This window comes from Lolium perenne, chromosome 7 (assembly GCF_019359855.2).
Source record: "Lolium perenne isolate Kyuss_39 chromosome 7, Kyuss_2.0, whole genome shotgun sequence".
NCBI classification, from domain to species: Eukaryota; Viridiplantae; Streptophyta; class Magnoliopsida; order Poales; family Poaceae; genus Lolium; species Lolium perenne.
The window spans coordinates 74,547,181-74,667,948 of NC_067250.2; the positions used below are offsets into that span (position 1 = coordinate 74,547,181).

Here is a 120,768-nt window from a genome sequence, read left to right on the forward strand (position 1 = left end):
ACCAAAGCACATAGTTTTCTTATGTCATATAGTAGCATTAAAGTTGATAAACAAGGTCTAGACATATTCAAACAAGAAAAATCATGTATCTACTCCCTAACCCTAAACTTTGTCTTATGTAGTCAAGCATGAAGAGAAGTGGATTTGGGTTTCAAATATGGAAATTTCAAAAACCTACCAAAAGCTTCATTTTAGAGTGACTAAGAAGGATCAATGCTTACCTTTTCATTTTCATATTTTAAACTTGTTTAAATCATTGTCAAACCAGGATTTGACCAAGATTTAAATGGGCATAAAATTAAAAAAATCAGAAAAATGAAAAACAAAAGCACATAGTCTTCTTATGTCACATATATATATAGTAAGCATTCAAAAGTTGACAAACAAGGTCTATACATATTCAAATAAGACAAATCATGTATCTACCCCTAACCCTAAACTCTGTCTTATGAAGTCAAGCATGAAGAGAAGTGGTTTTTGGTTTCAAACATGGAAATTTCAAAAACCTCCCAAAAGCTTCATTTTAGAGTGACTAAGAAGGATCCAGGCTTACCTTTTCATTTTCATGTTTTAAACTTGTTTAAATCTTGGTCAAACCTAGGATTTGACCAATATTAAAATGGGCATAAAATAAAAAATAAAAAACCAAAGCACATAGTCTTCTTATGTCATATAGTAAGCATTCAAGTTCATAAACAAGGTCTAGACATATTCAAACCAGACAAATCATGTATCTACCCCCTATCGACCCTAAACTTCGTCTTATGAAGTCAAGCATGAAGAGAAGTGGTTTTGGGTTTCAAACATGGAAATTTCAAAAACCTACCAAAAGCTTCATTTTAGAGCGAGTAAGAAGGATCGATGCTTATCTTTTCATTTTCATGTTTTAAACTTATTTAAATCTTGGTCAAACCTAGGATTTGACCAAGATTCAAATGGGCATAAAAATTCAGACAAAAATCTAAAGAATGAAAAACCAAAGCACATACATAGCCTTCTTAATTATGTCATATAGTAAACATTCAAGTTGATAAACAAGGTCTAGACATATTCAAACCAGAAAAATCGTGTATCTACCCCTAACCCTAATTAAACTCTGTCTTATGAAGTCAAGCATGAAGAAAAGTGGTTTTGAGTTTCAAGCATGCATGGAAATTTCGAGAACCTCCCAAAAGCTTCATTTTAGAGTGACTACGAAGGATCCATGCTTACACCTTTTCATTTTCAAGTTTTAAACTTGTTTAAAACCTGGTCAAACCTGGGATTTGACCAAGATTCAAATGGGCATAAAATTCAAAAAAATTAGATAAATGAAAAACTATAGCACATAGTCTTCTTATGTCATATAGCAAGCATTCAAGTGGATAAATAAGCTCTAGACATACTGAAACCAGACAAATCATGTATCTACCCCTATCCCTAAACTATGTCTTATGAAGTCTAGCATGAAAAGAAGTGGTTTTGGGTTTCAAACATGGAAATTTCAAAAACCGCCCAAAAGCTTCATTTTGGATTGACTAAGGAGGATCCAGGCTTACTTTTTCATTTTCATGTTTTAAACTTGTTTAAATCTAGGTCAAACCTAGGATTTGACCAAGATTCAAATGGACATAAAAAATCAACAGTTTACAACAGCACACAAAATAAACATGAAATTACATCTAAATCCCTAACTTTTACATGGAGGACCCCAGGCTGAAAGCAAGAAATGCGATCGGGTCTTGAATCTTGATGCGTCTTCTCTTGACAAAGAAGATCGCTGGGAGTTTGCGTACGTACAGCACGTCACTTGTGCTCACTGAAGTGTGGGACATGACGCATGCATGGGCAACACACGTAAGTGACATGGATTCAAGGGTAGGGAAGCCAAGAGAAAAAAACGAGAATTTGGACAAAAATAACCCAATCTTGCTAGTATGTCGAAAGTTTGTTTTTCCCAATCTTTTCGACTTTGGGTTATTTCTGTCTATTTTGCCGAAAAACGAGGACAGAGATCGGAAACGGTGATGCATCTAGCTTCGTAGTACGTCGATTAAGACTTCATGAGCAACACTAGTCCGACGTAAGTACAATGTATACAGACAAGACAGGGACTAGACATTGCTACCCACGTCCCTCTGCGCCCCTTCAAAGAAATCATACTCCGTACTAGAATCTCGAAACGTAGGAATTAGTCTGACACAATTTCTGATTGTTTAATTCATAGGATTGCAATTTTCAGAATTCATTGACAATACATTTTTATACAAAAACAAAAAATCCTTCATTGTGTAACCGTATGTTACTACTAGTATTTCTTTTGGTTTTCACACGCAATCAAATGTTATTGGATCCAAATACCGTTGTTTCTCAATCCTATATATTTGGAGATGATCATCACTCTCTAATCATACAATTTTCATATTCCCGCACTTTGAAAATCTTGCGAATAATCAAAGCAGCCAAAATGTATGGTGTGTATTGTATATGTTTATGCCATGCTTAGTTTCATCGAATATTGTTTGGTTGCATCGCGGGGAAACCGCGTGAATTTAGATTAATTGTTGCATGTTTGTTTGTGGTGTGACCAACTGCTTTTGCAACGAAACAACCCCCCACCATGTACGCATTGTTTGGGTCGCATGCATGATGTGTACAAAATGTTAAAATAGAAATAATGTAGGAATTGAATATGATTGCATGTTGAATTAATCCTATATGAGAGAAATCACACAAATTTGAATTGCATGTTCTTTGGTTGTAGTGCTACACAAAAAACACATGAATTAGTATGAATTATCATGTATTCAAGAATCAAAGGAGCCACTGAGATTTGAATCCCACAAAATTTCTATGAATTTTCTTCGAACCAAACAAGCCCAACAAGATTCCAAAGGAATATAATACAACGAACAAACAACTTCCGTTGTTGGAATATTTCCTTAGGACATCAATCCAATAGAAACTATATGATCCAAGCAGCGACAATCTGGTCGGTGTAGGCTCGAGGAGGCCAATTGTATATATATGTTTGGACCCGGTTGGTTGAGTGATCATGCTCGTGACATCCAGCCTGAAAGGTAAAATTCGAGCAAGGCCAGCGTGACGCCACAATACTTTTGAAATATTCAAAAGCGCGTAATATTTGTGAAATTTTAATAATAGCTGCTACTTATGTGAATTTTTTTCGTTCATACGCTTATTGGGGGGTAGGCTAACCCTAATGGCCTCCTCAAGATCCCTACCTCTACCAAGGTTTCCCGAGTTCATCCACCTCGACGGGTTCCTTGCCACTTTCGACCATGTTGTGGGCATCATTTCGGGTTCCCGTACCACGGCCAGTCCTTTTCAGGAGTCCCGAACCCGATGCCATAATATTTGTTTGAAAAAAATTCAAGACCGCACAATATTTGTTGAAATAAATGAATAAGAATTTTTAAATAGCTAAATAAAAGAAGTATGAATTTTGAAAAATTTATTTTTTCTAAAACATTAATTGGAGCATTGACATGTTGAACCCACTTGTCGATTTTGCTATCAACATGACTAACTAGCTGATTAGATAACCAAGTGGTGAAATTTGCAACATATTAGACCACCACATGGTGGAAACTGCAAAAAAATGTCCAAGTGGTGGTTTGTGCAACATATAGAGCAAGACAAAGATATGGTAGTACAAGATGAATGTGCACCGCCGTGGGCCCGTGGTAATATATCATGATGATGGCAAAGGATCTTTTCTCTCATTGAACTGTCCAGAGCTGATTTGATGAGACAAAATACAGCTCCACGGCGTGCAAGGACAGTATACAGTACATTAGCTTCTTCTCGGGTCACACGCCTTCACGACAGGTGCAGTAGTGCAGCAGAGACTAGAGAGAGAAGGCACGCCCGTAGTACTCGTATTATTGATTTCAATTCAAATTGTTTTTTTTTTGCCTGCTTCTCCGTCTTCTTCATCTCCATCTTCTCTGGCGACCCCGCCTACACCAAAGAGCCCCCGCACCACCGCCGCCATGCCTTTTTCGGATCATCTCGAGCCACCTGTTTGATGGTACTAGTAGGAGTTGTGGACTTTTATCCATATCGCTCTACCACCGCCGCCGCACCGTCCTCCAATACCTCATACCCAAACACCAGCGTCCCACTCCCACACCCCCACACCCACTTGACCGCATCCTTCCAATGGCGAGATCGCTCAATGAGAGTGGCAGTTCTTGGGTGTTTCCTGATGGCCCCCTTGAAGAAATCGCATCCCGATGCGATGTCATCACCGCCGCGAGCCTCGTCGGTTCATGCAAGTTTTATCATGATTCAGCAACACAAAGTGTAGCTCTACCTGCATCTCAGCCGTTTGGCATGCCCTGTGTTCTTCATACTCACCAAACTGAGGTACCGCCCGCGCACAATCCCTTCTCCCGCGTCCACAAGTTCAAGCAGCAGGGTGCGCAGAAGGACAAGCAGCATGATGCAAAAGATCGCAAGGGTACCTTGTGCCAACTGACGCCGCTGGACAGGATCTCTTCCGATGCCGTGATTCCAGATGGTGGTACGGGCATGTGGGCAGGCGCGAATGGAGATTGGATCGCCCTTCTTGGCTTCCCCTGGAATTGGGAGCTTGTCAATGTGTACATTGGTCGCCGGATTCCTCTACCACCAATAAGTGAGTTTAAATCCACCCCGGATAAACTTGTGTTCGAGTCTAATGATCAACATCTTCAACTGCTGAAGATAGCTATTTGCCGAGTTCCAACAGCTGCTTCAAATTATACTAGTTTCTCTGTTCTTGCCATCTTCAACGCGGCAATTGCAGTCCTTCACTGTGCTTCTAGCAGATGGACAGTTCTTGACAACCAGTTCTTAGCGTACGGCTACTCCGATGCAATCATCCACAAGGGTATTGTATTTGCTGTAACCTCTGCATGTGCGAAGTTTATGCATGGAATCAACTTTCTTGGGGTAATTTTTCTCATCTCATATGATGTGTTTTCGCTATTACACTCGCTAGTTTCAGATTTAGCTTTAGCCTTTTTCTTTTTGTTGTGCAGTTTTCGTGTCATGCCTGTACCTTTCCCCCTCTATATTCAATCAAAATCAGCAGCGATATGCCTTTGAGTCAAAATAAAGTACTCCCTCCGATCTAAATCAAATTGACTCAACTTTGTCTAGCCAGTGCATCTAGCTAGACAAACTTGAATCAATTAATTTGTGCATATCTAGCTAGACACATCCAGTTGAGTCAATTAATTTGGATCGGGGGCAGTATTTTAGCTACATCATTATTCATGTATGTAATGAACTAATCAAGTTTTGCTGAACTGACTTCAAGCTGTGCTTTCCTTTGCAAGGTCCTTTGTTGATCAGCACGGCACCTATTCCGCCAGAACTTGATGAACAAGGTCGGTACAATCTTGGCTCCTGGTGGTTAGCATGATCTCCTGATGGTTCTAGACTTTTTCTGGTCCATACCTGGGGCGTTACTGACGGGCGGGATTATACTGGACTGGTTCGGATTTTACCTGCTGCTGCTACCTCTGAGGGTCGTCATGGTCGCACTATTCGCGGGTATGGTAAGGGTTTACTTGGCTGCGAGGTGTACAGCATGGACACCAGTCAGTTGATGCCACCGAGGCCATGGAGGAGGATTATTTCCCTTGGATCATATTCTCTCTTCCTTGGAGTGAACTATCCGATTATCATTCCAGTAGAAGACGGGGCAGAACATGACCGTCCAAATATGGCGAGAAGCAACACTGTTTACACATCGCACCATGCGCAGGGCCTTGCATATCCTCCTTCTCCGTAAATTTGCCGCTTGGGTTTGAATTACGAAGATCGCATCGTTGGTTTCCAAACCAACATTAGATGGACATGGCGGCAGGTTCCGTTGTGGCTCATCCCAAGCTTCGCCAACGCCCGGCAATGGAACCTGCCTTCGCGTCACGTGTCCGTAAAGAAGGGCTGATGTACTTTATGTAATACTCGTGTTGTAATGCAAGATTTGTATCTGTTGAACTATTTCATTTGCATGTTTATCTCTACCTAGGCTACTCCCTTTCCGTAGTTGTGTTGTACTATCTCGTTGAACTATTTCCTTTGCCTCGCTATCTCTACCTAGGCTACTCCTCCGTAGTTGTTAAATTGATGTAATGCTCCTACAATGTGTGCCATACTCGGGCGTGTGGCCCGTAATGTTATCAAACACCTTTTGTACTCATTCTAGTAAGCATTTCACACTATAGCTCACATAATTAAAGTACTCCTACAACGTATTAGTTGAAAGATATCTCTCATAAGTAAGTACCCCTCTTTGAGCTTATGCGAAACATAAATGACTATTTTAGAAATATATACTCTCGACACAAGATTATATTAAAAAAAATGGTACATAGTTCTATTAGAAAAAGAAAGTGTGAATAGTAGAATGATGGAGAAGTGTTTTTTGAGGTCTGTGCATAGCTAGTGTTCATGGTGCAAAAGCACTTAGACTAGTCACAATGGGAAGTATCGTAGACTGATACTAGTCTATGATACAACACCTTCAATGCATAGTATCATGAATTAGTATCATGCAATGTTGCGAAAAACCAATTATTCATTTCTTTCCAAATAGACTAGCTTTGCGAGGATGACAAAACATTTCTTTATTGCCCTCTCGTATGAATCACCTCCATACATCACCTCTCATACCGATTGAAAGCCATGCCAAATCGTTGGTTCAACACCATGAATACCAAGCCAATTTTGTTAGCTAGTTGGACCACCCTCGGATTGAGAACCAACGGTTGAAAGAAAGGTGGGCGCCAACTCATATTTTTTTCTCGAGAGTCCGACACTTGATGTTGATTGCAAAGTTCACAAAGGCCAAAATTTTGACATCCTCTTTGTGCAAGTCTTGCCACCATCCAAACTCGGTTTTGAAGTACCAACCAAGAAAAAAAAAGCTTGCACTTTGGAGGACCCCATGGACCATGAAAATTTTGAAAAACTTCCAGTAAATCATGCATATTTCGATTTATATTTTGGTGAAGTTTCATTCGATTTGAATCATAGGTTTGTGAGCAAATATATATTTAGTTTAAACTAGTGCTCAAGTACGTAAGAATCTATTTAATCACAAGCTAGTCATCCGAATGGGATGAAATATTCATAGATTTTAAAACAAGGAATCTACATATTACTGGATTTTTTTTCAAAATTTTCTGAATAGTTTTTCTTTTTTAGCTTCGAAATAATATATATTTTTGAACTTTTGATCTCAATTGGATGGTTGATGGTGGGACACAATCACAATGTATCTTGGAAGCATCAAGTCACCGAAGCTCTGTCCGGTTTCCAAACCAAGCTAGGAAAGGCATTGAAAATGAAGTTCGCTCTAAAACATTTCTCATTCCATTTTGGTGCTCGCGGTTGCATGCTGCCCACGTGTTAAGGTACGTGTCTCTGGCATGTAGAGAACTACGATTATTGGCGAAAAATATATCGAAATGGAAACTGTAAAAAAAAAGCCCTCTCTGGTCAACCTGATGTGACGAGACATCACTGCACCAAACGTCGTCGCAAATTTATAGATGGGTGGCGTGCTAGTCTACCAACAGTCAAATCGGCGCCCAGTCGTAGCAGCAACCTAGAGTACTACCTAGTTTTTGCCCCTTGCATGTCTATCATCTTCTTCTTCACCCCGTTACAAAAAAAATAAAAAATCTTCTTCTTCACCCTCCCAGAATCACGCGCACGCGCAGGATCTCGATCCCCACCACGCCGCATCACTAGTACTACTCCGTATACCTTTCTCTCCTTACCCCGGCCGGCCGCGCGCCGCATCGTTCCTTCCATAGCGCTCGCCCTCTCCTCCGAAAACCCCAAGCGCAGTTGCATCCGCCATCCACCTAAATCCATCTTCACGTGATGGATTATTCTAGGCTTTGCCGGGGCGGCGGGGACGGCCACTTGGAGGCTCTCACCGGCGACAACATCGACCTCATCGCTGCGCATCTGGACGTTACCTACACCGTCCGACTTGCTGCATGTTCCAGGGAGCTCTACGACATGATCAGCAAGGATGAAGGTAAGATGCACCATTGGGATGAACCCCGCCCGCCGATGCCTCCGCTCGCTTATTGGTTCGGTGAACACCGGGACCTGGCGACAGCATCTCGTCTGCATGATACCGTGTACGACCTGGTGCCCCTCGACCATCCTCGCCGTTCTGTCGCCCTGCCGTTCATGCACGACAGAAAATGGCTTGGCGCGAACGGCGACTGGATCGCCGCCACCGATCATCTTGAGTGGTGCCTCGTGAACGTCTACACCGAGCGACATATCCCCCTTCCATCCCTACCTGATTCGAAGATTCATCATAGTATTGTTTCATATCGACCTGCATGCTCTTTTAACTGGGGTCTAGCAATTTATTTGTTGAAGATTGTAATCTGCCAAGTGCCCACAAAAGGTGGGAGGTACGCAGATTACAAGCTCATCGCCTTGTTCGACAAAACGATTTTCTACCTTGAAGGGGGTGGCGATCGGAGAATGCTGGAGGCCCTTACACCTGCACCTGATTATCCAAATTATCGTGATGCCATTGAACTCCGTGGCCACGTTTTTGCGGTGGACGAAACTGACGGCTCCACGTACTGGGACACCGCAAATGGTATTTTTTCAGTCCTTATGTTGCATTGCATGATACACTGCCTTAACCAATGAAGTTATTCATGAACTACCTTGTTTATATTTTACCTTTCTTATATGACTTAATGATCACACCCCCTTTTGCTGAATATGAATGAACCGTTGCTTGCAATGAATTAGTAGTACTAATTAGTCACCAACAAACATAGTATGCTCAGTATGTGATTGCATTCCTGAATTAGTAACTCTACGCCACTGCAGAATATGGGTGTAATTAACCAGTATCTCAAAAGATAACGTGGCACTATGAAGGCACCCTTTTTGATAACCTTTTACACCCATTGTTTCATATATAACTAATTGATTTTGCCTCCAAAAGGAGGACGAGAGACCCCCGCCATCTGCATCAGAGAGATGCATAAGGACTTTCATAAGTATATGACTTAACGATCACATCCTTTATCTGAATATGAATGAACCGTTGCTTGCAATGAATTAGTACTAGTCAGTCATCAGCAAACATAGTATACTCCGTATGTGAATGCATTCCTGAATTAGTAACTCTATGCAACTGCAGAATATGGATGTAATTAACAAGTATCTCAAATGTTAACGTAGAAACAGAAAAATAGAAGAAAATCGTTTGTAATTACATGCGTAGCTTATATTTTCTAGAGATCGGGGAAAAAGCCTTGATTGGATGTACCTACATGCAGATCAAACAGTTCTTTGTTTATATCGGTGAACAATCTGCAGAATGGTATAATTAATTTTGTTTTTGATACATTTTTTCTCCCATTTTCTTGAATAGATTTCAGTTTCCCACAATTATCTTTCATTAGTGATTGTGACGTCCCCTCATTCAAAATAACTCAGGTTATCTTTTTCCTAATTCAATGATATTTAAGTTTGAGTAAGTTTACGATTAATATCTACAACCTCATATATATATAAGATTTAGCACCTGCAGGCCTAACAAAGTTAGCTGCCTCTAGTCCCCTGTATAGTTCTTTCTTTTTGATTTCTCAGTTTTTCGTAGCCTTGCTACAACCCTGTATGCTCTAATATATAATGATGCACGACTAGGCATGTGTTCGAGAAAAGAAAATCTAAATATCTTTTGTAATATATGAACCTATATTGATGTTTTAGATGTTGGTAGTATAATTTTTGATAAACTTGAACAGACTTAAATCAGTTTAACTTAGCACAACCATATAGCGTACCTTTTTTAGAACGCGAAAATGAGGTAAACAAATACCATGTGTACCCTTTACTATCAATAGTAGAGAAGAGATTATGAACCTTCAACTCTAAAATGCAAATTCTTCTCCGAATGGATAGCTGCATCCGATACCTATTTTGCAAATGTTACCAGACTTGGGGTTAGCTACAAAGAGCATTTCTTTCTTGTCAAGCTTCATGCACTACCAACACAACCAAAAGTCCGAACTGATCGCAAGGGCGGCAATCCACTTATACAATTCAACACCCCCCCTCACGTGTGATGGGAGACAAGTCAACATGTGGAAAGACTCAGAGGTATAGCTCAAGAGGCATATACGTGGACTCCGAGGGGGCAACAACAATTTTAGGATAAATTGCGAAAGCCAGGACTCGAACTCGAGACCCTGGCTCTGACACCATGTCAAGCTTCATGGACTAGCCAACGCAACCAAAAGTCCGAACTGATGGAAAGGTCTAGGCAATCCACTTATACAGTTAAACATTTCTTACCCTTCGGGTGGTCACAGGGAAGCTCTCTAATAGATCACTTAAGACAAAGGGAATTAACTACACCACAGGACTTAAACTTAAGATGATATATATTTGTCAAAATTTGAATGTATCTATATGCTTTCACTGTCTAGATACATCTGAATTTGGACAAATCTCAGACACTTTCGGTGGGACAGAGGTAGTATATAACTGTGTATACACTAACTAGTGTCTAGTTTTGGCGAAGTTTAGACTAGTTTCATGGGATGGATGCAGTATAACTGATATATTGGACACTCGATTTGAACACATGAATGACCAATGTCCTTAGCTTACATAGTCGTATTTATACTGTGAGCATGAACGATGAACAATGCTGCTGTTTGAATATGGTTGCCAGTAACACCCTATTCGTCTCCATTTCTAATATTGCAGAAAACCTGATGCTCCCGTTTGTAATCCCGCCACCGGTGGTGGATGATCAGCAAGATACGCGTGGTTCCTCGCTCCATCTGCCGATGGCAAGCGATTGATGATCATCCTTACAGTAAACAAGATTGGGATTGCCAATGCTGAAGTACCTCCCCGACATTCCCTATGCTGCTAATGGGCTTCGGCTACGGCGATATCCTTCTGTTACCACCTACGTCTTTGAGCTGGATCCCGTATCTACTGCACGTGCAGGGGACTTTCTTTGGAGGCAGGTTAGCAGCCTCGGCGACCACTCTCTGTTCCTCGGACTCAATTACCCAATCATTGCCAACCTGAAGAAGCGTGAATCCAAAGCTCCTGATGGCACATTGGTTCCATTCATGTGGAAAAACTGCGTCTACACAGCATACCGGAATATTCGTTATAATCAATACCCTAAAATTTTGCGCTGCAACCTGCAGCCAGATGAAGGTGAGACTGTGGGAGTTATCATCCTTCCCAAGGATGGTTGGGATAGTGTCCGATAAGCGGCTATGTGGTTTAAGCCTGCTTTAAACATTGCCCGTTCGGTGTTACCTTTAAAAAAACAGTGACACTTTTTTATTATGCTTGAAGTGTTGAGAAGTAGTACACTGTTTTTAGTATGTACTAGCTTGAATCAGTTTATTTGAACACTGCCCTGCTTTTGTATTTCGTGTTGCCTTCATATTATAACCCATGCATGGCTGTTTTAGGATTGACTTTATTTCAGCACTATAATTACAATGTGTGTACGTCCTTTATAATATAGCCACCTCTTGTTGATCATACTCATGAGAGGACCATTCCTATTTTTTTGCCGCTAAAGGGTAAAGTACATCCACTGGCACGGGGGTGTGTTCGGTTCCACCCCATCCCCAAACCGAACATGCATCAACTACGAGCAAGGAAGTAGATGTGCGACCTAGGTGACTGTGCGGACCCCACATGTGAACCAAAGAAAAAAACATGTCAATACGGAACTGATGTACATACGACAACTCCTATATGATATGCGTATGTACGATTGAGCATCTGGAGGTGTGCTGCCACCTGCTTCCTCACACGAAGGGTTGGATCTTGTGTTTCGTACACGGATCGGACTGAAATTGTCGTGTGCATAGCAAGGTTCATGTCAATAAGGCTGAGTTTGGCATCTAAGTCTAGGCAACAAATACTTTTGGGTTCCAACGGCCATCTACAAGGTATTTGCTATAGGCCTACTTGCTCCGGCTGTCGAAGCCCAATAACTACAAATGGGCCTTTCTGCTCATGCAATGTTGGCCCTTTTCTAAAGAACCACAGATCCTATGATTGGCAAAAAACAAAAACACGGAGATTCTACATAAAAGTTGTTTGTATTTATTTTGAATTATTGGGTTGCAATTTTTGAAACTGCTCATGGCCAATATGAAAATCCTTGATCGCTCCATACCCACATAGATCACGGTATTTTCAAAAATTCATAAAGTGGATTTGAAATTTAAAACATATCCTAATAATTCCATGATTTATTCTATTAACTTGCAAGATCTTGGAGCGAAAGAGCTTGTATTAGTCTGCGAAAATAATACTGATAAACCTGTCGTTAACAAGAAATGAAGGTTTATCGTTCGAGGAGAAAGGATGCCATGTGGGACCCATGAGACAGTGAGCGTCCTCAACGTTTCAAAGAAAAAGGCAAGTAGCCCGAAAATAGGGGTAAAAAATAAATCCTACAAAGGAAACATTTATAGTTCATAGAGGTCGACATGTGGGACCGATCTGCCATTGCATCCTCATCATTTCGAAGTCGGCGGGGATCGAGAAGAAAAAGGCAAATAGCCGTAAATTAGGGGTCAAAAATAAATCCAAAAAGGAAACTTTTATTCTTCATAGAGGATGACATGTGGGACCGACCTGCCAGCAGCATCCTCATCGTTTCAAAGGCCGCAGGGGATCAAAAGAAAAAAAAGGCAAATAGCCAGAAATTAGGGGTAAAAAATAAATCCAACAAAGGAAAGGTTTGTTGTTCATAGAGGCTGACATGTGGGACCCATGAGCCAGCGGCGACCTCAATTTCAAAGGCGGCATATGATCGAAAAGAAAAAGGCAAGTTAGCAAAAATCAGGGGGTAAAAAAATCTAAGAAAAGAAACTTTATTGTACATAGAGGATGACATGCGGGTCCCATGAGCCAGCACCTTACTCAACGTTTCAGAGGCGGCATGAGATCAAAAGAAAAAGGAAACTGACCAAATATCAGGAGCAAAAAATAATCCAAGAAAAGAAACTTTTATTGTACATAGAGGATGACATATGGGTCCCACTTATACAAGCTCTATTGCTCCAAGATCTTGCAAGTAGAATGTACATAGACGATGACATGCGGGGCCCTTGTGTCAGCAACTTAATCAACGTTTCCAAGGCGGCAGGGGATCAAAAGAAAAAGGAAATAGCCAAAAATAAGAGGGTGAAAAAAAATCCAAGAAAAGAAACTTTTATAGTATAGAGGATGACATGTGGGTCCCATGAGCCAGCAGCTTCCTCAACGTTTCAGAGGCTGCATGAGATCGAAAGAAAAAGGCAAGTGACCAAAAATAAGAGGGTAAAAAAAATCCAAGAAAAGAGACTTGATTGTACATAGAGGATGACATGCGGGTCCCATCGGTCAAGCCTTACTCAACGTTTCCAAGGCGGCAGGGGATCAAAAGAAAATGGAAATAGCCAAAGATCAGAGGGTGAAAAAAATCCAAGAAAAGAAACTTTTGTAGTACATAGAGGATGACATGCGGGTCCCATGGGCCAGCAGGTTCCTCAACGTTTTCAAGGGCGGCATGAGATCGAAAGAAAAAGGCAAGTGACCAAAAATCAGAGGGTGAAAAATAATCCAAGAAAAGAAACTTTTATTGTACATAGTGGAGGACATGCTTGTCCCAACGTTTCAAATGCGGCTTGAGATCAAAAGAAAAAGAAAGTAGCCGAGAAATTAGGGGGTAAAAACTCCAAGAAAAGAAAATTGATTGTACATAGAGGATGACATGCGGGTCCCACGAGTTAGCAGCTTACTCAACGTTTCCAAGGCGGCAGGGGATCAAAAGAAAAAGGAAATAGCCAAAAATCAGAGAGTGAAAAAAAAACCCCTAGAAAATAAACTTTTGTAGTACATAGAGGATGACATGCGGGTCCCATGAGCCAGCAGGTTCCTCAACGTTTCAAACGTGGCATGAGATCGAAAGAAAAAGGCAAGTGACCAAATATCAGGAGCCAAAAATAATCCAAGAAAAGAAACTTGATTGTACATAGAGGATGACATGCGGGTCCCATTGTGCGGCAGTGGTCCCAACGTTTCAAATGCGGCTTGAGATCAAAAGAAAATGAAAGTAGCCAGAAATTAGGGGGTCAAAAAAAACTCCAAGAAAGGAAAGCTTTATCGTTCATACAGGCTGACATGTGGGACCTATGAGCCAGCAGCTTACTAAACGTTTCAAAGGCAGCAGGGGATCAAAAGAAAAAGGAAATAGCCAAAAATCAGAGGGTGAAAAAAATCCAAAAAATCAAACTTTTATTGTACATAGAGGATGACATGCGGGTCCCATGAGTCAGCAGATTCCTCAACGTTTCAAACGTGGCATGAGATCGAAAGAAAAAGGCAAGTGACCAAATATCAGGAGCCAAAAATAATCCAAGAAAAGAAACTTTATTGTACATAGAGGATGACATGCGGGTCCCATTTTGCAGCAGCGGTCTCAACGTTTCCAAGGCGGCACAGGACCAAAAGAAAAATGAAGTAGCCAGAAATCAGGGGGTGAAAAAAATCCAAGAAAAGAAAGATTTCAATTGGGCTGCATCTGGACATCTGGGCCTTCGAACTATCCTTCTGGGCCTTTTGACTCGTACAATTTCAGCCCACTCCAGAACATGAAAGTTCGGATTTTTCTCAAAAAAATAAAAGGAAAGTCCTATGCTTCGCCAAAACAAAAAACAAGGAGATTCAAGATATAAGTTGTAAAAATAAAGATTTAATTTATCCGTTTGCAATAGCTCAGAGCGAAATACACTGTTTATTGTCTGCAAAATAATCAAGATATCACATGTTTCTTGTAGGAGAGGCTGACATCAGGGACCCATGAGCCAGCAGCGTCGTCAACGTTTCAAAGGCGGCAGGGGATCGAAAATAAAAATAAACCAAATATCAGTTGGTAAAAAAATCCAAGAAAAGAAAACATTTATCGTTCTGAGAGGATGACATGCGGGACCGATGAGGCAGCAGCATCCTCAACGTTTCCAAGGCGGCAGGGGATCAAAGAAAAAAAAGGAAATAGCCAGAAATTAATTAGGGGTTCAAAATAAATCCATCAAAGGAAAGTTTTATTGTTCATAGAGGATGACATGTGGGACCGACCTGCCAACATGACGTCCTCATCGTTTCAAAGGGGGCAGGAGATCAAAAGAAAAAGGCAAATAGCCAGAAATTAGGGGTAAAAAATAACTCCAAGAAAGGAAACTTTTATTGTTCGTAGAGGATGACATGCGGGACCCATGAGCCAGCAGCTTACTTAACGTTTCAAAGGCGGCATGAGATCGAAAGAAAAAGGCAAGTGACAAAATATCAGGAGCCCAAGATAATCCAAGAAAAGAAACTTTATTTACATAGAGGATGACATGCGGGTCCCATTTTGCAGTAGCGGTCCCAACGTTTCAAATGCGGCTTGAGATCAAAAGAAAAAGAAAGTAGCCAGAAATTAGGGGGTCAAAAAAATCCAAGAAAATAAAGTTGATGGACATAGAGGATGACATGCGGGTCCCATGAGCTAGCAGCTTACTCAACGTTTCCAAGGCGGCAGGGGATCAAAAGAAAAAGGAAATAGCCAAAAATCAGAGGGTGAAAAAAACAAAGAAAATAAACTTTTATAGTACATAGAGGATGACATGCGGGTCCCATGAGCCAGCAGGTTCCTCAACGTTTCAAACGTGGCATGAGATCGAAAGAAAAAGGCAAGTGACCAAATATCAGGAGCCAAAAATAATTCAAGAAAAGAAACTTGATTGTACATAGAGGATGACATGCTGGCCCCAATTAGCAGCAGCGGTATCACCGTTTGAGAGGCTGCACGGGATCGAAAGAAAAAGGCAAGTGACCAAATATCAGGAGCCAAAAATAATACAAGAAAAGAAATTTTATGGTACGTAGAGGATGACATGCGGGTCCCATTTTGCAGCAGCGGTCTCAACGTTTCCAAGGCGGCACAGAACCAAAAGAAAAATGAAGTAGCCAGAAATCAGGGGGTGAAAAAAATCCAAGAAGAAAGATTTCAATTGGGCTGCATCTGGACATCTGGGCCTTCGAACTATCCTGCTTGGCCTTTTGACTCGTACAATTTCAGCCCACTCCAAAACAGGAAAGTTCCGAATTTTCTAAAAAAAACAGGAAAGTCCTATGCTTCGCAAAGACAAAAAAACAAGGAGATTCAACATATAAGTTTGTTTATGTAAAAATAAAGATTTAATTATCCGTTTGAAATAGCTCAGAGCGCAATACATTGTTTATTGTCTGCAAAATAATCAAGATATCATATGTTTCTTGTACGGGGAGGCTGACATCGGGGACCCATGAGCCAACAACGTCATCAATGTTTTAAAGGCGGCAGGGGATGGAAAGAAAAAATAAACCATAAATCTGTTGGTAAAAAATCCAAGAAAAGAAACATTTTCATTCTGAGAGGATGACATGGGGGACCCATGAGGCAGCAGCATCCTCAGCGTTTATTGTTCATAGAGGTTGACATGTGGGACCCGTGAGCCAGCAGTGTCCTCAACGTTTTAAAGGCTGCACGTGATCGAAAGAAAAAATAAGCCAAAAATCGTTTGGTCAACAAAATCCAAGAAAATAAACATTTACCGTTCTGAGAGGATGACATGCGGGACCCATGAGGCAGCAGCATCCTCAACGATTCCAAGGCGGCAGGGGAAATATCTAGAAATTAATTAGGGGTTCAAAATAAATCCATCAAAGGAAACTTTTATTGTTCATAGAGGATGACATGTGGGACCGACCTGCCAACAGCGTCCTCATCGTTTCAGAGGGGGCAGGAGATCAAAAAAAAAGGCAAATAGCCAGAAATTAGGGGTAAAAAATAACTCCAAGAAAGGAAACTTTTATTGTTCGTAGAGGATGACATGCGGGACCCATGAGCCAGCAGCTTACTCAACGTTTCAAAGGCGGCATGAGATCGAAAGAAAAAGGCAAGTGACAAAATATCAGGAGCCAAAGATAATCCAAGAAAAGAAACTTTATTGTACGTAGAGGATGACATGCGGGTCCCATTTAGCAGCATCGGTCTCAACGTTTCAAATGCGGCTTGAGATCAAAAGAAAAAGAAAGTTGATTGTACATAGAGGATGACATGCGGGTCCCATGAGTCAGCAGCTTACCCAACGTTTCCAAGGCGGCAGGGGATCAAAAGAAAAAGGAAATAGCCAAAAATCAGAGGGTGAAAAAAAATAAAGAAAATAAACTTTTATAGCACATAGAGGATGACATGCGGGTCCCATGAGCCAGCAGGTTCCTCAACGTTTCAAACGTGGCATGAGATCGAAAGAAAAAGGCAAGTGACCAAATATGAGGAGCCAAAAATAATTCAAGAAAAGAAAGTTTTATAGTACATAGAGGATGACATGCGGGTCCCATTTAGCAGCAGCGGTATCACCGTTTGAGAGGCGGCAGGGGATCAAAAGAAAAAAGAAATTGCCAAAAATCAGAGGGTGAAAAAAACCAAGAAAATGAACTTTTATAGTACATAGAGGATGACATGCGGGTCCCATGATCCTGCAGCGTCCTCAACGTTTCTAACGTGGCATGAGATCGAAAGAAAAAGGCAAGTGAAAAAATAACGGAGCCAAAAATAATTCAAGAAAAGAAAGTTTTATAGTACATAGAGGATGACATGCGGGTCCCATTTAGCAGCAGCGGTATCACCGTTTGAGAGGCGGCAGGGGATCGAAAGAAAAAGGCAAGTGAAAAAATATGAGGAGCCAAAAATAATTCAAGAAAAGAAAGTTTTATAGTACATAGAGGATGACATGCGGGTCCCATTTAGCAGCAGCGGTATCACCGTTTGAGAGGCGGCAGGGGATCGAAAGAAAAAGGTAAGTGACCAAATATGAGGTGCCAAAAATAATTCAAGAAAAGAAAGTTTTATAGTACATAGAGGATGACATGCGGGTCCCAGTTAGCAGCAGCGGTATCACCGTTTGAGAGGCGGCAGGGGATCGAAAGAAAAAGGCAAGTGACCAAATTTGAGGTGCCAAAAAAAACTCCAAGAAAAGAAAGTTGATTGCACATAGAGGATGATATGCGGGTCCCATTTAGCAGCAGCGGTCTCAACGTTTCCAAGGCGGCAAGGGATCAAAAGAAAAAGGAAGTAGCCAGAAATCAGGGGGTCAAAAAAAATCCAAGAATAGAAAGAATTTTGGTTCACAGAGGATGAGATGCGGGACCCATGATCCTGCATCGTAAACGGCTCGATCGGAGAACGTTGAACGAGATGGCGCGATCGAGAAAAAAAACAATGCCAGAGAGGCTGCCATCTGGGCCCTACATCCCTCGGCGGTGCGGATTTGCGTTGACTCGGCCGGCGAACCCGAGATTTCGAGATGCACCACGTCCCGGGCCACCATACGCGACGTTTTGGCCGCTTTCGTCGGGCTAGGTGGCCTCAAAAACGAGAAAAAAAAAGTTTTGACATGCACCACGGAGGGACCAAAAATCGTCGGCCATGGTACACCAGCAACCACGGCGCGACTTCAACTTCGTCGGCCATGGCAACTTTTCTTGTAGTGAAGTTCTTCTACATGTTTGCTTGCTGCCATTTTTATTTCAGATTGCAATTACTACTTATAATCATCCATATTACTTGTATTTCACTATCTCTTCGCCGAACTAGTGCACCTATACATATGACAAGTGTATTTGGTGTGTTGGGGACACAAGAGACTTCTTGTATCTTAATTGCATGGTTGCTTGAGAGGGATATCTTTGACCTCTACCTCCCTGAGTTCGATAAACCTTGGGTGATTCACTTAAGGGAAACTTGTTGCTGTTCTACAAACCTATGCTCTTGGAGGCCCAACACTGTCTACAAGAATAGAAGCGTGCGTAGACATCACCAACTTAATCTGCATTTATGCCAGGTAGAAATATTTTAGAAGGGGTGGTCATTCTTCATGAAACATTTCATGAGGTCCATACCAAGAAAATGGATGGGGTGTTGTTTAAAATAGATTTTGAAAAGGCTTATGATAAATGTAGGGATTTGTAGCATAGAAAACAAAAAATGCTACCGCAAGAACGAATAACAAGCCAAGATCTAGTCTAGTAGATGGTAGAAACGAGGTTAAGATCATCATACCCTTGAAGATTGCTAAGCGTTAACGAAATTAGATCTCGTGGTTGATGTAGTCGATCACTTGCCGCTTGCAAAAGCACGTAGCAGATCTTGATGGTGCCACAGTCAGGCAGCACCTCTTCACTCGGTCACATGTTCAGTGTTGATGACAACGTCCTTCTCCCCGTTCCAGCGGGCACCGGATATAGTAGATCCTCCTCGAAATCCCGCCAGCACTACGGCGTGGTGGCGGTGGTGGTGGAGATCTCCGGCAGCGCTTCGCCTAAGCATCGCGGGAGAATAGGGAGGAGGGGAGTGGCTAGGTTTTGGGGAGAGGGGCACTTGGGGCGCCGGCCTTGGTGTCCTTGGGTGGTGCGGCTGGTGTGGTGGCCGGCCCCCTCCCTCTCCCCTTCATTATATAGGTGGAACCCCCTAGGGTTTGCCCAAAATTCGAACAAGAGTCCAACTCAAAACCTTCCATATGGGTGAAACCTAGGGGAAGTGGGATTGCTCCCTTTCCTTCCCCTATGGCCGGCCATGTTGGTGGAGTCCTCCACCTTCCCCTTTGGTCAGCCGGCTAGGGTTGGTGGAGTCCATCCGGGACTCCACCTTCCATGGTGATTTCTTCTGGAAGGTTCTAGAACATTCTAGCACCTTCCTTAAATGCACCAGATCATTTCCAAACTTGGAAAGTGACCTACTTATATATGAATCTTATTCTCCGGACCATTCCGAAACTCCTCGTGATGTCCTGGATCCCATCCGAGACTCCGAACAACATTCGAACTCCATTCCATATTCCATATCTACTTAAAACGACATCAAACCTTAAGTGTGTCACCCTACGGGTCGAGAACTATGTGAACATGATCGAGACTCCTCTCCGATCAATAACTAATAGCGGGACCTGGAGATCCATAATAGCTCCCACATATTCAACGATGACTTCATGATCGAAAGAACCATTCACATAAAATAACAATGCCCTTTGTCTCGCGATATTTTACTTATCCGAAGTTTGATCATCGGTATCTCCATACCTAGTTCAACCTTGTTACTGATATGTACTCTTTACTCGTACCGTGATATGATATCCCTTGTGAACCAGTCGCATGCTTGCAAGCTAATTAGATATCATTTCACCGAGGGCCCAGAGTATATCTATCCGTCATTAGGATGGACATATCCCACTATTGATACAAGTGCATCAACCCTATACTTTCCAAACACTTACTGCCACCTTTATAACAACCCATTTACGCAGTAGTGTTTGGTGTCATCAAAGCATCCATCTGGTGTAGGTGATTAACAAGATCTCATGGTCGAAGGATTAAGTTACTATGCATATTAAAGCTTGAAGCACAAAGAACTAAAGAACTTGATCATATTCTACGCTTACTATGGGTGTATGTCCATGATGACCCACAAGTATAGGGGATCGCAACAGTTTTCGAGGGAAGTAGAACCCAAATTTTTTGATTCGACACAAGGGGAGCCAAAGAATACTTATAAGCCTTGGAAGCGGAGTTGTCAATTCAGCTGCACCTGAAAAGGCACTAGCTACAGGGTGATGTGAAAGCAGTGGTAATATGATGCGGCGCCAGAAAATAGTTGGTACTACTTTGATGGCATGTTGATAGGGAAATGTGATGCAACAGTAATATGAGAGCAATAGTAACACAACAGTAGCAGTAACACAGAGGCGATGGCACTGGAAAATATCCCAATGTGCAGTTGATTGAAAAGCAATGATGATGAAATAAAGGACCGCGGTTCCCGGCGATCTACACTACTGGTAACTCTCTAAATAACAAGTGTTGGGTGAACAAATTACAGCTGGGCAATTGACATAATTGAATTTAGCATTAAGACAAAATATCCAGTCTATTAATATCGTAGGCATGTTTTCCATATATAGTCATACGTGCTCGCAATGAGAAACTTGTATAACATCTTTTGTCCTACCAGCCCGTTTGCAGCGGGGCCTCAAGGGAAACTACTGGTAATTAAGGTACTCCTTTTAATAGCGCACCGGAGCAAAGCATTAACACTTGGTGAAAACATGTGATCCTCATACCAAAGCCATCCCCTCCTCTATGTTTACAACGTATCAACATCCCCAAGATTAACTCCTGCTCGTCCTCGAGTAGGTAAGTGATAACAAACAAATAATTTTTAAAGTGACATGCACCTTCAAAGTTCAAAAGATGACTAAATACAAATAATTTAAGAACAAGTAATAACACATTCATGATTCAATCAATAATAATTTTGGGACCATGCACATAAAACTAAGAATGACAACTATGCTCTCTTAATGGTGCATGAACTTAGAAGATGAAGACTCAACATAAAAGTAAAAGAAAGACCCATCGCAGAGGGAAGCAGAGATTACTCATGTGCTAGAGCTTTTTATTTTGAAAGCATGGAAACAATTGTGTCAACGGTAGTAATAATTCATATGGGTTATGTATAAAACTTCCTATAAGTTGCAAGCCTCATGCATTGAATACTAATAGTGCCCGCACCTTGTCCTAATTAGCTCGGATTTCCATGGATTATCATCGCATTACATATGTGTCAACCAAGTGTCACAAAGGGGTACCTCTATGCCACCTGTACAAAGGTCCAAGGAGATAAATCTCATTTGATTTCTCGATTTTGATAGATCTCAACTTGAGGACATCCATACCGGGTGACATAGGCATCCCCAATGGGCCTGCTGAAGATGGTACCCGGGGTTTACCGAAGGCCCACGAGTCGAAGAATATGAAGTTTGGAAGCCCAAGTTATATTAAGGAAAGTTAGAGTTGTATTAGGAAATATAGACTTGTAATTTTATGGGACGGGTTAGAAACCCTCCCGGACTCTGTAACTTGTGTATTATGAATCCCTCGGCTCCGCCTCCTATATAACGGGGAGTCGAGGGACAAAGAAAGGATCGACTCATTGTTTCACGCAACCCTAGTTTCATAATCGTCGAGCACTTTTCGGCTGAAACCTTCGAGATCTACTTGCCCTCTACTTCCGACTAAACCCTAGTCTATATCTGTAGGCATTGATAAGTTAATCCCTTGTCACCGGGACAACATAGAAAACAGATAATGGACTCCTCTTTTTAATGCTTTAAGCATTCAAAAATAATAATATTCAATCTCATAAGAGATTTTGAGGATTTGAGTGTCCAAGCTGAAACTTCCACCATGATAAATGGCTTTGGTTGGCGGCCCAATGTTCTTCTCTAACAATATGCATACTCAAACCATTTCAACTCATGGCAAATCTACCTTACTTCAGACAAGACGAACATGCATAGAAACTCACATGATCTTCAACAAAGGTGTGACAGGTTGATGGCATCCCCAGATAACATGGTTACCGCTCAACAAGCAACTTATAAGAACTAAGATACATAAGTGACATATTCCTTACCACAATAGTTTTTAGGCTACTTTCCCATGAGCTATATTGAAAGGTTTTAAAGGTAGCACACAAGCAATTTACTTTGGAGTGGCGATAAAATACCACATATATGTAGATATGGTGGACACGATTGGCATTTTGGTTTTGGGAGTTGGATGCATGAGTAGAGCTCATACTCAGTACAAATGAAGGCTAGCAAAACAAAGGGGGTGACCGACTAAGAGAGCAATAATGGTCATAATCATGCATAGCGACAAAACTTATTAATCAAAGCATATGGTGATATTAAAATTCAAAAACTAAATGATCATCAAGTCAACTCAATTGAAACATCAAAGGAGATCTTTCATTTGCATCACTATTAATATGAGACTTTTTACTCGTATCCAACACCAATCAACTTATTTGAAACAAATCTCATAGATAATAAACATAAAGACTAGAGAGCTATTCATGAGGAAACTAACAAACTCTGAACATAATATGAATGAAAAACTAGAGCTTAAACACAGTACTCGCAAAAATAGAACGGTCGTTGAACATATGAGTGAAAACTAGAGCGTTCATTCAATTAAAGCGGAGAGTGTCTCTCTCCAAAACAAATATGATGGGCCCAACTTTATTGAACAGCAGACAAAACAAAACAAAACACACACAAAAAAAAGACGCTCCAAGAATAACACATAATGCATGAAGCAATAAAAATATAGCAAATTGAAAAATGATATGGTGCTTTTTACTGATGAAGAGGGTGTGCCTCGGGCATCCCCAAGATTTGACGCTTGAACCTCTTGGATATTTCTTGGGGTTTCCAGGGGACATCCCCAAGTTTGAGCTTTTGTCCATTCTTCATCCTATGGCATCATTCTTCTCTCCCTACACTTGAAAACTTCCTTCACCCAAAACTCAACATAATTCATTAGCAATATTAGTGTAATCAAAATAAGCAATCCACTTGATTCTGTTATGACATATGTAAAACTTATATTAAAACATTAGCTAGTGCATAAACTTCTTTGGAAATCTCCTTCTTTCAAAAGAACTCAAAAAGAAAAAGATTAAGAGGCAAATGCACTAATGGCAGAAATCTGTCAAAACAGAACATCAGCTAAAAATCTAACGTGGCACCTCTAAAAAAAATGCTGACCTCATCCCATTTTTTCCACAAACCCCATTTTGCTGTTTCCGGTAGCCGGTAGGGTCTGCGAATTGAGCCGGCGTGACCGAGTGAACACCAAGCAGTATTTTGTACTCCGAAAAACCCTAGGTCGAAAAACTTGCTAGCCTTTTTATTAACGGCGATCTCCTTTCCCTTCTCCGCAGTCCGCCCCCACCTCTCCCGGCTCCTATTACTCTGTCGTCTGCCCTCGGCGGTGCAGGTGATCAGTTGTGGCGTCGTCCCGGAGTGAGTCCTCTGTCTTCCTTTACCTTACTACTGTAGCAGTTATTCCCGAGCCTTTCCCTGGGTAATCACGGCGGCCGGCCTTCTCTCGTCTTTGCGCGGCGTTGGAAGGTTTCTTTGGCGTCCAGCGCAGCAACTTCTTCTCGTTCTCTCTTGTTAATTCTTCTCGAAAATGCATATGCAGGCCGCAACCCTACGCATTGTGGTGGGTTCGTGCTGTTCCTTGTTGATAGGATCGCTTGAAATCTGCTTCATCGTAGGTACTGTAGATGCAAATTTAGGTCATAATTCTGTTAACGCAAATTTAGGGGTAAATTCTTTTGGGCGCAAATTTAGGGGGTAATTCTGTTAGACGCGAATTTAGGGGGAAATATTGAAGAGAACTTTTTAGGGGCTGTCTATGTAATTTATTTTTCGTGACGACCATTTCTTGTTTCAAGGCGTTGAATTTTTTGTATCAATTGGTCAAAACCTTGGCTATTTTGCTCTCACACTCTGTCGATCTCGACGAATATTGTTGGTTTCCTTGTGTAGTTCTCTGAAGGAGTTGGCTACAGACCTACACTTTTGACAAATGTCACCTTTGGCCTCAGTAGAATTTGATTTTTTTTACCCATATAAAACGTAAGGGTCTTATGTGTGGTATTGGGAGTAACAAAGTCATGTGCCTATATAATGTTACTAATTTTGGAATTGTAGGACTAAGGCTGCAGTGATGCTTACTCCGCCACCTTTGGAGTGGAATGGACTGTCGACGCCGGCTCAGGCACCGGCAGATCAGCAGATTGGCGGGGCAGCATATGGAAATGGACAGGCAGTTCCAAGAAGGATCACCGATCTTGAGAAAGAGGTTTGCTCAGTTGTGTCGCTTGTTCATGTGTGTTCCAATGTTTTTACTGTGGTGGGTCAATAGTAGCACACTAGCACCCAAAATTGGATTTGGTATTGCAATGGGTGCCAATGGCTTCTCCATACATCTCTACAACCCCTATTAGAGTAGCAAGCTATCGAATAGAAGGTTTGGTTCTGATCGTCACATTCATGTGCTAAATTGGGTGAATACAAGTGTTACCGCATTATTGAACTTCTTGATGGTGTATGTTATGTGGTGTAATTCCTAATTTTTTTTTGGAAACTATAGAAGTATTCAGCTACATGTGTACTTATGGATTCAAAATTATTGTGTAATAACTATATATTGCTGATTTAACTACTCCCTCCAATCCTTTGTACTAAATTAGCGACACTTAATATGGATCGCAGGGAGTACATAGTATCTGCTGTCACACATTGGGTGTTTTATGTGGAATGACTTTTACTTATGTAATTATATGTGTGCCCCTGCAGCTACATCAGTATCAGCACAACATGGGCTTACTCTTGATTGATAGGCAAGATATGGCTGCAGAATATGACCAGTTAAGTCAAGTATATGCACAAAATGAGGAGATACTGAAGCGTGAACAAGCAGCACACTTGAATGCAATATCTGAATACGAGAAACGGGAAGAAAGGATTCGAAAAGCTTTATGTGTTGAAAAACAAAATGCTGCCGACGTATGTTACTATTGCCTTTGTGCTTATTTGTCTCCTGACTATACTTCTTATGTCGGGGGATTTGGTTGGCAGTACAATGAAGATTTTTTTTTAAATCTGAAATAGCCTTATTTGATGAGCTTTTGTCTCTATGTTTTCTATTTGTCTTTTTTTCCCTGTTGGTCTGAACAGCTCGAAAAAGCACTGCATGAAATGCGTTCAGAGATAGCTGAGGTCAAGTTCGTGTCTCAGAAAAAGATCAGCGGTGCTAATTCTTTTCAGACTAACATAGATGAAAATTCCTTACTGATCAAGAAGAAGTTAAGTGCTGCAAATGCGAAACTTGCAGAAGCAAACCTTATGATGTCACATGCTGATAAAAAAATGGAAGACATTGAAGCTCACCAACACAGATGTGAGAAGGAAAAGCTATGCTACGAAACTGAGTATGGTGCCTCTTTAAACTGATGATTTTTCTGTACGCTTGTGCGTACATAAATGATCTTGCAAATATTCCTTTTTATGGCTGACATATTCTTATATTTTTAGGTGGAAGGCACAAAAGAATCAACTTAAGGAGAAGGAGGAGACTCAGGATGAGTGGGAGAAGAGGCTTATGGAAAGTCATAATAGACAAGTTAGTTTTCAGAGATCTCTTAGTGGCAGGGAGGAGAAGCTGAATGCGCATGACAAAACTTTGAAGATGAAACAGGAAGAACTACAGGAGGCAAAGCAGACTAATGTAGCCTTGAAACTACACGAGTGTGATATCAATAATAGTTTACATAAATTATATTTGTATGAAATGGTAACTTACTGAATATAATATTGACCTACCCTATTTTCACTTTATGTTAAAAAGTTCATGATTCTTCTGTACTAATTTTCAGGATATCAAGTCTAAGTATAAATTTTTAGAGGAAAAAGAGGAAATATTAGATGACTGGGAAGAGAGAATCGACATGAAAGAAAAGGTAAGTGTAATTTGATCAAGCCTTTTATGTTATTTCATTGTAAATATGCATATTTATCTTGTCTTCCTTCATTCTTGCTTCATCTGCAGAAGCTTATTGAGGATCAAAAGGCTTGTCGAGAATCCAAAATACAAGATTTTGAATTGGTAATGAAGAGGGAACGTGAATCATTAAGTGAGGAGATGCAAAAAATAATAACTAATTTGCAGTGGAGAGAAAAGGATCTCAAGTTAAAGGAGTGTGACCTTTTGAAGAGTGAGCAAGAACTGAACTGGAACACTGAAATGTTGGATGCTTGGAAGCATGATTTGGATTCGAGGTCGCACGCCTTGAAGAAGTTGGAAGAAGCATTGAAAATTGATGAGCAAAATATGTTAGCAAAGAAGCATTGTCTAGAATATGAAAGAAAGGCTATTGACATGTACAAACTAGATCTTGAAAAAACAATGTCGTCAACAGAAGCAGAAAAACAGAGTAGTTGTCTTAAAAATCAAGAGATACTTAAACATACAAAGGAAGAGAGGGATGCACATAGTATGATGCTAGTGCAATTGAACAAGGTGACTGAAGGATACAGAGTGGGGAGCAACTCACAATTCAAAGAAGCTGACGACCTGAGGCAGCAGAAGCTCAAACTTGAGAGATCATGGGAAGACCTTGACATGGAAAAGGCTCATACTGAGGAGGCTGCGAAGAAGCTTAGTTATGAAAGGACAAGAATGGAAAGTTTCCATGACAGTGAAAAAAGGAGGTTGAAGGATGTGGAACTTGAGGTGAGAGCAAAATACAAGAAGTGGATGGAGGATATTAGACTTAATGAAAAAGCTTTTATGTGTGACATAGAACAACAGAAATTGCAGAACGATGAATTACTAGAGGGGGGACGTGCCAACAATAAATGCAGCTTTGATCTCCACTGTCAAAATATGGAAATGGAGATGGATCAAAAACAGGTGAGCAAAGAGCAAGAACTGGAATTCAAGCAGAGTGAGCTAAACAAGAAACTGGAGCTTGTTGAAAATAAAATCAGAAGCATGGTTGAATTAAACGAATCCAAGATTCAGCAGATCATATTTGAGAGAAACCAAATAGAGAATGAAAAGAATGCACTAGTGAAGGACCAGGAAAAGCTGGAAATCGACAAAGCAGATATTAAGGATGACATTAATAGCCTTAATATTCTTAGCAAGAGGCTGAAGGAGAGGCGAGAGGTGTATAAGAAGGAGAAGAATCACCTTATTGGTTTGATTGACAAGCACAAGGTGTGCAAAACTTGTAGAGTTCCTGTTTTTGATGAGTTGGATGTTCCTGGTATTAAAGATAGCACAGGTTCTCAGTATCCAAATTTAGGTATTGAGGACGATGATCGTCCCCTGAACACTGAGAGATCACCCCATGGATCAGGTGGGCTTATCGATTCAACTGGCCATTTTACGCTGCTGCAGAATTGTTTGGGGCACTTCAGATCCTCTTCCTCAGAGAAGGCTGAACAGTCATTGGAACATAAAGTATCATTTCGTGCAAGGCTTGACAACGAAGCATTGAAACATGAGGAAGATTACGAGCCTTCACGTATTTATGAAGGAGTGAATGATTCTTTTGCTTTTTCTCAGGATACCCGATCTTATAGTAGGGATGTGGAGAAAAGGGAACTTGAAAGTGCTTCTTTTGGCAAGGCCGGCTCATCCTCGTTTGCCGTCGCAGAAAATATTTTGAAAACCCAGTCAGGCGATACCAATAGTAGTATGGAAATCGATGCAAATATTGTCTCGAATGATGCAAGTGAGAATGGATCCGAAGGAGGTTTGCACTCGGAAACTTTAAATCAAGGAGAACGCCTACAGAACAGGGAAGGTCGACTAAGAAGTGTGAGGAGGACAAGAACTATGCAGGCAGTGATCGATGAGGCTAAAGCGTTAATCGGTCCGATATCTGAAGAGAAACATATTGACCAGAAAGATTTTGTTGCTGCAAGCGCAGGAAGTATTGAGCAGCGTGTGGAGAACATTGAAGTATATTATGATGGTGATGCTTCCGGAGCGCTACGTCGCAAGAGGCAGCAACTAGGTGGCACAGCAACACATGTGCCAGGAGAAATTCGTTACAACCTTAGGCACAATAGAGTGTAAGTCTTCTTCGGTTTTCAACGTTTTACGTATTTTTCTGACGATTTAATGCTGTAGGTGACTGTTTATGCATATCATGTTTACCACAGTGTAAGTTCTGCAACCTTATCCAAGACGAGATCCGGAAAAACGAGAGCTACGAAGGTGGGAAGCAAAGGGAAGACAGAAGCAATCAATGGTGATGATTCAAGAGGAGCTTCCACTTGTGAGGTGCCTTCCGCTCAGTTATCAACCGAGTTAGGGGAAGCGAACAAATCACACGAGTCTTCCCATATGATTCTGCCGGTAAGATCAGCGCTCTATGAACTTGCACATTCTTCTCGCCTCCTGCCCATGTGCTGTTAGTAGGCACAGCGAGGCCCCTTTGGTTTCACTGTTTCTTTGGTTGTACTAACTGGAATCTCTCCTTTGATCAGGCGGAAGACAAGGAAGTCAACACTCCCGTCGGAAGTACAAGCAAAAATGACGGCGGCAACGTGAATGGACAACCTACGGTGCCCGATTCTGTGCACTCAATAGCCTCAAACAGTGAACTAGGGGCAGAAGATGGTGATGAGGATGGCGAAGAATCTCCGACTGCGAACCTATCGATCGGGAAAAAGCTGTGGATTTTATTCACCACTTGAGACAAGTGCTTGAGCGACATTGGCGTGATCATCTGCCATTTCACCTCGGCTTTACGCTTTTTGTAGTTGTAGTTGTGCTGCACCGGTGTTTCATCTTTTGTAATCTGGGGGAATAGCCTGCAGGAGTGGCTGATGACGCTGACGGTCACTCGTGTGTTTGACAGTTTCTTCTTTGATCTTCGGATAGCTACTTGTGCTGCGCCTGGGACATTATAATGCTTGAGAAGCACATGCCAGACTCATATGGGGCAGGGTCATGGGCTCTCTAATAAGCTCGGTTCAAGCTTGCATGCACTGCGCTCTAGTTCACTCAAACTAGGCGCGAGTACACAATAGTTTTTTTTTTTCATGTTGAAGCTACTTGGCTTGAGTTTGACCATATGCATTGAGTATAAGATAACTAGCCCGCCGCCACAGGTTCCGTCGCCTGGATCTCCCCTCCTTGTCGCCCATGGAGATGATGTTGGTCAAAGGCCACGACGCCGGTGAAGGGGGTGGCGGGGATTCGGGCTCCTAGCTCACGTGGCAATGGCGGGAGGAACGCCGCGGGGGTTAGCTGCCGCCGGTGCGGGCGCGAAGTGGGCGCTCCCGCTGCACTCTGCTCCTGCCGGAGCAGCTGTCCGGCAGCTGTGGGTGAGGGCGTGGTCGACCGGCGTTCTTCCCGGTAGGGGCCTAGGCATCGGAGGTGGCGGCCTCTGCGAGGTGAGGGTGGCGCGGTCCCTAGCGGCGGGGGCGCTGGCCGGTGCCGAAGACCGTCTACTCGGCCGCGCGGGTGGCGGGGAGGTGGTGAAGGGTGCTCGCCTCGCAGTGGTTGCCCCGTTGACCCCATGTCAGGTCTGAAGACGGAGACCGGCTTTCGCGTGGTACCCACCCCAAGGACATGGAATCCGGCATCCTCGTTGGTTTTCGAGTGTTGTTGGGGTGGCTGGATCGGGAGCTCTGGTCGAGAGAAATCTTTGGCCAGCGGTGGCGGTCACGGCGTCGGTGACGTCTTGGACGCCGTCTTCCTCCTTGAAGGCGACGCTGAGGTATCTCCCCTTCCCTACTTCCTTCTGCGCTTGGGTGGAAACCCAAAATCTCTTGATTGGGTGGTGAGTGGTGACGGCGCTTGGGCGACGTTTTTCTTCTTGGGGATGCCGCCTTGGGTTGGCGGAAGGTGGCCGTGCTGCGTGCTTGGTCTGCAGGTAGCAGCTCTTGCTAGTCTTCTTGGTGATAGTCCTAAAGCTGAAGTATTTTGGGTGGTCGGTGCATTGGTCGGCGGCGATGCTCGTTGTTTTTTGCATGTGGTGGTCGTGTCTGGTTCTGGTTCTTGGCATGATGCCCTAGGTGCTCATTCACGCTCCAGGGAGAGGTGTATTGCCCGCTACTCTTTCCAAAAGACAAATGAACATCAGGTTTTAGAATGGCTCTGGTGCTGTTGTTCGTGACATCGAGAGAGAATTTGTGGCTGCTACTTTTAAGTTTTACCATATGTTGCATCAGCTCATGTGGCTGAAGCCACGGCGATGAAAGATGGCCTTAATCTTGCGAATAGATCGGGATGTAACAGCATTATTGCGTAAGGTGACTCTTGAGGTTATTAATGCTTGCAATGGGCAGGATTCATGGTGGAGAGAGTCAGCTGCTATCATGGCCGATTGTGTTGATATTTCGACTACAATTAAACATGTTAAATTTCAACAATGTTTGAGGGAGGCAAATAAAGTTGCTCATGATCGAAGTGATGTTTTGGCACCTGGGAGCATATGCTCCCGGTTTTTAAACTTCATTTTAAATACACTTTCAAAATATTGAAAATTTTGAACACAAAATTTAGTGGGTACATCTCAAAATTCCCCCATTCCAAAATGGGCAACAGACAAGATCAACAGGATTGCTAGGAACTTCATTTGGACTGGAGACGAGGGCGAACACGCGGCGCAAGGGAAAGCGCTTGTCAACTGGAAGACCGTTTGTAGGCCGAAGGGTTTGGGCGGCCTTGGGATGCCTGATCTGGAGAGAACGGGGCGTGCTTTGCGTCTTCGCTGGCCGTGGTTTAACTGGACTGATCCGGAGCGCACCTGGTCCGGCTCCAAGCTTCCGTGTGATGACAAGGACATGGCCCTTTCCAGGGCCTCTACTAAGATTACTGTTGGTGATGGCGAAACTGCCTCCTTTTGGCATGACAACTGGAGCAGCCGGGGACCTCTGGCCACTTGGGCTCCAGAGCTTTTCTCCATTGCCTCCAGGAAGAACCGTTCAGTCGCAAAGGAGAGACAACAACTGGATCCGTTCTGTGGCCAGGATCAATTCCCCCATACAGCTGACACAATACCTCGAGATCTGGGTCCGGATTCCATATCTTGGCTTCTGTCCACTAATGGGACTTAAAGCGCCGGCTCGGCCTACAAGGCCCAATTCCTCGGTAGCCACCCCAGCTTCATGGCAAATAAGATTTGGGCGGCTCATGCGGAGCCAAAGTGCAAATTGTTCGCCTGGTTGGCGCTTAATGGAAAGCTCCTCATTGCTGACATGCTTGCTATTCGGGGTTGGACTCACGACCCGATGTGTCCTCTCTGTCGCCGTGCGCCGGAGACGGCCATGCATCTCTGCAAGGATTGTCCTTTCACTGCGGCCATATGGAACATGGCGAAAGGATGGGACAACGATGACTCCCCGGACTCCAGAACCTCCTTCACCTCCATCTCTGAATGGTGGGACGACATGATCGCGGGGAAACCGAGAGAGGAGAAAAGACGTATCAGCGGGCGTTTCCTCTATGTGTTTTGGAATGCATGGAAGGAAAGGAATCGCCGTATCTTCACCGGCCTTCGTCTTACCTACCCTGAGGTCGCGTATTACCAGAGAAGACATCTTGCAGCGACAACGTGCTTTTGCTAGCTTCGGGCCAGCCATCCCGGCCGAGCCAGATTAGTTTCCCATTTTTTTGATCTTTTGGTGGGTTTTGCCATATTACCACCCTAATCTAAACATGCAACTCCTTGTACAGTTTGTGTTATTTTTCCCCTTGCTTAATGAAGAGGCAGTGCTCCCGGTTGCTCCAAAAAAAATTCACACGTTCACAAAGTGGTTGCACAAAAACCGACACTTTGAGTGTCATCTGCAAAAAAGACAAATTTTGCTGTAGGAAAAGGTTGTGCACTAGACGTTTTGTTTTTCTTTTTCACACAAGTCACAAAAAATTTCATTTTTCGCGAAACTTGATGTGCGCACGTAAAATGTCGATACGTAAGCGAAAAAAATTTTGTTCGAATTTTTTAACATTTCAAAATATTTATTAGAGAGTTTTGCAGGTCCTTGAGAGAACGTTATCCAGTCAGTTATGAATTTTTTTTTGGCGGTGGCAGGAGCATATGCTCTCATATGCCAAATTGAATTTGTGCGCATGAGCTAGCTAGGCTCGGTTTCAACGATAAACATTCTTGTATTTGGGACAATGATTCCCTAGCTTTCTGTTTAATTCTTTCGTGAACAATGTAATCATTGTTGATTATCAATAAAATGCATGGCAGAGTCTTGTTGTTTTCCTCAAAAAAAAAAAGTGATAAAGGTAAGTACAAACTGGCGTCCTCAAAATTCTACAGCTGCAAGTACAAATTCAAGGAGTGAAAAATATGGCAGCTGGCATAAAGGTGGTGAAAGGACACGGATGTCGCCTAGAGGGGAGGGGGGGTGAATAGACGATATAAATTTTTTACGAGATGAGCTTAACAAATGCGGAATAAAACTAGCATTTACTTTATCAAGACCAAAGCCTATATACTATGGTTCACCTATGTGCACCAACAACTTATTCTAAGCAAGGGTTCACCTATGTGCACCAACAACTTATGCTAAGCAATACAAGTAACTTATGTGATAGCAAGATATATATAACTTCAAGCACGATGGCTATCACAAGGTAAAGTGCATAAGTAAATAGCTCGGGTAGAGAGATAATCGAGGCACGCGGGAGACGAAGATTTATCCCGAAGTTCACACTCTTGTGAGTGCTAATTTCCGTTGGAGAGGTGCGGTGGCTCAGTGCTCCCGAACGCCACAAGAGGCTCACCTTGAGGTGTGGTTGCTCGATGCACACCAACACCACAAAGGTCTCACCCCAAGATGCGGTACTCACACCACACACCGAACGCCACGAAGGCGCCTCACCTAAATCTCCGGTGACCCTCGCCACAAAGTCCTAGGTCACGGTTCCACTAAGGTATTTTCTTTGAGGCGGAAACCGGGCCTTACACAAAGATTGGGGCACACATCCACAACTTAATTGGAGGCTCCCAACAAATCGCCACAAAGGCCTAGAATCCTCCTAGGGTTCCAAGAACCCAAGAGTAACAACCTTCTTGCTTTCACTTCCACGAATCACCGTGGAGAACTCAAACCTATACACCAAATGCAATGGCAAGAACACCACAAAGATGCTCAAATCCTCTACTCTCAAATTCCAACAAAGTTACTAAAGCTATTGGGGGAATAAGAGAGGAAGAACAATATAAGAAGAGGAACACAAAATTTCTCTCCAAGATCTAGATCTAGAGATTCCCTCACAAAGAAAGGAATTTGATTGGTGCAAATATAGATCTAGACCACCTCTCTCTTTTCCTCAAATTTGAGCAAGAATCGTGGAGGGATTAGGGGAGAGGAGGAGCTCTCAAGATGCAACAATGGTGGAGAGCCAAAGGTTGAAGAAGAAGTACCAAGAGAGAGAGAGAGAGAGAGAGAGAGAGAGAGAGGAAAGAAGGCTTAAATAAGGGGCACATTTTTCTGCCCGTTGGGTGCCTCGACTTGGGGCCGGTAGTACTGACCAGCTAGGGGCGGTACTACCGCCCGAGTGTGCTGCGCGCGTGAGGGAGAGCGAGGCATTGGAGCTGCGGGCCGGGAGGGGGAGGCCGGAGCCTCCGGCCGAGGTACCGGCCGGGGTACCGGCGAGCGCCCCAAACTCCCTGGAAACCATCTGTGAGGCTTGGCCTATTTTCCGGTACCGCGGGCGGTACCTCGGGCGGTACTACCGGCCGTGCACGGGCGGTACTACCGCTCAGCCCAAACTCCTCTCTTTGGGCAAACTTAGAAAATCAATAACTAGAGTTTGGAAACTCCGATCGACATGAAACCAATTTTGTTGGAAAGAGGACAACAAGAGCTACCTCAACAAAGAGTGAAAATATGGAAACTAGGTGGGGATGATTTTCTATTATTTTTAGAGTGCAACCTCTCAATATGAGAAACCGAGAAAAACTCCAATATCGAAAACGCAACAAGTGATTCATGCGGAATCCGTTTTCGATGAACTCGAGCTTGTCATGAGAATAACCACAAGCTCTAAATCACCTCATGTATAAGATCCAAATAACAACCAAGAAATATGATGATGAACCAAACTCGAAAACGCAACAAGTGATCTATGCGAAATCCGTTTTCGATGAACTAGAGCTTGTCATGAGAATAAGCACAAGCTCTAAAACATCACATGGATAAGATTCAAATAACAACCTAGAAAGATAATGCAAGGATGCAAAGGTTTGAGCTCTCTCCGAACGATACGATCGAGTTACTCACTCGAGAGCCCTCTTGACAGTACGACAACTAAACTATAAACCGGTCTCCAACTACACCATGAGACCAGTGAGAAAAAAACCCTATCAAGAGCAAACCTTAACCTTGCGCATTCCACTTGAGCTTGATGATGACGGTCTTGACCGCAACAAGATGGAATGACTTTCTTGATTGTGCTTGCTTGATGAAGTCATGCGAAATGCTCCCCCATACTCCACTATGGGAGAGCTACTTCTTCGGTGCATCTTCACATATCCATGATCACCATATGGATGGCAAGCTTCAAGCATATGATCTCTTCGAGTTGGCTCATCTTGAACTTGCACTTCATTTCTTCATTCTTCATCATGTTGATGTCTTGAAGTAACTTGAGGGCTCACTATATCTTCATCTTCAAGACGTACTTGACACTTGATATCCTTCATCAATTTCTTCTTCTTGCAACCTTGAAGCCAACATATGGTTCAAGCATTGCCTATGGACAACACCTACAAATATAACACAATGCAAACATTAGTCCATAGGGATTGTCATTAATTACCAAAACCACACATGGGGGCTCCATGCACTTTCAATCTCCCCCATTTTGGTAATTGATGACAATCTCTTTGAGAGGGTTTATATAAGGAATTTAAGTAACAAATAAGTTGAATATATAGAGCAAACTCCCCCATAATATATGCATGTGTGAATGATCTTGACTTTCATTGCATATATTGGCATTCAAAGCCTAGTTGGAGTTTCCTCTAAATATTCAACTATGCAAAGCAACAAGATGCAATGCAATAAAAGAACATGCTTAAGCACAAAGCAAAGACATAACCAAATTCCCTTAAACCCTCCAAACTTCTCCCCCATTGGCACCAATTGCCGAAATGGGTGATAAATTTAGAAGGCCAATATAGTGAGAGTTCCTCCATAGCGTGTACATTTCTCATAATTTGAGTGGAATCAAATGCACGTATCCAATGATGAATATTCGGAAGGAATCACACTATAGATAGGATCAAAGATCGCAAAAAGATAACGAAGTCAATAATCTTCAACAAATGAAGCAAGCAACCAAATGAACCACAAAGAAGATACCAAAAGAATGATAGATATTATGATAAGATCAATAAGATTACTCTAAATAATATGAAGAAGCTCCCCAAGGTTTGTGCACAAAACTAGACAATTTGCATTGGAGTATAAAGTGCACAAACATGGAATCATCACTCCCATAATATCATTCAAAAAAAAGATACCAAGTGAATCAAACTCTAATGATCACCACAAAATAGTGCCTTAAATAAAATGAGGAAGCTCCCCAAGGTACATGTATAAATTAAAATGTTGCATTTGAATACAATATGCATAACATGGAATCCTCAATCCCTCATTACCATTTAAAACACAAACATTTGCAATAGATCATAGATAGAAAATAAAGCTTAACACTTGCAACAAACAAATGGTTGAGCAACAAGTAAGAGGCACCATAATAAAAGGCTCAACCAAGAGGATATGTGAAAGGCATGACAAAGCATATTATAGGAATATTACAAGGATGAGAAAATAGCATCATCATAGTCTTCAATGAATTATATTGCTTAGCATGACCAATCAACATGCAACAAATAAATAAGATATCAAATGGAGATGTATCATCTCTTATGTGTATAAGTTTCTCTAAGTGGACAAAATCACTAAGATATTTATCCACAAAGAAACATGCACACACAAAATAGACACACAAGACATATAGCATGATATCCAAGACGAAATCATGCAATATACCAATAAGAATTTTTGCTTAATAGCATGGCCAAAGGCTCAATTTTATCTTATTGTACATTCATGAACTTCAACCACAAACATCTAAAATACATCACAAATATCAACAAGGGATAGAAGATAGTTGGGATGCATTAGAGAAAGGCAACAAGTATCACAAACGAGGATACCAAAAGAAATAACTAAATTTGCACTTTCATCTATATTGCACACGTGAGAGCCTTGAGGAATTGATATGCAATAAAATTGCTAGATAGGCATAGTTGGGATGGATGAATCATGAGCATGATTTAAAATACTTCCCAACAAATGCACTCATCTCAAATTACTCACATTCACAATAAAGAGGTTTCATTAAGACTTTTGCAAGAAGCACAATATTTGCAAATAAAGAGATTCATGCAAAGATGCAACCACATGGTTGGATGCAAGAAATATATGCATGAGAAGATACTTATTACCGAGATAGCATTGGTGTGGATGTAGTAGATATGTGTTCATTTTCCATCCTAGCTTGCCTCAAGTTACCATTGAGTCACCACTTCTTCCCAAGAGTGAGACAAACATCCAATGCATATCCATTGTACCTAACACAAAGGTAAGTACAAAATGGTCCCCAAACTAATTGGGTCCGAAGTAGTTAGACACACTACAACATATAGGACAAACTCCACAATTCTATGTGCATATAGATATGAAATTGAATTTCATGCACATCTTAGCCAAATTAGGATTTGATGGAGTTTACCCTATATATTGGATCAAAGAAAGTAACACATGCCATAAGATATACATATATTAAATATGCATGCACAATACTTTCAAGAACCAAATGGAGATACAATTTGGACAAAACACCAAATAAATCAAGAGACAATGGTTGCCCAAATTATATCAAAGAATCAAATCAACACAAGATTAACTCCAAAGATTTATCTCATTATAAGAAGCTAATTAAGCCTAAACACAAAGGAATGAGATAACCAACTCCCAAGAGAGCAAGGTTCCAACAAATAAACCAAACCCTCGACACTTTTTATGATGGCACAAAGTACCAAAAGGAAAATTTTATGTCTCCCAAAACCAAATTTTTGATAATGATCAAGAGATGTTAAGCATTCTAACAAATATAGAAGAGCTCCCCCAAGATTAGTGCATTATATAGGATTTTTCATATGAATACAAAATGCACAAAAACTAGGATCATCACACTACCTATATCTACTAAAATGCTAAGAAAGTTTGAATAGACATATTAGATCCATAAGATGCAAGGAAGACACATGGGAGTCAAAGCAAAACAAATTCATGGCAATAAATAAGGCAATTTGAACACAAGAGCCAATGTAAATATGATCAATAAAAATCTACCTCATAATAGATTACCAATTGTCCTTGGACAATAGGTATTAGGAAATATTTCCCGGTGGTAGTTTGTAAGTATACGAAAGATCATATTTACAACAAATAAAGCATATGGTAAAAGATAAGAGTTAACCATCATGCAAAGAGAGTTTCTTGATAGCTTCAATTACTCATACCAACATGCAAAGCAATTAATAGCATTCATGCCAACATGCAAAGCAATCAATAGAATGACTTGAAGCACATGGTTTCCCAAAAGTGTATTGAGGTACATGTTGTGAAAAACCATGACAAGAAAAGCTTTCACAAATAAGATCCACAAAGATATTAGCAATGAAGCCTATTTAAGCAAATTGGAACTTGTTTGAGCAAACATGCCACATAAGATAGAGATAAATTACGGTATCAATTCTATGTGACACAACCTCAAATGTTCACATTTTCTAGGCTTGTAATATGCACAAAGCTTATTACTCCCCCATAATGTGATAAGGAATTTATTTTCACAATAGGCAAATAAGATCCAACTAGAGATATTAATGGACATTAGAATTTGAATTTCTCATGAAGATGACATACCACATAGAGACTAGATAATATTGCAATATCAATTATAAGTGATATTCCTCATGTACACACATTGTTTAGGATCATGAAATTCCCAAAGGAATATCACTCCCCCAAAATGGGATATTCCATTAATCGCTCATAAGAGCCATATAAGATACAACAAGATGCAAAGTGGCTCCAACACAAACACAAATACATGGTGTGCAACCCAATATTCATAGACTTGATTTCTCAAGAGAAGCAAGTAGGAAGCACAACATATACAAACACATGTTAGGAACAAAACTAACACATGCAAAGGGGCGGGTAACTTTCAATATAAATGAGTTGAGCACATGTTACCACAAGGAGGAATATTGAATATATGATAGAAGCAAGATAACCAAAAGACTTGGCTTGAGATAATATAAATGATGAAGATCCCTTAATTCTTCATGATGTAGCCAAGTCTCCAATGTCCTCCAAACAAGCACCTATTGATCAAGTTTTGGATTGTTGGTCCCCAACAAAGTTGGGTCCTAAGAGGTTAGTCACAATAGGCTTGGCAACCCAAATGGTTCTTTTCTTGACACCACTTTGAGCACCAACATATTTGGCAAACACATTGCCACCTTCATCCTTACGAAGAGAATAAACATCATCAATGGTGATAGAGTTGGATGAGGTACCAATAGTGCAAAAGGAGGAGATGTGGCCCTTCTCACGGCATATGTAGCAAGTTCTTTTCTTCTCCTTCTTATCACTAGATTTCTCCACAATGGGAGCATTGGCTTGATTCTTCTTGGGAAGTGGCATTTCTTCAACTTGAGGTTGAATATGAGTTTGAGCTTGAGGCCGCTTCCCTTTTTGATTCTTCTTCAAAGGGCAAGATCTAACATGATTCCCTTCAATTTTGCACTTGAAGCAAACAATCTTGGCCGGGTCTTTGACTTGTAGTTGGCCCTTATTAATCTTGTTTTTCTTGGACTTGTTCTTGTTGTTGGAGTTGAATCCAAGTCCACTCTTGTCATTGGGGGATTGTTGCACACTCAACATCTTGTCAAGTTTGCATTTCCCTTCATGACTCTTTACCAAGTCGTTCTTCAAAGAAGTGACTTGGGCCTTGAGCTCTTTGATTTCCTCTACATGGTTAGTAACAACACAAGTACTAGAGGAAGTAGAACCTTCATGTTAAAGCAACAAGGCAAGGAAGATAATTCATCACAAGATTTAGCAATATTGTGAGTGGATGAATTACTAGGACTAGCACATGGCAATATAACATTTTGAGTAGTAGTGCTAGTACCCACATGAGGCTCACAAGGTTTTATGCCAAGTTCGGACAGATTCCAGACCTGACAGTTTGTAGAAGGTATCCCCTGGGCGGGGTGAAAGGATGTAACCCCCGCACCGGACGAACGGTTCGGGGGCCGGAAGTTTCCTATCTTGGAGAGAATTCTTCTGGAGGTAGTAGAAATAAGAGAAGTTATCTACTGAGGGAGTGATACCGATGTATCCCTCCATGAAAGCAATGAAAGAAGAAACATAGAAGATAGAATTGCCCGGAAGATGATGGTGCTGGAGTTCAAAAAAGTCACGAAAGCTCCGAAAGAAATCCGAAGCCGGAAAGCCTAAACCGCGTTCAAAATGAGCGGTGAAGACGATGTGCTCGTCGGGCTCGGGCTCAGGCTACCGCTCCTTTCCCGGAATACGGCACGAGACCCCTTCCGGTATTCTCCGGGATCGGTATAGCCAGTCAATCTCTGCTTCTGTCACGTCGGAGCCCATCCAGACGCCCCGCGTGTAGGAGTCCAGATCTATGCCGGCGCCCTGAGCCGAGCTACAGGCATCGTCGCCCATCTGGGCCAGATCCTCTTCGAGCTCGACGGTATGGTGGCTGCTAGAGCTGGATGCCGAAAGGTACTCTTCGGAAGACATACCGGTCTAAAGTTCCAAAAGCTACCCACAAACAGATTTCCCAAGATCTAGCCTCGCGCGAAGATCTACGAGTAAGAGAAAAAGCAAAAGAAAAGGAAAGGTAAATACCCTACCGGCCCAAGAATAATGCGACAGAAGGGGAAGAAGAGTCTCGCTTGCGAAACTGATCTGAAGGAGGCGGAGAACGACGAGGACGGCGGTCACCGGAGATAGGCGAGCTTGCGGACGGTGGCGATGAACAGAGAGGAAGAAGAGGGAGTGTCATGAGGCGCTCGGTGCAGGAGAGGTGAAGGTGTGCTTGAATCTCTGCGGAGCGGAGCCCTGCGGAGCTTCTTCGCAGATTCGTCGGAGAATGGAACTTCGGCGGCGAACGACGGCGGCGGGAGCGCAAAGGACGAGGGCAGCGCAGTGCTCGAGAAGTTGGAGAATGCGAAGAAGAAGAGGAGGTGGAACCGCATCGCCCTTAAATAGAGAAAGAGTTAGTGGGCCAGAAACCGCTGGGCCGCAGCGGTTCGCTTCGTGGGCCGCCACGTGGCGCGGTGATACACGCGCAGAAAACAGGATCCCACAGGGAGGCCACACGGATCCGAAACGGCAGCAGGGATCCGGTGTGGCACCATAAATGCTAGCGCAGAAGTCAAAGGGAAGTGACCCCTGACACTGCTGCGCCAGAAACAGTGCGCATGTCTCTGACAGGCACTGTTTCCGAGTTATTCTCGACTTCGTCGAGGAGAGATTTAATGACAAAGATACCAGAAAAGATCGGTATGATGAGATAAGTTCGGCAGAGACGCCAGAAAGTTCGAACTGGTTGTCGAAAGGTTTAAATCGGTATGTTGGTAAAGGGAACCTGGCATGGTCCGTTGGATAGGATCCGTCGGACTATACCAGCTTCGGGGACTAATGTTGGGGGGATGAACCCCGGTATTCCAAAGGCATGCCAAACCGGATGGTTTAAGCTATCAAGATACCGGTTTAAAGATTGAACCGGGCTATGAAGTTAGGTTTGGGGCTAAGTGAATCTATGCCGATATCCCAGGAGGGGTATACCGGAATAGGCTAAGGAGATACCGGATTACCGGTATAGGCTACACTGTAGCACGTCGGCAAGCTGGTCAAAGATGCTCTCAAGAGTTAGAGGACGAAGATGAGCGAAGCACTTCAGCTTTAATCGAAGCCCTGGGGCCAAAGCAGATGATGACGTAAAAGGTACCGGAGGATGTTACCGTTCCCGATTAAAGGTCTACCGGTGTCACCTAGGCCAAAGTGGCTTTGTAAAGTAGTTTGTCCAGTCAAAGATGCCATTAGGGTTTCCTAGGGTTTCTTCCCTAGTAAGCCACCATCTCCCCTATATAAGGAGAGGGAGCACACCCTTACGCGGGTACCTGATGAGCACTAGAGAGACAGTTCATCATCTAGCTGTAGAGGGATAGTGCTTGTACTGTACATCGTCAACCTCTGGCCAAGGCCAAGTTCATCAATAAAGATACCGGAATCCATCCGGAGTTCATCCCATCCTTACCAAAACCCTCCCCTGAATCCTCTAGCGCACATTCGGCCCCAACATAAGCCATCCTATGGCATCTGTCTGTTCACCACGACGACAGTTGCCTCCGCGGTTGTTTCCTCTACACAGTCAGGTACATCTTCGTGGGTTCTGGATTCTGGAGCTTCTTTTCACATGTCTCCTGACTCTTCCTCTCTTTCTTCTCTTCGTCCTCTTCCTCTTTCTGTTCGTGTTCTTACTGCCTATGGTACTTCTCTTCCTATTATGGTCGTGGCACTTTTTCTACTCCCTCCTTTTCCGTTCCTGATGTTTCTCATGTTCCCCGTCTTACCATGAACTTGTTTTCCGCTGCTCAAATTACTGATTCTGGTTGTCGGGTCATTCTTGATGTCGATTCTTGTTCTGTCCAGGACACTCACACCCGGGCACTGGTTGGGGCTGGCCCTCGGTGTTGTGACTCCCAGGACTTTGGGAGCTTGACTGGCTTCATGTTCCTTCTTCCACCACTTCACCGACTGCACCACGTGTGCTTTCTGCTTCCACTACCACCTCCTTTCAGCAGTGGCATCATCGTCTTGGTCATCTTTGTGGTTCTCGCTTGTCATCTTTACTTCGTCGAGGTCTTCTGGGGCCTGTCTCAGGAGATGTCTCGCTTCAGGGTTGTCATGGCTGTAGGCTTGGTAAACAAAATCAGTTACCTTATCCTACTAGTGAGTCTGTATCTCAGCGTCCCTTTGATCTGGTCCATTCTGATAAACGGGGTCCCGCTACCTTTTCTTCCTAGGGGGCCAACGCTACTATGTTATTTTTATCGATGATTTGTCTCGCCACACTTGGATCTATTTTATGACTTCTCGCAAAGAGGTTCTCTCGATATATAAGTGTTTTGCTGCCATGGTCCATGCTCAGTTTTCCACGCCTATACATGTCTTTCGGGTTGATTCTGCTGGTGAGTATATCTCCCAGCTGTTGCGTGGTTTTCTTGCTGAGCAGGGCACTCTTGCCCAGTTCTCCTGCCCTAGCGCCCATGCCCAAAATGACGTCGCTGAGCGCAAGCATCGCCACCTGCTTGAGACGGTTCGTGCGATGATGATTGCTGCCTCTCTTCCTCCTCACTTCTGGGCTGAGGCTGTGTCTATTTCCACCTATCTAATCAACCTTCAGCCCTCCACAGCCTTGCAGGGTGGTATTCCTCTCGAGCGTCTCACTGGTCACACTCCTGATTACTCGACCCTTCGTCTTTTTGGTTGCGTTTGCTATGTTCTTCTTGCTCCACGTGAATGGACAAAGCTGAGTGCTCAATCTGTTGAGTGTGTCTTCCTTGGCTACAGCCCTGAGCACAAAGGATATAAGTGTTGGGATCCTATTGGTCGTCGGATGCGCATATCTCGCGATGTCACTTTTGATGAGTCCCGTCCTTTCTACCCGTGTCCCTCCTCCTCTTCCTTCTTGGTGGATGATATCTCTTTCTCATGTTCCCTGACTCACCTCCTCTTGTGCCCCCGGTCCCTGCTCCGCCGAGTCTCTCACCACCTTCTCCTCCTCCACCCGCCAGACCCCCCTCTCCTCCCTCACCACCCTCCCCACCCTCCATACCTTCCTCTCCCATGTCACCTTCCTTGCCTACGATCGTCCCCCCTACCCTTTTCACTACTCCCATTGTCCACGTGAGGATGATGTTGCTTCTCCTGACATGCCATCTACCTCTGATGCGATGCCCTCTCCGTCCGAGCCGACTCATCATCTTCGTGCTCGCCCTCGTCCTCCTCCTGATCGATATTCTCCCACTCACTACGGTCTTTCTGCTGCCCTTGAGCCGACCTCTTATCGGGATGCCCTTGCTCATCCCGAATGGCAGCTAGCGATGGCTGAGGAGATTGCTGCTCTTGAGCGTACTGGCACCTGGGATGTTGTCACTCATCCTTCCTCTGTTCGTCCCATCACCTGCAAGTGGGTCTACAAGATCAAGACTCGCTCTGATGGTTCTCTTGAGCGCTACAAGGCTCGACTTGTTGCTCGCGGCTTTCAGCAGGAGCATAGCCGTGACTATGACGAGACCTTTGCTCCAGTGGCTCACATGACCACTTTTCGTACTCTTCTTGCCGTTGCTTTTGTTCGTCACTGGTCTGTCTCTCAGCTTGATGTGAAGAATGCTTTTCTTAACGGTGAGTTAAGTGAGGAGGTATACATGCAGCCACCTCCTGGCTACTCTATTCCCGATGGCATGGTCTGTCGTCTCCGGCGCTCTCTCTATGGCCTTAAGCAAGCCCCTCGCGCCTGGTTTCATCGTTTTGCCTCTGCGGTCACCGCTGCTGGTTTCGTCCCTAGCGCACATGACCCTGCGCTCTTTGTCCACCCATCCTCTCGTGGTCGGACTCTCCTTCTTCTTTATGTTTATGACATGATCATCACATGCGACGACCTGACCACATTGCCTTTGTCAAGGCCCGTCTTCGCGATCAGTTTCTCATGACTGATCTTGGTCCTCTCCGCTACTTTCTTGGGCTTGAGGTTTCCTCTACCTCCGATGGCTTCTATATCTCCCAGGAGAAGTATATTCGGGACCTTCTCACTCGTGCCGCTCTTGGTGATGAGCGCGTTGTTGAGACTCCTATGGAGCTCAATGTCCGCCTCCGTTAAACTGATGGTGATCCTCTTCCGGATCCGACTCGCTATCGTCACTTGGTTGGGAGTCTTGTCTACCTTGATGTCACACGTCCTGACATCTCTTAACCAGTCCACATTCTGAGTTAGTTCATGGCTGCTCCCACTAGTGTCCACTATAGTCATCTTCTTCATGTCCTTCGCTATCTTCGTGGCACTATCTCCCATCAACTTTTCTTTCCTCGCTCCAGCTCCTTACAGCTCCAGACCTACTCAGATGCTACCTGGGCTAGCGATCCAGAGGATCGCAAGTCTCTTTCTGCCTACTGTGTCTTTCTTGGTGGTTCTCCCGTTGCTTGGAAGACCAAGAAGCAGGTTGCAGTCTCTCGTTCGAGTGTTGAGGCTGAGTTGCGAGCGATGGCTCTCTTGACGGCTGAGGTGACTTGGTTACGCTGGTTACTTACGGACTTTCGTGTTTCTGATGCCGCTCCGACTCTGCTCTTATCGGACAGTACTGTTGCCATCAGCATTGCGCGTGATCCGGTGAAGCACGAGCTCACCAAACACATCGGTGTTGATGCCTTCTATGTGTGTCATGTTGTGCAGGATCAGGTTATGGCTCTTCATTATGTGTCTTCCGAGCTACAGCTTGCTGACTTCTTCACGAAGGCCCAGACTAGAGCACAACATGGTTTCTTTCTCTCCAAACTCAGTGTTGTTGATCCACCATGAGTTTGAGGGGGGGTGTTAGAGTGTATAGTCTATATTCTTCTATTCCCCAGTGTATGAGGGGTTTACTTGCACATTGTCACACATGTACATGTACTGGCCTATAGCCCTCTGTGAATACTAGTTGTCATTCCTCAAAAGTTTCCACATAAATGAAGTTGAGGCACCCACCCCGCCAGTCTGCCATCTTTTTCTTTGAGAGCACCACATATTTTATTTATCGAAAATCAAGTTACATGAAGCAACACACATGGAAACTAAAGACAACCCGGAATAAAGTGATTATCCTGAATTTGCAAATAAAATCCTAAAAGATTGAGAAATACAAGACGATCTCTAGGGTGTCCTGCAACAACTGTAGCAGTGGTCGCCGCCCAACTCTAGCGCCGCCGAGACGGACATAGGAAGAGACGTCGCGCCTGCACCATTGCAAGATCCAAAAGAGCACCATCGCCAACGGGGCTTTGTGAGTCGACGAACAGGTTTACTGTAACCAGCGAGGCACATGTCATTGTGGCACGTCAACCGGGGGACGTTCCCATGCTGTCTTGAACCAAGATACGCCGCCTCCCATGGACGAAGTCGGAGAATAAAGACATATCCACCACCTCTAGACCAACATCTTCGCTCCAGAAGAAACACGCCCCGGCCGCCAGCGTCGTCGCGAATAACAACGAACGCTAGCGATACACCGAGAAACTAATCTCGCCAGAAGAACAGCGAGAATACCAAGCTGTCGATCTGAAGGAATGATCAGCACACATTGCCATCAACTCCGAGACGTCTCCCAGAAGGTCGTCGCCGGTGTGGGAGTAGAGTTGGGAAAGATTTATTAGCCCGGACGTCACTCCTACCACCCAACGGCACACCATAGGAAATAAAATCTAACCCTAACTAATAGGCTAGAACGGAGGAGCAAGGCCCCCCTTCGTCATGCCGCCGCCAGAGCGGCGAGCAGAGAGAGGAGACTAGGCCCAACGCCCTGTCCGGATGATACGCGTACAGCACGCGACCGTTGGGAACCCCAAGAGGAAGGTGTGATGCGTACAGCAGCAAGTTTTCCCTCAGTAAGAAACCAAGGTTTATCGAACCAGTAGGAGCCAAGAAGCACGTTGAAGGTTGATGGCGGCGAGATGTAGTGCGGCGCAACACCAGGGATTCCGGCGCCAACGTGGAACCTGCACAACGCAACCAAAGTACTTTGCCCCAACGAAACAGTGAGGTTGTCAATCTCACCGGCTTGCTGTAACAAAGGATTAGATGTATAGTGTGGATGATGATTGTTTGCAGAAAACAGTAGAACAAGTATTGCAGTAGATTGTATTCGATTAAAAGAATGGACCGGGGTCCACAGTTCACTAGAGGTGTCTCTCCCATAAGATAAATAGCATGTTGGGTGAACAAATTACAGTTGGGCAATTGACAAATAGAGAGGGCATGACAATGCACATACATGATATGATGAGTATTGTGAGATTTAATTGGGCATTATGACAAAGTACATAGACTGCTATCCAGCATGCATCTATGCCTAAAAAGTCCACCTTCAGGTTATCATCCGAACCCCTTCCAGTATTAAGTTGAAAACAACAGACAATTGCATTAAGTATGGTGCGTAATGTAATCAATAACTACATCCTCGGACATAGCATCAATGTTTTATCCCTATTGGCAACAGCACATCCACAACCTTAGAACTTTCTGTCACATCCCTGCATTTAATGGAGGCATGAACCCACTATCGAGCATAAATACTCCCTCTTGGAGTTAAGAGTAAAAACTTGGCCAGAGCCTCTACTAATAACGGAGAGCATGCAAGATCATAAACAACACATAGATAATAGATTGATAATCAACATAACATAGTATTCTCTATCCATCGGATCCCAACAAACACAACATATAGCATTACAGATAGATGATCTTGATCATGTTAGGCAGCTCACAAGATCCGACAATGAAGCATAATGAGGAGAAGACGACCATCTAGCTACTGCTATGGACCCATAGTCCAGGGGTGAACTACTCACTCATCACTCCGGAGGCGACCATGGCGGTGAAGAGTCCTCCGGGAGATGATTCCCCTCTCCGGCAGGGTGCCGGAGGTGATCTCCTGAATCCCCCGAGATGGGATTGGCGGCGGCGGCGTCTCTGGAAGGTTTTCCGTATCGTGGCTCTCGGTACTGGGGCTATTGTCGACGAAGACTTAAGTAGGCGGAAGGGCAGGTCAGGAGGCGTCACGGGGACCCCACACGCTAGGGCCGTGCGGGCCCCCCTTGGGCCGCGCCGCCCTAGTGTGGAGACGCCCCGTGGCCCCACTTCGTCTCTCCCTCAGACTTCTGGAAGCTTCGTGTGAAAATAGGCCCCTGGGCGTTGATTTCGTCCAATTCCGAGAATATTTCCTTACTAGGATTTCTGAAACCAAAAACAGCAAAAAACAGCAACTGGCTCTTCGGCATCTCGTTAATAGGTTAGTGCCAGAAAATGCATAAATATGACATAAAGTATGCATAAAACATGTAGATATCATCAATAATGTGGCATGGAACATAAGAAATTATCGATACGTCGGAGACGTATCAGCATCCCCAAGCTTAGTTTCTGCTCGTCCCGAGCAGGTAAACGATAACAAAGATAATTTCTGGAGTGACATGCCATCATAACCTTGATCATACTATTGTAAGCATATGTAATGAATGCAGTGACCAAAACAATGTAATTGACATGAGTAAACAAATGAATCATATAGCAAAGACTTTTCATGAATAGTACTTCAAGACAAGCATCAATAAGTCTTGCATAAGAGTTAACTCATAAAGCAATAATTCAAAGTAAAGGTATTGAAGCAACTCAAAGGAAGACGAAGTTTCAGCGGTTGCTTTCAACTTGTAACATGTATATCTCATGGATAGTTGTCAATGCAAAGTAATATAACAAGTGCAATATGCAAGTATGTAGGAATCAATGCACAATTCACACAAGTGTTTGCTTCTTGAGGTGGAGAGAAATAGGTGAACTGGCTCAACATAAAAGTTAAAAGAAAGGCCCTTCGCAGAGGGAAGCATCGATTGCTATATTTGTGCTAGAGCTTTGGTTTTGAAAACAAGAAACAATTTTGTCAACGGTAGTAATAAAGCATATGTGTTATGTAAATTATATCTTACAAGTTGCAAGCCTCATGCATAGTATACTAATAGTGCCCGCACCTTGTCCTAATTAGCTCGGATTACCTGGATTATCATTGCAATACATATGTTTTAACCAAGTGTCACAAAGGGGTACCTCTATGCCGCCTGTACAAAGGTCTAAGGAGAAAGCTCGCATTGGATTTCTCGCTATTGATTATTCTCAACTTAGACATCCATACCGGGACAACATAGACAACAGATAATGGACTCCTCTTTTATGCATAAGCATTCAACAACAATTAATTTTCTCATATGAGATTGAGGATATTTGTCCAAAGCTGAAACTTCCACCATGGATCATGGCTTTAGTTAGCGGCCCAATGTTCTTCTCTAACATTATGCATGCTCTAACCATTCTAGTGGTAAATCTCCCTTACTTCAGACAAGACGGACATGCATAGCAACTCACATGATATTCAACAAAGAGTAGTTGATGGCGTCCCCAGGAACATGGTTATCGCACAACAAGCAACTTAATAAGAGATAAAGTGCATAAGTACATATTCAATACCACAATAGTTTTTAGGCTATTTGTCCCATGAGCTATATATTGCAAAGGTAGAGGATAGAAATTTTAAAGGTAGCACTCAAGAAATTTACTTTGGAATGGCGGAGAAATACCATGTAGTAGGTAGGTATGGTGGACACAAATGGCATAGTGGTTGGCTCAAGGATTTTGGATGCATGAGAAGTATTCCCTCTCGATACAAGGTTTAGGCTGGCAAGGTTTATTTGAAACAAACACAAGGATGAACCAGTGCAGCAAAACTCACATAAAAGACATGTTGTAAACATTATAAGACTCTACACCGTCTTCCTTGTTGTTCAAACTTAATACTAGAAATTATCTAGACCTTAGAGAGACCAATTATGCAAACCAAATTTTAGCAAGCTCTATGTATTTCTTCATTAATGGGTGCAAAGTATATGATGCAAGAGCTTAAACATGGGCACAACAATTGCCAAGTATCACATTATCCAAGACATTTTACCAATTACTACATGTATCATTTTCCGATTCCAACCATATAACAATTTAACGAAGAAGAAACTTTCGCCATGAATATTATGAGTAAAGCCTAAGGACATATTTGTCCATATGCAACAACGGGTCTCTCTCCCACACAAAGAATGCTAGGATCCATTTTATTCAAACAAAAACAAAAACAAAAACAAACCGACGCTCCAAGCAAAGTGCATAAGATGTGATGGAATAAAAATATAGTTTCACTAGAGGAACCTGATAATGTTGTCGATGAAGAAGGGGATGCCTTGGGCATCCCCAAGCTTAGACACTTGAGTCTTCTTGAAATATGCAGGGGTGAACCACCGGGGCATCCCCAAGCTTAGAGCTTTCATTCTCCTTGATCATATTGTATCATCTCCCTCTCTTGATCCTTGAAAACTTCCTCCACACCAAACTCAAAACAACTCATTAGAGGGTTAGTGCACAATCAAAATTCACATGTTCAGAGGTGACACAATCATTCTTAACACTTCTGGACATTGCCCAAAGCTACTGGAAGTTAATGGGATCGAAAAATCCATCAAGCATAGCAAAACAGGCAATGCGAAATAAAAGGCAGAATCTGTCAAAACAGAACAGTTCGTAAAGACGAATTTTATTGAGGCACCAGACTTGCTCAAATGAAAATTCTCAAATTGAATGAAAGTTGCGTACATATCTGAGGATCACGCACGTAAATTGGCATAATTTTCTGAGTTACCTACAGAGAATTTGTCCCAGATTCGTGACAGCAAAGAAATCTGTTTCTGTGCAGTAATCCAAATCTAGTATGAACCTTACTATCAAAGACTTTACTTGGCACAACAATGCACAAAACTAAGATAAGGAGAGGTTGCTACAGTATTAACAACTTCCAAGACTCAAATATAAAATAAAAGTACTGTAATAAAAACATGGGTTGTCTCCCATAAGCGCTTTTCTTTAACGCCTTTCAGCTAGGCGCAGAAAGTATATATCAAGTATTATCAAGAGATGGTGCATCTACAGCGTGGTGTGGGGTTTTCTCAACCATGCATTGTATTTTGGATACATAAGTTTCAGCGGCTCCCTTTTCATTAGTCTTGGGCTTGCTACTCTCATCAAACAAAATTTCAGGAACAAGCCAAGCATAATTATTATCTAGAGCTTCATGCATAGCTAGGAGCTTACAAGGTATTGGTTCTTTAATCTCACCACCATCATTAACATTATTAGTGTACTTAATTCTATCCATATCCATCTTTTCAAGTGTTCTTTTAAAATCGGTGATCATACCAAGCCTATCATGCTTACTAAAAACTTTTCTAGCTTCTTTGGCTATATCCTCAAATTCTCGCACTAGGACTTTTAGAACAAAATCTCTCTTCTCTCCCCTCTCCATATCAGAAAGTGTAAGAAACATGTGTTGTATCATGGGGTTGACACTAATAAATCTAGCTTCCATCATGCGTACCAAACAAACAGAGGCATCTTCATAAGTAGGGACATCTTTTGCAAGGGGTATATCTTTAAGATCTTCATGCATACTAACATGGGTGAAAAATTCTTTTATATTATCTCTTCCAATTATAGACCCTTGCCCCACCGGTATATCTTTTACAGTAAAATTAAAAGGAAACATGATGAAATAAGTAAAGCAAATGCTAGTAACTAATTTTTTTGTGTTTTTAATTTAGTGCAGCAAACAAAGTAGTAAATAAAATAAAGCAAGACAAAAACAAAGTAAAGAGATTGGGATGTGGAGACTCCCCTTGCAGCGTGTCTTGATCTCCCCGGCAACGGCGCCAGAAAACAGTCTTGATACGTGTACAGCACGCGACCGTTGGGAACCCCAAGAGGAAGGTGTGATGCGTACAGCGGCAAGTTTTCCCTCAGTAAGAAACCAAGGTTTATCGAACCAGTAGGAGCCAAGAAGCACGTTGAAGGTTGATGCCAGCGAGATGTAGTGCGGCGCAACACCAGGGATTCCGACGTCAACGTGGAACCTGCACAACGCAACCAAAGTACTTTGCCCCAACGAAACAGTGAGGTTGTCAATCTCACCGGCTTGCTGTAACAAAGGATTAGATGTATAGTGTGGATGATGATTATTTGCAGAAAACAGTAGAACAAGTATTGCAGTAGATTGTATTCGATTAAAAGAATGGACCGGGGTCCACAGTTCACTAGAGGTGTCTCTCCCATAAGATAAATAGCATGTTGGGTGAACAAATTACAGTTGGGCAATTGACAAATAGAGAGGGCATGACAATGCACATACATGATATGATGAGTATTGTGAGATTTAATTGGGCATTACGACAAAGTACATAGACCGCTATCCAGTATGCATCTATGCCTAAAAAGTCCACCTTCAGGTTATCATCCGAACCCCTTCCAGTATTAAGTTGAAAACAACAGACAATTGCATTAAGTATGGTGCGTAATGTAATCAATAACTACATCCTCGGACATAGCATCAATGTTTTATCCCTAGTGGCAACAGCACATCCACAACCTTAGAACTTTCTGTCACTGTCCCAGATTTAATGGAGACATGAACCCACTATCGAGCATAAATACTCCCTCTTGGAGTTAAGAGTAAAAACTTGGCCAGAGCCTCTACTAATAACGGAGAGCATGCAAGATCATAAACAACACATAGGTAATAGATTGATAATCAACATAACATAGTATTCTCTATCCATCGGATCCCAACAAACACAACATATAGCATTACAGATAGATGATCTTGATCATGTTAGGCAGCTCACAAGATCCGACAATGAAGCATAATGAGGAGAAGACGACCATCTAGCTACTGCTATGGACCCATAGTCCAGGGGTGAACTACTCACTCATCACTCCGGAGGCGACCATGGCGGTGAAGAGTCCTCGGGAGATGATTCTCCTCTCCGGCAGGGTGCCGGAGGCGATCTCCTGAATCCCCCGAGATGGGATTGGCGGCGGCGGCGTCTCTGGAAGGTTTTCCGTATCGTGGCTCTCGGTACTGGGGCTATTGTCGACGAAGACTTAAGTAGGCGAAAGGGCAGGTCGGGAGGCGTCACGGGGGCCCCACACGCTTAGGCCGCGCGGGGCCCCCTTGGGCCGCGCCGCCCTAGTGTGGCGGCGCCCCGTGGCCCCACTTCGTCTCTCCCTCGGACTTCTGGAAGCTTCGTGTGAAAATAGGCCCCTGGGCGTTGATTTCGTCCAATTCCGAGAATATTTCCTTACTAGGATTTCTGAAACCAAAAACAGCAGAAAAAAAAGAATCGGCTCTTCGGCATCTCGTTAATAGGTTAGTGCCGGAAAATGCATAAATATGACATAAAGTATGCATAAAACATGTAGATATCATCAATAATGTGGCATGGAACATAAGAAATTATCGATACGTCGGAGACGTATCACCGGACAAGATTGGGAGGATGTGGCCGCCACCGCCTCACGTGAGAGCGGAACGGTTCACATTCTTACTCGTTGTAGATCGTTCATGTTGAAGGGTTTTGGGGGAAGCCTCACACGTATAATGACGTGGGGTTCCCGTGTTTATATAATAGGCCAGAGGCCTAGGGTTAGGTTATAATTACAATACAGTCCTACTGTAAATACAATATGTGCAATCTAACACCCCCCCGCAGTCCCAGCGGGAGGTTCTCGGACGTTGAGACTGGACCGAAAGTCGAGGAAGAGTTGACTCGGTAATCCCTACGTCATGACATCTGCGAACTGGTGGGAGGACGGAACATGCAGAACACGGACCTCTCCCAAGGACACCTTCTGGCGGATGAAGTGGATGTCTATCTCGATGTGCTTGGTATGTTTATGTTTCACCGGATTCGAGGACATGTAGATGGCGGAGACGTTGTCACAGTAGACAACCGTGGCAGAGCTCAGGGGGCGATGAAGTTCCTGGAACAACTGGCGGAGCCAACAGCACTCGGAGACGGCGTGGGCGACGGCGCGGTACTCAGCCTCTGCAGAGGAACGGGACACGGTGGTCTGTCGCTTGGAGGACCAAGAGATGAGACTATCACCAAAGTAGACGCAGTAACCGGAGGTGGAGCAGCGCGAGTCCGGACAGCCGGCCCAGTCGGCGTCGGAGTAGGCCACAAGGGCGGTCGACGAGGAGGCGTGGAGCTGGAGGCCAAACTCCAGTGTACCCCGAACATACCGCAGAACACGTTTCACGAGAGCCAAGTGAGACATGCGCGGAGCATGCATGTGAAGGCAGGCCTGCTGAAAAGCGTAGGAGAGATCGGGGCGCGTCAGTGTAAGATACTAAAGACCGCCCACGATGCTCCTGTAGTCGGTGGCGTCGGGAAGAAGCTCGCCGTCGGAAGCAGATAGCTTCGAGGACGTGTCGACCGGTGTAGGTGAGGGGTGACAGTCAGACATGCCAGCCCATTGTAGAATATCCAGAGCATACTGTCGCTGTGATAGAAAGAGACCAGCCGAGGACCGGCTGACCTTCATACCCAGGAAGTAGTGGAGGTCCCCGAGATCAGTCATGGCGAACTCGCTATGGAGACGCGCAAGGAGCCCCTCAAGAAAGCTCGTCGACGAGGCGGTGACGATGATGACGTCCACATAGAGCAGTAAGTATGCCGTGTCTGCCGCAGAGTGGAGGACAAACAGAGACGTGTCCGTGGCGGAAGCAACAAATCCCAGAGTGGCGATGTAGGAGGCGAACCGGTGGTACCAGGCGCGAGGGGCCTGCTTCAAGCCGTACAGGGACTTGTGGAGACGGCAGACGTTGTCAGGGCGAGAGGCATCCACAAACCCAGGGGGCTGCTGACAGTAGACCACCTCATCCAGGGAGCCATGCAGGAAAGCATTTTTCACATCAAGCTGCCGTATGGGCCAGGAGCTGGAGACGGCAATGTGAAGAACAAGATGGATCGTAGCAGGCTTGACAACAGGGTTGAACATCTCCTCGGAGTCGATGCCGGAGCGTTGGGAGTACCCACGAACGACCCATCGAGCCTTGTTGCACACAAGGGTGCCATCCGAGTGGAACTTCTGATGAAAGATCCACTTGCCAGTGATGACATTGGCACGCGGAGGGCGAGGAACGAGGGACCAAGTGTTGTTGTTGACGACAGCCTGGTACTCATCAGACATGGCAGCACGCCACTGAGGATCCTGCATTTCCTGGCGAAAGGTGGTGGGGACGACGTCAGGGACGGAGTCCACGATGGAGAGGTTGAGCCTGTCCACGGGACGCACTTGGCGTCCGGAGCGCGTGCGGCGAGGGTTGGAGGCCCCACTCGAGGAGGCCGCCGGGGCAGGGTCTGGTTGGACTGGACTGGGGACCGGTTGTGCCGGCCCATGGTCCGGTTGGACCGGCCTGTGCGCCGGCCTGACCGGCCTGGGAGCTGGCTGCTCGGCGAGGCGAGGCGGCAGGTCCGGTTGGACCGGAAGGTGTGCCGGCGTGACCGGCACAGGTCCCGGTCTGGCCGGCCTGGCAACCGGCTGCGCGGCTCGGCAAGGCGGCGGCGAGGCAGGGGCGCTCGCGGCCGGGGCGGGCGCACTCGGGGCCGGTGCAGGGGCTCGCGGTGGTGGCACGCTCGGCGTGCCGAAGAGGTCGTCGAGTCCACGCGGCGCAGGAGGCGCAGGCGCGGATGACGAAGCTGTATGCTGAAAAGGAAAAAAACCGTCTCATCGAAGACAACATGTCATGAGACGAGAATTCTCCCAGTGACAGGGTTAAGGCAGCGGTAACCACGATGGTTGGAGGGATACCCAAGAAAGACACATGCCATGGAACGTGCACTGAGCTTGTGTGGTGCGGTGGAAGCGATGTTAGGATAACAAAGGCAACCGAAGACTCGAAGATCAGTGTATGAGGGAGGACGACCATGGAGGCGTGTGTAGGGAACTTGGTATTTTATGGCTGTACTAGGACGGCGATTAAGCAAGTATGTGGCAGTAGCCAGAGCCTCGGCCCAGAAAGGGGCTGGGATGTGAGCCTGGAACATAAGAGTGCGCATAGTATCATTAATGGTAGGAATGGCACGCTCGGCTTTACTGTTCTGCTGGGAGGTGTATGGGCATGACAGCCGTAACGCGGTGCCATGGGTGGTGAGGAGAGTATCAACAGTCTTGTTGAGGAACTCGGTACCGTTATCTGTCTGGAGAGAGCGAATGGTGACACCAAACTGCGTGCGCGCATAAGCGAAAAAGGTTACGAGAGTGTGGGCAGTACAAGACTTGTTGCGAAGTGGAAAAGACCAATAAAAGTGAGAGTAGTCATCGACAATGACAAGGTAATATCGAAAACCAGAGGTGCTTATAATTGGAGATGTCCACAAATCGCAATGTATCAAATCGAAGATGGCACTAGACGCGGTAGTAGACTTACGAAACGGTAAACTGACGTGCTTGCCAAGTTGACATGCATGACACAACCGAGTACGGCTAAATTTATTACACTTGATAAAATCTAGACGCTGAAGAGCCGACATGGCATCATGCCCAGGATGGCCAAGACGCTGGTGCCATAGCTCGGCGGTGGCGGTGACGACCTAAGCGGTGGAGGAAGAACGGCGAAAGCTGCTCCTCCCAGGAAAGGTGTAAAGATCTCTGTCACTATTGCAACAAAGAATCACGCGACGGGTCTTCAGGTCCTTCACAGAGAAACCAAAGGCGTCAAACTCAATGGAACACATATTATCGCGGGTAAACTTGCGAACCGAAAGCAAATTGCGAATAATGTGCGGTACTAGGAGTACATGGTTGAGTCGAAAGACGTGACCAGAAGGTGTGCAAAAGGAGGTGAACCCAGAAGAGGTAATGGGGATGGTGGTGCCATCCCCGACGGTGACGAAGTGAGGAGTGCGAAGGTGGGAGGAACGAGTGAGGTTACCATCGTCATTGGTCATGTGTGAGGACGCGCCTGAGTCCATGACCCAACCACCTTGCTGAAGCGCGAGGTTATTGAGGGCGGCGATGAGAGCCGAGCTGTCCCATGTAGTCGCCGAGGTTGACGACGCGGTGGCGGTGTAGGCCTGGGGGCGAGGGCCCAGGATGCCCTGTCCAGAGGAGGGGGCGCGCCACTGGCCAGCACCCGGGGAGAAGCAGACCCACGAGCCGGTCGGGGCCGGCGTGCGGGCGGGTTGGGTGGCCTGGGTGGCGCCTCCACTCTGGCGTCCGCTGGTGCGGCCCTTCTGCTTGGCCGCCTGCTTGCCTTTCCCGGCGCCCGCACCAGGGGCGGGACCGTCACCGCGGCAGCCGGGGCCGGGACATGGAGAGGCGGGACCGCGGGCCTGGGCGACGAGGGTGGTGTTGGCGGAGGTGGACGCCGCGTTGGCCTGCTGCATCTCCTCCATCAGGAGCATGGCCCTGGTGCGGAGGAAGGTTGGCAGCGGGTCGGTCATGGAGATGACTGTGGCGGCGGAGGCGAAGCGAGGGCCGAGGCCGCGCAGAGTGTTGAGGATGAGGGCGCGGTCGCTCACGGGAGAGTCGTTGTCGGAGAGCGCATCGGCGAGGTGCTTCTGGCGGCGACAGTACTCGTGGATGGAGAGGGATCCCTGCACAAGCTGGCGAAAGTCATTGTCAAGGTAGATGGCTTTGTTCACCTTGTTCGCGGTGAAGAGGTCGCGTGTCGCGAGCCACAACTGACGCGCGGTCTGATTCCCCGCAAGGATCATGTCCGCGACGTCTTCGTCAATGGCGGCGTGGAGGTGGTTGAGGACGGTGTAGTCGGCGATGGCCCACTTAGCGTCGGTGGGGGCGGCGGCGACGATGCCATCGATGTGGCCGAGGTAGCCGGAGCGGCCCAGGGAAGCGCGCATGTAGATGCACCTCTTGGAGTAGTTCCCGGCGGCGAAGGAGAGCAGCACGGGGCCGGCGTGACGCGGGGCGCCGGCGGGTTCGATCGCGGCGGCCGAAGCGGCCGCAGGGGCAGAGGAGGTCCCGTCGGTGATGGCGGTGAGCTCCATGGCAGCGGAAGGTGGGGTGGGGCTAGGGGTGGCGGTGGTCTGACCTAGGGCGGCGGCGGCCGAAGAGGCGGCGGCGGCTAGGGTTGGGAGGGGGGCGGCGGCTAGGGTAGGACCGAGATTAGTCTGATACCATGTAGAAAGGTTTTGGTGGAAGCCTAACACGTATAATGACGTGGGGTTCCGGTGTTTATATAATAGGCCAGAGGCCTAGGGTTAGGTTACAATTACAATACAGTCCTACTGTAAATACAATATGTGCAATCTAACAGTTCAGTCTGCCATCTTGGTGCAACTTCAAGGAAAACCAGCGAAACAAGTAACTCTGCTGCTCGTCATTTTATTTACAGTGTGTATGACGGCGGACGGCCACCAATTTATTGCATTTTCATTAATTAATCTTCTCAACAGACAAGAACCACTTCACACGAAACAAATTTCGGTCCAACTAGCAATCTACAGCATACGAGCATCTCGCGTCTCAAAACGGCGCCAGATCGAGCATTTTGGGATGCTTTTGTTTCGTGTCGCGTTTGAAGGGCGTCGCTGCCTAGCCGTGGCCACCAAACATTAAAATAACTCATTTTTGTTCTTTTGCATTTTCATTTTAATAAACATAAAAACTGCAAAAAAATATGTTCAAACTAATTTTTAAACTACTTCTTTGATAGCTCTCTCTCGTCGTTCTCATGAAGGCGCTTCCATCTCGTCACCTATTCTGAAGAGCTTGTGGCGTTAGACGCATCCGAGGAGGTTGTGTCCCCCTCCGACGAGTAGTCATTGGTGTATTCCTCATCGTCGGTGCTCGCCGGCTGCGCCTCCGCCTTTGCCTTCGCTCGGGCCCTTGCCTCTTTCTTGTCGCCACCGCCTCCTCAGCTGCCTCCATCCATCTCCACCTGGAATCTCCATCCTCTTCCTCTTCCTCCTCCTCATGGCCGTCGGGCGTTGATGACCTCCTGATACGTCCAAATTGCATCACTATTTTATATCATAATTTACTGGTATTCATTGATATATTTTATATTTAGAAATGATACTTATGTTATTTCATCTATTTTTGCATGTTTAATGATTATTGAATAATTAACTGGCGGAGTCAGAAATCTGCTGGAAAAAGGACCGTCAAGATTTTCTGAAGAACAACAATTTCCAAAAAATACCCAGAAACTCCTATTTTGCCAGATGACGGAGGAAGCTAGAAGGGGAGCCTGAGGTGGGCCAGGAGGGGCCCACACCACCCCTAGGCGCGGGCCACCCCCTGGCCACATCTAGGCATAGTGTGGTGGCCCTGGCCCACGTCTGACGTCGCCCCCTCGCGTATTTCATCCCCCCGAGAACCCTAAGGCACGGGGAGCGAACAGAGAAATATTCTGCCGCCGCTACGGGGCGGAAAACCACAGAGAGAGAAAAGCTCTCCGGCAGGCAGAAATCTACCGGGGAAATTCCTTCCTGGAGGAGGGAAATCGTCGCCATCGTTACCGCCATCGAGCTGGACTTCATCGGGATCATCATCACCATCGTCTCCACCACCAGCACCACCATCACCGCCATCTCCACGCCGCCCCACTGTAACATTTTGGGTTTGATACTTGTCTAGTTCATAGGCGAAACTTTCCCTGTGTTGATTACTCCTTGTAGTTGATGCTATGGAGTGAAACCATTGAATTAAGGTTTATGTCCAGATTGTTATTCATCATTATATCACCTCTGATTATGATCCATATGATGTCTCGTGAGTAGTTCGTTTAGTTCTTGAGGACATGGGAGAAGTCATGATGTTAGTAGTGGAACTATCTTCAATAATATTTAATGGTTTGATATTTAAGTTGTGGTGTTATTCTTCTAGTGATGTCATGTGAATGTCGACTACATGATACTTCACCTTTATGGGCCTAGCTAGGGGAATGCATCATGTATTTTGCTACTAATTGTGGGGTTGCGGGAGCGACAGAAACCGAAACCCCCGTTAGAAAACCGGTACGTGAGGGAGTGTAGGATCTCAAAGTTCAAGGACGTGGTTAGATTTATCTTAATTACTTTCTTGTAGTTGCAGATGCTTGCAAGGGGTATAATCACAAGTATGCATTAGTCCAAGTTGGGGTAGTGCATTAACATATATAGGTTCACTCACACAACACTTACCAAACCAATGAAGATTATTCAGCTATGTGAAGCGAAAGCACTTGACGAAATTCCCGTGTGTCCTCGGAAACGTTTGGTCATCATAAGTAAAACAACTGGCTTGTCCTTTGCAGTAGAAAGGATTGGGTCACTCTCTACAATTATTATTACCGTCTTTTATTTACTCGTACTTTATTTATTTGCAATACCAAATACCTCTGAAAACTTGTTTGCTAGTGTTTACAGTGAATCCTTGATCAAAAATATTTGACAACACCTTCTGCTCCTCGTCATCACTCTTATTTATCGAAAGTACTACGATACACGCCCTATACTTGTGGGTCATCAAGACTATTTTCTGGAGCCGTTGCCGATGAGTGAAGCGCTATTGAAGAGTGGAATTGGTAAAGGAAACTTTTACTGTAAGTATTGTTTTTATTTCTGTATGCTACTGCTTTATTTCATTATGGAGATGTCTCCATTTGACTCCCTATTTGGGATTACTACTATCACTGCTACGGTAGTAGATGAACCACCATGCTCAATTGGATCCTTTTAAAATACCTATGAAAATTGTTGGACGTGTTATGAATAACTGTTATTTAGGAGATGGAACTGTCCATCCGGGTGATCATTTACTCTTTATACATGAATTATGCGAGTTGTTCAAGTGTGCAGGTATCTCAATGGATCAAGTTAAGAGGAAGTTATTCTCTTTATCACTTAAAGGAGGACCTACGGAATGTTATAACGTGCTGAAGAATGGTCGATCTATTGGATGGGAGGAAATTGTACCTCTCTTTTATTCTAAATTCTATCCTCCAACTGTGATTCATAAAGATCGGAATCAAATATATAATTCCTGGCCTCAAGATGGAGAGAGTATTTCCTAAGCATGGGGGAGACTGAAGTCAATAATGCTCAAATGTCCCATTCTTGAGCTCCCCAGTAATATTGTTATTAATAACTTCTACTCTTCATGATAAGGATTTATTGGATGCTTCTTGTTCCAGATCATTTACACATATGAAATAAGAAGCTAAATGGGATATTCTCGACCGCATTCAGGAAAATACTGAAGGATGGGAGAATGATAAAGGAAGAAAGTCAGGTATAAATTATGATTATGAATGCATTGAATCTTTTATGCAAATTGATGACTTTCGTAATATTAGTGTTGTTTATGGTCTTGATTCTCAAATTCTTGCAAATTGTTTTAAGTCCTCTGCCTCTTATCTTGATGTTCCCAAAAAGGATTGGCACAAGTACCATGCACCTTATAAAGATATTGTTAATTATGTTCCTGCTAGAAATATCGAAGTTTTTTACTGTTGATTGTGTTTTGCCTGAACCTTATATTGAGAAAGTAACTTTCCCTGCCAAGGTAAAGGAACATTCTATTATAACTAGTATGGTTAATAAAAGTAAAAAATAAATCTATAGAACCTGATGAACAAATAACTATTGAAGCAATAGTAAAGGACCTAGTTACTGAAAATGTAGAAGATGGACATATTATTTTCTGTGAAGATGCTTCTAATATTGTTTCACATCCTATTAAATCCAAGAAAACTATTATTTCCGTGCTTTCTGTCAGAATAGGTGATCATTGCTATTATGGTTTATGTGATATTAGTGCAAGTTCAAGTGCTATTCCTTATGAGCTTTAGAGGGAAATTATGCATGAAATTGGTTCTTCTGAAGTTGAAGAAATTGATGTGGTTATTCGTCTTGCTAATAGAGAGACCATCTCTCCAACTGGTATTATTAGAGATGTGGAAGTTTTATGTTGTAAGATTATATATCTTGTTGATTTTCTAGTACCTGGTTCAGCTGGTAGTAAGACTTGTCATATAATTTTTGGTAGACCTTTCTTGAATACTTATGGTGCTATTATAGATTGCAAGAAGGATAAAATTCTTACTAAATTTTATGGAGAGTTTTATGAGTTTAATTTTTCTAAGTTTGCTAAAGCTCCTTATGAAACTGAAATGCCTAATGAAGATTTTAGAGTAGAACATCTTGCCTCTATTGCTCTTGCTCCTAACAATGCTTTGCAGCAATATATGGAGGACCACGAAAGTGAGATCTTTGTGGAGGAAAGAAATGAGATTGATGAGATTCTTCTTCGTCAACCGGATATGCTTAAGCATAATTTACCCGTGGAAGACTTGGGTACCACACTACCACCCAAGGAGGATCTTGTTTTCGATTTAAAACCTTTACCTGATGATCTTAAATATGCTTATATTGATGATAATAATATATATTGTTATTATTAGTTCTTAAATTTCAGGACAGGAAGAGGAAAGATTATTGGGAGTATTGAAGAAACACCGAGGAGCTATGGGATATACTCTTGATGGTTTGAAGGGGATTTCTCCTGCTATATGTCAGCATGCTATTAATATGGAACATGATGCAAAGCCATTTGTTGAACATCAACGCTGTTTAATTCCTAAGATGAAGAATATGTGGTAAGAAATGAGGTATTGAAACTTCTTGATGCTGGTATTATTTATCCTATTGCTGATAGTAGATGGGTTAGTCATGTGCATTGTGTCCCTAAGAAAGGAGGAATTACTGTTGTGCCTAATGAGAATAATGAACTTATTCCTCAAAGAGTAGTAGTTGGTTATAGGATGTGCATTGATTTTTAGAAAAGTTAAAAAAAATTATTAAGAAAGATCATTACCCTTTACCTTTTATTGATCAAATGTTAGAAAGGTTGCCTAAGAAAACTCATTTTTGTTTTCTTGATGATTATTCTGGGTTTTCTCATATTGTTGTTAAAAAGCAAGATCAAGAGAAAACTACTTTTACTTGTCCTTATGGAACTTATGCTTATAGACGTATGCCGTTTGGTTTGTGTAATGCTCCTGCTACGTTTCAAAGATGCATGTCTGCTATCTTTCATGGTTTTTGTGAAGAAATTGTGGAAGTATGCATGGATGATTTCTCTGTCTATGGGACTTCTTTTGATAGCTGTTTGCACAATCTTGATAAAATTTTGCAGAGATGTGAAGAAACTAATCTTGTTCTTAATTGGAAGAAATGACACTTTATGGTAAATGAAGGAATTGTTCTTGGAAATAAAATTTCTGAAAGAGGTATTGAAGTCGACAGAGCCAAAGTGGAAGCAATTGAGAAAATTCCCTATCCCAGGGATGTTAAAGGTATTTGTAGTATTATTGGTCATGCTGGTTTCTATAGGAGGTTTATTAAGGATTTCTCTAAAATTTCAAAACCTCTCACTAATCTTCTCCAAAAGGATGTACCTTTTGTTTTTGATGATGATTGTAAGGAAGCTTTTGAAACTCTAAACAAGGCTTTAACCGTTGCTCCTATTGTTCAACCACCTGATTGGAATTTACCCTTTGAAATTATGTGTGATGCTAGTGATTTTGCAGTAGGTGATGTTCTTGAACAGTGAGTAGATAAAAAATTTGAATGTTATTCATTATGCTAGTAAGACTCTTGATGCTGCTCAAAAGAATTATGCTACTACTGAAAAAAGAATTTCTAGTTGTAGTCTTTGCTTGTGATAAGTTTAGACCTTATATTGTTATTCGAAAGTTACTATTCATACTGATCATGCTGCTATGAGGTACCTTATGGAAAATAAATATGCTAACCCTAGGCTTATTAGATGGGTGTTGCTCTTACAAGAGTTCGATCTGCATATTGTAGATAGGAAGGGTGCCAAAAATGATGGGGTTCGTAGCATAGAAAACAAAAATTTTCCTACCGCAAGATGAATAAATCCAAGATCTAATCTATGGAACACCCAAGATCTAATCTACCAAGATCGAAGCAACGAGAAGATCATGTGAGACTAACCCTCGAAGATTTCCAAAGCCTACGAGATTAGATCTTGTTGTTGATGTAGTCGATCATCCTGTGCTGCAATCCGGCAGCACTTCCATACTCAGTCGTGCGTACGGTGTCGATGAAGCCCGTCCTCTCCCCGTTCCAGCGGGCAGCGGAGGTGTGGTAGATCCCCTCGGAATCCCAGCAGCACAACGGCGTGGTGGTGGAGGTGGAGGAGAAATTCCTGCAGGGCTTCGCCAAGCCTACGCAGGAAGAAGGAGGAGGGAGAGAGGGGCGGCTAGGGCTTGGGGGGATGATGTGCTGCGCCCCAGCCCTCCCCTCCCTCTTATATAGGCGTGGGGGGGGGGCTGCCTTGGCCCCTCCTCCAAGCCTTTGGGTCGGCCAAAACAAGGGGGGGGACTTCCCCCCCAAGTTAAGTCCCTATTTTCATGGGATTTGATCTTATCCACTTGGTACAGCCACATGGGCCTTGGGGGGCTGGTGTGCATGGCCCATGTGGGCCTATGCGACCCCTCCGGTCCATGTTGGTCGTCCGGGATAGGTGGGCCCCACTATGGTACCCTCCGGAACCTTCTAGAACCTCCGGTACAATACCGAAAAATCCTGAACTTTTCCGGTAACCCTGAAAATGACTTCCCATATATGAATCTTATTCTCCGGACCATTCCGGACCTCCTCGTGATGCCCCGGATCCCATCCGAGACTCCGAACAAACTTCGGTCTCCATCTCATATTCCGAATCTACTTATGCGACATCGAACCTTAAGCGCGTCACCCTACGGTTCGCGAACTATGCAGACATGGTCGAGACTCCTCTCCGAGCCAATAACCAATAGCGGGATCTGGAGATCCATAATGGCTCCCACATATTCAACGATGACTTAGTGATCGATTGAACCATTTACATACGATGCCGATTCCCTTTGTCATGCGATATTTTACTTGTCTGAGGTTCGATCATCGGTATCTCCATACCTTGTTCAACCTCGTTACCGAAAAGTACTCTTTACTCGTACCGTGGTATGTCATCTCTTATGATCCAATCATATGCTTGCAAGCTAATTAGATGACATTCCACCGAGAGGGCCCAGAGTATATCTATCCGTCATCAGGATGGACAAATCCCACTATTGATCCATATGCCTCAACTCATACTTTCCGAATACTTAATCCCATCTTTATAACCACCCATTTATGCAATGGCGTTTGATGTAATCAAAGTACCCTTCCGGTGTAAGTGATTTACATGATCTCATGGTCGAAGGACTAGGTAACTATGTATCGAAAGCTTATAGCAAGTTGAACTTAATGACTTGATCACATGCTACGCTTATTTGGGTGTATGTCCATTATATCATTCACCCAATGACATAACCTTGTTATTAACAACATCCAATGTTCATGATCAAGAAACCATGATCATCTGTTAATCAACAAGCTAGTTATACAAGAGGCTTACTAGGGACTCCTTGTTGTTTACATAACACACATGTATCAATGTTTCGGTTAATACAATTATAGCATGGGATGTAAACATTTATCATAAACACCAAGATATAACAATAACTAATTTATTATTGCCTCTTGGGCATATCTCCAACAGTCTCCCACTTGCACTAGAGTCAATAATCTAGTTTACATTTATAAAGATATAACACCTTGGCCTTCTGGTGCTTTATCATGTTTTGCTCACGGGAGAGGTTTTAGTCAACGGTTCTGACACACTCAGAAACGTATGTATTTTGCAATTCATTTGCGTCTCAACGCATCACTCATTTTCCAAATGAGTCGGCATTAATTGTATATGCTTAGTCCTCTGGTGGAACCTTAATTCCGCGGTCTGAAATAAGTCACTAATATTGTCATACACAATATAGCTTCAAAGTTCTGACACTATCGGAACTACACCAAGTTCTTAAAGAACTCCTCGACTTAACATCCTTAGTCATTGTCAAATCAATGACATACTCTGCCTTCATTTGTAGAATCCGTCACAATATTTAGAACTCATCTAAACCTAGCATAGACAACTTCTAGCTCATTGTGCTACCTCAACACTTATCCTAATTGAGATTGAAATTTTATTTTCATATGTGACCAAACTAATATCGGTGTAACACCTTACAGCGATTTGTTTGTCATTACCCCATACAAAACTATATATATCCTTGGTTCTTCTAAAGTACTCAAGGATATTCTTATTGTTGTCCAATAAACATCACATGAATCATTCTGGTATATGCTCGTAACACTTTAGAGCACAGGACATTTGACTTTGTACATATTATTCGTGATCGAAAGTCACTCATGTGTTTTTACTCATTGAGTGTCAAATACACTCAAGTCTTGTTAAACCTTCACATGAAAAGAACACCTTCTTAATATTTCTATACTGAACTACTTCAATATTCATTCTATGTACTTTGACTTAAACTTATTATGTGTTTCAATCTATCTTCATAGATCTTGACACTAAATATGTTTCAGTCCATATCCTTTCATTGAAGTTAATTCTCAATGAAACCTTTTTTAATCAATTATATAATTACATTATTTATAATCAACGATATGTCATTGATACGTCCAATTTGCATCACTATTTTATATCATAATTTGCTGTTATTCATTGATATATTTCATATTGGGACACAATACTTATGTTATTTCATCTATTTTGCATGTTTCATCATTATTGGAGGATCAAGCACCGGAGCCAGGATTCTGCTGGAAAAAGCACCGTCAGAACGCAATATTTCGGAAGATCAACTGTGGAAGGAAATTATACCAAAAATCCTATTTTTCAAGATGACGAAGGAAGCCAGAAGGAGGGGCCAGGAGGACCCAGGGTGGGCCCACACCCTAGGGCGGCGCGGCCCATGCCCTGGCCGCGCCGCCATGTGGTTTGGGGGGCCCACGACCCCTTTCGCCTCCTTTTCTTCGCAAAATCCTTCGTCCCGAAAACCTAAGCCACAGAGGGTACCTCGCGAAGAGTTACAGCCGCCTCTGCGGGGCGGAGAACACCAGAGAGAAAAGAGCTCTCCGGCGGGCAGCAATCCGCCGGGGAAATTCCCTCCGGGAGGGGGAAATCAACGCCATCGTCACCGTCATCGAGCTGGACATCATCGCCATCACCATCATCATCATCTCCACCATAATCACCGCCGTCTCCACCGCTGGACACCGTCACCGCCGTAGCAATTTGGGTTTGATCTTGATTGTTTGATAGGGGAAACTCTCCCGGTATCGATCTCTACTTGTTGTTGATGCTATTGAGTGAAACCATTGAACCAAGTTTATGTTCAGATTGTTATTCATCATCATATCACCTCTGATCATGTTCCATAAGATGTCTTGTGAGTAGTTCGTTTAGTTCTTGAGGACATGGGTGAAGTCTAAATGTTAGTAGTGAACTATGGTTGAGTAATATTCAATGGTGTGATGTTTAAGTTGTGGTGTTATTCTTCTAGTGGTGTCATGTGAACGTCGACTACATGACACTTCACCATTTATGGGCCTAGGGGAATGCATCTTATATTCGTTTGCTAATTGCGGGGTTGCCGGAGTGACAGAAACCTAAACCCCCGTTGGTATATCGATGCAGGAGGGATCGCAGGATCTCAGAGTTTAAGGCTGTGGTTAGATTTATTCTTAATTACTTTCTTGTAGTTGCGGATGCTTGCAAGGGGTATAATCACAAGTATGTATTAGTCCTAGGAAGGGCGGTACATTAGCATAGGTTCACCCACACAACACTTATCATAACAATGAAGATTATTTAGCCGTATGTAGCGAAAGCACTAGACTAAAATCCCGTGTGTCCTCGAGAACGTTTGGTCATTATAAGTAAACAAACCGGCTTGTCCTTTGTGCTAAAAAGGATTGGGCCACTCACTGCAATTGTTACTCTCGCACTTTACTTACTCGTACTTTATTCAACTGTTACATCAAAACCCCCTGAATACTTGTCTCGTGAGCATTTACGGTGAATCCTTCATCGAAACTGCTTGTCAACACCTTACGCTCCTCGTTGGGATCGACATTCTTACTTATCGAAGATACTACGATACACCCCCTATACTTGTGGGTCATCAAGACTATTTTCCGGCGCCGTTGCCGGGGAGTGAAGCGCTATTGGTAAGTGGAATTGGTAAGGAAAACCTTTCTTGTTGTGTTGATTTTATTTCTCGCTGCTATAAGTCATTATGGAGAGATCTTCTCTTCAATTTCTATTTGGGAAATCTACTACTACTGCAACGGTAGTGGATGAGGCGCCAGGTGAGGAAGTGATACCATATAAAATACCTATGAAAATTATTGAACATGTTATGGATAACCGCTATGAAGGGGATGGAACTGTCCATCCCGGTGATCATTTACTGTTTTTGCATGAATTATGCGGTTTATTCAAATGTGCAGGTATTGCTATGGATGAAGTGAGGAAGAAACTATTCTCTTTATCGCTGTGCGGTAAAGCGGCGCATTGGTATAAATTACTGGATAATGGGGATTCTCTTGAATGGAATGATATTGTGCCCCAGTTTTATTCTAAGTTCTATCCTCCAAGTGAAATTCACAAGGATCGGAATCGCATATATAATTTTTGGCCTCATGATGGAGAGAGTATTGCCCAAGCTTGGGGGAGATTGAAGTCTTTAATGCTCAAATGTCCCATTCATGAGCTTCCTGGTAATGTTATTATTGATAATTTCTATGCAAGACTTTCTTTTCAAGACAAGACCTTGCTGGATACTTCTTGTTCTGGATCATTTACACGCAACAAAGAAGAGTTTAAAAGGGACCTTCTTGATCGGATCCAAGAAAATACTGAAGGTTGGGAGAACGACAAGGATAGAGAATCGGTATAATTTATGATTATAAATGCATTGAAGCTTTTATGGATACTGATAAATTTCGTAATATGAGTGCTATATATGGTCTTGATTCTCAAGTTGCTGTAAATCTTTATAAAGCTTTTGCCTCTCATTATGAATTGCCTAAGAAGAATTTTGATAAGTATCATGAACCGTATAAAGATAAAATTGATTCATCTATTAATAAATGCGTTGTAGTTGAAACTCATTGATCATGTTATTCCCGAAGCTTATATTTAAAAAACTCCTTTCCACTGCTAAAATGAAGGAGTACTGTTATAAATAGTGCGGTTCATAAAAGTGAAAAGAAACCTATAGAACCTGAAGAACAAATAAAAGTTGAACCTGCTGTTGCAATAATTAAAGATCTTGTGACTGAAAATGTGGAGGATGGTCATATTATTTTCTGTGAAGATGCTTCTAATATTGTTTCACATCCTAATAAACCCAAACAAGCTAGTGTTCCTATGCTATCTGTTAGAATTGGTGATCATTGCTATTATGGATTATGTGATATTGGTGCAAGTGTTAGTGCTATTCCTTATGAGCTTTACACGGAGATTATGCACGAAATTGATTCTTGTGAACTTGAAGATATTGATGTGGTTATTCAGCTGGCTAATAGAGAAACTATTTCTCCAATTGGTATTGTTCGAGATGTGGAAGTATTATGCGGTAAGATTAAATATCCTGCTGACTTTTTGGTACTTGGTTCTGCTGCTAGCGATTATTGTCCTATTATCTTTGGTAGACCTTTTCTAAATACTTGTGGAGCTATTATAGATTGCAAGAAAGAGAAAATTTTGACTAAATTTGCTGGTGAGTCTTATGAGTTTAACTTCTCTAAATTTACTAAAACTCCTTATAAAGCTGATTTGCCTAGTAATGATTTTAAAATGGAGCAGTGTGCATCTATTGTTCTTGTTCCTAACAATCCTTTGCAGCAACATTTGGAGGATAGCGAGAGTGAAGTTTTTAGGAAAGAAAGAGATGAGCTTGAGGAAATTTTTCTTCGCCAACCTATTCTCAAGCATGATTTACTGGTGGAAGATTTGGGTACAACACCTCCACCAAAGGAAGATCCTGTTTTTGATTTAAAGCCTTTACCTGATAATCTTAAATATGCTCATATTGATGATAAGAAAATATATCCTGTTATTATTAGTTCTAAGCTTTCAGAGATTGAGGAAGAAAGGTTATTGGAAATATTGAAGAAGCACTGAGGAGCTATTGGCTACACTCTTGATGATTTGAAAGGGATTTCTCCTTCTATTTGCCAACATGCTATTAATATGGAAGATGATGCAAAGCCTGTTGTTGAATATCAGCGTCGTCTAATTCCGAAGATGAAGGAAGTGGTAAGGAATGAGGTATTACGACTTCTTGAAGCTGGTATTATATATCCTATTGCTGATAGTAGATGGGTTAGTCTTGTGCATTGCGTTCCCAAGAAAGGAGGAATGATTTGTTGTGCCTAATGATAATGATGAGCTCATCCCTCAAAGAGTAGTTGTAGGGTATAGAATGTGCATTGATTTTCGAAAAGTTAATAAAGTTACTAAGAAAGATCATTACCCTTTACCATTTATTGATCAAATGCTAGAAAGATTGTCTAAAAATACTCATTTTTGCTTTCTTGATGGTTATTCTGGGTTTTCACAAATTGCTGTTAAAGCTAAAGATCAAGAGAAAACCACTTTCACTTGTCCCTATGGAACTTATGCTTATAGACGTATGCCTTTTGGTTTATGTAATGCTCCTGCTACTTTTCAAAGATGCATGTCTGCTATTTTTCATGGTTTTTGTGAAAGTATTGTAGAGGTATTCATGGATGATTTTTCCGTCTATGGGAATTCTTTTGATAGTTGCTTGCGCAACCTTGATAAAGTTTTGCAGAGATGTGAAGAAACTAACCTTGTTCTTAATTGGGAGAAATGCCGCTTTATGGTTAATGAAGGAATTGTATTGGGACATAAAATTTCTGAGAGAGGTATTGAAGTTGATAGAGCTAAAGTTGAAGCAATTGAGAAGATGCCCTATCCGAGGGACGTTAAAGGTATTCGTAGTGTTCTTGGTCATGCTGGGTTTTACAGGAGATTTATTAAAGATTTCTCAAAGATTTCAAAGCCTCTTACTAATCTTCTTCAAAAAGACGTACCTTTTGTTTTTGATGATGATTGTAAGGAAGCTTTTGAAACTCTTAAGAAAGCCTTAACAACTGCTCCTATAGTTGAACCTCCTGATTGGAACTTACCATTTGAAATTATGTGTGATGCTAGTGATTTTCTTGTGGTATTTGTTCTTGGACAGCGAGTAGATAAAAAGCTGAATGTTATTCATTATGCTAGTAAAAATCTTGATGCTGCTCAAAGAAATTATGCTACAACTGAAAAAGAATTATTAGCTGTAGTCTTTGCTTGTGATAAATTTAGATCTTATATTGTTGATTCAAAAGTTACTATTCATACTGATCATGCTGCAATTAGATACCTTATGACAAAGAAAGATGCTAAGCCGAGGCTTATTAGATGGGTACTTCTTTTGCAAGAATTCGATTTACATATTGTAGATAGGAAAGGTGCTGATAATCCTGTTGCTGATAATTTGTCTAGATTGGAAAATATTGCTTATGATCCTGTTCCTGTTAATGATAGTTTTCCAAATGAACAATTGGCTGTAATAAAGGTGAGCTCGCGAGACAGTCCTTGGTATGCTGATTATGCTAACTTTATTGTTTCCAAGTACTTGCCTCCAACCTTTTCAGCTCAGCAAAGGAGGAAATTCTTTTATGACTTGAGGCATTATTTCTGGGATGACCCACACTTATACAAAGAAGGAGTGGATGGTATTATGCGAAGATGTGTTCCCGAATATGAACAACAAGAGATATTGAGTAAATGTCATGGTAGTGCTTATGGAGGACATCACGCCGGAGAAAGAACTGCACAAAAAGTTCTACAATCAGGTTTTTATTGGCCAACTCTCTTCAAGGATGCGAGGAAATTTATTTTATCTTGTGATGAATGCCAAAGGGTTGGTAATATCTCCAGACGTAATGAAATGCCTATGAATTATACTCTTGTTATTGAACCGTTTGATTGTTGGGGATTTGACTTCATGGGACCTTTTCCGTCTTCAGAAGGTAACACTCATATACTTGTTGCTGTTGATTATGTGACTAAATGGGTGGAAGCTATACCTACAAAAAGTGCTGATGGTGAGACCTCTTTAAGAATGCTTTTAGATATTATTTTTCCTAGATTTGGAGTACCTAGATATATTATGACTGATGGAGGTTCTCATTTTATTCATGGAGGTTTTAGAAAAACTCTTGCTAAGTATGGTATTAATCATAGAATTGCTTCCGCTTATCATCCTCAAACTAGTGGTCAAGTAGAATTATCAAATAGAGAGATTAAATCTATTTTGGGAAAGACCGTTAATAAAACTAGAAAGAATTGGGCTAGTAAATTGAAGGATGCACTATGGGCTTATAGAACTGCTTATAAAAATCCCATGGGAATGTCACCTTATAAAATGGTTTATGGGAAAGCTTGTCATTTACCTTTAGAACTAGAGCACAAAGCTTATTGGGCTGTTAGAGAATTAAATAGAGATCCTAAACTTGCCGGTGATAAGAGGTTGTTGCAATTGAGTTCTCTAGATGAATGGAGAAGTGAAGCTTATGAAAATGCTAAATTCTTTAAAGAGAAAGTTAAAAAATGGCATGATAGGAGGATTATCAAAAGAGAATTTAATATTGGGGATAAAGTCCTATTGTATCGGTCTCGTCTCAGATTCTTTGCAGGGAAATTACTCTCGAAATGGGAAGGACCGTATGTTGTCGAGGAGGTGTATCGTTCAGGAGCAATCAAAATTAGCTCTCTCCAAGGCAATGCTACGCAAGTGGTGAATGGACAAAGACTCAAGCATTATATCTCAGGTGATTCTTATAATGTTGATGTTGATATTATCCAAGTGGAAACACCGGAAGCTTTCATCAAAGGGCAAATTGACAGTCCGCCAGAACTCGACTTTGAATAGGTAACAGTACTGGTAATGAAAAGTACGCAATTTACTTTCCGAACAATATTTTTGCTGTTTTTGGGAAATATTAAAAATTACGAGTTCGAAACGGAGTGGAAAGGACGCACGAGGGGGCGCCACCATAGGCCGGCGCGGCCAAGCCTGGGCCCGCGCTGCCCTATGGTTTGGCCGCCTCGTCGCCCCTTTCCGACTCTGGTTCGATCTGGTACTTTCCGTTTGTCGTGAAAATTTTTGCTATATAATCCCCCGGACCCCTGGAGGTCCGTATATTGTTTTCTCGACGTGTTTTGTTTCGAGCTGTTTCTGCCAGGATCTGTTTTCGGTTTAGAAGCACCATGGTCTCCAAGAACAAGGGCAAGGAGTTTCCGGATGAAGATGATCGAGATCTTGGGTGGAAAGAGGAAGACAAGGACGTCAAGGAAGAGGATGAAGAAGAGGTGGAGGAAGATTCGCGCGCACACCCGCGCGCTACTATCGCAAGCATCAAGGTGGTGGACAACCCTTTTAGTGCAAGCAAGAGCGCAAGAATTCGCACTGGAGGAGGGGTTCCACGTCATTACCTAGCTTCGAAAACGTCTCCATCAGGAGAGAAGGAGCCTGAGGCTGAAGAGTGGGGAAATAACTCCAAGAGCTGGGACTCGCCATCAGACAGACTCTTTAACCGCGTCGAGCACAATTCAGAGATGATTCGCAATCTCATATACAGGATTGACGAGCTTCAAGAGCTTATTGAGAAGCTTGTCAGGAATTCATCACCACCATCACCAAAGGAGTAATTCATCATCGGTATTGGCATCCCCTTGGTTTGTTCCAAGCTTGGGGGAGTGCCGCGGTATCACATTATCACTACCTTTTACTTTTATTGTCAAGTAGTGTCATATCATGAGTAGGGAAGTTATCGTATAAGATGGGTTGCAGTTGGAAGTATCTCTCCTTTAGTTGGTTGTCTATGTATCCCTTGGTGTGAGTTATCGTTATGGAATATTAATGAGAAGTCTTATCATTTACATATTGCACATCTTATTCTAGTTTGCAATCTCTATTATATGATTTACCTTGTTGTTAGTATTGGTATCACTTTGGGAGCATTGAATAAATCTATTTGGTTTTGGCAAACTTAGCATTGGTCAATAGCAACAACACTATGAGGTTTAAGTAGAAAAGAGAAATACATGTAGATGTTTCATTGTCTTTCTTGTTAGCTCATAGCTTATTATTCTAAAGTTAAAATTGTTTGTGCTTACAAGGAAGATGCATGATTGTTTCTATCACACGTATATTTGTTTGTTTCCCTCAACTCTTATGCTTGCTAATTAACCTTGCTAGCCAAAGACCTGTACTGAGAGGGAATACTTCTCGTGCATCCAAACCTTGACCCAAACTTATGCCATTTGTGTCCACCATACCTACCTACTACATGGTATTTTCTGCCATTCCAAGTAAATACTTCATGTGCTACCTTTAAACAATTCAAAACTTAGTATCTCTTATTTGTGTCAATATTTCATAGCTCATGAGGAAGTATGTGGTGTTTTATCTTTCAATCTTGTTGGGCAACTTCCACCAATGGACTAGTGGCTTCATCCGCTTATCCAATAATTTTGCAAAAAGAGCTGGCAATGGGATTCCCAGTCCCAAATTAATTAAACTAAATAGACACTCCTCCATGGTATGTGATTGATGGACGGCACCCGAAGGATTCGGTTAGCCATGGCTTGTGTAAGCAAAGGTTGGGGGGAGTGTCATCACCATCATAATAAAGCTAAAATAAAAAGGCACTCCTTCATGGTATGAGATTGTTGGCAGGCACCCGAGGATTCGGTTAGCCATGGTTTGTGAAAGAAAGGTTGGAAGGAGTGCCACACAAAATGAAAATAATATGGGAGCCGCTCTTTGGAGGTTGTCTGGCAAGGGGGTTAGAGTACCCGCTACCAGTCGTTGACAACAACAAACACCTCTCAAAATGTTACTTTTATTCTCTTTATATGATTGCAAAACTGAAAAAGCTCTAGCACATGATTTAATCCCTGCTTCCCTCTGCGAAGGGCCTGTCTTTTACTTTATGTTGAGTCAGTAAACCTATTTCCCTCCATCTCAAGCAAGCATTTGAGTAGTTGTGATCAAACCATTATATTGTGATTTGCTTCATCATGTCTTTTATTCTTCCTTGTTTAGTACAAGTTTTATCTGAATGAATATAGCTTTGCAAGTTATCAATGATCATGAAAAGACCATTATGATTGAGTATGCAAGTTGTGCCTTATAAACTTTAACATGAGAGCGCTGCTCAATGAGGTAAATATAATCTGTTAATTGTTCTCTGACCAAGAACGAAGTTTGCCATCACCAATTATGATTTCTTATGCACCTTTACTTGTGATTACCTTATACTTGTTTCAAGTTGAGTTATGAGAGGTTGTTTACTATAATGTCTTGTGTGAATGAATATGATGCTTCTTGTCCGTATTTTATTTATCGACTCTTCACTCCATAAACATGTGGTCCTGTCTATCGAGTTCACTTTCGCTTGGGGACAAGCGAAGTCTAAGCTTGGGGGGAGTTGATACGTCCAATTTGCATCACTATTTTATATCATAATTTGCTGTTATTCATTGATATATTTCATATTGGGACACAATACTTATGTTATTTCATCTATTTTGCATGTTTCATCATTATTGGAGGATCAAGCACAGGAGCCGTGGATTCTCTTTGGAAAAAGCACCGTCGAACGCAATATTTCGGAAGATCAACTGTGGAAGGAAATTATACCAAAAATCCTATTTTTCAAGATGACGAAGGAAGCCGAAGGAGGGGCCAGGAGGACCCAGGGTGGGCCCAAACCCTAGGGCGGCGCGGCCCATGCCCTGGCCGTGCCGCCATGTGGTTTGGGGGGCCCACGACCCCTTTCACCTCCTTTTCTTCGCGAAATCCTTCGTCCCGAAAACCTAAGCCACGAGGGTACCTCGCGAAGAGTTACAGCCGCCTCTGCGGGGCGGAGAACACCAGAGAGAAAAGAGCTCTCCGGCGGGCAGGAATCCACCGGGGAAATTCCCTCCGGGAGGGGGAAATCGACGCCATCGTCACCGTCATCGAGCTGGACATCATCGCCATCACCATCATCATCATCTCCACCATCATCACCGCCATCTCCACCGCTGGACACCGTCACCGCCGTAGCAATTTGGGTTTGATCTTGATTGTTTGATAGGGGAAACTCTCCCGGTATCGATCTCTACTTGTTGTTGATGCTATTGAGTGAAACCATTGAACCAAGTTTATGTTCAGATTGTTATTCATCATCATATCACCTCTGATCATGTTCCATAAGATGTCTCGTGAGTAGTTCGTTTAGTTCTTGAGGACATGGGTGAAGTCTAAATGTTAGTAGTGAACTATGGTTGAGTAATATTCAATGGTGTGATGTTTAAGTTGTGGTGTTATTCTTCTAGTGGTGTCATGTGAACGTCGACTACATGACACTTCACCATTTATGGGCCTAGGGGAATGCATCTTGTATTCGTTTGCTAATTGCGGGGTTGCCGGAGTGACAGAAACCTAAACCCCCGTTGGTATATCGATGCAGGAGGGATCGCAGGATCTCAGAGTTTAAGGCTGTGGTTAGATTTATTCTTAATTACTTTCTTGTAGTTGCGGATGCTTGCAAGGGGTATAATCACAAGTATGTATTAGTCCTAGGAAGGGCGGTACATTAGCATAGGTTCACCCACACAACACTTATCATAACAATGAAGATTATTTAGCCGTATGTAGCGAAAGCACTAGACTAAAATCCCGTGTGTCCTCGAGAACGTTTGGTCATTATAAGTAAACAAACCGACTTGTCCTTTGTGCTAAAAAGGATTGGGCCACTCGCTGCAATTGTTACTCTCGCACTTTACTTACTCGTACTTTATTCAACTGTTACATCAAAACCCCCTGAATACTTGTCTGTGAGCATTTACAGTGAATCCTTCATCGAAACTGCTTGTCAACACCTTCTGCTCCTCGTTGGGATCGACATTCTTACTTATCGAAGATACTACGATACACCCCCTATACTTGTGGGTCATCAGTCATCCACATAAAGTATTACAAATATGTCTCAGCGCTCCCACTTAATTTCTTGCAAATGCAAGCATCTTCATCGTTTCTGATGAAATCAAAAACTCTTTGACTATTTCATCCGGTGAAGATTCCAACTCCGCGATACTCACTTCATCCAATTGAAGTTCGTATATCTATCTAGTATTCCACGGACCAGCAAAACTCTTGGTTGTATCTAGTATACATCCTTCATACACACTTCTGGTAAGGAATGTATTTCTGCCATTCTACTATCATATCTCATAAAAGAAATATGTAGCGATTACTAGAATAATCCACATAGACTATAAGCATTGCCACGGAAGATCTAATCTTATCGTAGTCAACTCTTTGAACTTTGTCGTAAACAGCTTTTCGATAAGTCAAGTTTCTTTAAGGATATTCCATCCAAGTCCATCTATTTTATAGATCCATTTACTTTCAAAAAGTATTCATCTATCTTGGATTTCATGGCGTATAGCAATTTTAACGGAGTCAGGGCCCATCATAACTTCTTTGTTTGCAGTTGGTTTATCATTGTTCAAAATCAATCCTTTGTCCACAAATCATTTATTTGATCACAAAGTAAACCATACCTACAAGGTTCAATAAGTACTTCGATCTCCATGACTATAACTCTTTGTAGACATGGGAGCTATGATCTTCGTGGCCGCTTCCGGAACCATTTCCGATGCTGCGCTACTCTGATCATCATGCTCAGGTTCATAAACCTTATCAAGTTCCATTGTCCTCCCACTCAAATACTTCGCTAGAAAACAATTTCTTGGAAATAAGCAAGTAACATTAACAAACACTTTTGTCTTTTACTTCATAGTGGGAAGAATTCCCAATCCATTCTCTTGGGATAACCAACAAAGACATTCATCCGGTTTTGGTTGTAAACTTATTTACTTATACCAAAATTTTAAGAAAGGACTATTAGGGTTTATACCCATGCCATAACTTGTATGGTGTCATTTCAACGGATCATGATGATGCTCTATTCAGTGTAAAAGCGGAAGACTCTAAAGCATAATCCACAAAAATATAATGGCATCAATATTTTATCTCATCTTTGATCCAACAAGGTTTGGATACGTATCTCGGATACTTCATCATCACTATGATACTCCAAGAAACGTGAGTTGTAGAACAACTTCATAACTCTCTTAGATGTTTGCTAAAACTCGTAATTCAAATATTTTCACTATGATCCAATCATAGATATTTGACTTTTCTATTACGATGATTTCCACTTCATGCTGAAATTTATTTGAATCCATTCAAAATGTTTCAAACTTCTTCCTTATCGAATATATCCACATATATATACTCAAGTCATTGTTGGAAGTTTTCATGAAGTAGAAGAATCTCCCGCACACAACTATTCCCAGTGAACCACATATATCATCATGTATGTTTCCACTAAGTTAGTTGCCCGTTCAACTCTTGGCCTATGAACGGTATTTAGTCATTCTCTTTAGAAAAGATTTGCAAGCGCCAAACGATTCAAAAATCAAATGACTCCAAATATCCATTTGAATGGAGTTCCTTCATGCGTTCCTTTCTAACATGACCTAAATGGCGGTTCCACTAATGAGTGGAATTCAAATCATTTGCCTTATGGCATTTTAGCGTCAGTGTTGTGTATGTGTGTTTCACCATTAAGATTTATAATAACTTATCCATCGTACATGGAGCAATGTCATAATTTGAACAACTCATTGTTTTCATTTGACCAGAGCAAAATAATAATTTATTAAGTTCTTTATTATAAATTCTAAGGGCTAGGTAGAATGCCAACGACAAACATAATAACACTTTATTATGTTCCAGACGTGCATTATTACCATATTCCTTATCAGTCACTTAGGCCATCGTATTCTTGTATTGCGTTGTATTGTATGACATCTCATACCAACCAATCTGGTACAAATACCCAAGAATTTTATTATGTGACCAAACAAGGAGTACATCCATAACATGTATATCATCTATATACACCTGCGCTAGACTTTCTAGTCTTTTTTCTTTCTTTCTGCCAAAATATCTTTTGTGGTTTCTCTTTTAGCTTTCCCCATTCTCAGAAAACACTTCACCTTCAATAACTTTTAGGTCCATTGGTCAAATACCAATAACCTCGAGGTTCTTACTTTGAAGTTGGTCATCACATGACAAGTGTTCTAGATTTCACTATTAGTAACCTTTTAATGTGATGAACAATTTCACTCATAATTTTATCCATCAAATCATGACGACTTTCCGAGACCATGTCTGTACATGCTAGGCTCGTAAAGTTTAACCTTAGTATTCGCATGTGTAAATCTGGCTTGCACCCGTTGTATGCACACGTAGAATCTATAACACCCGATCATCACGTGATGCTTCGAAACGACGAGTCTTAGCAACGGTGCATACTAAGGACGATCACTTCATGGATATGCGAATATCGTTAGTGCCCAACTAGTTGGAGGATCGGGACGCCTAGCGTCTTCAACCTTCGTATATTCCCATAAAACTTATGAGTTTATGTAGTCTCACTAGATTATATTCTATCATCTTGCAATAGGGTCTTAGATATCACACATATCTCATACCTTGCTTGTTTCTGAAAACAAAATTTCCAGCTCCTTACTTTTCAAACGGATTTGAACTTCAAGTTTCACGGAGACAAGATGATTTGGTACTAATTGAAACCATTGCTCCTTGAATCATCAATGTGAGGTTTACTAAAAGTTTGCATTAGGACTTAATTATATCTTGATTCTTTAACAATACGGTACCAGTCCGTAAAGTTACTTGTCAGACTTAACATTATTTCTATCTCAATTACAAGACTAGCGCATGGTAGAAAACAGATGCCAATCTACAAACTTTTAATACTATTCGTACTATGTTCATGATAATTAGTTCATGTTTTAATCTAATTACTAATGAACTCCCACTTAATACAACATCCCTCATGGTTGTTAAGTGGTACACGATCCAAATTTACTACACCAAAACCGATCATCACGTGAGATGATGTAGCTTCAATGGTGAACATCAACATGTTGATCATATCATCCATATGACTCGTGTTCAACCTTTCGGTTTCCTGTGTCCCGAGGCCATGTCTGTACATGCTAGGCTCGCCAAGCAAACCCAAGTATTCCGCGTGTGCAAACATGGCTTACACCCGTTGTATGTGAACGTAGAGTCTATCACATCCGATCATCACGAGATGCTTCAAAACGACGAACTGTAGCAACGGTGCATACGAGGGGAGAACACTTTATTATCTTGATATTAATGTGAGGGATCATCTTATAATGCTACCGTCGCGATCTAAGATAAGATGCATAAAGGATTAACATCACATGCAATTCATAATATGTGATATGATATGGCCTTTCTTCTTGTGCTTTTGATCTCCATCTCCAAAGCACACGAACATGATCTCCATCATCACCAGCATTGCACCAAGGTCCATGGCGCCGCTTCATGGTTGTCCATCACTTATAGCTACTATAACAACTACTTGAAATAAGCTATTACATGATGAATAGACACGCAGGTCTTAACAAATTTAAAGACAACCATTAGGCTCTGTAGTTGCCATAATACAATAATGAACATCTCATACATCAAATATAATCATCATCACATCATGGCCATATCACATCACCAAACCCTGCAAAAACAAGTTAGACGCCTCTAATTTGTTTGCATATTTTACGTGGTTTAGGGTTTTCGAGTAAGATCCAATCTACCTACGAACATGAACCACAACGGTGATACTAGTGTTGTCAATAGAAAGAGTAAATTGGATCTTCACTATGGTGGGAGAGACAGACACCCGCAAAGCCACTTATGCAATACAAGTTGCATGTCAAGAGTGGAGCAAGTCTCATGAGACGCGGTCATGTAAAGTTAGCCCGGGCCGCTTCATCCCACCATCCCGCAAGATGCAAAGTACACAAACTAAAGCAACAAAAGCATCAACGCCCACAAAATCATTGTGTTCTACTCGTGCAACAGATCTATGCATAGACATGGCTCTGATACCACTGATGGGGTTCGTAGCATAGAAAACAAAAAATTTCCTACCGCAAGATGAATAAATCCAAGATCTAATCTATGGAACACCCAAGATCTAATCTACCAAGATCGAAGCAACGAGAAGATCATGTGAGACTAACCCTCGAAGATTTCCAAAGCCTACGAGATTAGATCTCGTTGTTGATGTAGTCAATCATCCTGTGCTGCAATCCGGCAGCACTTCCGTACTTGGTCGTGCGTATGGTGTCGATGAAGCCCGTCCTCTCCCTGTTCCAGCGGGCAGCGGAGGTGTGGTAGATCCCCTCGGAATCCCAGCAGCACAACGGCGTGGTGGTGGAGGTGGAGGAGAAATTCCTGCAGGGCTTCGCCAAGCCTGCGCAGGAAGAAGGAGGAGGGAGAGAGGGGCGGCTAGGGCTTGGGGGGATGATGTGCTGCGCCCCAGCCCTCCCCTCCCTCTTATATAGGCGTGGGGGGGCTGCCTTGGCCCCTCCTCCAAGCCTTTGGGTCGGCCAAAACAAGGGGGGGAACTTCCCCCCCAAGTTAAGTCCCTATTTTCATGGGATTTGATCTTATCCACTTGGTACAGCCACATGGGCCTTGGGGGGCTGGTGTGCATGGCCCATGTGGGCCTATGCGACCCCTCCGGTCCATGTTGGTCGTCCGGGATAGGTGGGCCCCACTATGGTACCCTCCGGAACCTTCTAGAACCTCCGGTACAATACCGAAAAATCCTGAACTTTTCCGGTAACCCTGAAAATGACTTCCCATATATGAATCTTATTCTCCGGACCATTCCGGACCTCCTCGTGATGCCCCGGATCCCATCCGAGACTCCGAACAAACTTCGGTCTCCATCTCATATTCCGAATCTACTTATGCGACATCGAACCTTAAGCGCGTCACCCTACGGTTCGCGAACTATGCAGACATGGTCGAGACTCCTCTCCGAGCCAATAACCAATAGCGGGATCTGGAGATCCATAATGGCTCCCACATATTCAACGATGACTTAGTGATCGATTGAACCATTTACATACGATGCCGATTCCCTTTGTCACGTGATATTTTACTTGTCCGAGGTTCGATCATCGGTATCTCCATACCTTGTTCAACCTCGTTACCGAAAAGTACTCTTTACTCGTACCGTGGTATGTCATCTCTTATGATCCAATCATATGCTTGCAAGCTAATTAGACGACATTCCACCGAGAGGGCCCAGAGTATATCTATCCGTCATCAGGATGGACAAATCCCACTATTGATCCATATGCCTCAACTCATACTTTCCGAATACTTAATCCCATCTTTATAACCACCCATTTACGCAATGGCGTTTGATGTAATCAAAGTACCCTTCCGGTGTAAGTGATTTACATGATCTCATGGTCGAAGGACTAGGTAACTATGTATCGAAAGCTTATAGCAAGTTGAACTTAATGACTTGATCACATGCTACGCTTATTTGGGTGTATGTCCATTATATCATTCACCCAATGACATAACCTTGTTATTAACAACATCCAATGTTCATGATCAAGAAACCATGATCATCTGTTAATCAACAAGCTAGTTATACAAGAGGCTTACTAGGGACTCCTTGTTGTTTACATAACACACATGTATCAATGTTTCGGTTAATACAATTATAGCATGGGATGTAAACATTTATCATAAACACCAAGATATAACAATAACTAATTTATTATTGCCTCTTGGGCATATCTCCAACAAAAAATCCTTTTGCAGATAATTTATCTAGATTGGAAAACATTTCTTATGATCATATTCCTGTTAATGATAGTTTTCCAAATGAATTATTGGCTGCAATAAAATTAACTTCGCATGAGAGTTCTTGGTATGCTGATTATGCTAACTTTATTATTTCCAAGTATTTGCCTCCAGCATTTACAACTCAACAAAGAAGGAAATTCTTTTATGATTTGAGGCATTATTGTTGGGATGAGCCACACTTATATAAAGAAGGATTGGATGGTATTATGCGAAGATGTGTTCTGAAATATGAGCAACAAGAGATATTGAGAAAATTTCATGGTAGTGCTTATGGAGGACATCATGTTGGAGATAGAACTTCACAAAAGGTTCCATAATCAGATTTTAGATGCAATGAAATACCTATGAGTTATTCTCTTGTTATTGAACCATTTGACTGTTGGGGATTTGACTTTATGGGTCCTTTTCCTCCTTTAGAAGGTTATACTCATATACTTGTTGCTGTTGATTATGTTACTAAGTGGGTAGAAGCTATACCTACAAAGAGTGTTGATTGTGAGACCGCATTAAAAATACTTAAAGATGTTACTTTCCCTAGATTTGGTGTGCCTAGATATCTTATGACTGATGGAGGTTCCCATTTTATTCATGGTGGTTTTAGAAAGACCCCTGCTAGATATGATGTTACTCGTAGGATTGCTTCAGCCTATCATCCTCAAACAAGTGGGCAAGTAGAATTATCAAATAGAGATATTAAATATATCTTGCAAAAGACTGTTAACAAATCTAGAAAGAATTGGGCTAGCAAGTTAAATGATGCTTTATGGGCTTATAGAACTGCTTATAAAAATCCTATGGGTATGTCTCCTTACAAAATGGTTTATGGAAAAGCTTGTCACTTGTATTTAGAATTAGAACACAAAGCTTATTGGGCAGTGAAAGAACTTAATAGAGACTTTAAGCTAGCCGGTAAGAAAAGGTTGCTTGACTTAAGTTCTCTAGATGAATGGAGGAATGAAGCTTATGAAATGCTAGACTCTTTAAGGAGAAGGTTTAAAAGCGGCATGATAAGAGAATTATTAAGAGAGAGTTCCATGTTGGTGATAAAGTTCTATTCTATAGGTCTCGTCTCAGATTTTTTGCAGGAAAATTACTCTCAAAATGGGAATGACCTTTTATTATTGAAGAGGTGTATCGTTCTTGTGCAATAAAAATTGCTTCATTCAAAGATAACACTACACAAGTGGTGAATGGGTGAAGACTCAAACATTATATTTCTGGAGATTCTTATAATGAAGATATTGATATTATTTAAGTGGTGACTCTAGAAAATTTTATTAGGGAGCAAATCCAGGAATCTGCAGAGTCCGTTTTCGAATAGGTATCAGTTTTAGTAAGACAAAAAATCGCGTTAAACTTTCCAGCTTATATTTTTGTTATTTTTATTAAATATGAAAAATTACGAGACGAAAACGGGTAGGAGACTGTGCCCGGGGGCACCACACCACCATAGGCGCGGGCCAGCCCCAGGCCGCGCCTAGGCATGGTGGGGGCGCCCCAGAGCTCCTCTCCAACCCGGTTTCGCCTTGATTCCTTCATTTTGTTAAGAAATTTTTTGCTATATAATCCCCCAGATCCCCCAAGGTCTGTATATCGTGCTCTCGTCATGTTTTCGTTTCGATCTGTTTCTGGCAGGATTTGTTCTCAGATTTAGAGCCACCATGTCTTCTTCTGGATCACCCAAAGACAACTCCTCCGTGAACGTCGACAACACGTACATGAACAAGTTGAAGATGCATCCTAAGGAGTTGTCGCTCAAGGATGGGAAGGTGCAAGTAGAAGATGTTCGGGGCCCTAAAGGAGATGGCGGTCTGGAGGCTAGGATGGAAAAGCTGGAGCAAGAAGTTTTTAGATACAAGAAGATGGCACAACGTGAAGTGGACATTATCCACAAGATAAATGAAGAAGTCATTCGCGAGCACATGAAGGAAGTTGAAAATCTTTGGGATGATATTTTAACGCTCCACGAGACCACCAACAAGTTACAAGCACAACTCTACGGCATGCAAAATCAAAACTGTGAGTATGAGACTAGGTTTAATCGCATAAGTTCTGCTGCCAGTTTCAGGATATTGGAAAACAAGTCGTCCTTTGTTGATGGGGAGCCTTTACCTTGGAAGTTTGATGATAAGGATTCACCACCACCGAAGGAGTAATTCATCATTGGTATTGGCATCCCCTTGGCTTGTTCCAAGCTTGGGGGAGTGCCACGCAATCACACTATTACATTTTAGCTATTTACTTTTCAGTAGAGTCACATCATGAGTAGTGAAGTTATCATATATGATAGTTTGCAGTATGGAAGAATCTCTCCTTTAGTCGATTATCTATGTATCCCTTGGTGTGAGTTGTCGTTATGGAATATTAATGAGAAGTTTTTATCATTTACTTTCTACACATCTTATTTTAGTTTGTAATTTCTGTCATATGATTCATCTTGTTGGTTAGTATTGATATCAGTTTGGGAGCATCAAGTAATTCTAGTTGGTCTTGGCAAACTTAGCATTAGTCAGTAGCAACAATACTTTGAGGCTTAAGTAGAAAAGAGAGAAATACATGTAGATATATTATTCCATTATCTTTCTTTCTTGTTGGCTCATAAGCTTAGTATTATGAAGATTAAATTGTTTGTACTCCCAAGGAAGATTGCATTATTGTTTTCTATCACATGTATATTTGTTTGTTTCGCTCAACTCTTATGCTTGATACCCAGTCTTGCTAGCCAAAGACATGTACTGAGAGAGAATGCTTCTCGTGCATCCAAACCTTGAACCAAAAACCCATGACATTTGTGTCCACCATATCTACCTATATGTGGTATTTCACCGCCACTCCAAAGTGAATTGCTTGTGTGCTACCTTTAAACCTTCAAACATTACTACTTGTTTTATGTTTTGTTTTAGCTTATGAGAAGTATTGAATGGTTTATTATCTTTTCATGATTTCATACCGTGACTAGCATGAATAATATGCTGGTCCTTAATATTGCAAAAAGAGCAATGCAACTGGATGCACAGCCCACAAAAAATATAAAATAAACAAATAAATCTCTGCACACTATGTACTGGAGAGATCCTAGATAATGGTGTGCAAATGGAGAACTACATGGGAGCCGCTCTTGAAGTCACCATATGAAAGGATGATAAACCATTTGATACCATTCGTTGACATAGACATACACCGCTCTCAAAATTACATTTGCATACCCCTGAAAACCTGTTTGCTAGTGTTTATAGTGAATCCTTGATCAAAACTACTTGTCAACACCTTCTGCTCCTTGTTGGGTTCGACACTCTTATTTATCGAAAGTACTGCGATACACCCCCTATACTTGTGGGTTATCACCTCCCCCTCCTCCTCCTGGCTGTCTTCGGCCTCTTCCTCCTCCTCCTCCTCCTCCTGGTCATCCGTCGGCAGGGAACTAGAGCTGCTAGGCATGGCAGTTCTTTCCCACCAATGACGCCATCTCGGCGGCTTCCCCTCGCTATCGGTGTTCGATGGAAAAGATAGGTTGCTCATGGTCAGAGAGGAGAGGAGAGATGATGGGCGCCGGCCGGTTGGAGATCGGAACGCGCAGGCGTACGGGTCTTATTGAGCGGGGATGAATGGCCGCGCAGATATCGAAGAGGGCTGCAGTTTCTCTTCCGCGGAGTTCGCGCTCCATTCCGGTGGTTCGCACATCGATCGACGCGATTGCCACTGCGGTGGTTCCCCTTCCCGGAAACTACATCGTCCCTGTGTGCCAATAATAACTCCGTCGCGAGGTAGGCGACTGTTGGGCGTCGTTCGTGTGCCAATGACGCATTGGGCCCACCACTCCCCGCCTCACTTCTTGCTTTGTCCGGCGCAGTTTAGCTCGTGTTTGTCTGCTGGGCTTTTTAGTATGAGCCTTCCTTTGGGATACGGGAATGGATTTTATCTTAGCTGCTCCTAACGAGAGGGAAAGAAATAACATACAAAGGTGAGAAGTGAATTTTTGCACACAAGCTCATGTGCTCTCGGTTTTTAAAATAATTAAAAATTATACTTCTATGTTCTAAAAGAACATCTAATTCATTTTATGAATACATACACATGTTCTGAATTCCCGTGCGAAGTTTCAATAGAAATTGCCTTGTATTTTGAGCTAAAAAAACAAATTTGTGGCTATAGAGGGGCATATGTTTGTCATAAATTTGTTTTTATAGCTTAAAATACAACATATTTTTCTCCAAAATTTCTACCGTACCTTCAAAATGTTTATATGTATGTGCATATTTAATTTTAATTTTTTTGGAAACCAAGAAATATTATTTTCAAAACTCGGGAACACTTGTGCTCATGTGTCGAACACACTTTTCGACAAAGGTGTGACTATCTCATTTGACTGAGATCAAATTACTTGTCTATATAAAATGATGTCATCAAATCTTAGTATCAGTTTAGTTGCAACTTCTGGTCAACAGAATCATGATATTAATCGAACGGACTAAAAATATTTTATATAGACAAATGTCACTTGCAACCTCCGTGCGATCAGGAAAAAATCAGTTACGAACTCACTTGCAACTGGATAATGTCAATTTTAACAAGCTTACAAGCGGACAAATCTTAGTTGCAACCTACTTGCAACTCAACATACATATCGCAGTTGGTTGCAACTTTACAAATCTCACTTGCAATCAACTTATTACTGAAAAAAGCTCAACCAACCCATTTGCAACCTGACAATCTTAGCCGCAACGCACTTGCAATTGTATAAATCTCAGTTACAATATGCAACTGAAGAAAAATCGGTTGCAACCCACATGTAATTCGACAAGTCTCTGTTGCAATCCAATTGCAACTCGACAAATCATAGTTGCTACCCGCTTACTAGTCGACAAATCTCAGTTGCATTCCATTTGCGATTTTGAAAAATAAGTTTGCAATTCGACTAATCTAATATAAGTTGGAACCCTGTAGGTGAGGTTAGCCATACTCCTTCGAGACTGAACATGCGATGAGATTTAACTAGCTAACACCTACAGAAATTAACAATAGAAAAAAAACATCAAGCAAAAAGAAAACAAACCCAACCCATACAAATCCTCGCAGTAGCATTGGCCCATCGTTTTTTTTAGATGAGCATTGGCCCATCTTGACAAGAAGTAAATAATCCTAGAGAAAGCCCATACACGAAATTACACGTGCTATATATCGTTGTAGAAAGAAAAAACAAAAGTAGGGTGGTACGAACCTTGATGCTCCACGGCTCCAGATAATACGGTTACCAAGATGACTACGTGAGATTTTATTTATAAATCTCAAACGCCTGTTTTCTAGCAGAAACAGTTTTATCAACGGCGATTTCCTTTCCCTTCTCCCCGGCTCCTGTCCCTCTCATCTGCCCTCGGCGGTGACGTCGTCCCGAGGTGAGTTCTCTGTCTTCCTTGCGCATACCTACAGTAGCTCCAGGTGATATGTATTCTTCTCGAAAATACATATGCCGGCCGCAACCCTACGCATTGCAGTGGGTTCGTACTGTTCCTTGTTGATAGGATCGCTTCAAATCTGCTTCATCGTAGGTACTGTAGACGTTTAGGAGGGGGATATTCTGTTAGGCGCAAATTTAGGGGGAAATTCTGTTAGACGCAAATTTAGAGGAACGCATTGGAGAGAAATTTATAGGTACTTTATTTTCCGTGGCGATCGTTTCTTGTTTCAAGGCGTTGAATCATTTGTGTTCGATCAATTCGTCGAAATCTTGGCTATTTTGCTATAATCGCTCTGTCGATCTCAAAGAAGTTTGCTAGTTTCCTTGTGTACTTCTCTCAAGGAGTCGGCTACAGACCTACTGTTTTGCAACAAATGTCACCTTTTCTTTTGCGGGTACCAAATGTCACCTTTGGCCTCAGTCGAATTTGATTTTTTTTCTTCCCATATAAAAAGTAAAGGTCTTATGTGTGGCGTTGGCAGTAACAATGTCATGTGCCTAAATCAAGTTACTAATTTTGGAATTGCAGGACGAACGTTGCTGTGATGCTTACTCCGGCACCCTCGGAGTGCACTGGACTGTCGATGCCGGCCCAGGCACCGGAGGACCAGCAAATTTGGGGGGCTAAATATGGCAATGGACGAGCAGTCCCAAGAAGGATCTTCGATCTTGAGAAAGAGGTTTGCTCAATTCTGTCGCTTGTTCATGTGTGTTCCAATGTTGTTTACTGTGGTGGACTGGTGGGTCAATAGTAGCACACTAGCGCCCAAAGTTGGATTTGGTATTGCAACAGGTGCCAATGGCTTCTGCATACATCTCTACAACCCCTATGAGTAGCAAGCTATCGAAGATAAAGTTTGGTTCTGATTGTCAAATTCATGTGCTAAATTGGGTGAATAGAAAGTGTTGCCACATTATTGAACTTCTGGATGGAGTATGTTAAGTGGTGTAATTCCTAAAAAAATAATTGGAAACTGTAGAAGTATTCAGCGACATATATAGTTGCGGATTCAAAATTATTGTGTAATAGCTATATATTGCTGATTTTACTACTCCCTCCGATCCATAATAACTGTCTCTGATTTAATACAAAATTGTACTAAATAGCTACACTTAATATGGCTCAGAGGGAGTAAATATTATCTCATGTCACACTTTTGGTGTTTTATGTGCTATCACTATTAGTTATGTAATTGGATGTGTGCCTCTGCAGCTACATCAGTATGAGCACGATATGGGCTTGATCTTGATTGATAGGCAAGAGATGGCTGCCAAATATGACCAGCTCAGTCAAGTATACGCACAAAATAAGGAGATACTGAAGCGTGAACAAGCAGCGCACTTAAATGCAATATATGAATACGAGAAACGGGAAGAAAGGATTCGAAAAGCTTTATGTATTGAAAAGCAACATGTTGCCGACGTATGTTATTATTGCCTTTGTATTTACTTGTCTCCTGACTATACCTCTTATGTCAGAGCCTTATTGATGAGTTTTTGTCTATGTTTTCTATTTGTCTTTTTTCCCATGTTGGTCTGAATAGCTCGAAAAAGCACTGCATGAAATGCGTTCAGAGATAGCTGAGGTCAAGTTTGTGTCTCAGAAAAACATCAGCGGTGCTAATTCTCTTCAGGCTAACAAAGATGAAAAATCCTTGCTGATCAAGAAGAAGTTAAGTGCTGCAGATGGGAAACTTGAAGAAGCAAACCTTATGATGTCACATGCTGATAAAAAAATCAAAGACATTAAAACTCATCAACGCAGATGTGAGAAGGAAAAGCTATGCTATGAAACTGAGTATGGTGCCTCTTTAACCTAATGATTTTTCTTTACGCTTGTGCGTAAAGAAATGATCTGGCAAATATTCCTTTTTATGGCTGAAATATTCTTATATTTTCAGGTGGAAGGCACAAAAGAATCAACTTAAGGAGAAGGAGGAGTCTCTGGATGAGTGGGAGAAGAGGCTTATGGAAAGTCAGAATAGACAAGTTAGTTTTCAGAGATCCCTTAGTGGCAGGGAGGACAAGCTGACTGCGTATGACAAAACTTTGAAGATGAAACAGGAAGAATTGCTGAAAGTACAAGAGTGTGATATCAACAATAGGTTACATAACTTACATGCGTATGAAATGGTAACTTACTGAATAGAATATTGACCTACCCTATTTCCACTTTATGTTAAAACTTTCATGATTCTTCTGTACTAATTTTCAGGATATGAAGTCTAAGTATAAAACTCTGGAGGAAAAAGAGGAAATATTAGATGACTGGGAAGACAGAATCGACATGAAAGAAAAGGTAAGTGTAATGTGAGCAAGCCTTTTATGCTATTTCATTGTAAATATGCATATTTATCTTGTCTTTCTTCATTCTTGCTCCATCTGGCGGCGAAGAAGCTTAGTTATGAAAGGAAAAGAATGGAAAGTTTCCATGACAGTGAAAAAAGGAGGTTGAAGGATTTGGAACTTGAGTTGAGAGCAAAATACAAGAAGCAGATGAAGGATATTATACTTAGTGAAGAAGCTTTTATGTGTGACATAGAACAACAGAAATTGCAGAACAATGAGTTACGGGAGGGGGAACGTGCCAACAGTAAACGCAGGTTTGATCTCCACAGTCAAAATCTCCTGAACACTGAGACATCACCTCATGGAACAGGCAGGCTTATCGATTCGACTGGCCATTTTATGCTGCTGCAGAAGTGTTCGGGGCACTTCAGATCATATCCCTCCAAGAAGTCTGAACATTCATTGGAACATAAAGTATCATTTGGTGCAAGGCCTGACAACGAAGCATTGGAACATGAGGAAGATTATGAGCCTTCACGTATTTATGAAGGAGCAAATGATTCTTTTGCTTTTTCTCAGGAGACCCCATCTGATGCTAAGGCTGCGGAGAAAGAAGAACTTGAAAGAGTTTCTCTTGGCGGGCATGAATCGTTCTCATTTGGCGTCACAGACAATATTTTGAAAACCCAGTCAGGTGACACTACTAGTAGCATGGAGCTTGATGCAAATATTATCTTGAATGATGGAAATGGGAATGGGCCTGAAGGAGGTTTGCACTCGGAAACTTTGAATCAAGGAGAACGTCTACAGAACCGGGAAGGTCGATTAAGAAGTGTGAGGAGGACAAGAACTATACAGGCAGTGATCGATGCGACTAAAGCGTTAATCAGTCCGATATCTGAAGAGAAACATAGTGACCAGAAAGATTTTGCTGCTCCAAGCGCAGCAGGTATTGAGCAGCGTGTGGAGAACACTGAAGTAGTATATTCTGATGGTGATGCTTCGGGAGCGCCGCTTCGCAAGAGGCAGCAACTAGGTGGCACGGCAACGCAGGTGCCAGGAGAAAAGCATTACAACCTTAGGCACAATAGAGTGTAAGTCTTCTTCGGTTTTTTACATTTTACCTTTTGTCTAGAAGATTTAGTGCTGCGGGTGGCTGTTTATGCTTATCATGTTTTACTACAGTGTAAGTGCTGCAACCTCATCCAAGACGAGATCCGGCGAAGCGAGAGCTCCCAAGGTGGGAAGCAAACGGAAGACAGAAGAAAGCAGTAGTGATGATGCAAAAGGAGCTTCAACTTGTGGGGTGCCTTCCGCTCTGCTATCAACCGAGTTAGGCGAAGCGGCCAAAGCGCACGAGTCTTCCCATATGAATCTGCCGGTAAGATCAGTGCTCTATGGTTGCACTTCCTCCTGGCCTGCTGGCCACTTTGGTTTCACTGTTTCTGGGAGTGTACTAACTGGAATCTCTCCTTTGATCAGGCTGAAGCCCAGGAAGTCTGCACTGAAGAGAGTGATGGGGATGGCTGCACTGAAGAGAGTGATGGGGATGACGAAGAGCCTCCGACGGGAAACGATTCGTTCAGGAGATGGCTGTGGATTTTCCTCACCACTTGAGACAAGTGCTTGAGCGGCATCGGCGTGACCATCTGCCATTTCACCTCAGCTTTACGATTTTTGTAGTTGTAGCCGTGCTGCACCGGTGTGTCATCTTTTGTAATCCTGGAGAATAGTCTGCAGGAGTGGCTGATGCCGCTCACTCAAACTAGGCTCGAGTACAATAGTTTTTTTCTGCCATGTTGAAGAGTACGACCATATGTATTTAGTATAAGATAACTTCTCCGCAATAAATGAATGTCATATAGCGACGCCACAACCTATCATAGATTGTTTACAGAAGCTGTTTGAAACAAAGAACAGCACAAAAGAAAAAGAAGTAGGCGCATCCGGTTTCTTTTTCAGCATGTAACTGCAGCAGAATAGATGTCAAAAATTTGCGCAGATCCAACACCTGGACCACGTACCGTTAATGTTTAGCCTGCTGCTCTTTCCAAAATAAAAATGAACAGCAGATTTTAGAATGGCTCCTTCATGGTTAATAAGTAACAAAGGTAAGCGCGAACTGGCGTCCTCAAAATTCTACAACTGCAAGTACAAATTCAAGAAGTGAAAAAAAAAAAATGGCAGCTGGCACAAAGGTGGTAACATGGGACTGGATATACACATTCATTGAATTTGGATCCGGCCACAGTACAGCAACAACTGGACAAAATTGTGCCCTCGTTCAGTTCAATCAGGAAAAAAAGGAAAGGAAGAAAATTCTCTATCATTTGACCTTGCTATGGTTTACAAGGAAACTATACAGGTATGTATGTACCAGGACTACATGTGTCAGACTGTCTGTGAGCTTCCGCTGGTGTTTCCTCTCGATGCATCCATGTGAAAAACAGCAGCCTGGCAACCCAAATAAATGAAGTTGAGCCACCCCGTCAGTCTGCCATCTTGGTGCAACTTCAAGGAAAACCAGCGAAACAATTAACTCTGCTGCTCGTCATTTTATTTACACTGTATATGACGGCCATCAACTTATTGCATTTTCATCAATAAATCTTCTGGAGAGACAAGAACTAAACAGGAAGCTAATTTCGGACCCGCTAGCAATCTACAGCACAAGCTCCGGTACCCATGAATACCTTTATATCCCTAAAATAAAATATAAGAAAACATCAGCAAGCCAAAGAAAAGAGATATATTCAGTAATGCAAATATGCATTTGGAGATAGAAGATGCATACTGCAGATGAGCCATGAATTTACCTGCATCTGGGAACTGAGCAGTCCGCGTGGTCACAATGTTTTGAATGGGTGAGCAGAAGTTTCCACATGAAGATACACTTCCGGCAACCTCCTTGGTTGCGGATATCACATCGTGCACCATGAAAAAACAACTTCTTCATCATAATACACAGTTTGAAAGTGCAATTATGCGGATCGTAGAAGCATTTTGATGCATGCACCAGACCATCGAGGTAGTCCTGCTTTGGAAACAGGAAGTTCATTAGTATGAAACAACAGAAAATCCTATCAATTTACCAGGCGATAATTAAAAATAAACTGATTAAAAAGTGGAGAATCACAAAGAATGCAAATGTAGAATGATTTTCAAAGTTCACTCTGCTTATTAAGCTGGATATGCTTAAAGTAACGGAAAAAATACCTGAACAAACTAAAATAAACACCTCCAGCACTTGAAACCATGAAATAGCAAATTTAAAATTTCACATGACATCTCTTTGTTCAAGAAGAAATCAAGTGGGAAATTTTAAGAAAGATAAAAATCTATGGTGTGATGCACAAAAGGCTTACCTATGCCAAAAAAAAATCAAGTTTCAAACAATTCAAAAGCTGAAAGAGATATTCTACCTGAACTAGGGAAAGGAACAAAACATAGGACTCCAGTTACAAAATTACGATTTGTTTTGCATTGTGGTGGATTGTGATAATCCTGTTTGTCTAACCTGGTTTTGTTGATTTGACTGTTTGTTAAGTCATCTTTTCCTACTTAGTTACTATATTTTTCACAGCAGATTATAGAATAAATTCAGCACAACAATTCAGCAAGTTGAACCGCAAACTGGGACTTAAGGATACCTGTAGAGTGTAGTTTGGCACTAGGTGACGACTGTCTGTCTGTTTAAGTTCATGAATATGCAAATTTGCACCTCCTTGTTTATAGCATGAATCGCAAAATTTGCAGCCAATACAAACAAGGCACCTCCATGCCAAGCATTGATCCATGGTACGATGACAAGCAGAACAAGCTGAATCATGTAGATGATAAAGAATCATCATTGTTGAGTGTTTTGCCCGTCGGAGTGTATCAAACTGGTATTGATTATCTTGACAGTGCTTCAAGAAATCTACTCTGCTGTCAAAATACTTGCTTTCCATTGTTGGATCTCCATCATCAGTCTCTGGAAGAGGTTCTTCCTCTATCTGTAAAACAGTCAAGTTACTCTGGTCAGTACAAATTTTATCATACATCATATTATAGCAGCATACACATTGTGCTTGCTCTATTCCGCTAATAAATGAACTAAAAGTATAGCAGAGTTTTATAGCAGTACTCTGAGAAATGCATGCTTTTGTTTTGTTGTAGCCGGATGCCTGTCCTTTTGTGGAGCGGTTAGCTCATCTGCATGACATCTGCAAGACCATTAACAAAAACATCATCAGTAAGTGTGCTTTGTCAATAATATGGGTGGTTTACTGATGAACATAAGCTAAATTAAAAAAAAAAAAACAGGGGGCATGTAAGGCCACTTTGCAATTCAAGTGACAGATATTAAAAAAGTAGGAAGCTGATAGTTGCAAGGGTCTAGGTGCTGGATGATAATAGATGTGTGCAGTTAGATAACTTTCTATAAGAACGGATATTCCCACTGGTACTATTTTACCAAGTTCTATTTGGTCACCATAATACATATAAGGCGCCAGATTCTGTAAGTTCGAAATAAAACAATAGTGATCATAAAAAATACTTACTGGTCACAAAGATGGAAGTTTTTGCAGGAGGTACAAACCCAACTTTTACCGGACACAATAGGTTGGTGGCAATGCTTGCAAAACTGCTGAAGACAAAGCATAATAAAGTCTTCTTTCATTGTTCGCATCTTTTCACCAAGCTGCCAACAATGGAAATATATGGTATCAGTACCGACATTATACTGATAGGTGGATTAGAACATGGTTTAAATTTAAAGAAACTAACCTTGTGTGCTAGTAAGATATCCTCAAGGTCTCCTTTCCTGTCATCACGTTTGGCAACCCGTAGGAGCCTTCCTACTTGTGTCTCTTTCTTCTGTGAGGTCTTTTCATCTTTCTTCTCAAGGAGTCTCTCCGCTTCCCCAGGCCAGAAGTCGTTTTCACAGTATGGCAAGCATGCTGCTGAGATATTGGCCTTGCATTCACTGATAGGCTGAAGGAAGAAGTCGTAGAGCGTATTGCGCTCCACAACCACACCCTCCTTAACAGCCTTCTTGACCAAGTTTTGGTACCTAAGAAGATTCATGAGAAAACACAATGAAGACCCATAAACAAATAATTAGGCAAAAACATAAATATCATGTTTAAGTACAGACCAGCTCCGAAGTTTGTCAGACTTTGGCATTTTCTGTGACGTGGGATGACAATACAAAACATAATCATCACGTTTTGTAGATGGGCAAGCCCATATGGAGCAGCTTACAAATCCGTGCTTCTTGCAGTAGTCCAAATAGCTAATCTATAAGAGAAAAAGATATCGGAAGAATGAGTCCAACATGAAACCCCAAATGTTAAGTGTCAATTGAGTATTTGCATTCTCGTACCAAAATTTCATGGTACACGAAGGTACGGAGAGCTTCCCCACTTGCAGATTTGATTTCAGGCCTGAAGTACTTGACAGAATCGATATATGCAAGATATACATGCCTTCGATTCGGTAATGGGCTATCAGAACCATACTCTTGCACATACATTGCGAATAGACAAACATCCACACCTTCATTCTTTTGAAACAAGAGAATAGCCTGCATAAACAAAAGGCAGAAAAAGTTAGCCCTCATTCTGTACTAAATATAGCTGAAAATGTTATTAACATGGACACTATGAAAAAAAAAAGTCAAATAAACCATCATCCAATCACCTTTGATTTGTACGGGAACTCCCCAGGATATATTCCTTCTTTAAAAAAATCCCGAAAACGTGGTTGGACTTGAAGTATTCTCGCTGCTGAAGAAACCACTCTAACAGTAAGACCTTCAACTCCAGGTACCTAAGAATTGGAGCACAAAACACAAAATTACAATAATTGACTCCATAGCTGACATATTTTAACAAAAGAATATCCTGAAATATAATAGGTGTTGCCCCGTTGTACATATATTCGAACACAAGGATAAATGACCTAATCGGATCAAATATCAAATAGAAGAACATAAATGCTAATGCCAAGTATAATCCTGTAGTGAATAACTAACTCAGCAGTATGAGATTGCAATATCATGCTGAAATACTAAGCAACAGTACAAGATTAAAACACAAGAGCTACTGTGTAAGTTCAACCAAACATGGTTCAGAAAGAGCAAGTAGCACTTGGAAAATAATGACTTAAAAAAGGGAGGCCTACAGTTAGCTTTATGGTCAACAATTGCAGACAGCTCATGGGACTTCCTCTTTGTGTGGTACAAGATGATCATAAAGGGTAAAAAAACAAGTACCTCTTTGAGGCCTTTTCCTGAAGCCCTTGCCCTCTGCAGCCGCTCGTGCTCAAGCCGAGCTGAAAGTCTTTGCTCAATATGATCACTCAGTTTAGTTCTTGGTAACTCCAGTGCTCCTAGAACAGTAGATGACTCCAGCAAATTTATATCTCCACTATCCTTCTCCTTCAATAAACATTTGGCACAAGTATATTCTGCCGCCTCCTCCACAACCTTAGGGTTAAAAAGAGCGCATATTTGATGCTGCCAAGCTTTGCATTTATCGCACGCGACCCACTGAAATGACAGAAGTGAAGCATAAGATGAGAAATTTGTACATAAATAAGAATTATTAGAGAGATACAAGAAAAGCACGTTACCCATTCAGGCTCAGCATCTGTTTCTGCATAATTGAATCTCTTCTGATATTTACTTTTCCCACCAGAAAGATGGTGACATTTGCAACATATTGAAGCCTTATCATTCCCATCTTCCACATGAACGTAATACGATCCGGTCGAATTTATTATTTTAAAACAGAGAGCACAAAATCGTGGGGGAGGTTCAAAAAGAAGCCTCTCCATCCCACATAAATTGCATGTATTTTGGTCGGGCAAGCCTGACTGGAGTTCTTCCATTGTCACCTTGCTCTGAAAAAAAATAAAGCAAATTGTCACAAGGGATAGAGCTAATAGCTTAAATAACTTAATATTCTGCACAATACAGTGAATCCACTTGCCATGATAAAAAAAAACTAACACTTTCTTGAGCCTGGATCACGTGGAAGTGCATAATAACTACTTCACTTTGCGTATTACTCAGTGACATAGGATAGTTGATATTACAAAATATAAAGTAAAACCAATGAGATCCAAAGGGTTCTGGACTCACCGGACAAGTATCATGGTTCAAACTTCTCATGTGATCTCTAAGTTCATCAGCAGTTAAAGCATGAAGTATTGAAGCCCCGCTTTTCTTCATTGCACTTATGCTGGCTCCTATTGATGTTTCATCCACCGATTTAAGCTTAGAGTCCTTCATCTCAATGTCACCATTTACATCACACAGTTCTTCTGCTTGTACAGCAGTCTCTGGTAATATAACACTGTCCATGCTATGTAGATCTCCATTGATCAGTCCAGGTACAGCATTGCTGTCCACTAATGAACAGCCAGAGGGTGATTTTGTAGGTAACTCTGTGGTCTCAGACTGTACTGTTTCAGAAGAGACAATTTCAACGGCAGCTGGCTGTTGTTCCTTTGAAAACTCTACTTTAGCGGCATGGACAGGACTGGGAAAATTAACCTTCAAACGTTTTGTCGGACGTTGCTTGCCAGAAGATTCATCTGAAATAGGTGAAGTTGGCTTTGATACAGTGCTCTTTGATGTCTGCCCAGCTCTCTCCATTCTCTCTTTAACAGAACCACAATAACCAGAGTCAGCCATGTAGCGGCATTGCTTATGACTGAATTTTGTGTTTAAGTTAGAGCATTTCTCTCTGCTGGAACCTTGGCAGCTCGATGCCTGGCTAGAAATTTCATTCACTTGCATCTGTCCAGCAAGTCCGCACTCTCCTTTCATGTTCTGGCGCATTTTAGATTGTTCGTAGAGATAAGACAAGTCGTCGCCCCAAGCTGTGATATTTGACTGATCTGATTGCTCTATTGGGTGACTACATGTATACAACTCTTCATCACGTTCTCTGTATTGCAGCAATGGTGGTAGTTGGCCAGAGGAATATTGTTTGTCATTTTTAGAATTTGCGGACCGGTCACACACTGCAGGCAAAGAACTGGAACTACCAGAGGTCGACGGTTGTGGACTATCAACTTGATGAACATCGCCTGCGAAATTTTGGTCATAATGTTTACAAAAACAACATCATCAAAGCCTTTTTCCCAAGCAAGTTGGGGTAGGCTTAGGTCCTAATATTTATATGATGCAATATAGCTTAAAGTCAGATTCATACATAAGTCAAGGTAACTAAAATAAATTACCTTGGAAATTTATCTTTGTATGGAAAGTATGCACTCCACCACTGGAATCCCCAGCAAGAGAGGAACTGCATTTTGGCAGTGTTGACATAGATGGAGAAGCCGTGGTCTCTGCTAAGCTTTCAGCTGATGAATGGGCAACGTTTGCAGGAAAGTTATGGTGGTCATTTGGTGCAAATCCTGCCAAAATCAACCAAACATAAAAAATCCAAAGTTGTACTGTAAGGATAAAGTAGGAAACCATTATCTTGAGTTCGTTACTAAGCCTGAGGATAAAACACATTACCTGATATGTCACTTGCAGGCAGGGACAGATTAATAGAACCAGGAAGAGCTCTGCCCTGCTGTATACTTGAATCTGTTTCTTCTTTCACAGGCTGTTCTGAGTAGTATGTGGGTAACACTGCTGAAGAAGCCCGAGAATATCTAATGTTGCCATGATTGAGAACAGCATTCAACCTAACTTCTACAGTTTCGAAATCCATGTACTGGATCTGAGAAAATAACTTAGTGTTAGAAAGTCATTCAAAATTAAAATGATCGAAATCCATGAGTATATATAACATCGGCTAACAGAAACAGTAACATGCAAGTTAAACAAAAAAAACATGCAATAATAGCTTAAACTTTTACAATCAATTTATGTTCAGTGGAACATAAAGCTAAGATCTAAAGATGGTGAAATACTACTATAAGAGAGCAGAAATAACTAAATAAAGCACCACAGGCTACAGTACTACACTCCTTTGCTTCATAGACCAAGGAAACAAGGAATGTATGAAGTTGATGACAGATGACGGTGCATAACACTATTAAATGACATGGTAAAACAGCTTAACCTATTCATGAGTATAGTCAATGGAGATACTCCCTCCGTTCCTAGATATACGCCATATAGTTTTTGGCACTAAAATTACAGAACGTACATTGAGAGAAAATTACACCATGTTTGGGCGGGATTAAACCTAGGCAATTGATGTGAGCTAATAGAGGACTCTGCATGAGATAAGGAAACGTAATCAAATCCCTAAAAATATTGTCCATATAAGTGGTGATATGCAATACACCTTATATTCTGGATTTTTTTTCTCAGAAAAATATATGGCATATATCTAGGAACGGAGGGAGTATTACATTAATTAAATCCTTGATTCCCTCAATAGACATAAATTTTGGAACAGAGACTCCTGAGTCCAGCAGAGATTATAATGAAACAAAGGGAAGATTATATTTGCAACAAGAAGCAACACCAACCTGTGATTCAGCATCCTTATAAAACTGCTCATCAATATGTTTTGAAATTGCCACAAGATAATGTTGCTGGAAGTTACAGAACTCCTCCCTTGCTTTCAGGTAGTTAACACTGGAGAGGAAAAGAAATCAGGATGTACTGTAGAACCCGGAAATATCGATGATACATATAGTTACCAAAGAAAGAACCAGTCCTTTTTCAAGCACTCTAACAGTCCAAATTATCAAATACGCATGGGTATCCAAGAATTAAGCACAGCAACGGTAGTGTCATACATAGTGTGTGAATATATTTGCCACGAACATATATGGATTGAATCCAACAGTACACAGGACTTGCAGTTTATTTTGTCCAAATCTTATAGCGTCTCAGCCTACGATTGAAATGGTGATATTAAATTCAAAAGGACCTACGCATATTTCAATCATTCTCAAGAACTACAGAACGATGTGGCCTACAAGAACATGAACAATGACATAATCCTCAACATGCGATAAACATGGAGAGTACTACATGCAGTAACACAGCTACACCTGGAATGTAACCATCGCTGGATAGTAGCGACCTAGCATTGCTGTTGATAATAACGGTGGTTTGAAAACTTACATTTTATTTTGAATCATGGAACGAACTGGAGAAGTGTCTGAATCCATATTGTCCAGCTGAAGAATCCGCGCTGCAGCCTGTGCATAAGGTTTCCGGGTAGGAAAGGCACTCGGTGCATACTGCTGCTGGACCCCTCGCAGGCTTAGTGCCATCATCCTTGTAGGTCACCTGAAATCCCCGGATTTATGCCAGTAACAGTTTGATCAGCATCTACAACCACCCAGTATAACAGCCAGGGACAAATGGTAAAAAAAAAAAAGAAACAAGAGAAGACACGCAACTGACGTAAAGCGGCATTCAGAAAAATCATGCTTGCAAGCGAAAGCTCAATTCTGCCAAGTAAAACTTAAAGCTGAACTTCCCGTTGCATTTTGCTGTGTCAGGTTTCGACATAGCTACCATTGGGCTGACCATAAAACAATGCATGGCACAGGATAATGAAAACACTGATCTGGCGACAGAATAGCATTTAACAAGCAATATAGTACATTGTAATTCCAGTGACATTGTACACGGCATGCTGCCGCAAGACGACAATAGCAAGACCAGATGACCCCTACATTGCCTCTCTACACATTCCAATGTGGCCAATGGATAAATAAATGCAATTGCACAATTATTATGAATTAAGAGTAGCATACAGTTAAGCATGCATTAGTAATACAGCTCAACCCTGCAATCTGTAGCAACCACCAACAGCACACAGTAAAAAGTAAATACTACCCAGTATAATACCCAGGGACAGATAGTGAAAAAGAAACAAGAAAAGACACGCAACTGACGTAAAGCGGCATTCAGAAAAATCATGCTTGCAAGTGAAAGCTCAATTCTGCCAAGTAAAACTTAAAGCTGAACTTCCCCGTTGCATTTTACCGCGTCAGGTTTCGACATAGCTACCATTGTGCTGATGACAAGACAATGCATCGCACAGGATAATGAAAACACTAGTCTGACAACAGAATAGCATTTAAAAAGCAATACATTGTAATTCCAGTGACATTGTACACGGCAGGTTGCCGCAGGACAGCCAATAGCAAGACCAGATGACCCCTACATTGCCTCTCTACACATTCCAATGTCACCAATGGATAAATAAATGCAATTGCACAATTATTATGAATTAACAGGAGCACACAGTTAAGCATGCAATTGATAATACAGCTCAACCCTGCAATCTGTAGCGGCCATCAACAATACACACACTAAAAAGTAAATACTACCATACGTACACGACGATGCAGGCACGATGTAACAACGCACGCACAGCAGAAAAAAAAAAAGTAACCCTACAGATGCCGTACGGGGGCAGGACTCCCCGCGAGATCGGATCGGGGTTGCATGCGTACCTAGGGTTCCCCGGCGGAAGGACGGCCGGGGATGCGTCAGGGATCGTGATGAGGTCGAGGGAGCCGACGCTGGGGGCCGGGTCTCGCCGGCGGCGGCGGCGGGCTAGGGCTAGGGTTAGGGTTTGGAGTTGTTGACGGGGACGAGGAGGAGAGTGGAAGCGGAAAAAAATAATCGGCGCGGCCCAGACCGGGACGTGGACGGCCCAGGCTCGATTTGGATTAGGATCCGGATGTTTGTTGATTGTTTGGGCGTAGGGTAGCGCAGGAGGGCTGGCTGGGTGTATATTTGAGGAGAGAGTCCAGCTGCTCCAGGAAACGTTTGGGAATCTCGTGGGGTTTTCCGGTTCACAGGCTAACTGGGCTTTTCTCAGTATGGCCCAACTCCTGCTGGGTCCTGGCCCTTAGGATCAAAAGAATCAAAGGAACCCGAGGAATGTTTATAAAATGTAATTCAAAAATATCTGAGGGTATGAATAGAAAATATTTGAAAATAAATGAAAACTATAGGAACAGCTGTTTGGATAGAACAAGAAAAACACGAGAAACTTGCTTCAATCCTAAGAAAATGAGTTCAACAGAAAGAGTGGATGTCGAATAGGAATAGATCCTTAGAAACATGAACAGGTCCATTTAATTATATGATATCAAATGGGCTTCCATAGAAAAAATCCTAGAGATTGAAATGTCTTATCGAAACTCACTTTTGATCTCGGTGCACATATGCTCCTGCCCGGCAGATACTTTTTTAAAATGTTAAAAAATTGTGAACAAAAAGAATAGCTCATACATCTCGACAATCTATTTTCCATGCCAAGTTTTGCGAAAAAAACGAATTTTTTTGTGTCCTATGTAAAAAAGATATAAACAAATGACTCGTGAAAAACTTGTTTTAGCACAAAATTTTATCTTTCTACACTGTCAGAGAAAAAATGTCGTTTTTTCGTGCGACTCTGCGAGCATATAGAATGTCGTGTACACCACGTGAAAAGAAGGTGGTGGGTTGTTAGGCATGTTATGTTGGTTCTATGGCTCTGGTTAGTTCTAGGCAAAAGCCATTGTCGTTGTAAGTTATCACCCGCGACTCCGCGAGGACATAATCTTTGTCATTCCCACTTCTTAGAGGCATCATCATGGAGCCCTTCACCTTTGCCACTTGAGTCTCGTACTGTTCGACTGAAAAATCAAATTTAGCCTTGACGTGATTGTGCGACAACAACGCTCTCGTCGCTTCCTCCATGGATATGTCGCCTTGGAAGGGTGGTCTATCGGCATATGGAAATGGTTTGTGCTATCGTGCAATTTTATCGGCCCCTTGGTTTGGACATGGGTGGGTTCTTTGTGAAGCAAAAGGGGTAGCTCCAAAAATCATCGACATATTGTAGGGTGTCGACTCTAATGCTTGGGTGGAAGATCACTCGGTTCGAGTGGCGACAAAAAAAAACACTATCGTGTCATAGGGTGTTAGACCAGGTCGTTTCAATTGTAGGGGGGAAGTCATATGTGCTCATGAAAAGAGATAGAAATTCCAATGTGGCCTAATTGATATTGGAAACCTTTGTATGCCCTCGCTGGTATTGGAGATTTTGGACGAAAAAATTGTGAGCATCATTGTGTGGGTCTAAGGTTGATCATAGTGGGGAGTAACTTAGACTAGTAACATGACATATATGTTACTAGTCTAAATTACTACCTTCATAATAGGTATTGATCTATATGTGGTTTCATGCATTATGTTATTTGTTACGGTGTAGACTCATCTTCTCTTGGAGTGTACGATGTTAGCGTAACATAACTAATTATAATGATGCTATGGCATTAAGCCTCACCTTCACATAACAGGTGTCGTCACAAGGAGCACTAAGTTAAAATGAATCCCAATACATCTCACTAAATAAACATAGGCTAAATAAGGGTGTGACATTATTGTAAGTACATGAACAAACCACCGGTTCTTTCACATAACCAAGAACTAAACTCACATAAAACCAACAACCCATGCATGATGCATGCATAGAGCAGCATGATGGACCCGGAAAAAAATCCTATGAGACCGGGTCTATTACCCAGCATGATAGACCCACCCCGATGGCTGACACCTGGCAGTCTATTACCCAGCTAGTTAGATTGAAAAATCGGGATTAGCAGATGGAAACAAAGGCTGAAAAATCGGGATTGAAATTAATGGGGATTTACGTGCATGAAGATTCGGATAAGCCAGGTGTCATCCATCAGGGTGGGTCTATCATGCTGGGGTATTAGACCCGGTCTCATAGGATTTTTTTCCGATGGACCCTGCAGTGGTAATTAGACTCTGAGGAGATAGATGCTGAGCTCGGGCCCGCCGTTGCCGTCGGGGTTTATCATGTAGAAGGCCTCCGAGTCCCTGGATCCCACCACCCTCTCGAACCTGGCCCTCATGTACATGAGGTCGCCCTCGCCGGCGCCGCCGTCCGGGACGACTCCCGCGCCGACGGAGACGTTCTCGACGGCCCGCAGCACCCGCCACTCCTCCGCGCCGCACTCCCGCCGCGCCGCGTAGCCGCACTTGCGCCCGTTGCAGTACGCCCGCCACGTCGGCTCCTCCACCAGCGCCGTCCGCCGCCGCTCGGCTCCTGGATGGCATGCATGTTATATAATGATGATCGAGTACTCGAGTAGGCATGATGCTAGCTAGGGTACCTATGTGTGGAGGCGTCTTCTTCTCGCACTCGAGGGCGATGCGGACGAGGCCGGAGGACATCTCCCGGACGAGCGCGCCGGTGGAGTAGGCGCCCAGCTCCACCATGAGCGCGGGCGGCGCGCGCGGGTCCGTCTGCAGGGCGAGGTGCACGCGGCCGCGGCGCCGGCCGAAGATCGTGCCGGTGACGCTCGACCCCATGGGCCTGCGCCCGCGCCGGCGGCGCGCGCGCGCCACCACGGCTAGCACCGCCGACCGGAGCCTTGCCAGCGCCGCCTCCCGGCGCTTCCTCGCCGGCTCCGGGGTCATTCCTCCCGCGGCGGATGGAGTGGAGACGGCGAAGCCGGCGCCCTCCTCCAGCTCCACCTCATCGTCGACGTTGTCCGGACGTTCTTCCTGCGCGGCGAGCGGCCCTTGGCGTGGCGCCTTGCTGGCGCCGCGCTTCCTGAGCAGCCACGGGATGCCGCCGCCGCCGCTCGCGGTGGGGCCGTTCTTGGATGCCGGGAGCGGCGAGGCGGCCGATGCTGCACCTGCACGGAGGGTTCTCTCCATGACGATCGACCTCAGAATATCAGCACAGCCTCGTGCATATCTCTAGCCTTGGAGATGGCAATATATCAAGCGAGCAAAGCTCTCTCGCGCGCGCAGTCGCGGCAGAGAAGAAAGAAAGACGGAGAGAGTGGCAGCTTTGGTGGTAGAAGAATTTCGTCGGCTTTAGACGCGCGCGCGGGCTGCGCTTTTGGCGGACTGCGTAGACTTGGCAGGGGGCACATACACGGCGGAGCGAAAGACTGGCGAGAGGGGGTGGTGGGCAGGGCGGGCGCACCTACGCGTACCGAACTGGAAAACGATGGAGGAAGGAGGAGGCCGCCATGATTGCAACAGCTGCGGATTTTAGCTGTTTCCCCTCGCGTCGCTCTCGTGGGGAGGCGGGGGAGACAGGGCATCGGGAGGCGGAAACGAGTGACGTGCATATGACACTGACATGGTGAGACATGGTGCTATCAGAACAGCGATGCGACCGGTGCTTTTTAGCAGAATGCAGCGTGGCATTCCCTGCAGGCCCAAGATTTGCAGGATACCGGCGAAAGATGAATTGCAGGCCCCGTGCATATGCCAGTGTCCACGAGTTTCAGATACACGAACGAGATCCATTTGCCTTTTTTTTAACTTATCAAGATCCATTGGTGGTAGTTTTTGAAGAATCTAACTCTTCTAGTGAAACTAATGTCTCATCTGATCCGGTCTCATAGAAACTAGTATTTCAAAATCTGATCTATGGGTTTGGCGCCAACCATGATTGAGCCGAAGCAGTGGCGAACCTAGGAAAAGAAACATTTGAGTAGGGGGCAGCTGCCTCCTTGCACTGCCAACACACTAGATCGCCCATGAGCTGAAGTTGTGCAGGGCGGCGCCAAGGATTTTTCATCGCCAAAGCAAGGTTGGTGGGCCCGAACCCATGGGGCCATTATGTGTCGAAAATCACTGGCGCCGATATGGCGATATGTACAACTTCGGCTCCATCTTCGTTAACGTAGGACACAGGGTCGGATTCTGAAATAGTTTCATCGGGGATTCAAAATGAGACATTAGTTTTGCTCGTGCGTCAATTTGGCTCGCGGGCTTAGTGGAGCCTTTTATTTTTAACATTTAAAAATAAGAAAAAAAATATGTGCATATAGGCAATAGTATATACTCCTTCGGTTTATAATACTTGTCGTTGAATCACACTGTTTCTCGACACATTTTCATTGTCTCTATTCCTTCTTTCAGCGACAAGTATTATGAGGGAGTACTTTAAGTGTGTAAAGCCTCAGTCTAAAATATGGTGTATCATACTCTACATTAAAAGGACAAATTTCTATATTTTCAATAACAGTGCACCTTTAAATAAAGTCAAGTTTGTCATTTTTGTGTAGGCAGGAGTACAGCGTATCTCAAATTCAGATAGATAACTTCATTTGGAGTCTGGTCTCCGTTTATGGTGCGGCTCAGGATATTTTTAAGGCGGACTTTTTACGTGAGCTTGTGAATCTTGCAAAGGACGATCCATACCCTATTCTCATAGGGGGTGATTTTAATTTGCTTAGATTCCGCCATGAGAAAAATAAAGGCCCCTTCAATAGCCATTGGCCTTTCTTGTTTAATGTTGTCATCAATAGCTTAGACTTGAGAGAGGTGGAGATGGTAGGCTGACAGTACACATGGACTAACAGTTTACCTGACTCAACATACGAGAAACTAGATCGCGTGCTGATGGACACCAGTTGGGAGGATAAATACCCGATGGTATCAGTGCCCGCTCTAGAACGTATTGAAAAACTATCGGACCATGCTCCCATACTTTTAACTACTGGTTTAACAAGACCGCTGTCTAACAAACCATTTAAGTTTGAACTTGGATGATTAGTGGGAAGGTTTTCACGACATGGTTAAAAATGTATGGAAAAGACCAGTATATGCCAACAATCCGGTTCTAAGGGGGAATAAAAAGATGTGAGCAGTTCGCAAACACCTTTTTGAATGGGCGAGTCATACAGCTAGTATTCTTAAAAAGGAGAAGCTTCCCTTATCAACTATCATTGATGAGTTAGAAGCGCTTGCTGAAGTGAGACCACTTACGAGCATTGAATTGGAATTGAAAATTCAATCTAATACTCAAATAGTGGGTCTTCTTCGGGAAGAAGACTTGAAATGGTACCAGCGTTCTAAAGCCTGATTCATTCTGAAAGGGGATTCAAATACGAGATATTTTCATGGGATTGCCAATGGCCGTCATAGCAAAAAGTGTATTCAATCCCTGGTACAAGATGAGGGTCTAATTGAAGGCCATGAACAACTCAAATCCTACATTACTAATTATTACAAGAGCTTATTTGGTCCTCCTAAAGAGAGTTCTTTCTCTCTCGATGAGTCCCAGATAGCAGATATACCCCAAGTGTTCCAAGAGGAGAACGATCTTTTAACGGCCCCTTACTTGGGGAAGGAGGTTAAAAAAGCGGTTTTCCAAATGGAACACAACAAAGCCCCGGATCCAGATGGTTTCCCTGCTGAATTTTATCAAACTTTCTGGGATACCATTAAAGAGGATCTTCTAGAAATGTTCAGTGTTTTACACGCTGGACAGCTAGAATTATTCCGTCTAAATTTTGGTGAGGTTATCTTGTTACCCAAAGTTAAAGAGGCAAAAAGGATCCAACAATATAGACCCATCTGCCTCTTAAACGTAAGTTTCAAGATTTTCACAAAAGTGGACACCATTAGACTGAATTCAATGACTGATCATGTGGTCAGACCGTCTCAAACCGCCTTCATGCAAGGACATAATATCCTAGATGGGGTTGTGGCTCTACATGAGGCGGTTCATGAACTGCATACCAAAAGGATGAATGGGGTAATTTTAAAACTTGACTTCGAGAAGGCTTATGATAAAGTTAATTGGTCTTTTCTTCATCAGACACTCAGGATGAAAGGTTTTTCACCCGAGTGGAGAGCGTTGATCAATAATTTTGTGTATGGAGGAAGCGTTGCGATTCGTGTCAATGATGAAACGGGACGCTTTTTTCAGACACGAAAAGTCTTACGCCAGGGCGATCCTCTATCACCAATGTTATTCAACATTGTGGCTGATATGCTCGCTATCTTGATCGAACGAGCTAAATCTGATGGCCAAATTGAAGGTGTGATCCCACATCTTGTTGATGGGGGTTTATCAATTCTTCAATACGCAGATGATACAATTTTATTTATGGAACATGACATCGAAAAAGCTCGAAATTTAAAGCTAATATTGGCATCTTTCAAACATTTATCGGGTATCAAAATAAATTTCCATAAAAGCGAATTGTTCTGCTTTGGCGAAGCTGAGGACTCAATCGCCGAATATTCGGAACTGTTTGGTTGTGGACATGGCCAGTTTCCTATCAACTATCTGGGCATCCCGATTCATTATCTAAGATTAACTATAGCTGAGTGGAAACTAGTCGAGGAAAGACTTCAGAAGAAACTTAGTAGTTGGAAAGGTAAAATGCTATCCCTCGGAGGAAGACTGGTTCTCATTAATGCAGTACTCACTAACATGGTGTTGTATATGATTTCCTTCTTCATCGTGCCAAAAGGTGTGTTACACAAACTCGATTATTCTAGATCGAGGTTTTTTTGGCAAGGGGGTAGTGAAAAAAAAGAAATATCGACTAGTCAAGTGGTCTGTTGTATGGCGTCCCAAAGATAGGGAAGGGCTAGGGGTTCATGACCTTGAGGTCAAGAACTCAGCCTTGTTAGGTAAGTGGCTATTTAAGCTTCTCACAGAACATGGCGTATGTCAGACTATGGTTAAAGAAAGTATATTAGCGAGAAAGCGTTATCCTAGATCCATTGGAAACCGGGAGATTCGCATTTCTGTGTGGCCTAATGGTAACGAAGAATTTTTTCTTCAGATATGGTACTTTCAATATTAAGGATGGATCGCAGATACGGTTCTCGGAGGATACATGGCTAGGGAATAGGCTTCTCTCTGAACAATATCCAGCATTATACAGCATTGTTCGTCACAAAAGTGATATCATTGCTTTCGTAATGGCAATCTCACCTCCGACAGTGACGTTCAGACGGGATTTAGTCGGTCCGTGACTTATTGCATGGAATACCGTACTTCTACGTTTGGAATCCATTTAGTTGTCTGAAGGGCAGGATGAATTTCGTTGGAACTTACAGTCCAGTGGAAAGTTCTTTGTAAGTTCGTTGTACAATGCAATTATCCAACCTGAAATACCAGTTGATAAAATAAAAAAAAATCTGGAAGATGAAAATACCTCTCAAAATTAAAGTTTGTGGCTGGTATTTACGTCGAGGTGTAATCCTAACCAAAGATAATCTTGTGAAAAGCAGTTGGCATGGGAGTACACAGTGTGTTTTCTATCACCATAATGAGACAGTTAAACACTTGTTCTTCCAATATCGTTTTGGGCATGGGAGTACACAGTGTCTATATGGGCATGCATCCAAGTAGCTTTTGATATGTATCCCCCGACTAGGGTAGCCAATATCTTTGGCAATTGGCTTCATGGTATCGATCACAGATTTATAACGCTTATTAGGGTGAGGGCGATTGCCATTATATGGTCGCTATGGCTATGTAGAAATGATAAAGGTTTTAATGATAAGAATTGTTCTCTCTTGCAGGTTATCTACAGATGTACCGCTACGCTCCGTTCATGGTCTGCGCTGCAGAAGATGGAGAATCGCGATCTCTTTACGGATGTCTGTACACGATTGAAGGACACTGCAAGGGATATTTTTTCCCTACATAAATGGCAGCATAATCTACGGATTGGGCATCCACCTTCTTCTTAGGCGTCTTACAGTTGCTCACGTCTTGATATGTAATTCGCCTTATTAGTTGCCACTTCAGATTTTTGAGAGTTGAGAACGTCTGTGTGCGTCTTAGATATGCAGAGGTCGGATGTAATTACTTTTATAAGTAATAAAGCGCCCATTATCTAAAAAAAGATATTACATGCTTGAAGCATACATAATTATCTTTATTTGCATATTTTTCGGTTTCTGAAACTCCAAAGTGTTATGTTCGAATGTCTAAAATAAAGGCCTCCAGGGCTCCAAATGCATCTTTTAGTAACACTATCTACATGCATGTGAATATGTATTGAAATATGTCATATTGTGGTGTGACTCTGCTATCTAGGCTCTGTACTCCATAGTCCATACCGAACTCATATGATGCGGTTGGTTACATTAATCATGCCGAAATGAATTATCAGACATGCATACGCACTGAATCAATTGAAAATTGTAGATTGAGTGCGCTAATCCTTGTCGCTCATGATTAATTTCCCAGGCGATTATATATTACTATTAATTGGCCACCATGCGATCGTGTGCCTGCATATGGATCATTATTTATTGTTGGATCATATAAGTATGATTGCAAATATCAGCATGACATCCCTTTCCCTGTGTTTTCAAGAATTCTTTCAGAGTCAGGTTGCCAGAAAAACTGGCCGCAGCGCCGCGCGTGCATGACTTTGCGGCGTCCACTGCAGTGACTGCACCAAATGTTGTTCATTACCAGGTAATATATTATACATACAACCTTCGTTCCTGCATGTATAAAAAGAATTAGGAGTCCCTGGACATCTTATATTTGGGAAAGGAGGAAGTGATTCTTTTATGAGAACACAGATGATGTTTTCATTGCCTGAAACTCAACTAAAATACCCTACAATAATAGCATCTCCAAAATGTGTGTACATATCTGGTTATAAATTCAGATTGTGCTGAAGTTACTGATGTGATGAAGAATGGAGGCCACACACAAGGACATGCAGCTGTGTTTCTTTGTATAGAGTTTAATGATGTTATTTTTGAACATTGTCCTAGGGAGTCTAATTTTACAACTCATGTTCTAGCTAGAGAGTCTAATTACCAAAGACAATCTTGTTAAGCGGAATTAGCATGAAAGTATTCGGTGTGTTTTTTGTCATCAGGATAAACCATTAAACACCTTTTCTTCCGGTGCCAATTTGCGAGATCTATTTGGTATGTCATCCAAGTTACGTCTACCTTGTATCCTCCAACTAGTGTGGTCAATGTCTTTGGCAATTGGCTTCATGGTATAGATCCAAGGTTCAAGTTGCTTCTTAGGGTGGGGACGCTACTGGGCGTTTTGGTTGAGTAGAAATGACAAGATTTTTAATGATAAAAATTTCTCTTTGTTGCAGGTCATTACAGATGTATAGGTATTCTTCGTTTTGTGGTTACCTCTTCAGCGCATGGAGAACAAGACCTATTTACGGAGGTTTGTACACGGTTGGAGGCTACGGCGATCGGCGAGGGATACTTTTTTCCTGCATGAGTGGCAGTATAGTCTACGGATTGAAGCCATACCCACACCTTAGGCGCTATATAATTCATCGTTGTGATATGTATTCCGCCTAGCTTTTTAGTTTTGATATCTATTGGACTTAAGACTCATAAACGGCTGTGTGCATCCTGGTTATGCAGAGGCTGGATGTAATTGCTTCTCAAAAAGTAGTAAAGCATCATTTATCGAAAAAAAAGCTAGGGAGGCGGTGGATAATCCCCAATTGTGGAAGGATGATCCACCTGAGTTTATCCTTGATATAATTGCAAACGATTGGCTTTCCCTCAAAAAAGAAGAAGTACACGTATGTACATAACTGATGTAACAATTTGGGATGCTTGATGAAACCCTTTAAAGAAACTTGGTAGGGCAGATATTTGTTTAGCTGATTTCAGTGGTAGCATCAATCGGTGGTAATTTTTAACAAATCCAACCCTTCGACGGAACTAATCCATTCCTTGGCAAAACCATTTCAGAATCTGACCCGTGGACTCGGCGTGACGCCGAAGCTATAAGCAGGGTCGGCGCCAAGCAGCATGGAGCCGAAGTGAGGTCAGCGCCAATGCCATTATCGCCAAACTCGTCGAGCTGTTTCCTGCTCGGGTTGTTTAGGGTCGGCCTGTACAACTTCAGTTCCGTTCTTAGTGGCACCGGCCTCAAGGGTCAGATTCTGAAATAGTTTCGCCGAAAAGGCAGATGAAGGATTAGTTTCGCCTAAAAATTATCAATCCGTGCAAATAAGTATCTTTCAGATTAGGCTGCAGTGCTGCACAAAAGCACAGCAACGTGGTTCTACTCTATTTCAGAGACACAAAGGTGAGCCATGGAATCTACCTAGCTATGAAGATTTGATTAATGCAAGTGCTACCTCAAGGTTTAAACCGGATTTGGATAACAGGATATATGGACCATTTTACAGAAAGGAGCCGAATCAACATCACTTTGCTGTACAACGTGCCGACTGGAGATAACGTACAGATCAAGTCCTACGCCCTAGGTTTTTTTACAGTCTGTATTGGCATCATCATAACTGTTCTGCGAAAGAAGCAACACAAAGGAAAAGAGCAGAGGAGAGGGCAAAGGGAAACCTAGGTTGTCAGTGTAGCCGCTAGCAGTAGCACCACATAGGCCGGCATAACGATGCCAGATCCAAGGAATTAAAGCAGACATCAACAAAAGGTAAATCCTTGGCAGGTTTTGGCTCCACAAGATTGCCATGTCGCCTGCAATTTGGTGCATTTTTCATGGGGCCCTTTTTGAGCATACAAGGCGCTGCTTTCCATTAATTAAGGAGCAGAGTATACATCCATTTTTAAGCAATTGTTTTGAACCGGGGGGGAGTAACATTTTTCACAGGACCTGATCTGATGTTCATCTGTGGCGCTGGTTATTTGTTCACGGAAGACCAAAATTATAATCTTACACATATAATCATGCATAAACATGTGAATTATCATATACACGAAATACCATGATTTGGATGGGCAGTTTTCCGACAAAGAGCTTCAACGTTTTCACCCTAAAACCCCAGGGAAAACAAGTTGAAGATTCTCATGCAAGTGACTCCAGTACCTTGCAAGAAAACATAGGAAGAGGCGAAAAAAGTGTTCATCCTCTGATTCTATGGGTGTTAAAATACAGTTATGTGAGCAACAACATGACAAAGAAGGATGCTTCAATAGTCACGGTAAAATACAGCTATTTGTTTCATGGGTTGTTTCATTGACCTGCGATTGCTTGGTGTATTGTGACGAAATCTCACTGAGACGTGCCTGCTTGAATATGTGTGAGGGGTTACGCATCATAATCGGCTGGTGAACTAATGGGTTTCAGAATTAACTTGCTTGGGAAAGGAAATTATTGTGCTACTTAAAATTGTCTTTTGGACACTAAGAAAAGAACCTTGGTTGTGAAGGTGTTTAACCTTGGTCTGACTAGGTTTTCCATGAGTTTTGAGATTGAATGCAAGGCCATTAGAAGAATACGACAACATTCTCTGTTGAAGATCATTACTTGTTGCTCGAGCATATACAATGGGTCAAGAGTTCAAGGCATTGGTTTTTGAGTTCATGCCCAATGGTAACTTGGACCATTGGATTCATCCAAAATGTCACTACAAGCAACACAATGGGCCTTCCCCAGAGGCTTGATATTGTTGTCGATGATGTGGACACGGTAGAATATATGCACAACTACTGTCAACCACCGATAATGTCTCGCGATCTTAAGCCAAGAAGCATTCTTCTTGCTGACGATCGACACGAGTACCCGAGTTGAAGACTATGGCATATCAATGATTCTTCAAGAAAATACAAGCAAGAGTTTGCAAAAAAATCATACAGCACAGCTGCAATCCGAGGTTCCACGGGCTATATTGCTCCAGGTGACTGAAACTCTTCTAACCGTGTCTTACTCTTCACACAAATATATGTCTGAACTAGAGGATAACATTACAAGAGTAGAATCCAGGAGTGCTCAAAGGCATAACTTCAAGACCAGATGTCGGTAAGAGATACAGCGGTAGAGATGAACATGGAGCAGAAAGAGGAGCCTCGGGTCAAGACACTCGGAGCAGCAACGAAAAAACAAGCTGGAAGCCTGAACTGGAATCCTATGATCCTACAGTACGCTGTTTCAGTTAGACTATTGATATTGGAGATACATTCTTTTACTTTGCAACAGTATCAAATAAATGTAAAATCCTAAAGTTCCACAATAGCATTTGTTATACCTATGCATGGCTTCTTACGAACTCCAAGGATTTGATAAACCGCATTGTCAATCCTGTATCCTGGCAATATGAATTCCTGAGTTTTTTACAGAAGTTCAAAGTTCATACTGCACAAAGCATTGCCCATATGTATACAAAAAACATGACAGCACGCAATAGCAGCAGAAATCACCCATGTGTAATTCACATATAACCAGTAACAGCTCAATCTATTTGACACAGGGGGGACGAACTGCATACATTAGCACAGGCAAACTGTCAGGTAACTGAAATCGCACATTAGGAAATAAATGCATCTGCACCGCCTAGATGCGTCAGGCAGCAATTTTGTAAATCAGCGGAGCATAATCCATGTTACATCCACCGGACTACAGAATATGCATCAATCGCCATGAAGCACTAACACTGCTGCTCCTAGATAAATAACCAGAGTCTGAAGAGCACGTGGCAGTGAACTTGCTGACGGACGAGGCTGAGTCGGAGAGAGGAGCCGCCGGAGCTGAGGGGCGCTACTTGTCAGGAGCTACGTGGAGGCTGGGTGAGGTCGAAAAAGAGGGAGAGTGGCGAGGCGCGGAGCAGGGAGCCATTGGAGGAAGCAGGGAACAGAGGGTGGTACTTTGTTTGTCAGTTAAACGTGCCAAAGAAAACACGCCTGGCGATGAACTTGCGGATTTTTTGATGTGGCGCCTTCACTGCGGATCGGAACTTGGCGCGTAACTGACTTTAAATTGAAAGCCCGCCCAAAAATTTCGCTTGCGAACTTTTCCAGTACCGAAAGTCAAATCTGAACTTGTAATCTGGAAAAAAGAAACCGCATTGCAAGCAGAGACTATTCCGCAGCATATGATTTTGCCATGTTCAAGCCTAGAAAATCGAATTATTGATAAGTACTGGAAGAACGTCTCATGCGGCTGCGATTTTCAGAGAAACCAACACTAGATTCTTCTGGCGAGAGAAGCAACACAAAGGCAACAGGGCCGAACTGGGAGGAAAAAACATTTCTGAAAACTGATTACCTTCAGAGAAGGTAACACATAGAACAGACCAACGCAAGACGTAATACTTATTATGAACAGGTTTAAACCAAAAAGTTCTGAACCAAAATAACGTTGAACAAACAAGTTGACAGTAAGAATTACAGTATCCCCAGATCCAGATTGAAACGGTCGTCAGCAAGATTGGAGCAGCAACAGTAATATTTCTTCAGATTGAAATAACAGTGCGGCTCATTTCTTACAGCATGTGACATGGTCAGAAACACACTTCAGGCATCTAACAACTACAGATGAAACAGAGGACAGAGACTTGGGGACTCTCCAAGAACACATTGGCAGTCTAGGAGGAGGTGAACTTGGTGACGGCCTTGGTGCCCTCTGACACGGCGTGCTTGGCGAGCTCGCCGGGGAGGACGAGGCGGACGGAGGTCTGGATCTCCCGGGAGGTGATGGTGGGCTTCTTGTTGTACCTCGCGAGCTTGGCAGACTCACCGGCCAGCTTCTCAAATATGTCGTTGATGAAGGAGTTCATGATGGACATGGCCTTGGAGGAGATGCCGATGTCCGGGTGCACCTGCTTGAGGACCTTGAAGATGTAGATCTTGTAGGTCTCGACGGACTTCTTGGCCTTCTTCTTGCCCTTCTTCTCGCCGCCCTCCTTGGAGGCGGTCTTGCCCGCCGGCAGCCGCTTCTCCGCCTTGGGCTTCTTCCCGGCGGGGGTCTTCTCGGCCTTCTCCGCCACGGGCTCCTCCTCCACGGGCTTCTTGGCCGCCGGCTTCTTCTCCGCCTTGGGTGCCATGGATGATGATGGGTTCGAGGGTGGTGGGGATCTCGCTGGGAGGTGGAAGACGAGGTGGGGGACTGGTTGCAGATGAGATGTGAGGAAAATAGGAGCGGGGGGAATCATTATATAGAACAGAGGAGGTTGGCGGTGATTGGTCGACCGGGGGCTGCCACGGATCGGTGAGGCGAGGCGATACCAGCCGTTCGCTGCAGTCTGGGTTGGACGGCCAGGATGCGTCTGTACGCGGATCGCTGACCTGGCCAAAAGCAAGGCGCGGGAGCGCGAGGCAATTCGTGGTGGGATTCATTAGCTTTGGGTCCCAGCTGCCAGTGACTATAAACTGATTGAAGCGAAAATGCTGTATTGCAATTACTTATATCACATAAACAATAGAGATGGTCACTATTAGGAAAAGGCATATAGCCGAATTAGAAAAAATTAGTAGTACGCCGTCGCTATTCACCATGGCGCCGCTACCGCTGGTGTACCAAAGTCGGGGTACGTCAAGGGCATGCGGTCCACTGACATATAAAGAAACTCATAGATGTCCCTCCTTAGCCACTCAATATTGTTGACTATTTGGGAATTAAGGGAGGAGCCCTAGATCTACACTCCCATCGAAGGGATTTGATTATCCCATCCGTTTCAAAAGAATAAAGTTGTCAAACCCTAGATTTGTGAGAAATCACCCTCAAAGCTTGCTTTGTGTTGTATAGATATATGGCTGGTTGTTGGGAGCCTCAGATTAAGTTGTGGATGTATGCTACAACTTTTGTGTAAAGGTGTCGGTTGCCGCCTTGAAGGCTGCCACTTAGTAGAAAGTGAGCTAACCTTTGGATGAGGCATTTGCGGCGTTGGTTGTCCTTCGTGGCACCATACGCCTGCAACATAGACCTACGTCCCGTAAAAAGGAAGGAACTACGGGAATCATACCCTTCTATATGTGTTTCACTCTCGGTTATTTCTATCTGTTGGCAGGGCAGAAAAAAAGACTCTGCTCTTGGCCATTGTTGCCTATAAATACACGGATATATGCAGTTTGTTAGAGCAATATGCTTGTTGTATTATCAGGGGGCCAAAGGCCACAATATATAGTACATGTACATGTGCACATATGCAGAAAGCCCACTAACATATGGGGAAACTACAATAGACAGATATATACATCTAACACCCCACCTCAAACTCATGGTGGATCCACAACACTGAGTTTGGAGAGTAAGAAATCATGTTGCGCTCGAGTCTGTGCCTTCGTAAAGAAATCCGCCAACTGCAAATCTGAAGGCACATAATGAGCCGCAATAACCGCAACAACATCATCATGTACCTGTGCACGTGTGTAAAAAGCATCAACACCGATATGCTTGGTCAGCTCATGCTTGACCGGATCACGTGCAATGCGATAGCACTGTCTTGTCCGTCGGACAAAAGTGGAGTGAGTGTCGTAACAGAGACCCCAAAATCTGCAAGCAACCACCGTAACCAAGTCACCTCAGCAATCAACAAAGCCATAGCCCACAACTCAGGCTCAACACTCGAACGGGAAACTGCGACCTGTTTCTTCGTCTTCCAAGCAACAAGCGAACCACCAAGAAACACACAGTAAGTAGAAAACGAACGACGATCCGTAGGATCACTCGCCCATGTAGCATCTGAATAGCACCGGAGCTGGAGAGAGCTGGAACGAGAAAAGAAAAGGCGACGAGTGATCGTGCCACGAAGATAACGAAGAACACGGAGGAGATGACTATAGTGAACAGTGGTGGGAGCTGAGACAAACTGACTCAGAATATGAATAGGATAAGAAATATCAGGACGAGTGGCAGCAAGATAAATAAGACTCCCAACAAGATGGCGATAACGGGTGGGATCAGGAAGAGGATCACCATCAGTAGGACGAAGCTTAACATTAAGCTCCATAGAGTATCGACTGTGCGCTCATCCCCAAGAGCAGCACGAGCAAGAAGATCCTGAATGTACTTTTCCTGAGAGATAGAAAAGCCATCAGAAGTGGAGGAAACCTCAATGCCAAGAAAATAGCGAAGAGGACCAAGATCAGTCATAAGAAACTGATCACGAAGACGAGCCTTGACGAAGGCAATATACTCAGGACCATCACCAGTAATGATCATATCATCAACATAGAGAAGAAGAAGAGTACGTCCACGAGGAGAAGTGTGAACGAAAAGTGCTGGATCATGAAGACTAGGAGAGAAACCAGCAGCAGTCACGACAGAAGCTAAGCGCTCAAACCAGACACGAGGGGCCTGTTTGAGACCATAGAGAGAACGTCGAAGAAGACAAACCATCCCATCGGGAACAGAATACCCAGGAGGAGGCTGCATGTAAACCTCCTCACTCAACTCGCCATTAAGAAAAGCATTCTGAACATCAAGCTGAGAGACAGACCAGCGGCGAACAGAAGCAACAGCAAGAAGGGTACGTACAGTAGTCATATGAGCCACAGGGGCAAAAGTCTCATCATAGTCACGACCGTGCTCCTGCTGAAAACCACGAGCCACAAGACGCGCTTTATAGCGCTCAAGAGATCCATCAGAGCGAGTCTTATTTTATAGACCCACTTACACGTGATGGGACGAACACCAGAAGGGGAGAAACAAGATCCCAAGTGCCAGTGCGCTCAAGCGCAGCGATCTCCTCAGCCATGGCAAGCTGCCATTCAGGATGACGCTCGGCATCCCGATAAGAAGTCGGCTCGGAAACGACAGAGAGACCATACTGACTAGGAGAGTAACGAACTGGAGCACGACGCTGACGAACAGGCCGGGAAGGGGGAAGCTCATGTTCAGAAGACAAGTCATCAGAAGAAGAGGAAGAAGGGACAGCATCGGAAGGAGCCGAAGCCGGATAACGAGGAGTACTAGGTGGACTAGACGAACGAGAGGATGGGGCCGAAGGGGGCGTATCAGAAGTAGGAGGGCGGGGAGGAGGGACAGCAGGGGGTGCATCCGGAAAAAGAAGAAAAGAGATATCATCCACCGGGTAAGTACCCGAGGTGGGGCGAGGATAGAAGCGACGCGTCTCATCAAATGTGATGTCACGAGAGATGCGCATCCGACGACCAACGGGGTCCCAACATCGATAGCCCTTATGCTCATCACTGTATCCAAGAAAGACACACTCAACAGACTGAGCGGTCAGTTTGGTGCGATCGCGAGGAGGCAGAAGAACATAGCAGACGCAACCAAATGAACGGAGAGTCGAGTAGTCTGGAGAAACACCAAAGAGACGCTCGAGAGGAATGCCACCCTGTAGAGCAGCGGAAGGCTGAATGTTAATGAGGTGGGCCGACGTAGCGACAACCTCAGCCCAGAAATGTGGCGGAAGAGAAGAGGCAATCATTATAGCACGGGTGGTCTCAAGAAGATGACGATGCTTACGCTCGGCGACGCCATTTTGAGCATGCGCGCCGGGACAAGAAAACTGAACGAGGGTGCCCTCCTCAGCAAGGACACCACAAAGCTGCTGAGAGATATACTCACCAGCAGAATCAGCACGGAACACGCGAATGGGTGAGGAATACTAAGTGCGGACCATGGCCGCAAAACGCTGATAAATAGAGAGCACCTCACTGCGAGAGCGCATGAAAAACACCCAGGTGTACCGTGAAAAATCATCAATGAATAAGATATAGTATTGATGGCCCCCTTTCGAAGCGAAGGGAGCCGGACCCCAAACATCTGAATGGACTAAATCGAACAGTCGCTGAGAGACAGACACACTAGTAGGGTAGGAAAGCTGAATCTGTTTGCCTAACCTACAACCCTGATAGTGGAACGACCCATCTCCAGAGACAGACCCCAGAAGGCCACGATGAACCAAAGACAACAGGCGAGAGTCACAAAGGTGACCAAGAAGATGATGCCACTGCTGAAAAGAGCCGGTGACAGAGGCAACAACCGGAGGAGAACTGGCAGATGAAGTGGCAGCGGAAGGAACACGAAGCCAGTCTAACTCCCAAAGCCCCGGAGACTGACGGCTACGAGGGCCAGCTCCAACCAGGGCATGTGTGCGACGATCCTGAACCGCACAAGACTCAGCGTCAAGAATGACGCGACAACCAGAATCGGTGAGCTGGCTAGCAGAGAAAAGGTTCATCTGAAGGCGAGGAACATGAGAAACATTAGGGACAGAGAAAGAGGGAGTAGAAAGGGTGCCTGTACTAGAAACAAGAATAGAGGTACCATCAGCCGTGACAACACGGACATGAGAAATAAGAGACCGAAGAGCAGACAGAATAGAAGACTCAGAGGTCATATGAAAGGAAGCTCCAGAATCCAGATACCACGGGGACGTACCTGACTGTGTAGAAAGTGGTGGCCGCGCAGTGCCAGAAGAGCCAGTCACAGAACCAGCAGCGCCCGACGAGGAAGAGTCTAGAGTAGCGAGCAGACTACGAAGACCCCTGAGAATGTCCTGATCAGAGAGTGCAACTGCAGAAGATCCTGAAGAGCCAGCCTGCTGACGATCCTGGAACTGCTGACGTAAACTGGGATCCCGCGTCCAGCAGGTGGAGGAAGTGTGGCCAACCTTGCCACGATAGGTGCAATGAGGACGAGGGCGGAGACTCGGACCGCGAGGCTGCTGACGTAAACTGGAATCCCAAGCATCAAGCAAGCAGTGAAGCTGCGCTATCTCATGCGCAGAGAGGGGCGCGACTGGAGAGGTCGACGTACAATCAGGTGCCGATAAGGAGCTATCACCCACACGCACAGAGGCCACCAAAGGGGGCGATGAAGAGCAACATGCTGATGAAGACAGAGGCGGCAAAGCGCGGTCATAACCACGTGAAGAGGCCGCGAAAGTCGATGTAGAGCGGCAGGCCGACACAGACGGAGTCGACGAAGCGCGGCCATAACCGCGGGAAGAGGCCGTAAAAGTCGATGTAGAGCAACGGGCCGACGTAGAAGAAGTCGGCGAAGCGCGGGCCGAGCCGCATGAAGAGGCCGTAAAAGTCGGTATAGAGCGGTGAGCCGACGTAGACGGAGTCGGTGAAGCGCGGGCAGAGCCGCGTGAAGAGGCCGCAAACGGCGACGAAGAATGGCTAGCCGTCATACACGGAGGCAGCGGACAAATACCAAGTACCGAAGGGAGGCCCAAAGATAAGGCGGGATCAGCGGAAGAAGACATCGGGTAACAACAGCCGACGACAATATTTTTTTTTTTTGCTTTTTTTTGCCTTTTTTTTTCTCAGATCGAAGTCAACGGGACGAGCAAGGAGAGGAACGAGGAGAATCCGGCGGGGGGCGAAGAGACTTTAGGGCGATTTGGAGCGGGGCCGGGGGAGAGATCGGCGTCGGGCCGGAGGAGATCGGCGGGTAGGAGCGGGCGGCTCGGATCGGGACCGGCT

At 43.1% G+C, this 120,768-nt stretch overlaps 7 protein-coding genes across 10 annotated transcripts; 3 read left to right on the forward strand and 4 right to left on the reverse strand.

The window, feature by feature from the left end:
- Positions 1-23,876: 23,876 nt before the first annotated feature.
- On the forward strand, positions 23,877-29,566 carry LOC127317041 (uncharacterized). 2 transcript variants are annotated; one of them, XM_051347574.2, is made up of 9 exons: positions 23,877-23,972; positions 24,669-24,819; positions 25,317-25,526; positions 25,698-25,951; positions 26,055-26,313; positions 26,396-26,479; positions 26,569-28,604; positions 28,695-28,890; positions 29,396-29,566. In XM_051347574.2, exons 2-9 carry the CDS (start codon positions 24,685-24,687, stop codon positions 29,405-29,407), a joined length of 3,186 nt encoding a protein of 1,061 aa, XP_051203534.1. In that variant the 5' UTR covers positions 23,877-23,972; positions 24,669-24,684; the 3' UTR covers positions 29,408-29,566. The 2 variants fall into 2 exon arrangements, with proteins under 2 accessions (XP_051203534.1, XP_051203532.1); XM_051347572.2 differs by lacking the exon at positions 29,396-29,566 and adding an exon at positions 29,022-29,384.
- Positions 29,567-53,703: 24,137 nt separating this feature from the next.
- On the reverse strand, positions 53,704-57,365 carry LOC139833618 (uncharacterized). Its single transcript, XM_071823941.1, has 3 exons — positions 56,157-57,365; positions 55,454-55,583; positions 53,704-55,055 (listed from the first exon to the last, which is right to left on the reverse strand). Exons 1-3 carry the CDS (start codon positions 57,363-57,365, stop codon positions 53,704-53,706), a joined length of 2,691 nt encoding a protein of 896 aa, XP_071680042.1.
- Positions 57,366-83,811: 26,446 nt separating this feature from the next.
- LOC139833619 (uncharacterized) lies at positions 83,812-84,889 on the forward strand. Its single transcript, XM_071823942.1, has 2 exons — positions 83,812-84,169; positions 84,864-84,889. Exons 1-2 carry the CDS (start codon positions 83,812-83,814, stop codon positions 84,887-84,889), a joined length of 384 nt encoding a protein of 127 aa, XP_071680043.1.
- Positions 84,890-87,447: 2,558 nt separating this feature from the next.
- On the forward strand, positions 87,448-91,759 carry LOC139833744 (uncharacterized). 2 transcript variants are annotated; one of them, XM_071824089.1, is made up of 9 exons: positions 87,448-87,543; positions 88,135-88,285; positions 88,819-89,028; positions 89,150-89,403; positions 89,507-89,738; positions 89,821-89,904; positions 90,000-90,988; positions 91,080-91,275; positions 91,377-91,759. In XM_071824089.1, the coding sequence occupies exons 2-9, from the start codon at positions 88,151-88,153 to the stop codon at positions 91,509-91,511; spliced, it is 2,235 nt and encodes a 744-aa protein (XP_071680190.1). In that variant the 5' UTR covers positions 87,448-87,543; positions 88,135-88,150; the 3' UTR covers positions 91,512-91,759. The 2 variants fall into 2 exon arrangements, with proteins under 2 accessions (XP_071680190.1, XP_071680191.1); XM_071824090.1 differs by having other exon boundaries at positions 90,003-90,988.
- Positions 91,760-92,096: 337 nt separating this feature from the next.
- On the reverse strand, positions 92,097-101,568 carry LOC127317040 (probable histone acetyltransferase HAC-like 3). Of its 2 annotated transcripts, none has more exons than XM_051347571.2 (17): positions 101,331-101,568; positions 99,985-100,152; positions 99,381-99,489; positions 98,413-98,620; positions 98,130-98,306; positions 97,024-97,976; positions 96,513-96,782; positions 96,154-96,429; positions 95,580-95,708; positions 95,263-95,463; positions 95,035-95,177; positions 94,665-94,950; positions 94,439-94,578; positions 94,021-94,099; positions 93,545-93,889; positions 92,711-92,928; positions 92,097-92,597 (listed from the first exon to the last, which is right to left on the reverse strand). In XM_051347571.2, exons 2-17 carry the CDS (start codon positions 100,137-100,139, stop codon positions 92,549-92,551), a joined length of 3,738 nt encoding a protein of 1,245 aa, XP_051203531.1. In that variant the 5' UTR covers positions 100,140-100,152; positions 101,331-101,568; the 3' UTR covers positions 92,097-92,548. The 2 variants fall into 2 exon arrangements, with proteins under 2 accessions (XP_051203531.1, XP_051203530.1); XM_051347570.2 differs by having other exon boundaries at positions 92,711-92,931.
- A 1,660-nt stretch (positions 101,569-103,228) lies between these two features.
- On the reverse strand, positions 103,229-104,921 carry LOC127317039 (protein MIZU-KUSSEI 1). The gene is made up of 2 exons (XM_051347568.2): positions 104,010-104,921; positions 103,229-103,942 (listed from the first exon to the last, which is right to left on the reverse strand). The coding sequence occupies exons 1-2, from the start codon at positions 104,557-104,559 to the stop codon at positions 103,635-103,637; spliced, it is 858 nt and encodes a 285-aa protein (XP_051203528.1). The 5' UTR covers positions 104,560-104,921; the 3' UTR covers positions 103,229-103,634.
- Positions 104,922-114,796: 9,875 nt separating this feature from the next.
- LOC127317038 (histone H2B.1-like) lies at positions 114,797-115,489 on the reverse strand. The gene has a single exon (XM_051347567.2). It carries the CDS (start codon positions 115,410-115,412, stop codon positions 114,954-114,956), a length of 459 nt encoding a protein of 152 aa, XP_051203527.1. The 5' UTR covers positions 115,413-115,489; the 3' UTR covers positions 114,797-114,953.
- Positions 115,490-120,768: the final 5,279 nt, after the last annotated feature.

Coding starts and splice junctions, on each gene's coding strand:
- LOC127317041 (XM_051347572.2), top strand. CDS start 24,685: ATGCTTACTCCGCCACCTTTGGAGTGGAATGGACTGTCGACGCCGGCT. Junction 25,952..26,054: donor AAGCTATGCTACGAAACTGA/GTATGGTGCCTC, acceptor TTATATTTTTAG/GTGGAAGGCACAAAAGAATC. Junction 26,480..26,568: donor GAATCGACATGAAAGAAAAG/GTAAGTGTAATT, acceptor CTTCATCTGCAG/AAGCTTATTGAGGATCAAAA.
- LOC139833618 (XM_071823941.1), bottom strand. CDS start 57,365: ATGGAGCTCACCGCCATCACCGACGGGACCTCCTCTGCCCCTGCGGCC. Junction 55,584..56,156: donor ACGTCTTTCGACTCAACCAT/GTACTCCTAGTA, acceptor GCGCGCACGCAG/TTTGGTGTCACCATTCGCTC. Junction 55,056..55,453: donor ATACACCTCCCAGCAGAACA/GTAAAGCCGAGC, acceptor TTCAGCATACAG/CTTCGTCATCCGCGCCTGCG.
- LOC139833619 (XM_071823942.1), top strand. CDS start 83,812: ATGTCTTCTTCTGGATCACCCAAAGACAACTCCTCCGTGAACGTCGAC. Junction 84,170..84,863: donor CGGCATGCAAAATCAAAACT/GTGAGTATGAGA, acceptor CTTGATACCCAG/TCTTGCTAGCCAAAGACATG.
- LOC139833744 (XM_071824089.1), top strand. CDS start 88,151: ATGCTTACTCCGGCACCCTCGGAGTGCACTGGACTGTCGATGCCGGCC. Junction 89,404..89,506: donor AAGCTATGCTATGAAACTGA/GTATGGTGCCTC, acceptor TTATATTTTCAG/GTGGAAGGCACAAAAGAATC. Junction 91,276..91,376: donor CTTCCCATATGAATCTGCCG/GTAAGATCAGTG, acceptor TCCTTTGATCAG/GCTGAAGCCCAGGAAGTCTG.
- LOC127317040 (XM_051347570.2), bottom strand. CDS start 100,139: ATGATGGCACTAAGCCTGCGAGGGGTCCAGCAGCAGTATGCACCGAGT. Junction 98,621..99,380: donor ATAAGGATGCTGAATCACAG/GTTGGTGTTGCT, acceptor TTATTTTCTCAG/ATCCAGTACATGGATTTCGA. Junction 97,977..98,129: donor TACAAAGATAAATTTCCAAG/GTAATTTATTTT, acceptor AAAATTTCGCAG/GCGATGTTCATCAAGTTGAT.
- LOC127317039 (XM_051347568.2), bottom strand. CDS start 104,559: ATGGAGAGAACCCTCCGTGCAGGTGCAGCATCGGCCGCCTCGCCGCTC. Junction 103,943..104,009: donor GAAGACGCCTCCACACATAG/GTACCCTAGCTA, acceptor CATGCCATCCAG/GAGCCGAGCGGCGGCGGACG.
- LOC127317038 (XM_051347567.2), bottom strand. CDS start 115,412: ATGGCACCCAAGGCGGAGAAGAAGCCGGCGGCCAAGAAGCCCGTGGAG.